General features: G+C 44.3%; 1 protein-coding gene across 1 annotated transcript; it reads left to right on the forward strand.

Annotated features, from left to right (window-relative positions):
- The first annotated feature begins 5,525 nt into the window (after positions 1 to 5,525).
- FLI1 (Fli-1 proto-oncogene, ETS transcription factor) lies at positions 5,526 to 98,503 on the forward strand. The gene is made up of 9 exons (XM_040431812.1): positions 5,526 to 5,664; positions 34,352 to 34,563; positions 50,536 to 50,681; positions 51,006 to 51,209; positions 57,127 to 57,195; positions 91,718 to 91,783; positions 93,134 to 93,196; positions 93,492 to 93,539; positions 96,891 to 98,503. The coding sequence occupies exons 1-9, from the start codon at positions 5,647 to 5,649 to the stop codon at positions 97,415 to 97,417; spliced, it is 1,353 nt and encodes a 450-aa protein (XP_040287746.1). The 5' UTR covers positions 5,526 to 5,646; the 3' UTR covers positions 97,418 to 98,503.
- Positions 98,504 to 144,179: the final 45,676 nt, after the last annotated feature.

Consider the following 144,179-nt stretch of genomic DNA (forward strand, 5'->3'; position numbering starts at 1 on the left):
GCTGTGGCCCGCAAAATGCAGGCCGCAATGCACGAACACAGTCCGTGGGGCAGCCGCAGCGGATCGCGGACCCATTCACTTGAATGGGTCCGTGATCCGGCCGTTCCGCAAAAAGATAGGACATGTTCTATCTTTTTGCGGAACGGAAATACGGGACGAAACCCCACAGAAGCACTCCGTAGGAACGGCACCCGTGTATTGCGGATCCGCAAATGCGGTCCGCAATACGGCAACGGGAAGCCCACGTTCGTGTGCAGGAGGCCTAATACTGTACGGAGATGGATCTCAGTTCAGTATTAATCTGAAGTTCTGAACGAAGCGACCTCGGATGTAACATTCGAAGCTCGCTTAGCTCATCACTAGTGGTAATCATACTTACCTGATCCTCGCCGCTGGGTTTTGGTTACGTTATTGCAACTCTGGCTCAGCAGGTTTCAGGTTTGACGCTGGGTCACATGACCATAGTAGCCAATGACTGGCCAGAGAGGTGACATGTCCTGACTAGTGATGAGCGGCATAGGCAATATTCGGATTCGCAATATTCGCCATAAATTTGCAAATTCGAGAATTCGTGATTTCCAGTTATTGTTTACTTGATTGCGGAAATCGGCAATGTAATATATTCACAATAAATTCGCGATTAGAATATTCAACACTATTCGCGAATACGAATATATAGCACTATATTCTAAATATTCGCAAATTCTCGAAGTGGCGATATTCGCGATTAAAATTCGCAATTCAAATATTCGCGCTCAACACTAGTCCTGACCTAGTGACACATGGGTGACACATCACTGCTGCGGCCAGTCATTGGCTGCAGTGGTCACAAGACCTGACGTCAAACCGGATGTTGTTGCGGAGACCAGCAGAGCTGGCAGGGCAGCAATAGAGCCAGGAACTCAGTGGTAGGGATCAGGTAAGTGTGGGTGCAGGCACTCTGTGGGGCAGGGGTGGACTGGGAACTGAAAGGGGCCCTGGAAAAAAAACTAAAAGTTGTTCCCTGAGTCCAAACTGACAGAAGGTGGGACAACACAAGTAGATGGGGACAACATAAGTGGGCAGGGTCAGCAATACCACAGCGCAGCACAAAATATCATCCCAGCAGAACCAAATGACACAGTGCAGCACAAAATGCTGCCCCAGCAGAACAAGTACCACAGTGTAGCACAAAATGCTGCCCCAGCAGAACAACTACCACCGTGCAGCACAATATACTGCCCCAGAAGCTGGGCCTTTGTAATGGCCATCACTAGCTGCCACCTTCTGTCCTCCTCCAATTCTCCCAAATTAAGGGCTCATGCACACCAAAGTATTTTCTTTCTGTGTCTGTTCTGTTTTTTTTTGCGGACCGTATGCAGAACTATTCATTTCAATGGGTTCGCAAAAAAAAAACGGAAGTTACTCCGTGTGCATTCCGTTTACGTATGTCCGTATTTCCGTTCCGCAAAAAAATAGAACATGTCCTATTATTGTCCGCATTACGGACAAGGATAGTACTGTTCTATTAGGGGCCGGCTGTTCCCTTCCACAAAATACGGAATGCACACGGACGTCAAACGTATTTTTTGCGGATCCGTTTTTTTGTGGACCGCAAAATACATACGGTCGTGTGCATGAGCCCTAAGATATGGAGGGAGGAAGCTTAGGAGATGACAGCACTGAGCCTGCCCTACCTTCGGCAGGCTGCCTGGACTTCCCCAGTAATGACCCCAATAGCCCCCCAGTAGTGTGCTCCTCAAGTGGCCACAGAATAAAAATATCTAAGTCCTGTTCCAGGTCAGAGTCTGTTGTGCAGGCCTCGTTCACACGAACGTTTTTTTGCGTATCATATACGGTCCGTATATATGGAACCATTCAAGTCAGTGGGTCCGTAAAAAAAAACGGAACACATACGGAATGTACTCCGTATGTCTTCCGTATCCGTTCCGTTTTTTGCGGAACCATCTATTGAAAATGTTATGCCCAGCCCAATTTTTTCTATGTAATTACTGTGTACTGTATAGGCCATACGGCAAAACTGAACGGGAAACACTACTGAAACAAAAAACGGAAAAACGGATCTCACAGGCGGACCCTGAAACGCCAGTGTGAAAGTAGCCTAAGACTCTTCTGAACTCAGGAGGACATCTGCTGCAGCCAGGTACATGCAGTAAGTACCTGGTGCTCCCAGTGTAGGGTCTATGGCCAGTCCATCCCTGCTGTGGGGTGTGAAGAACAGGAACCCTCCTGACAAACCTTTTCCTCCAGAATTTGGCTTCAAAAACTGCATCTAATAACCTGACCCTGTTGCTCCTTAGGGCAGTGGCCCCACCGTGTACAGGTCACACTTATCAATATTCACTATGTCTAATGCACATTGATTGTCTCCTTATCCTGAAACCTGAGGGTGACATGGGGTTCTGTGTAATGGGGGCTCCTCCATATTTCTCTTATCAGACAGGGACTTCCATCCCGAGATCTGCAGGACTGGAATAGGTGAAGAAGGAGGAAAGATGTGGCCAAGAGTCAGAAGAAAGGGATGCCGGATTCATTCCCAGGGTTACTGAAGGGTTAATCCTCCCTGGATCGCCCCCGGTCTGGTGGAGGGGCAGGAATTCTAGGGTAAATTGGAAGCAGACCCGCAGCAAGGACTTCACAGCATCCATTCAGGCGCATCAGTGACCCGTGAGCCGCGCCATTTACAAGCTCCAGGGACATTTCACTATTTTCAATAAAAATAAATCGCAGTTTAATTATGGCCCCGAGCCAGCGGCCAAATATCTCCACATGAAGCCGGGGCTGTCCATAGTGCGCCCCTTACAAGGGGCAATAGGCGGCCCCCTCACTGTGAGCCCCTTACAGGGGGCAATAGGCGGCCCCCTCACTGTGAGCCCCTTACAGGGGGCAATAGGCGGCCCCCTCACTGTGAGCCCCTTACAAGGGGCAATAGGCGGCCCCCTCACTGTGAGCCCCTTACAAGGGGGCAATAGGCGGCCCCCTCACTGTGAGCCCCTTACAAGGGGCAATAGGCGGCCCCCTCGCTGTGAGCCCCTTACAAGGGGGCAATAGGCGGCCCCCTCACTGTGAGCCCCTTACAGGGGGCAATAGGCGGCCCCCTCACTGTGAGCCCCTTACAGGGGGCAATAGGCGGCCCCCTCACTGTGAGCCCCTTACAGGGGGCAATAGCCGGCCCCCTCACTGTGAGCCCCTTACAGGGGGCAATAGGCGGCCCCCTCACTGTGAGCCCCTTACAAGGGGCAATAGGCGGCGCCCTCACTGTGAGCCCCTTATAAGGGGCAATAGGCGGCGCCCTCACTGTGAGCCCCTTACAGGGGGCAATAGGCGCCCCCCTCACTGTGAGCCACTTACAAGGGGCAATAGGAGCCCCCCTGTGTAAGGGACAAATATGGGGTGGGGGGCTGCTACTGAGTGATAACAGGGTCATCTCTCCTCATTTATCAGTCTATGGGGTGAGGACCAGAGATCGGAGCCCGGGAAGGGAGGGGAAGATTGCTTGTATATGCGGGACACTCTAATATAAGAAGCTCTGTGTGTACGAATCCCTATATGTGTCTGTATATTCTGTAGGGTGGGACTTACAGTAATTTCTAACCTAATCCATACCATCTAGAGCGGCCTTCCATCACAGAGTATGGCTGCAGTGAACTGACACACTGCAACGAGCTCCGCTGCTCTGTGAGCGCACACTGACACTTGTAGGAATTCGGAGCGGTGCATTTTCTGATTTCTTAAAAACTTTCCCAAGCTGCTGAAGGGTTAATTGGCTTTGATTCGAAGGAGTAGATGCTCTAGTGGCCCCAGGCAAGGGGAGAAATGACCCCGCAAGCAGCATCCAGATGTGGTGGACTCTGGGGACCTGGATGCAGACCCCTGGATTGTGGAGCAGACAGAAGGAGGGGGCTGTGAGTCCCCTTTCCATCTCCCTCCTCCTCCAGTCTACATGGATGGAGACAGACCCTCCCTCCCTTACCTACAGCGACCAGAGCCCCCGCACCCCTTGCCCCGCAGCTGCGCTGGAAATTGCACTAGAATTGATGAGGTTAATTTCAGGCAGACAAGAAAGAAGCAACGTGAGAGGGACCCAGACCCCCTGACAAATGGGCACTTGATGCCCTGATCCCGGAGGACGCTTAACCTGTCACCCTATACCTGATCCTGGAAGACCCTCACCTACTTCCCTGATCCTAGAGAACCTTTACCTAATCCTCTGGTCCTGCAGAACCCTCACCTACTTCCCTGATCCTAGAGAGCCTTCAACTTGTCCTCTGATCCTGGAGATCCCTCTCCTAGTCCCCTGATCCTGGAAGACCATCACCTAGTCTCCTGATTCTAGAGGACCCTCACCTTGTTCTCTAATCCTGGAAGACCCTCACCTTGTCTCCTGATTCTAGAGGACTCTCACCTTGATCCCTGATCCTGGAAGACCCTCACCTAGTCTCCTGATTCTAGAGGACCCTCACCTTGTTCTCTAATGCTGGAAGACCCTCACCTTGTCTCCTGATTCTAGAGGACTCTCACCTTGATCCCTGATCCTGGAAGACCCTCACCTAGTCCTTTGATTGTAGAGGATCTTCACCTAGTTCCCAGATCCTGGAAGACTATCACATTGTACTGTGATCTTGGAAGATACTCATCTTGTTCCCTGATCCTGGAGGACCCTCATCTCACCCCTGTTGGATCTAACATTGTGGATTACACTGGACTGTGGCCGCACAGATATAATGCATCTGAAGAAACTGGTGGAGCACAGAAAGGTCGGTGAGAAGTAGTGACAGACCGATGGCCACAAGGTGTCCTGCCCAGTGTGTCCCCCACTGCATGTAGAGAGCAGGGAGACACACACAGGGTGCTGGAGGGATCACACACAGGGTGCTGGAGGGATCACACACAGGGTGCTGGAGGGATCACACACAGGGTGCTGGAGGGATCACACACAGGGTGCAGGGTGCTGGAGGGATCACACACAGGGTGCAGGGTGCTGGAGGTATCACACACAGGGTGCTGGAGGGATCACACACAGGGTGCAGGGTGCTGGAGGGATCACACACAGGGTGTTGGAGGGATCACACACAGGGTGCAGGGTGCTGGAGGGATCACACACAGGGTGCAGGGTGCTGGAGGTATCACACACAGGGTGCTGGAGGTATCACACACAGGGTGCTGGAGGGATCACACACAGGGTGCTGGAGGGATCACACACAGGGTGCTGGAGGGATCACACACAGGGTGCTGGAGGGATCACACACAGGGTGCTGGAGGGATCACACACAGGGTGCTGGAGGGATCACACACAGGGTGCAGGGTGCTGGAGGGATCACACACAGGGTGCTGGAGGGATCACACACAAGTTTCTTCCCTGTAGTTGTAGAGTTGGGGGTGGGGTGGGGGGTCCTCAGGAAGGAGCAGCGGGGACAATGCTGCTGATGTGAGTGGCCTTATCTCCGGGCGCATATATCCTGTCTGTATATGATGTAGATGCGCAGGCAGTGACTTCACTTCCCAAAATGACCAAAAAAGCTTTCATCCGGTGAAGAGTGTCAGGGGAGGCACAGCCAGACGGGCAGAGGACACAGCGGGGCTGGGGCGCCGTGTAGCCGGGTCAATGAGCGGGACATCACTGGCCTCTTCTGCAATCTGCTTCCCATGGACGGGACCATCAAGGTAAGAGAGGCCACAGCTGGGCATCGGGCACCCTGGTGCTGCCACCTCACCAGCGCCCCTATTACCGGCCACAGACAGGAAGGGGCCCCCTTTATTCCAGTATTCGTTCTCTCCAGCACACACACAGATGTGTCCCCCACCTATACTGGGAGTACTGGACATGAAGTTCTGACCTCAGCCCTGGTCCTTCCCTGTATATAGCAGCAGCAGGTCCTATGTATGGACACTCAGCTCCCATCTCACCATGCTTGACCCCATCCACCTCCATACAATGACCACACTGCAGATTACAAACCCGTCTATACTGTGTATGAGGCCACATGCAGAGGGCTGTATTTTTAGTCGGCATGTGATCTGCATTTTTTGGTAGATTGGACGCGGACCCATTTATTATGGAGAAAGCACAGCATGTGCTTTCTGCATCCATATGGGTGTTCCGCCATCCTACAAAAAAGATAGAACATGTCCTATTCTTGTCCGCTGTCTGGACAAATATAGGCATTTTTAACATGGGGAGGCACATGCAGAACGGGGAAATGCGGAACGCACACAGCTGGTATCAGTGTTTTGCGTATCTGCGGTTTCTGGACCGTAAAATGGATACGGTCGTGTGTAGGGGGCCTTAGAGTGAGCTGAATATAGACTTAAATGACTTAGTTAGCCAGTATCAGTTGGCATCTTCAGGACATAGTGTGGCATCTTCATACATACTACTCTGGGCCACCAAAGAATCCCCTTCTGGTCCTCCATCTAATAGCATGCCACCTTTACATCAAATGACTGCTGAGGTTGGTAAACGTAGGACCAGGGGCGTAACTACCATAGTGGCAGACCATGCGACTGCTTTGGGGCACAGGGCAAGTGGGGGCCCAGTTGGGATCATCCCTTCTTCTACTGGGGGTGAAAACTTGGTCAGGACTCTACCCCTAAAAGGAAAAACTTTTCGCAAATGAGGCAGTGGAAAAAATGACCAAAGGGTAATTGAAAGGTGTGGGCTATGGGGCCCTCACTTCTCTATGTACGCCACTACAGAGGACCCCTGTGGTCTCTACCCCTAAAAGAGAGAGGGTGGACCCAACAGAAAGTAAGGGCAGAGCAGACAAAAGAGGCCGAGTGCAAGGTAGTTTAGAAATGGAGGAAAGCATGGGTCCTGGCAGTGGCATGAAGCTGGTAAAGGAGAATACTGGGCATCACTGGTATAAGGGGCAGAACAATGAACATAGTGTAGAGAGGGAGAAAAGAGGTGGGCATAGCCAACAGTAGAGTGTGGACCCCAGGCTGGTCTTGGGTTCCTTGGCTCCACCACAGAAAATTATTCTTAGGGCCCAACTTCCATATCATCAATAAAGTCTAATAGGTTTTGAATCCAAGAAATAGACCCTAGTGGCAAGTGATTGGCTCTAAATGTTTTTTTTTTCCTTCTTTCTCCTGGATCATTGGGCCCATTATCAGAACCTGGGCCGTCTGGAGGATCCTCTGGTAGTGGACCCTAGCTACCAGAAGAGCAAAGCACTGGCCTGGCAGAGCGCATAGTACACTGTCTTAGACCTTGTGTTATGTTCTCTATGTTCACTACATCCCAGTGAGCAGATTACTGGGCATATATACCAGTGGGGGCATTATACTGGGCAGAGTATGGTTCCTCTTAACATTTCAGGGAGTGGGCTGAAGTCCAGACGGCAGCAGCAGCCCTAGATCTGACATAGAGCATCGCGTTGTGTCTGTTTCTTTGAGGCAAGCAGCAGAGGAAGTTGACAGTGTAACACATGGCTGGGTGCCCACAGTGGGTGTGTGATGGGGCCGCACTGTTGCTTCATCCTTAGTACAATATGGCTTCAACTTTCAGTCTGATCCCTACCGTAGAGATCTGATGAACATAAGGTAATAATCAATGGCGTTTTGCTTCCAGCACAGTAAACAGTACGACGTAATGAACCAACCATGTGTATATAATAATAGATCCTATATGATGGAAAATCCTACATTACCCTGTACTGTATTGGGCGTCATATACACACCCAGTGGATGTACTTCAAAAGGACCAGTCACCACTCATGACGTGTCTGTTTTAGTAAATTATCGCATCCCACACTAAATAACATTGTCTTATAACTGTATCTTGTATCGTTCCTCTGTTATTCCTACTAGAAAATGTGTGAATGAACTGGCAACCTGGTGTTAGTGTGTCAGTGCACAGTCCGACACTGTCCCATCAATGCTGCCCTCGACCGGTAACTACCAGCTCATGCACTGTAGTGGGAATAATAGAGGAACATCCAGTTAGAAGAAACATGCTGCAGAAATATCTGTTTATGAGGAATGTAGGTAGGTAGTTCTGAAAAGGAACATGTCATCAGAGGTGATAGGTCTGCTTTAAGATGTTATTTCCGGTTCTGTGATAATAAATTCCATCATAAATGATTAAAGATCAGGACTGTGAGATTAAAGTGAAACATCTTGCAGGTGTCATTGTGCTGATATCAGTCTTTCTAGGTCGGTTTGCTCCAGAAAGGAAATGGTTACAGGGTATCTGCCTGTGCCCACAGACTGAGCTGCTGAGAACCGGGCTTGTCTGCGCCTCGGGTGGAGAACATGTTTGATCTGCGGATTTTTTTTTCTTTCTTGTACTTCGAAATCTGCTGACCTGATGGAAAATACAGTTAAGAAATAACAAACTGCACCAAGTGAAATGTTTGATTAGATCAGTAACTGCAGATATCTACATGACACAGTGAGGTCTTCTGTAAGAAAGCAAGCAGATTTGTCATGGGAGGGGGCCATTTAGTGTCACACACTTCTTTAGAAAGTTTTAGGAACGGTGCCGAATGTGTGTTTTGCAGTCAGTAAAGATAAAACCTACGATAAAAGTGTATTACATGTGCACAGAGTAGACCCATCTACTTTAGAGGCGATAAGTCAGCAGTCCAGGAGCCTTGAACACCGTCTTATATCAGCCTTGTATTGATCAATTAAATGGAACTTTTAGGGTACTTTCACACTAGCGTTTTTCTTTTCCAGCATAGAGTTCCGTCCTAGGGGCTCTATACCGGAAAAGAACTGATCAGTTTTATCCTAATGCATTCTGAATGGGGAGCAATCTGTTCAGGATGTCTTCAGTTCAGTCTTTTTGACTGTTCAGTACAGAGATAATATCGCAGCATGCTACGGTTTTATCTCCAGCCAAAAATTCGGAACACTTGCCAGAATGCCGGATCAGGCATTTTTTTTTTACATAGGAATGTATTAGTGCCGGATCTGGCATTCAAAATACAGCAATGCTAGATTCCGGACCAAAAAAAATGTGAAAAAAAAAATTGCCGGATCCGTTTTTCCAGATGACACCGGAAAGACGGATTCGGCATTTCAATGCATTTGTAAGACGGATCAGGATCCTGATCAGTCTTACAAATGCCATCAGTTGGCATACGTTTTGACTGATCCGGCATGCAGTTCCTCTGCTGCAAGTGTGAAAGTACCCTTAAAGTCCACAGGTCCATAAATCTGAAGAGTATAAATGGCTGCCATGCCATGAGTCAGGAGCAATATCTGAGTCCCTCCCAGTCCACCCATGACCTGTGTTGGTTCTCCAATCTTGAACTCTTAGGCTAGGTCTACACGGCGACATTTTGTCGCATCAATGTCGTGCGACAATTTTTATAATGATAGTCTATAGTGTCGCACTGCAACATGCGACATGCTGCGAAGCGACAGTCGCAAAAAATCCATTCGAGATGGATTTTTCTGCGACTGTCATGTCACGCGACAAATTTTGCAGTGTAGTTGTGCCCTATCTGTCGCGCGACTTATTGTCGCGCAACACATGTCGTCATGTAGACCTAGCCTTACACTCCTTTATGCTTTTACTATAGTGGAGATGCATATCCAGGGAGTATGGAGCACCACAGTTTGGTCCTGATGGAAACAGTGTAAACTCAATACCTAATTATCCAACTATATCGAGAGACTCTTCAAATGTGTTACTTTAGGGCTGAGAAAAATAATTATTTTTTAATCGGTGTGGTATATAACTGAAGACTATTTCCATGAATTCAAATGAGGCCTGTTGGCACAGAGAGGAGTCATTATAGAGTAGGCTCCCACCTAAAAGAGGTCTCCTTTCTGAAGAGTCATTATAGAGTAGGCTTCCACCTAAAAGAGGTCTCCTTTCTGAAGAGTCATTATAGAGTAGGCTTCCACCTAAAAGAGGTCTCCTTTCTGAAGAGTCATTATAGAGTAGGCTTCCACCTAAAAGAGGTCTCCTTTCTGAAGAGTCATTATAGAGTAGGCTTCCACCTAAAAGAGGTCTCCTTTCTGAAGTCATTATAGAGTAGGCTCCCACCTAAAAGAGGTCTCCTTTCCAAAGAGTCATTATAGAGTAGGCTCCCACCTAAAAGAGGTCTCCTTTCTGAAGAGTCATTATAGAGTAGGCTCCCACCTAAAAGAGGTCTCCTTTCTGAAGAGTCATTATAGAGTAGGCTTCCACCTAAAAGAGGTCTCCTTTCTGAAGAGTCCTTTTAGAGTAGGCTTCCACCTAAAACAGGGTCTCCTTTCTGAAGAGTCATTATAGAGTAGGCTTCCACCTAAAAGAGGTCTCCTTTCTGAAGAGTCATTATAGAGTAGGCTTCCACCTAAAAGAGGTCTCCTTTCTGAAGAGTCCTTTTAGAGTAGGCTTCCACCTAAAACAGGGTCTCCTTGCCGTGGTGGATAGACACAAATTATTTGTATATTTGCTAAGTTCCTCATACTCATATAGTGAATATAATAGTAACATTTTCAATTTATATATTCAATGTTTGCACAGCGTTATTTCATGGTGTCTGGGAAATAAAGCTGACCATAGTCATAGAAGGTCTGATATTTTGGGCCATTGTGAGAAAAGAGAATCAGGTCACATATCAGTAAATATAATGCTCAACACTGATGACCAGAAGGTCTTGATATCACACATTTGGCTTAGATATGTTTTGCTGCTTTGGACAGCATCTTTGAGCAGGTGGAAATCAGTCTGCCTTCCCTATTGTAAAAGTGATGGGTCTTCTTGTTGCTGTGTTCTGGAGAACCTTGATTGGGAAGCATTGGATTAGACATTTCCAATCAATGTTGACTACCTGCTATGAAGAGGACTTTATAAACAGGACTATAATAATCAGTTCCAGGGGTGGACTGGCCATAGACCCTACAGGGAAATCTCTCAGTGGGATGGTGCTCAGGGGGCTGCCCAAGCCCTCTTCACGACCGCCGATCTGGTACCTACTGATCTGATGCTCTGAGCATTAATTAATGCTAGGAGCATCTGGTACTCATGCACCTGACTAGCAGAAGAAAGTGCCCGCCTGCATTCAACTGTAGTGCTGTCCTCAGGACAGTGATAGGGTTGAATGCTGCGGTGGGGTGGCAGTATTTTGTGCTGCACTCCGGTATTGCTGGCCCCTCCTATCTATGTTGACCCTGCCTTCTGTCAATTTGCAACCCCCTACAACATGGGGCCACTTTTACTTTTTTCCAGGGCCACTTTATAGGGGTTATCCAACCCGTATAATGCCCCCTCTAATGCCTGGGCACAGGTTGTAGTTACCTTGCTCTCCGGCACCCGCATTGCTTCTGATGCCCGCACGGCCACTGCTGCATCTCCCCGTCATGCGGATCAAAACATCTGGAGCTGGTGGGGAAGGGGGAGTTAATAGCAGGCTATGACCAGGACGAGCATTGCGGGTGACACTAGGGAGGCTCGTCCCCCAGAAAAAATATGGTGACTGTGCAGGCATCAGAAGCGACGCTAGTGACGGGGAGCAGGTACCCAGGCATTATAGGGGGCATTATAGGGGTTGGATAACCCCTTTAAGTTCCCAGTCTATCCCTGATCACTTCTGTATTGTATTGACCATTTTCAATTAGGGCTGTACTCACTTTTGTTGCCAGCTGTATAGACATTAATAGCTGTGTTGAGTTATGTTGAGGGCACACCAAATTTAGGCTACTTTCACACTTGCGGCAGGACGGATCCGACAGGCTGTTCACCATGTCAGATCCGTCCTTCCGCTATTTCGCCGTGCCGCCGGACCGCTGCTCCGTCCCCATTGACTATAATGGGGACGGGGGCGGAGCTCCAGCGCAGCACGGCGAAAGCCGCCGGACTAAAAAGTCCTGCATGTCCGACTTTTTAGTCCGGCGGCACGGCATTATAGTCAATGGGGACGGAGCGGCGGTCCGGCGGCACGGCAAAATAGCAGAAGGACGGATCTGACATGGTGAACAGCCTGTCGGATCTGTCCTGCCGTAAGTGTGAAAGTAGCCTTACACTGTTATATAAGCTGCACACTGACTACTTTACATTGTATCAATGTGTCGTCCCATGAAAATATATAATAAATATTTACAAAACTGTGAGCAATATAAAACTGGTTATCCTGATCAGTCATTAAAGGGGTTGTCTGGGACATTTAAAAATCTCAGAGAAGGAAGCTGATTTCGTAACAAAATAAGTGTTATTTATATGAAATATCGCCACCTTCCTGCACTGCTGCTGGTATCTCCTAATGTCCAACAGTGATGACATAAAGGGATTCCATGTGCTCCCGGGTCTGTGCAAACATAGAACTTGACCTATTATGAGACGCAAGATGTGGTTTGCCACGGCTCTGCACCGCGATCTGGCATGCACACGGCCAGTATCCATGTTTTGCGGATCCGCGGGTTACGGTCAGCAAAACGGACACTGTCATATGCATGGGACCACATCTTTTTTCTTCTGTGAGATTTTTACATTTTTTACTATTTGGAATGTCAAAGACAGAATTTTTTTATGGTGTCCGTACACTGATTCTAAGATGAGGAACCTACCGTATCTACCTGAAAATGCCTGAACAGGTTCATATTATAGCCTGGGACAGGAATTATTGGTGGATGGATTAGTACTTAGTGCTGTGGGGGTGAAAGTGAAAACCTGTAGGTGGTTTTGTAAAATAATCTGCAAAAATCATGCCCATGTTGTGCAGTGAATTTTAGAAGCTTTTAACACAGAACGTATTGTATGAATTGTATATCCCATAGGACATCTATGAAATCACTGAGCTAAATAGAATGAACAGTAAACTACAGGGAAACCTGTAGTGTAAGGGTGAATTCATACATGGCAGATTTGTTGCTGAAATTTCTGCAACTGAAAATCACCTCCATTTACCTTGCTTTTGGCACATTGTGTTCTGTGTGTGAATATACCCTTAGGCCTCTTTCACACGGGCGTCATGGATTTGGGCCGGATAAGATGCGAGTGCGTCTCGGGAAAATGCGCAATTTTTCCACGCGAGTGCGAAACATTGTAATGCGTTTTGCACTCGCGTGAGAAAAATCAGCATGTTTGGTACCCAAACCCAAACTTCTTCACAGAAGTTCGGGTTTGGGTTAGGTGTTGTGTAGATTTTATTATTTTCCCTTATAACATGGTTTTAAGGGAAAATGATAGCATTCTTAATACAGAACGCTTAGTAAAATAGGGATGGAGGGGTTAAAAAATAAATAAAAGTAATTTAACTCACCTCATCCACTTGTTCGGGCAACCCGGCTTCTCTTCTGTCTTCTTCTTTGAGGAAAAAGACCTGTGATGACGTCACTGCGCTCATCACATGGTTTGTCACATGATCCATCACCATGGTGATGGATCATGTGACGAACCATGTGATGAGCGCAGTGACATCACCACAGGTCCTTTTCCTCCTGGACAGCAAAGAAGAAGACAGAAGAGAAGCCGGGCTGCCCGAACAAGTGGATGAGGTGAGTTAAATTACTTTTATTTATTTTTTAACCCCTCCATCCCTATTTTACTAAGCATTCTGTATTAAGAATGCTATTATTTTCCCTTATAACCATGTTATAAGGGAAAATAATAATGATCGGGTCCCCATCCCGATCGTCTCCTAGCAACCATGCGTGAAAATTGCACCGCATCCGCACTTGCATTCACTTCTATGGGGCCTGCGTTGCGTGAAAAACGCGCAAAATGGAGCATGCTGCGATTTTCACGCAACACACAAGTGATGGGTGAAAATCACCGCTCATGTGCACAGCCCCATAGAAAGGAATGAGTCCAGATTCAGTGCGGGTGCAATGCGTTCACCTCACGCATTGCACCCGCGTGGAAATCTCGCCCGTGTGAAAGAGGCCTTAGGGTATTGTCCACATGGGGCATATTTTCTGCAGACGAAATTCTGCTGCAGATTGTTATGGATAGAAAAGCGTGAAATCCACAGTGTCGTGCATTGCACGGATTAAATCCACAGTGGAAACCCACATATAAACTGCTGAATTTTAAATTGGCAGGAAGATACTTTTAGCAGTATGTATAAGATTTCTAAAAACCCTATCCACTTTGCTGGCATCATAAAACACTGCAAAATATACAGCAGAACCGCCACGTTAGGCCGTGCGCTAAGGGTATGTCCACAGGGGACAGATACACTGGAGATTTGCATGTCGCAAAATCGTATTTCAGTGTGTACTCTTGTGACTCTACCACAGATATCACCCTAATCAGGGCAAAGGATGGAATCCTCAGCTGAAATCGCAGCATAAGGGCTTGTTCACACGACCGTGTGAAGTCCGTGCCCGTGCTGTGGACCGCAAATTGCGGTCTGCAATGCACGGGCACCTTCTGTGGGGCAGCCACATGGGGATCGCAAACCCATTCACTTAAATAGGTCCGCCATGCATCCGTTTTGCAAAAAGATAGAGCAAGTTCTATCTTTTTGCGGTGCGGAGGCACGGAACGGAACCCCAGAAAGCACTCCGTAGCGCTTCCGTAGTGTTCCGTTCCGCACCATTCCACATCTCCGGATTTGCGGACCCATTGAACTGAATGGGTCCGCATCCGTGATGCGGAATGCACACGGAACGGTGCCCGTGTATTGCGGATCCGCAATGGGCAGCACACGTTCGTGTGAATGAGCCCTAAATTGACATGCTGTGGATGTTTATATCCAGATATGTGCCGATTTCATTGTGGAAATGTTGCGCAGTAATGTGGATAATCTCATCCACTTTGCTGCTGCTGTAAACGCTGCAGAGGTTTTTGCACCCAATCCTGCTGTAGAAAATCGTCAGCATTTACGGCACGTGCAGCCGTACTCCACCAGCCAACCAGTTGGATTTTATAAGCTTTGCTTTTTTCCTTGGTATAGCCCTTGGCAACTTTACTATGTACAGCTTTCAGGACTTTATAGGCATACAGTAAGTGATAAGTCCCTTTCTTAATACACACACTGTATGGACATCTGGCCGCAGCTCGTCTTCCCTCTGACAGCATTCCTAGCTCTGTTAGGGTTTCGGCCCTGTCCGTAAGTAATTGGGGCTGTACTAAAAAAGTCACCAATATCACACATACTGCATAATAGGACAATGTAAGTGACTGGTGGAGCATACGATAAAACTCAAAGATTATTATATAGTCTGAAGATACTCATAATCAGGGGTTTAAATCATTGCTGCTATTTCCAAATAATTCACTATCAGCAGAGTTGTCTGAGCAGCCAATGGAAGTCATTGCTCTGATCTTAATAGTGATCACAATGTATAAACGAGTAGAATGATCATATCCATCAGAATCAACAGTGACCTCATCTGCATAGGAACTGTCCAATCATAGTCACTGCTTGATGATCGCATCATGTAACTATTAACAAGGTTAGAGAACCCTATTCAAGGTAATAGTAAGGTTAAGGCCTCTTGCACGCGGCCGAGCCGCTCCGTGCATTGGGGCCCGCAAAAAAATAGAGCAAGTTCAAGTGAATGGGTCCGCATCCGTGGTGCGTTGAGCACACGGCCGGTACCCGCATATTGAATGAGGACCCGCTGTTTGCGGGCTGCAATACTGGCCACAGCTGGCAACGGCCGTGTGCATGGGGCCTTAATTATGATCCGTGCAATGTTTTTCCTGTTACGCTGCTCCAATCTTCGCAGAATGACACAATATATAGTAACCATCACATTATGGCCAAAATCTTTTCTAGAAATTCTTTTTTTTAAATCAGTGGAAAATAAAAGGCTGCTAACCTCAAAAGCAAATTAAATGAATGTATTGCTAATGATTTTTTACAGACTTCATTTTTCATTCAGGATAAACAACTAGTACTTTACATAGTAACAAGCAATAATCAAAGTTTTATAACAAGTTGTCCTGTATTAAACTCCAGAGCTGCACTCACTAGTCTACTGGTGAAGTCACTTTGTACAAACATTACTTATCCTGTACGGATCCTGAGTTACATCCTGTGTTATACTCTAGAGCTGCGCTCACTATTCTGCTGGTGGAATTACTATGTAGATACATTACATTATCCTGTACTGATCCTGTTACATCATATATTATACTCCAGAGCTGCACTCACTATACTGCTGATGGAATCACTGTGTGCATGCATTACATTACTTATCCTGTACTGATTATGAGTTACATCCTGTATTAAACTCCAGAGCTGTAATCACTATTTTGCTGTTGGAGTCACTGTGTACATACATTACTTTACTTATTCTGTACTGATCCTGAGTTATAGCCTGTATTATACTCCAGAGCTGCTCTCACTATTCTGCTGGTGGAGTCATTGTCTACATGCATTATATTACTTATCTTCTACTGAACCTGGGTTATATCCTGCTTTATACTCCAGAGCTGCATTACTATAAGTGCTGGTGGAGTCACGTTTTGCATATGTAGATTATATTACTAACCCATTACTGATCCTGAGTTACATCCTGCACTATTCTCCAGAGTAGCATTCACTATTCTGCTGGTGGAGTCTCTGTGTGCATACATTACTTATAATGGCCTGATCCTGAGTTAAATCCTCTTTTATACTCCGGAGCTGAACTCACTATTCTGCTGGTGGAGTCACTGTGTACATACATTACATTACTTATCCAGTAGTGAGCCTGAGTTATATCCTGTATTATACTCTAGAGCTGCACTCACTATTCTGCTGGTAGAGACTCCAAGTACATATACTACATTACTTATCCTGTACTAATACCGTGTTACATTCAGTACTGTATTCCAGAGCTGTGCTCACTATTCTGTTGGTGGAGTTACTTTATACATGCAGTACATGATATTACCTTTCCTGTGCTGATAATAAGTTCTAAGAGGCTATGGACACTTTTGGGCAATTTATTATTATTGCATTCTACTTATCTTTGACTAAGAGTAATTTTCCAATGAGTTTGTCCTCTACAGTCTTCAGTTTTCACTACTTTGCAAACTGTCAATTATATATTATATATCTATAACATTATATCTATAATATTATATTGTATAAAAAAAACATAAAAAAACAGGTGAATGGTTTTCTGGATATAATTTTCACTTCATGAACCCCACTTCTTGTTCTGGCCCTTTTACTTCCTCTTTTGTTTGGACTTTTAGCAGGACAAATAGCCTCACCTGACTTTCTCAGTCAGACCATTCACTGCGGCCAGAGCGGGACGGGGATGAGTGACTCAGTTAGAGCATCAAACATTATACTGATAAGTCCAATGCTGTTCTGTGGGTATCTTTTATCTAAGCATATCAGGAGAACAATAGAGCTGCCATATTGTTATCGTATTGTTATTAATCTACTATTTTACTAACAGATAACATATTTCCTTCACAGCATCAGTAAACTAAACAATGGATTGCTTATCTTTATAGTTTTATCTCTCTGTGCTGACTGTTACAAAGGGATACTCATTTCTTTTTAATTTTCAGTGTTATAATACTGCCAAAATGAAAACGAAAAACTTTTGCTTCTATGAATATTGAGTTTAAAAAATAGTATTAATTTCTGGCAGACGTGTCCCTTTAAGCTAAAGTCCTATAAAAATTATAAGGATTTGGCTTAAACGAGTGTTTACGAGTTGATGAGATAAGGGCTACTGATTGAGCTGTCAAAGCAGCTCACTGACAGATTTCAGGCAGATGCAGTGAAAACTGAAGGCTGTAGAGAACAAACTGCTGAAAATATTTAAAAGGAATATGTCAGCTCCAAAACACCCCGCAAACTAGAGTAAGTGGTGTATAGTGTAAGTGATGCTGAGGTTGTGTCATTCTTATCTTCATATTCACTTCCATTCTGACGCTGTGCTCCCACAAACCAGCAGTAAAACGCATTGAGAGGACTACTGAGCTCATACCCATAATAGAGGACTCCAAGAGGAGTGTTCTCAATGTATTTTACAGCTGGTTTGTTGGAGCTCAGTGTTGGAATATTACATAACCAGACTCAGCGTTACTTAAATTATTCACTGCTTACTCTAGTTTGGGGGGGGGGGGGGGGCTGGAGCCGATAGATTCCCTATAAAGAAGCACTCCCACAAAAATGTTCTTCACTGACCTGTCAGAAAGGTAAATGATGTAAGCTATAGTGAAGGTAATCTTCTTACCAGTGACTGTATTTGTGAGTTATAACCTCCCTTCTGATCCTCAGCTGTGTCATGTGACCAAAACGCTGTGCATCTTATGTGTGAACAGGAAGCCGATTTTTCTATGTATTCCTATGGGAGCCTCAATGTCAGTCTTAAAGGGAACCTGTCACCAGTTTTATGGTGTCCTAACTAAGGGCAACATAAATAAGTGACTGATTCTCCTAGCAAAATGCTGGGTCACTTTCTTTAATTAACTTAGTCAATCTGCCAACATCTTGTATTGAAAAGCTCCCATAATGATGAGTCCTGAATATTCATGAGCGCCTGACTCTCCCCGCCTACCTGCTGCTGATTGACAGTTATTTTCCATATGAATTTAAAAAACGCTGGACTCACTGACATCACGCTGGACTCATATCAGCTCATTAGCATGCGGCATGTGGCATCTGTGTGTGTATATTATGAGGTAACCATCTGTCACACCGGTAAGTGAATACATCTAAGGCACTTTTTAGTAGTTAATGATTGTATATAATTAGTTAGATTATATTCAAATATCCACATGACAGGTTCCCTTTAAGTAAGTGACTTCATGTCCTGTGTCCGTTGGAGATCAGAGTGTTGGTCACATGACACCGCTAAGTATAAGAAGGGAGGTTATAACTCAAAATGTGTCACTGGTAAGAAGGTTACCTTCACTAGAGTTTATATCATGTACCTTTTTAATGGCCCACAGAATAACACATTTTGTAGGAGTGCTTCTTTAATATAGACCAATTAGAAACATTATTTGCAGCCCAAGGTAAGTAGAAGGCAATAATAAAAAAATACCTCCAAAAGATGTTCATAGACTAAAATCTCTCATCATCCCCTGCTAGTCCAGCATCTGTACAGAACTTATTTTGTGCATCATAGAAAGTGTCATGTTTACTACAGGCACTGTACAGTCATCTGATGCGGGGAAAATTATAGGGGATCAACCAAGATGACGGGGGAAGGGGGGAAATGTCTAACGACAAGGTTGTGGTTTATAATAAAAACCTACTGATCAGTGAGTTCAGCTCTGAAGCATAATGCAGGGTGTAACTCTGGATTAGCACAAAAAAGTAGTGTATTTACAAGGATACATTTTTTTTAAGTTTAAATTAAGAGTAAACCTGCCTATACACTTTAGAGAGCTAAACGCTCATTTGTCTGACAACTATTCCCTACTCCCCAACATTGCACCTGTGTATACCCACCTTAAGACATAGCAGATAGTGTGAACCCTGTGACATAGGAGGCTTATCAATGAGACCAAAGGTGCCCATACACCTTCGATAACTGTTGGTCAAATATTTGTTTGGCCAACAGCTATCTCCTCCAACAATTGGTCCAACCAAGCATTTATACGTTTTCAAGAAGGAGAAAGAAGAAGGCTGCTGCCAATCACCTCTAGGGTGGCTTATCTGCTAGGAGAACAACAGTTGAACTTTAGTGTGCCCAGTCCTTCTCCAACATCATTGGCAGGGGGAAATTTGGGAGCTCAGCGTACACATTAGATGGTAGGCCCAACCTGCCATTGGGATCAGCCAGGAATACTTTTATGTATGAGGGCCTTTAGGTTTTACATAATCATTATCAGGGTTTCCTACGTGTTGTTCTTTGGCCTGTCCTGTGGGTTAGTGTTCTGTTTTATTTCTTACATATGTTGTGGGTGTGAAGTGCTGAGTACTGGGCTGTTTTTCCATCTCGGAGAAAGGCTGGGTATAGAATATCTGTAGAACCAGAATTTTGGCACGTCCTGGCTTTTAAAATTCCTGTGAAACAGTTTGAAACTCATGCAGTATTCTTCACAGAAGTTCGTCCTTTAGAAAAAGCTTTGGGTAAAATCTGTTTCATAGCGGATCTGGACATGTTGCACGAACCATATGAAGGTGAAGCTTGGGACCGTGGGGCATAAATTGGCAGCTGAAGAGTTACCTCCCCTTAGCACTCATGTTTCTTTTAATATTGTTTGTTCTTGTAGCTTGTGATATTTTTCTAACTGCATCCCAAGCGCCTTAGCTGGGTTCCCTTATCAGCAGCAGTGAGACTTCCGCAAGACACATCCAGCTCTTCCTGATCTACTTCCTCTGATAGAACAAAAGGGAACATTTGACCTTCTTTTCCTATGTCCTACACTATATCAGCCGACCGCACCATTGTGAACAATAAGTAGCAAGATTGAGTGCTGTCTGCTGGGATGAAGTGCAGAGAGGAGTTTTCCTAACCTGAAAGAACAGTTTTCTATAATAGATGGAGGTCTGTAACTCTAGACCGAACTGCAAGTGAATGGAATATTTCTCCATCTGTTCTTATATATGGCAGGACTGGCATAGGCTGAGCAGTGCCCTTCCCCAGTTGCCTCGCTGGATTTTCACCTTCTAAATCCATATAGCAGCAATGAAAGAATATCTTAGGCTAATTTAAGAACTCCCGGTGACTGATAGTTACAATTACTTTCATGGCCAAAAAATGTATTAACAGAAAAAAGCGTCTGAAGATTTTATAATAGGCAAAAAAAGTGTTGTCCTTGCCTTAGATCTCGTTGTAGTGTTCAGGCAGCTTCTTCTGGATTACACATTCTGCATCTGGTGGTCTAATAGTTTTTATTTATTTTACTCACTGATATAAAGCGGACACATTCTGCTTTCCATACATTATTGTTACTCGCTGTCCCTAATGGAGCTCACAATCTAAGTTCCCTATCATTATGTCTTTGGAGTGTGGAAACCCATGCAAACATGTGGAGAACATCCAAACCTAATGCAGATGTGAATTGTATGCTCTGTTCATTGCATGGAGGTATCTGGTGCTCTCATTCAGCAGCTTCTCTAACTCTTATTTCTATCAATGAGGAGTAACCTCGTCTATGCAGCCACTACTTCCTAACCTAAACCTCCCCATTCGAATAGTCTGTGAAGCTGGATCACATCTCTTATGGTTTCATGACTTGTCCTATAAACAGGGCTTATGTCAATCCATAATTAGTACAACAAGTAGCCAAAGGGATTTCTTCTCGGTTAAACACCATACCATTGACTTTTAGCCAGAAAATATAATCATCCATAGTGTAAAATTAAGACTTGATTGTAAATGTTTTGTGGTTATACCATCATTCAGGGCTAAAAGACTCCATCTGTCTAATGTGGATCAAGAGGTCATATAAAGGAGTCCCAGAATATAGTGAAGCACAAATAAATATGACTTACAATGGTCATATTGATGAGCTACCCTCTGGATAGGTCATCAATATCAGATCTGTGGGGGCTCCTCCGATCAGCTGTTAGAAGAGGCCATGTGCTCCATGAGTGCCGCGGGCTCTTCCTGGGCCATGTAATGTCACCATACATTGGTCACATGGCCTAGTTCCAGCTCAGCCCCATTCAAGTCGATAGGGCTAAGCTGCAATACCAAGCACAGCTGACAGGAGCTGACATCACTCACCAGTAAGAAACAGCTGATCAGTGGCGGTGCCGGTCCTTGAACCCCCCTCGATGTGATAATGATGACCTATACTATTATTTACCCGGATAACCCCTTTAAATATTGTGGATTTACAGCACTTTTACAGAAGCTTCCAAATACCTGAGCTTTATGCTGCAAAATACACCGCCTGGCCAAAAAAAGGTCATCACCTGGATTTAAATAAGCGAATAGGTAAAGAGTCTCCCAGTTGGTCAGGTCTAGCTTCAGCAACGTTATATCTCAAAGAATGAGGTCAGCAGACTACCTGAACATACTGAATGACCAGGTTATTCCATCAATAGATTTTTTCTTCCCTGATGGCACGGGCATATTCCAAGATGACAGTGCCAGGATTCATCGGGCTCAAATTGTGAAAAAAAGATACATCTTTTTCAGACATGAATAGGTAATCACAGAGTCCAGACCTGAACCCCATTGAAAATCTTTGGGATGTGCTGGTGGTCCAAATCTCCCAATACAAGATCTTGAGGGAAAATGTATGCAACGCTGGACAGAAATGAATGTTGTGACATTGCAGAAGCTTGTAGAAACGATGGCACAGCGAATGTGTGCAGTAATCAAAGCTAAAAGCGGTCCAACAAAATATTAGAGTGTGACCTTTTTTTTTGGCCAAGCAGTGTATTTCAGTGCTATATACGGTAAGTGAGTAAAAAAAAACCATTATTAAGTATTATCAGAAAACTGGGGTCTTTGGAGCTGCTGCTTCAACATCATTCAAGCCAGTCTGGAGGTTCATATCAACCTTTATATAGAAACACCAAGGTGCATGTAAATGACCGGCTTTAGGACTGGACTTGTCCCCTTTTCAGGTAAAAAACAACACCGTGCATGTCCTAAAGTTACATGCTCCTCGGTATGTCGTAAAATAAGAGAGCTGATACGTGCCTGCAGCCTGGCTACCGCTACACATTATACATCTATAAAAAGGTCCAGAATTGTATTTTTTTCACAGATAACGCATGTATGTATGAAAATAGATGTCAGGAGAGCTAACAGATACGATTAAAGAGTAAACTTTTGAATACATTTTTGTTAACATGTCCCTAATGCGTTAATAACAGTTTTTGTAATATATTAATTTACTTTATTAATGTATTTTTAATAGACTTTACAGTCCCTAAAAGTGCACCTTTCCTTGTGCGCTTAAAATTGACTTTTCAGTACGGAGTACTCATTTTCTCAATGGGGCCACAGCGCAGGGAGTATGGGCGGGAGCGAATATTGCTGCTCCTGCCCGTTTCTAGGTTTACTAAATGCTGGCATAGTACATAGGTAGCCTGTACCCATGTACTATGCCAGGATTAGCTGAGTGGAGCAGCTCCTGCTTCTGCCTGCTCCGCAAAGCTAAAAGTCCTGCATGTCAGCAATTAGATTAGTGAAGCAAGCAGAGGCAGGAGCTGCTCCGCTCTGCTAAATCTGCCATAGTACATGGGTACAGGGTACCCATGTACTATGCCAGAATTTAGTAAATCTCCGTGGGGCACGGGCAGGAGCAGCAATGTGTGCTCCTGTCTGTACTCCCTGCGCTGTGGCCCCATTGAGAAAATGTGTTCTCCGTACACTGCTGACAAGTCAGCATAAAGCGTACAGGGAAAGGTGCACTCTAGGGAGAGAGAAGTGTATTAAAAATACAAAATACATTAATTAAATATATTACAAAAACTGTCATTAGGGTATTAGGGAGATGTTCAAAGGTTTAGTTACTCTTTAAAGCTTCACGATATGGGGAAATATGGGGATCCCAATCCACCCACAATCCGGACTAGTGTGCACATCAACAAATACATTTTACTTAAGACGAGGTTGAATTTTTAAAGGGATTTCAAGGAATTCAATAGGAAAGGTCATCAATATCTGATAGATGGGGATCTGACTCCCAACCCCCCCCCGATCAGCCGTTTGAAGGGTCCCCCGAGCACTGCAGCCCCTTCATACTATAACAGGCACACACTGCCGTACACTGTATAGCGTCAGTGCTTGTTATTGCAGCTCAATATCGTTCACACCATGTGACCAAAGTCATGAGACCGAATGTGATGTCCGCAGTCTACAGCGCTCTTCAAACAGCTGCTCGTCATGGGTGCAGGGAGTGGGATCCCCTCTGATGAGAGTTTGATGAGCTATCCTTTGAATCCCAAGAGCACCCCTTTCAGGGTATAATTTGGACCTATCTTTTACATGTCAGTATCACTTGATTTCCAAGTGTTGTGTTGTACATCTTTCTAGCTAAAGCTGAATAGGAAGAGGAGAGAAGGCCACTGCTAGAGACCTCTGGCCATGGTTTATCTACTGAGAAAAGGACCAGGCAGTTGAAATCCAACGAGCCCGATCCTCCCATCAGCAGTCTACCGCTCGTTTTTTTGAAGATTTGTCAGTACGTTTTACCATTCATAGCATATTATCAGGTTAATGCTTCATTGTCAAAGCTTACATGCCGTGTTTTTCTCAAATCATCATGGTCCTGAATTTAGTTTTGCCCACACAGAACATTGTCCATGTGTAGAAGTTTGTGCTCCATGTACCTGAAGTATGAAACAGAAACTGCAGTAAATCCTTTAGAGCTAGAAATACAGACAGCCTTATGTTCTCCAAGACGCAGCCCTAACCTTACATGTTCACTCTATAGACAGACCCTCAGAGTCAGGCTGAGATGCAGCTGGAATCTATTGGTTGCTATGGGCAACTAAGCCAGTTCTACTTTACACCAGTTTGATAAATGACCCCCTTTATGTTTTTAACATCCAAAAACTGAAGTTAAAAGGGAATATGTCACCAGCGATCTCCCTATTAAACTGTTTCCATACACACATAGCTATGGTTCGCCTGATTAAAACGCTGTTTGTTGAACCAAGGTCCGTTCCCGAGTTGTGATGCATTTTCTTAATATGCAAATTAGGCATCTGATGCAGTGAGGGCGTCACCATTGCTCTTGTTGCACCCAAGCTCCGCTTATTTCTCTGGCCTTTCCCCCCCCCTTCCCCTCTGGCTGTTTTGATTGACAAGGGCCAGGGAGGGGCAAAGCAGCTATGGAGGGGCTGGCCAAACAAAGGAGTGGAGCTTGTGTGCAACAAGAGCAGAGGTGACGCCCACATTGCACCAAAGACTATTTGCACATTATGAAAAATCATCATAACTCAGAAACGGAGCCGCGGATCAAAAACAAACAAACTGTGTTTTAATCAGGTGAAATACAACTATGTGTCTAGCCAAATAGTTGGATAGGGAGGTCGCTGGTGAGAGATTCCCTTTAAGCAGGGCCGAAATTTCAATTTACAAAATATGAGACAGTGACTGGAAACGTTCATCAAAATTAATAGTTATCCTGCACTGGATAACTATCACTGGATAACTGCACTGGATAACTGCACTGGATAACTATCACTGGATAACTATCACTGGATAACTGCACTGGATAACTATCATTGGATAACAATCACTGGATAACTGCACTGGATAACTATCCTGCACTGGATAACTATCATTGGATAACAATCACTGGATAACTGCACTGGATAACTATCCTGCACTGGATAACTATCATTGGATAACAATCACTGGATAACTGCACTGGATAACTATCCTGCACTGGATAACTATCATTGGATAACAATCACTGGATAACTGCACTGGATAACTATCCTGTACTGCTGCCTCGGATCATCCTGAAATTTCTAGACTGACGTTTGTGGTTTACAATATCAAAATAAGTATCTGCACCATCAACGCTTCAGAAACGAGCTGCTCTCTCTCTTTTTTTCTTCTAAAAATATCAGAGCCACTTCCTGTTTTTTCACCCAACATCTGTAGTTGAGCCTTGCACATTACACTACATTTTATATTTAGCAGACTCTTGTGAGAAGTGTTTTAAGCCTCTTGTTAATCCTAAAGCGATTCTGAAGGTCCCAATAAATGTCAGTCTTCTAAGTACAGGAACTATGAGGCAATGGTGGTTCTTATAATCATGTCTATGGGCCAGAGCAAGGCTAGAATTATCTGCCAACATTAACACCACTGATTCCTCCATTAGCATGCATCTCCACATGTGCTCATAAATCCTTACAGTAGAGAGAGGCTGCCACACACCTCCAGTGACGCTTATTTCATAGGGATATGCTGCAAAGAGCAATCCAAGACCAATGACTACCAATGTCTCGATAGCTCCCGCAGATCTCAGAGTGTTGGAAGATATCATTGAACCCATATTGAAATGACAACTTTGGATGGTGTCCACCTCAATGTGGCTTTGGTGTGAAAAAGCCTTCCCCTAGACAAAGATTTTCTTGATGAAAAATTTGTTGGGGTGGATAATTGCACTTTCTTTTTATTCCCATGCAACGTATGTATGAGCTGACGCCCTTTAGAACTGGACAGTTTTGCATATATTACTGCATAGTGGGGGTATTCTTTACTCTGACTGATTACATTGGATATATACAGTACAGACCAAAAGTTTGGACACACCTTCTCATTCAAAGAGTTTTCTTTATTTTCATGACTATGAAGGCATCAAAACTATGAATTAACACATGTGGAATTATATACATAACAAACAAGTGTGAAACAACTGAAAATATGTTATATTCTAGGTTCTTCAAAGTAGCCACCTTTTGCTTTGATTACTGCTTTGCACACTCTTGGCATTCTCTTGATGAGCTTCAAGAGGTAGTACCCTGAAATGGTCTTCCAACAGTCTTGAAGGAGTTCCCAGAGATGCTTAGCACTTGTTGGCCCTTTTGCCTTCACTCTGCGGTCCAGCTCACCCCAAACCATCTTGATTGGGTTCAGGACCGGTGACTGTGGAGGCCAGGTCATCTGGCGCAGCACCCCATCACTCTCCTTCATGGTCAAATAGCCCTTACTTTCAAAGTTTTCCCAATTTTTCGGCTGACTGACTGACCTTCATTTCTTAAAGTAATGATGGCCACTCATTTTTCTTTACTTAGCTGCTTTTTTCTTGCCATAATACAAATTCTAACAGTCTATTCAGTAGGACTATTAGCTGTGTATCCACCTGACTTCTCCTCAACGCAACTGATGGTCCCAACCCCATTTATAAGGCAAGAAATCCCACTTATTAAACCTGACAGGGCACACCTGTGAAGTGAAAACCATTTCAGGTGACTACCTCTTGAAGCTCATCAAGAGAATGCCAAGAGTGTGCAAAGCAGTAATCAAAGCAAAAGGTGGCTACTTTGAAGAACCTAGAATATGACATATTTTCAGTTGTTTCACACTTGTTTGTTATGTATATAATTCCACATGTGTTAATTCATAGTTTTGATGCCTTCAGTGTGAATCTACAATTTTCATAGTCATGAAAATAAAGAAAACTCTTTGAATGAGAAGGTGTGTCCAAACTTTTGGTCTGTACTGTATATATAGACCTGTGGATGCCGTCCTTTTTTATGCTGCGTAGCTCAGTTTGAACCATTGTTTTATGTGCAATAATAGAGATAAAACCTTTTAATCATTGGCTTGTTTCATGCACTCATGAATTACGTAGGTCAATAGTTTTAATGCCGAGTACGCAATCATTGACTACATATGATATACGCAGTTTTACCTTTTGATAGACTGGCTAGCACTTTGTATATGTGTGTATCATCTGCTGTTTTGCGTCTAACATTAGATGTATGTTGGCTGAACCCATTGACGGCTCACCATCTAATGGCCTGACAGCAGATGACATACCATCACCATCAAATTCTTCTTCCTCATAGGTCACTGAACATATTTAGAGAGTTTGAATGAATGTAAAGGGTAATATAGACTAAAATGTGTGCCGCCATAATGAAATGATCATTCACCTGGTGATTGGTCGTTCAATGGTTATTTTACTATCACCCTATTTCTATCAGATGTGTTAGGCCACCCTTATTTGTGTACGTGTCAAAAACAATATTAGAACAAGTCTGTCCGTTTTTTGACCATGCTGAACTGCTGACCGCACTAGGTAGGGGCCAGGGAGAGCTGAACAAATATACTTTTTGTGGAGCTCTTATTATAAAGAGTTATATGTATATGAACTTTTATTCTGCCAGATTCTGCTCCTGCAAGAGCTCTAAAGGCAGTGCTTCTACAGTGAGCTGCTTTACACTTCCCTACCCCTCAGCTTTGAGTGACAGCCGTAGCATCCAATCAGGAAACAGTACATCCATCACTCAAAGCAGAGGGGAGGGGCTGTGAAGCTGCTTAGTGCAGAGAGCACTGCACAGTGAAGCCCCATTTCCTGGCACTTTCAAGAGCAGAACCTGGCAGAATAAAACATAATATTCACACTTGCATGTTCACATCTGCTGACAGACTGCCTTTAAATCTAAGGTCAGTTCAAAAGTGAAAGAACTTTTGAACACATACTCTGTAGATGTCTTTTAAAGCATTGTACAGTTGAAGGGAGATTGATTTTAAAGGGGTTTCTGAGACTTTATAACTGATAGCCTATCCTCTGGGACACCCAGGAACCCTGTCGATATGCAGTTTAAGAAGGCATCGGTGCTCCTTTAAACGCTGCGGTCTTCTTGCAGCTTACCAAGCGCAGCGCCGTACATTGTATTACAGCTCAAACCCATTCACTTGAATGGAAGTGAGCTACGTCTAGGCCATTTGACTGATGAACATGACATCACTGGCCTAGCGAAAGCTGCAAGAAGGCAGTAGTGCCCATAGGAGCGCCATGGCCTTCTCAAACAGCTGATTGGCGGGGGTCCCGGGTGTTGGACCCCCACTGATCAGATACTGATGGCCTATCCAGACTATAGGTCATCTGTTAAAATGTCTCGGAAAACCCCTTTAAGGTGAAATATTTATGACTGGTTCAGGGGCGTAACTACCATAGCGGCAGACCATGCGACTGCTATGGGGCCCAGGGCAAGAGGGGGCCTAGTCTTAGTTGGGATTATCTCCTCTTCTACTGGGGGTGAAAACTTGGTCAGGACTCTACCCTCTAAAGGAACAACATTTAGCAAATGAGGCAGTGAAAAAATGGCCCTAGGGTCATCGAAAAGGGTTTAGGCAGAAACCCTTCTGTCCTGTGTGGGGGGTCTGGTGTGATCCTTGCTATGGGTCCCTTACTTCTCTATGTCCGCCACTGGACTGGTGTACTAAAGACATGTATCTGTAGTGGCAGCACTTTGTATAAAAAACCAAGTCTGATCCCCAATTTGTGCTATAGATCACGCATACATTACTTATTATAGGGAGAATTGTGCAACATCTTCCCTCTCACAGCGGTGTGTAGTATGCAGCAGTAATGCAAAGGGTTTTATGCATTAAACTGTTGTTTGAATCTTAGAAATCATCTGTGGCAGAAATGTGGTATGACTTGTCAGTACGTACTCTGGGAATTATACGTATCATTCTCAGATGGATGTGCTGCAGGAATTGACATAAACAGATCTGCTTCTACCATCTCCCCACTTTAGGCTAAATGCACACGATCAGGATTGCGTGCGGAGCGTGCGGAAAATCCGCACTGTAGGTCATGTACATTTTATTCTATGAGAATTAGAAATTCTCAATGCACACGATGCTAATTTTTTCCGCGCTGATTTTTACCTGCGGTGTGGATTTTAACATCCGCAGCATGTCAATTTATTTTATTTTTCCTGACTGCATTTTCTTCATTCCGCACAAATCCGCACGCAAATCCGCATGCAAATCCACACCAATTGATGCGAGATTTGCTTGCGAACACCTGCGGATTTCAGTGCGGATTCTCCGCACATGAATCCTGAACGTGTGCATGTGCCCTTAATGTTTCTTTTGTATTCTGTTATTTGGCCACTGTGAGTAATTGCTCAGATCACACATATTTCATGTAACATTATGGAATAGATTTCAGCTGGTCACCATTACAAGTGTTGGGATATGAAGACAATGTATGGGGGCATGTACAGGGGGTGGGAATACGATATATGATGTCGGGGGATAGGCATCGGATAATGCAATGCAATTCACTGGATGCGAGCTGGCCCAATATGAACGGAAATCTTACAACACGCTAACAAATATTTTTGTGAACATTTCCATTTCTTGGCAGAATTTCGGATGTTGATATTGTCTTTATATTGTCTATTCTGTGCGGGATAAGCTATTGCTTGGTCATCAGCCACAGAGACCTCACACATCTCTCATGCCACCAAACCGGCCCAACATTTCATATAAACACAGGCAGGCCATGACCTTCGCTCATTTCTGGACTTTTATCCTGAGCAAAGTAACATTACATAATCTTATGAATGGAAGAAAAAGTAGAAATATTTGCCAATAAAAGCACTGACGCTGGGAAGGGAGGCTCAGGTTCCCTTGTTACTATTAGTATCAATGGATGTATTCTGGTCCCTAACCCAAACCTACCTGGTGATCATCTTTATTATGGCTCACACACAACAACATGTGCTGCCCGTGCCTGTCCCACGGCTCACAAACATCGGTGCAGACTGAATCTTGCAGATCGCGGATCGTGTTTTATACTGATGACCGATCCTGAGGATAGTATTTCATCGGTGGGTATCCAACACCCTGCACCCCGCCAATCAGCTGTCTGAAGAGCATGCAGCACTTTGTTGAGCGCCGTGGCCTCCTTGCAGCTACTAACACAACGCCATCCATTGGATAGTGGCTGTGCTTGGTATTGCAGCTCAGCCCCATTCACTTGAATGGGACTTATCCCCTTTATTGTGGCTTTTTCCATTTATGGTATATCCAGAAAATATGCCATTAATGTTCCACTTGTGGGACTCAAACCCATCTCCAGAATGGGGGTCCCCGACCCCTTATCCCATGACCAATGTGAACAGAGAGAGACCATGCATACATTCATTTGATCCTGGGTCATTTAGTATACATACATCACCATCACACTCTTTCTTAAAGTGAACCTGTCACACTGAAAACACATCCCACTCTCCAGACACCATGTTACAGAGCAGGAGGAGCAGAACAGACTGAAAACCAGCATTTCATTCATTCTGAGCTTAGGAGTCACGTAGGTGGTCCTATTCAGTGATAGACCACTAACTCTGCCGGCCTGTCCCCTTCCCCGAACCACTTATTTTAGACCTGTCGTGAGCGGGGAAAAGTCGCAGATTGCAGCGCAACTAGTTGTTGCACCGCAATCTGCACCTGAAATACACCTAATATAGGAGTATTTCAGCTTAATAAATGACCCCCTCTATGTTTATATACTCAAAGCAAGTGCACAATAAACTAAGAGAATCTGAAACCTTGAAATTGTGTCACAAACAGTTGTTCATCCATATCCCCCAAATGCTGTTACTAGAGAGTGCACGTTTTTATATCACCCACCAAATTTTTAACACCGGTTCATTGAAAAAATACTAAGAAGAGCCTCCACTAATCAAAACTCACACAAAAAAAGTTGAACTATGGCTCCACCATATAGATAAATAGAAAATTCTTTATTCAATAAGCATCAGACAGACATTATAACATGTAAAATCGGCAGTAAAAAGACATACTTCGGTGAGGAATAAAACCCTGGAGGGGACTGGGGGGTCGACACACAGGGGCATCCAGAATCAAAAGAAAAAGCCACACATAGAACCAACTATGTCTAACGTTTTTGTATCAGTCAAGTACCAGATCTTATCATGTGATGTATGAATTATTTCACTGTGGTCTGTTCACCTGCAATCACCATTTAGCTGAATACAAAAGTTTTAGTCACTTGCAAATACGATGCATGACTTATACTTTATCGATCCTGACTTACAGCCAATATTAGACTCCAGAGCTGCACTCACTATTCTGCTGGTGGAGTCATTGTGTACATACATGACATGACTTATCCTGTGTTCATCCTGACTTAGTTCCAATCTATCTTATACTGTATTATGCTCATGAGCTGCACTCACTATTCGGATGATCAGTACAGGATAAGTAATGTATGTACACAGTGGCTCCACCAGCAGAATAGTGATTGCAGAACTGGAGTATAATACAGGATGTAACTTGGGATCAGTACAGGATAAGTAACATATGTGCACAGTTATTCCACTAGTAGAATAGTGAGTACAGCTCTGGAGTATAATACAGAATGTAACTCAGAATCAGTACCTGATGCTGCATGCGATATCTATACATTTATACAGTGACTCCACCAGCAGATTAGTGAGTGAAGCTCTGGAGTATAATACAGGCTGTAATTCAGGATTAGTACATAATGCTTTTTTGCAATATTAATACATTTACACAGTGACTCCACCAGCAGAATAGTGAGCGCAGCTCTGGATTATAATGCAGGATGTAACTTCGGATCAGTACAGGATACAAAATATAATGCATTAACACATTGACTCCATTGTTTAAGCAGATTACACATGTAGATATGTAGCTAGTACATAGATATAAATGTATACATATAATACAGGATGGACAGCATGGTGGCTCAGTGATTTGCACTGGTGCCTTGCAGTGCTGGGGTCCTAGGTTCAAATCTGACCAAGGATGGCATCTATGTTATCCCTGTGTTTGCTCCTCCGGGTATTCCGGTTTCCTCCCACACTCCAAATACTGGTAGGGATCTTAGAATGTGTGCCACATTGGGGACAGAGTGATGCTAATATCTGTGAAGTGCTGCAGAATATAATAGCGCTATACAAGTGCATGTAGTGACTGTAGCTCTGGAGTATAATGTAGGATGTAACTCAGGATCAGTACATGATGTAATGTAGGTGCAGCGACCCCATGAGGAGCTGGGGTAGACGATAGTGGTAGTGGCACTGATGAAGCGTAGTGTCAGTGTACTCCCTCAGGCTGTTGCTCCCTGGGATCAGTGCAGTGGTATTACTGAACTGAAGAATGAGGCCGAAGTTAAATGTAACAAAATCTTTTTTTACTAAGTGCAACATAGAACTTTAAATACATACAGTAGCAACAGGCTTTAGTGCAATTCTCTCTGGCACCAGCAAGGAATTCTGGAGGCAGGCTGGATGGATGCAGTTAAGCACTTAGGTGATACTGGCCTAGTGGTTGTTTGGTGATGAGTGTCTTGGTTGTAGTCCCTCATCGTACAGCATTGTCTGTAGATGCAGATGTAGTAGTTCACACTGCTGTCAGGAATCAGCGGGCTTTACTTGAGGACAATTTGAGCAGCTCTCTCTAAAAAAAATTGTAACAGGAGCAGGAGCTTTGCAGGTTGCTTTCACTTCTCTCTGAGGTCACTCAGGAGTTTCCCCTCTTGGCAGGGAACAGGTCCAGCACTCCTACCAAAAGGGGAGGAACAGGGTGGTTAAACCTGTTCCTTGCCAAATTTTGGCATCCTTTCCTTGCTAGGAACTATGGCTAGAAGCAAAACAGTACACAGTACATAATTAACAATTTGTAGTATTCCCAGGTCTGGGGTCCTACGTATGTACACAGTGACTCCACCAGCAGAACAGTGAGTTCAGCTCTTGAATATAATACTGTCTGTAACTTGAGATCAGTACAGGATACGTAATGTCAGCTATGCCAACTGTGGCCCTTCACGAATAGGATAGTGAGTGCAGCTCTGGAGTATAATACAGGCTGTAATTCAGGATTAGTACATAATGCTGTTTGCAATATTAATACATTTACACAGTGACTCCACCAGCAGAATAGTGAGTGCAGCTCTGGAGTATAATGCAGGATGTAACTCCGGATCAGTACAGGATACAAAATATAATGCATTTACACAGTGACTCCATTGTTTAAGCAGATTACACATGTAGATATGTAGCTATTACATAGATATAAATGTATACATATAATACAGTGATTAGCACTGGTGCCTTGCAGCGCTGGGGTCCTAGGTTCGAATCTGACCAAGGATGGCATCTATGTTCTACACAGGATGAGTAATGTATGTAGACAGTGACTCCACCAGCAGAATAGTGAGTGCAGCTCTGGAGTATAATACAGGATGTAATGAGTACAGGATATGAAATATAAAGCATTTACATAATGACTCCATCGTTTATGCAGAGTAGATAGTACGTAGACACATATCTTAACATAAAAAGTGTGTATTTACAATCTTATGTTTCACTGGATAATTTTGTGGGAAGCCACAAAAACAATAGAAAATAATGCAACTAATGATGAACAAAAGAGTCCTGCTACTGAGCGCACAAGGCTGTGCACAGAAATAGTGAGTCACACTTTACAGTTATTGGGTAAATTGTAATGAAACCGCATGTTTCTAGCAAACATTGCACAATGCAGACATAGTGGGAGTGAAAGGCTTTGCAGTTTTTACACACGGGATCATCCAATGTCCTTCTAGAAGAGCAGAATCCCAAAGTCATGATATTAGGTCCTTCTGCTGCAATTCCGGATGATTATTCCTTGAGAACGTGATCTGTCCCCATACACATCCTGACTTAAGGACAATGCAGTACACTTTGTACACTTCGTGGTAATTCTCAGTGACATGAGACTACTTCTAAGCTTAGCTGTATAATCAATACTATTGGCATTCAGAGAAACCTGGTAGAGACATATCTAGATTTAGATTGCAAGCTCTATGGGGAAGTCTTACATATGTTTGTAATAGGGATCTATAGTTAGTGGACCTCCTATTTATAATCTCAGTGGTCTCAAAATAGAATATATACGGAATATATACGGAACTGAGAATGCCTTGATGTATTTAAATTAATATATAACTTTTATTTTGTCATATATGGGGAAGTGTCTTCTTTCCTTTTGCAATTTATATAACTTCCTGTGAGCAAAAAGAATCCAAAAACCTATTTGTACCCGACACTTGATGAACTACAGTAACTTCTTCTTTGTACCACAGGAAGCTCTGTCGGTGGTGAGTGACGACCAGTCCCTGTTCGAGTCAACATATGGAGCGGCATCTCATTTACCCAAGGCAGACATGACAGCCTCTGGAAACTCAGACTATGGCCAGCCCCATAAAATCAACACGCTCCCCCCACAGCAGGAGTGGATCAACCAGCCGATGCGGGTCAACATTAAAAGGGAATATGAGCACATGAATGGATCCAGGTATGATCATTACGTCTCACTGCCCATTAGCTTTCAGTATTGGCTATATTGTACATCTGACAATCCTGAATAGAGAAGATGGTTCAGAGCAGGAAACGTGATTTAATACATACAAGAACTCCAATTACTGGTTATTTACATGGCAGAATTCTGTTCTATGGATATAACTGGCCAAGATCAGTAACAGAAAAAATAGTAAAAAATACCTGTAAAGTAGAGCTTCACGTGGAAGAAATTCATTTTTCAGATAAGGCACATTATTATTCTGACACTTATCTGGTCAATGACATGAGGCTGTCACTGACCATACCAACCAGTCCCTCAGCATGCTCCAACAAAGATTCCTCAAATTATTACTCATTTTATTCCATGGATAATGGGGAGCTTCCAGAAGAACTAAATGAACAAGTGAGTAGACAATACAAATAATGAGAAATGAATTCAAGGGAAGTTGTCTCCATGGAAATGCAATGTAACCTGCCAGCAGCATGGTATAGAGCAGGAGGAACTGAGCAGGCTGGTATATCGTTTTTTTTGCAAAAGGTTCGGTATAACTTATATTTCATTCATTTTAGTTCCTGCTTTTCCTGGGCTTTAAAGTCTACTAGGCAGTCCTATCAGTGACTGACATTCTTCCCTCTGTGACTGGGTATTATACTCCAGAGCTGTACTCACTCTTCTGGTGTAGTCACTGTGTACACACATTACATTACTTCCTGGACTGATCCTGAGTTACATCCTGTATTATACTCCAGAGCTGCACTCACTATTCTGCTGGTGGTGTCACTGTGTAAATGTATTAATATTGCAAACAGCATTACTTATTCTGTACTGATCCTGAGTTACATCCTGTATTATACTCCAGAGCTGCACTCACTCTTCTGGTGGAGTCACTGTGTACATACATTACATTACTTATCCTGTACTGATCCTGAGTTACATCCTGTATTATATTCCAGAGCTGCACTCACTATTCTGCTGGTGGCGTCACTGTGTACATACATTACTTATCCTGTACTGATCCTGAGATACATCCTGTATTATACTCCAGAGCTGCACTCACTCTTCTGGTGGAGTCACTGTGTAGACACATTACATTACTTATCCTGTACTGATCCTGAGTTACATCCTGTATTATATTCCAGAGCTGCACTCACTATTCTGCTGGTGGCGTCACTGTGTACATACATTACTTATCCTGTACTGATCCTGAGTTACATCCTGTATTATACTCCAGAGCTGCACTTACTCTTCTGGTGGAGTCACTGTGTAGACACATTACATTACTTATCCTGTACTGATCCTGAGTTACATCCTGTATTATATTCCAGAGCTGCACTCACTATTCTGCTGGTGGCGTCACTGTGTACATACATTACTTATCCTGCACTATACTCTAGAGTTGTACTCACTTTTATTTTGGTGGAGTCACTCTGCGCATACTGTACATGATATTACCTATTCTGTACTGATTGTAAGTTAGTGCCATATACTCCGATGCTGCACTCACAATTCTCAGGCTTAAAAGGCAATTGACACCTTTCAGGGCATTTTTATTATTTTATTCTACTTGTTATGAGCTTAAAAATTCATTTTCTAATTGGTCTTTATGAACAATTGTCAATAATGTGAACTCTGCTCTGAAGACTGTTGATTCTGCTTTTCAATTAAATCCATCAGAGACCTGCGCTACTTTTTTTTTTTTTTAAACACAGTGGTCGGGGTCGTGTCCTGTCACCTGGTATATAACTGGTTAATGTCCTCCTATTACTAGACTACAGGGAGTGCAGAATTATTAGGCAAGTTGTATTTTTGAGGATTAATTTTATTATTGAACAACAACCATGTTCTCAATGAACCCAAAAAACTCATTAATATCAAAGCTGAATATTTTTGGAAGTAGTTTTTAGTTTGTTTTTAGTTTTAGCTATTTTAGGGGGATATCTGTGTGTGCAGGTGACTATTACTGTGCATAATTATTAGGCAACTTAACAAAAAACAAATATATACCCATTTCAATTATTTATTTTTACCAGTGAAACCAATATAACATCTCAACATTCACAAATATACATTTCTGACATTCAAAAACAAAACAAAAACAAATCAGTGACCAATATAGCCACCTTTCTTTGCAAGGACACTCAAAAGCCTGCCATCCATGGATTCTGTCAGTGTTTTGATCTGTTCACCATCAACATTGCGTGCAGCAGCAACCACAGCCTCCCAGACACTGTTCAGAGAGGTGTACTGTTTTCCCTCCTTGTAAATCTCACATTTGATGATGGACCACAGGTTCTCAATGGGGTTCAGATCAGGTGAACAAGGAGGCCATGTCATTAGATTTTCTTCTTTTATACCCTTTCTTGCCAGCCACGCTGTGGAGTACTTGGACGCGTGTGATGGAGCATTGTCCTGCATGAAAATCATGTTTTTCTTGAAGGATGCAGACTTCTTCCTGTACCACTGCTTGAAGAAGGTGTCTTCCAGAAACTGGCAGTAGGACTGGGAGTTGAGCTTGACTCCATCCTCAACCCGAAAAGGCCCCACAAGCTCATCTTTGATGATACCAGCCCAAACCAGTACTCCACCTCCACCTTGCTGGCGTCTGAGTCGGACTGGAGCTCTCTGCCCTTTACCAATCCAGCCACGGACCCATCCATCTGGCCCATCAAGACTCACTCTCATTTCATCAGTCCATAAAACCTTAGAAAAATCAGTCTTGAGATATTTCTTGGCCCAGTCTTGACGTTTCAGCTTGTGTGTCTTGTTCAGTGGTGGTCGTCTTTCAGCCTTTCTTACCTTGGCCATGTCTCTGAGTATTGCACACCTTGTGCTTTTGGGCACTCCAGTGATGTTGCAGCTCTGAAATATGGCCAAACTGGTGGCAAGTGGCATCTTGGCAGCTGCACGCTTGACTTTTCTCAGTTCATGGGCAGTTATTTTGCGCCTTGGTTTTTCCACACGCTTCTTGCGACCCTGTTGACTATTTTGAATGAAACGCTTGATTGTTCGATGATCACGCTTCAGAAGCTTTGCAATTTTAAGAGTGCTGCATCCCTCTGCAAGATATCTCACTATTTTTGACTTTTCTGAGCCTGTCAAGTCCTTCTTTTGACCCATTTTGCCAAAGGAAAGGAAGTTGCCTAATAATTATGCACACCTAATATAGGGTGTTGATGTCATTAGACCACACCCCTTCTCATTACAGAGATGCACATCACCTAATATGCTTAATTGGTAGTAGGCTTTCGAGCCTATACAGCTTGGAGTAAGACAACATGCATAAAGAGGATGATGTGGTCAAAATACTCATTTGCCTAATAATTCTGCACTCCCTGTAGTGTCTGTGTATTAGATATAGGGGTTATATATTATATAGATGGGGTCACAGTGGTTGGAGTTGTGTCCTGTCACCCGGTATATAACACTTACAATATTTTATTAAGCAATAAAAACATACAAAAATAATACATCAAGATTATAGTGTCTATACCCTTAAACCCCTCCCCACCCCGAATTCCCTCCCAAACTCCCAGACCTGCGCTACCTTCAGTCTAACTCCATACCTTCCATTACCACTGTCTACATACTTATTCTGCATGGATCTGGAGCACTATTATGCTCATGGAGTCACTGTGTACATACATTACCTACCCGTCCTGATCCTGAGTTATATCCTGTGTTAGGCCTCTTTCACACGGGTGAGTTTTCCACGCGGGTGCAATGCGTGAGGTGAACGCATTGCACCTGCACTGAATCCAGACCCCTTCACTTCAATGGGGCTGTGCACATGAGCGGTGATTTTCATGCATCACTTATGCGTTGCGTGAAATCGCAGCAAGCTCTATATTGTGCGTTTTTTACACAACGCAGGCCCCATAGAAGTGAATGGGGCTGCATGTAAATCGCAAGCATCCGCAAGCAAGTGCAGATGCGGTGCGATTTTCACGCATGGTTGCTAGGGGACGATCGGGATGGGGACTCGATCATTATTATTTTCCCTTATAACATGGTTATAAGGGAAAATAATAGCATTCTTAATACAGAATGCTTAGTAAAATAGGGATGGAAGGGTTAAAAAATAAAAAAATTAACTCACCTCATCCACTTGTTCGCGCAGCCCGACTCGTCTTCTTTCTTCTTCTTTGAGGACCTGGGAAAAAAGGACCTTTGGTGACGTCACTGTGCTCATCACATGGTCCATCACATGATCCATCACTGTGGTGATGGACCATGTGATGAGCGCAGTGATATCACCAAAGGTCCTTTTCCTCCCAAGTCATCAAAGAAGAAGAAAGAAGATGAGCCAGGCTACGCGAACAAGTGGATGAGGTGAGTTGAATTTTATTTAATTTTTTTAACCCCTACATCCTTATTTTACTTAGCATTCTGTATTATAAAATGCTATTATTTTCCCTCATAACCATGTTATAAGGGAAAATAATAAAATCTACACACCTGTGAAGAAGTCCGGGTTCGGGTCTGGGTACCAAATATGCCGATTTTTTTCACGCGCGAGCAAAATGCATTAAAATGCTTTGCACTCGCGCGCAAAAATCGTGCATTTTCCCGCGGCGCACCCGCATCCTATCCGGCCCTCACACGCGACGCCCATGTGAAAGAGGCCTTATACTTCAGAGCTGCACTCACTATTCTGCTGGTGGAGTCACTGTCTACATACATTACTTATCCTCTACTGATTATGAATTATATCCTGTATTATACTCCAGAGCTGCACTCATTATTCTGCTTTTGGAGTCACTGTGTACATACATTACATGACTTTTCCAGTACTGATCCTGAGTTACATCCTGTATTTTACTCCAGAGCTGCATTCACTGTTCTGCTGGTTATTAATACAAAGATTCAGTAGCTGTACAAATTATTTGCACAGTTTAAGCCTCAAAAGAGGCCCCTATTTTTACAACACATTTCTGGGCTCGGAGGCCCCTTCATTGTCAAAGAGACAATGGCATTATTACCCTATAAAAGTAAAGGATCTCTTTTGGAATTATGTTCCCTTTGGATTGTATTATTTGGCCGCATGCACTCCTTTTGAGGCCTCTTTCACATGTCAGTGAATCATGGATGAGTGCTGTACGTGTTCGTCACGGACTAGCAGTGTCCATGGAATATGGATGACACGTGTAAGGCAAAAAACAGACACACGGACCAAACACTGATTCTTCACGGATGTCATGTCACGGATGTCATCACGGACACAGACGTGTAAAAGAGGCCTAAACTGTGCGACTGATTCATACAGCTACTAATTCTCTGTGATACTTCCACTCTGATTTGATTAGCCACCAAACCATCGGCTGCAGCTACCGCCATCAAAAAGCGTTTAGTAGTGACATGCCCAATTTACACACATGATAAGGTGAGCCTGCTAAACTGTACATACAGTGCATATGGAAAGTCTCCAGAAAAGTTAAGTTTTTCCACATTTTGTTATGTTAATATCAAAATGTTCCCCATCAATCTGCACTCAATACCTCATAATGAGACAGTGAAAACAGAACGTTCAAAAGGTTTGTTAATTTATTAAAAAGGAAAAACTAAAATCTTGTATTGACATAAGTACTCAGAACCTTTTTATTCAGTAGTTGGCAGTGATTACAGCCTCCAGTCTTCTTGGGTGTGATGCCACAAGGTTTGCACACCTAGATCTGGATATTTTCTGCAATTTTTCTCTGCAGATCATCTCAAGGGGTTGGATGGGGAACGTCAGTGGACAGTCTTTTTCAGATCTCCCCAGAGATGGACTCAAGGACATTCACAGAGTTGTCCCTAAGCCCCTCTTGTGTCATCTTGGCTGTGTGCTTAGGGTCATTGTCTTGTTCGATGGTAGACCTTCATCCCCGTCTTTGGTCCAGAGCTCTCTGGATCAGGTTTTCATTAAGAATATCTCTGTACTTTGCTCCATTCAGATTTCCCTCAATTCTGCCCAGTCACCCAGTCCCTGCTGCCACCACCATGCTTCACTGCGGGGATGGTATTGTGCAGGTGATGTGCAGTGCCTGGCTTCCTCCAAGCATGAAGCAACATTACAAAATGTGAAAAAAGTGAAAGGGTCAGAAGACTGTCCAAATGCACTGTAGTACTACTAACCCTACGAGCACCTTTCTTTCTTTATATCTCTGCTAAATTTATTGGTTGGTATTTGAAACTGTTAACAAGCTTAAAGAGGACCTTTCACTACAATAAAAAATCTAACCTAAGTATACAGACATGTAGAGCGGCGCCCAGCGATCTCCCTGCACTTACTATTATCCCTGGCGCCGCTCCGTTCTCCCAGTATAGGCTCCGGTATCTTCATATGTTCGCATCAACTGGGTGGAGCCTGCCGGCGTCTCCTTCTCCCAGGCTGTAGCGCTGGCCAATCGCAGCGCTCAGCTCATAGCCTGAGAGGTTTTTTTTCTCTCAGGCTATGAGCTGAGCGATGCGATTGGCCAGCGCTACAGCCTGGGAGAAGGAGACGCTGAACATATGAAGACACCGGAGCCTATACCGGGAGAGCGGAGCGGCGCCCAGGGATAATAGTAAGTGCAGGGAGATCCCTGGGCACCGCTCTACATGTCTGTATACTTATACATTAATACAAGGCACTTACTAATGTATTGTTATTGTCCATTTTGCTTCCTTTGCTGGCGGGATTAATTTTTTCAGATATGCCTGAGGATAGGCCATCAATAATAATGTCCTGAAATAGTTCTTTAAAGAACTATCACTGTATAATTTTGGGACAAACATAAATTTCACATAGAAGAATATATGTGCTTACCAACATTTTTGTTGGTAAAATCGGGGCATCTAAGCCCCGCTCATGGGAATGCACCAACCCTGCCTGGGAATGCCCACTTATGGACAGGGCTTATATTAGCTCAGCCCATTTTCTGCCCAAGATAGCCCAAATCTGCCGGGACTGTGTTTGAAAATTAGGGTCAGTCCTGGCAAATTCACAATAGTTGGCAACTATGGTATACATAGATCAGAGTACATTTATTCTGGCAGAGTGAAAATACTCCTCATAGCATTTTTGAGGAGTATTTTTAGCTAAAGAGGAGTACAAAATAAGACGATGGGTGGCTGTATTTTTTGTTGTGTTTTTTTTTATGTAGCTACAGTATATGAGGGTTTGTTTTTATGCACAATGAAGTGTAATTAAGTACCACATATAATTTATTAACTATCAATAATAACAAGCATATTACTTTTATTCTATCGACCAGTACGATTACCGCAATACCATATATGTTTAGTTTCTTTTTTGTTACCTTTGCACAAAAATAGCATGACTCATACAAAAATAATAGTTTATGTCGTTGCATTCCAAGAACCATAAATGATTCATTTTTCTGTCGATGTAGCTGCATGTGGCTTGTTTTTGCAGGATGAGATGTCATTTTTATTGGTACCATTTTGGGTAAAATGGAACTTATTAACTTTTTTTTGGGGGGGGGGGGGGGGGGGATAGGAAAAAAACTGTTCCGTCAATATATATTGTGACACAGTGAGAGGTTTGGTCTGGGAAAACAGATATTTTCCTCCCAGCATGTGCTGCTGGGTTGATTTACAGCCGGGTGAGGTCAAATATCGGATCGGATTTTAAGTGCCGGTCCAGGTTTTAGCAGCACCTAGCTGTCCTCAAATAGGCAGCTGGGCTCAGAAGCCAGGTCTCTGTGTTGGGATCTGGGAGCCTTGTGTCTGGATGAAGGCTTGCTACCTGTTTGGCGTGAAAACAGGTTGGTGCTGTTATGGTCAAGGACTCTTTGAGGCAGAATTGCTGCATGGTGTGAATTACCACCAACACCACAAGGTGACTTTTTGTTTGATTATGACTGCTTGTTGTGTCACTTGCCTAAAGTGTGAATAAAACACTGAACTGTTTGATCCAAATAACTTGTTGTTGCCTCTATACTGCGTCCGCTAATCCTGTCTACCAGAGCGAAACCCCCCCAATATATATATATATATATATATATATATTTATTAATTTTTTTTTTTTTTTTTACATTGTTCATGGGCGGTTTAAACAACGTTATCTTTAATACAGTTATCTTTAACCACGTTTTATGAAAAAAGAATATATATTTTTAATAAACTTTATTAACCTTTGGTTATTATTTTACCTGTATTTTAGTATATTTTAGTCTCATGAGGTGACATGGCTTTTTATAATGCAATTTTACCTTGTTTACTAATGCATTATAGCCTTTCACGGTAACTGTAACAGGCAGTCTATTAGGCTAAGGCATCTTTCACACCTGTGGCCAGGTGTTGCGTGTAGCAGGTCTGGCAGAATGTCTGGAATCAGCTTGACAAAAAACGTTGCACACGGTGATTTTTGTCCGGCTGATTCTCTGCATATTTGCTGGCTAGCGGCCAGACCTCTGCTGGACCCCATTAGAGTTGGTAGTATCTGGCAATACGGATCTGGAGAACTCCGGCCGGCTGTTCTCTACCTGAACAACCTGCTGGATTTCCCTGCCTCAAGTGTGAAACTAGCCTAAGCATGTGGCTTAATAGGCTTACTCATGGCAGGCCTGAAGTACTTAGTTAGGCACCCAGCTGCCATGGCAGCACCCCTTGATTGCATTCGTGGGATGCAAGGGTCACAGAGAGAGCCCCCTCCAATCTAGGAGATTACTCCGAATCCAGCCATTACAGCGGAAGCCTAAGAAGATGCAATTGATTCCAGTGCATGAAAGCATGAGTTGTCCAGTCTTTTAATGTTCCTTTGGTTATTCATTAATTTGGATTTGCCTATTTTTTTGTTATCTATGCATAAAGGGGTTTTGTACTGATGCCCTATCCTCAGGATAAGAAGCTCATCACATTTCCCGCAATCTTAGGTTTAGCCGGCACAGAGTAGTGCCCACAAATCACACATAGACATAGTACAGGCAGAGCCAGTGTTAGAACAAGGGGTCATACAATGGAAAATGCAGGATCCCTGAGATTTTAAGAATTTAAAGGGCTTCTGTCAGCCCACTAAACCGTTTTTTTTTTTTTTGTTTACTAATAATCCCTACACTGCGATCTCTGCATACATAAGTAAAATAATAATTTTCGTTCAGTAGAATTTGATAAAACGCTATTTTTATAATATGTAAATTACCTTGCTACCAGCAAGTAGGACGGCTACTTGCTGGTAGCAGCAGCATCCTCCGATCCTAATGACGCCCCCTACGCATTGTGATTGACAGGGCCAGGGAACGGAATCGTTCTCTGCTGGCCCTGCCTGTTTTCATTCAATATCTGGTGCCTGCGCCGCGGCCGTACCTATCTTCAATCTGCGCAGGCGCACTGAGAGGCGGCCACTCACTCGGCCGCTCGCTCCTCAATGCGCCTGCGCCGGGTGTAGATGTGACGTCATCGGCGCAGGCGCATTGAGGAGCGAGCGGCCGAGTGAGTGGCCGCCTCTCAGTGCGCCTGCGCAGATTGAAGATAGGTATGGCCGCGGCGCAGGCACCAGATATTGAATGAAAACAGGCAGGGCCAGCAGAGAACGATTCCGTTCCCTGGCCCTGTCAATCACAATGCGTAGGGGGCGTCATTAGGATCGGAGGATGCTGCTGCTACCAGCAAGTAGCCGTCCTACTTGCTGGTAGCAAGGTAATTTACATATTATAAAAATAGCGTTTTATCAAATTCTACTGAACGAAAATTATTATTTTACTTATGTATGCAGAGATCGCAGTGTAGGGATTATTATTAAACAAAAAAAAAAAAAACGGTTTAGTGGGCTGACAGAAGCCCTTTAAGATCCTATATCGCCTGATAACGGGGGCCAATAAAAATACATCTGCTGTGATTTGCTAATCTCTAGTATTTTACCATGTGTCCCCTAATTTCATAGCTTGTGAGTTAGTAAGGTATTATGTCATGAGGAAACAACTCTATAGACACATCATCTGTAGTGTTGAGCGAACTTGTGTTTTAAGTTTGGCGTCTAAAGTTCGAGTTCGGGTAATCAAAGTATCCCGTTATGGATTCTAAATTCCGTTATGGTCCATGGTAGCGGAATCCATAACGGGATACTTCGATAACCCGAACCCGAACTTTAGACGCCGAACTTAAAACACAAGTTCGCTCAACACTAATCATCTGGCTTATACTGTACCGTACATGAGGTGCCTGTTATAGAGCATCTTCTTCATGGCACTTCACTAGTGCCCATCCACCGGTAAAGGTAAGCCATGGAAATAGTTCATTCTCCGAGCTCCACATGCAATCTTACCGGCACTGAGAAATATTGTTTTGTTGCCAGAGTAGCACCATGACCCTTGTTTCCACATATCGTATGGTCGCCCCTGATCAGCCATGTCAGATTGTAAACTCCTTGATAATAAAACCTTAAAGGAGCTATCAGGCCCTAAAAATACACCATGGAAAAGTGCCTAAGCACAAGCCTGCGATTTCCAAACAGAGGCCGTCATTTGTAATATGCGCGCCAAAAGATATGAACTTTAACCATGTACAATGTTATTTTGTAATTGTGCCTCCTGCACACCCCGAGAATGGTCCTTCCATAACCCTGTGGGGATTTGACAAGAGATCTTTGGTCAGCTGCCTGGAAAAACAGTAGCCAAAAAGATGAAAACTTAAATTCAAACACATGTTAGTCAACATCTCCTACCCATTGTGTAGATCTGCAGACTAGCACAGACATTCGGAAAAAATTACGGATGAACTGTTAACCCTCTGGAGAGATGAGAAACACATTACAGAGAGAAATCCGCAGCCCTCTGCAGAACAGCTTAGTGATGTTGCTAGTGACGATAACAACTCGCTGCAACAAAAAGCAGTCTGAACTATGCTGACCCTGGATAAAAAATCGAATACTCCGCCAGTGACACAGACGCCGTAACACGGCCATTATTCTACACACACTGTATTACTTACTGCGGAATTCTGCATCTGTCCTGGGACTCACGGTATTCAGTGTGTTCAGCTCCTCTGAACATAGCACGCAGTTTTTAAAAATTGGTAATTTTCCTGACTTACCTGCAAAGCAGTATATAAGAGAATGTGGACCTATATTTGTGCTGTGAGATATATATATATATATATATATGTGAAACTCGAAAAATTTGAATATCGTGCAAAGTTCATTTATTTCAGTAATGCAACTTAAAAGGTGAAACTAACATATGAGACTCATTACATGCAAAGTGAGATATTTCAGGCCTTTATTTGTTATCATTTGGATGATTATGGCTTACAGCTTATGAAACCCCAAAGTCACAGTTTTGAGGTACCCTTTGCTCAGGGGATATGGATTAATTAGCTGACTAGAGTGTGACACTTTGAGCCCAGAATATTGAACCTTTTCACTAAATTCTAATTTTAAGCTGCAATATTGCAATTCCTTTTAAGTTGCATTACTGAAATAAATTTTGCACGATATTCTATTTTTTCGAGTTTCACCTGTATATACACCTCAAGGCTTATTTCACACAAGCGATACAGAGTGTCTGAAAAAACATGGTTTTGCATGCAAGTTCAATTAGTTTTGCTTGAGACTGTGTTCAGTGTGTGCGTTTTTTCCTTCCGGATGGTATCTTGGTATCTGGATTGCGTTTTTCACACGTGTAAAAAAATAAATAAAATAAAAATTATAATAATCTCTGTCTCCTAGCAACCATCATTTAAAAAAAGCATCTGGATGCCTTCTGTTTCTCATGCAAACCCCATTTATTTCTATGGAAATAACCTGCTGCAATTTTTCCTGAACGCAAAGATAATGCGTGAAAAATGTGCACAGACCCATTGAGATGAACGGTCAGGATTCAGTCCGGATGCTGTGCTTTCAGAACACGCATCGCATCTCTATGGAAAAATCGCTTGCGTGAAAGAGGCCTTATGCTCCATTATCTATACATCTTGTTTTGTTGTCAGACACACTCCCACCTGGTGCTCAGAGGGGCAGAGATGTTCCTAACTTATTAAATGGCTTGCACCTCTTAAATTAGACACAGTTTACTTCAGTGCAGATTACAGCTAGACTGGAATACGAAACGCCCCCAGTGACGCCATCACATGGGTGCACATACTTACACACATACATCAGTTGTGTCCAGCCAGTTTTTTTTTGCAGAGCCAGACACAATTGATATATGTGCATTCAAGGGTACATTTGTTAAGACCAGCATTTTAGACGCCAGTCTTAATAAGCCCCTTCACTGGCGATGGATCGCTGAAGTTATGTAGAGGCACTTCAGCGTATCCACCGGCAATTCAAAATGTCTTACTGCCTACCAGCTGTCTTACATTTAGACCATTTTCAATGCATAAGGCCTCATGCACACGACCGTTGTGTGTTTTGCGGTCCGCAAATTGCGGAACGGCGCGGACAGCCATTGATATAACTGCCTATTCTTGTCCGCAAAACAGACAAGAATAGGACAAGTTATATTTTTTTTGCGGACCACGGAACGGAGCAACGGATGCGGACATTACACGGACTGCTGTCTGCATCTTTTGCGGCCCCCATTGAAGTGAATGGGTCCGCATCCGAGCCGCAAAAACTTTGGCTCGGATGCGGACCAAAACAACGGTTGTGTGCATGAGGCCTAAACCAGACGTAGAAAATGATAAATGAGACGGGCCAGGCCTGCCAGCCTGTCCCCTTCCCTGTCCACCTGGCATGAGTGGGGAAGAAGTCGTAGATTCTGCCGCAACAAGGCATGCGACAGGATCTGCGCCAGATATACGCCACAAAAGTGCATCAGGAAGCCTGACCATATGGTCATACCCATAATGCCAGACGGAAAAACAAATCATGCAGTTTTTTCTGTCCAGCGCTATTTGACATATGGTAACATATGTGATGTACCAAATGTATGGGATATAGTATGCAATATATGGGAAATAGATCAGTATGGGGTATTTAATGTATATGACTCCTGTGATTGGTGAATGTTACACATTAATATAGGAGATATACACAGAATTTTGATTTAGAAACACACTATTTGTCAAACATGGTGATTGACGTGGACTATTTTCTGAGCCTAAAAAACATAAGTGATTTAGGTATGTTAGACCTGTTTCACACTTGGGTTGTGGCTTTCTGGTTTTGAGATCTGGCAGAGGATCTCAAAACCTGAATTAAACGGATCCTTGCCATTTAATACATCCGGATGCATCTGTTTTAGCCGGATCTGGTTGTATTAAATCTAAACTGAACAAACCGTATTCTGTGTGAAAATCACTGTAAGCCAATGGGCACTGGATCCCAAAAAACGGAGGCCTCATGCACACGACCGTTGTTGTGGTCCGCATCCGAGCCGCATTTCTATCCGTGTGCTGTCCGCATCCGTTGCTCCGTTCCGTGGCCCCGCCCAAAAAATATAGCATGTCCTATTCTTGTCCATTTTACGGACAAGAATAGGCATTTCTACAAAGAGCTTCGGACCGCAAAAAACGGCAGGGTCATGTGCATGAGGCCTTACATTGATTTTCATGCCAGATACAGTTTGTTCTGTTTCGCACACCAGACACAAACCGCATCTTGCAGCAGTTTTGTGTCAGCATCCCAATCAGTTTTGTCCCCACTGACAATGAATGGGGACAAAACTGATCCTCTGCCAGATCTCAAAACCAGAAAGCCACAATGCAAGTGTGAAACAGGCCTTAGAAGGGTTATCCCACAAAAAGTATTTATCATATAACCACAGGATAGGTGATAAATATCAGATCCTGAAAATGGGGGTCCCCATGTCCACTCTCCGAGTAAAGTGGTGCACGTCAGTCCAACACTCCATTCACTGCGAAGGGACTGACGGAGCGCTTTATGTCTCATGTGGATCGCTGATAAATACTTTTCATGGGATAACCCCTTTATAAGGGGATAGCCACACAGTCAGGTTTGCTGATGCAGTTTTAGAACAGATTTATTTAACCAATCATTAGTAACAGGAGTCGTCCCGGAAGATTGGAAATTGGCAAATGTCGTGCCCATTCACAAGAAAGGTAGTAGGGAGGAATCGAGCAACTATAGACCAGTGAGTCTGACATCAATAGTAGGCAAATTAATGGAAACCCTATTAAAGGATAGGATTGTGGAACATCTAAAATCCCATGGATTGCAAGATGAAAAACAACATGGGTTTACTTCAGGGAGATCATGTCAAACAAATCTTATAGATTTTTTTGACTGGGTGAATAAAATAATAGACGGTGGAGGTGCAGTAGACATCGCATATCTAGATTTTAGTAAGGCTTTTGACACTGTCCCACATAGAAGACTTATCAATAAACTGCAGTCATTGAGCATGGACTCCCATATTGTTGAGTGGATTAGGCAGTGGCTGAGTGACAGACAACAGAGGGTTGTAGTCAATGGAGAACATTCAAAACAAGGTCATGTTACCAGTGGGGTTCCACAGGGATCTGTACTGGGACCGATTTTGTTTAATATCCTCATAAGTGATATTGCAAAAGGCCTCGATGGTAAGGTTTGTCTTTTTGCTGATGACACAAAGATATGTAACAGGGTTGATGTTCCTGGAGGGAAACGCCAAATGGAAAAGGATTTAGGAAAACTAGAAGAATGGTCAGAACTCTGGAAACTGAAATTTAATGTGGATAAGTGCAAGATAATGCACCTGGGGCGTAAAAACCCAAGGGCAGAATATAGAATATTTGACACAGTCCTGACCTCAGTATCTGAGGAAAGGGATTTAGGAGTAATTATTTCAGAAGACTTAAAGGTGGGAAGACAATGTAATAGAGCAGCACGAAATGCCAGCAGAATGCTTGGATGTATAGGGAGAGGTATAAGCAGTAGAAAGAGTGAAGTGCTTATGCCGCTGTACAGAACACTGGTGAGACCTCACTTGGAGTATTGTGCGCAGTACTGGAGGCCATATCTCCAGAAGGATATAGATACTCTAGAGAGAGTTCAGAGAAGAGCTACTAAACTAGTACATGGATTGCAGGATAAAACTTACCAGGAAAGGTTAAAGGACCTTAATATGTATAGCTTGGAAAAAAGAAGAGACAGAGGGGATATGATAGAAACTTTTAAATACATAAAGGGAATCAACTCGGTAAAGGAGGAGAGCATATTTAAAAGAAGAAAAACTACCACAAGAGGACACAGTTTTAAATTAGAGGGGCAAAGGTTTAAAAGTAATATAAGGAAGTATTACTTTACTGAGAGAGTAGTGGATGCATGGAATAGCCTTCCTGCAGAAGTGGTAGCTGCAAATACAGTGAAGGGGTTTAAGCATGCATGGGATAGGCATAAGGCCATCCTTCATATAAGATAGGGCCGGGGGCTATCCATAGTATTCAGTATATTGGGCAGACTAGATGGGCCAAATGGTTCTTATCTGCCGTCACATTCTATGTTTCTATGTTTCTAGAAGCCAAAATCAGGAGTGGATCTAAAAAGGGGAGAAAATATGAAGGGCAGACATGACTTCTTTTTTTGGTTCACTCTTGGTTTTGGCTTCCATAATTGCATCAGGAAATCTGACTGCGCGCTCATACCCTAATTCACTAATGTTATTAGTACCACAAAATACCACACAAACTTGCACTGAACCTCGAGAGCAAGGTATAAGCCAGTGTACAGAAGTCAAAGTTAAAGTTTTTCTTGGGGATACGACCAATCACCCAAAAGAACATCAAGACAGTTCATGTGGCTGCTCAGTACCAGCCTATATGTCATTGACCCGAATCGAATAAAGGACATTCCTTTCCTGTCCTGAATTGGTCATCCTCACGGATACGAAGTGATTTGCAGAATTTACTCTTATTTATCTGACTTCTGATATTGTATCTACCAATACACTTTGTATTATTGTATTACTTTTCTATTTGTATGAACTTGAAAATTCAATGAAATATTTTTTTTCCCCGCAAAGTTAACGTTGCCTATACAGCCTGTATGAACAAGGCACCGAGCATTATTGTGTTCCTGATCTCACCAGTTTCTTCTTTCCATCTCAGGGAATCTCCTGTGGACTGCAGTGTGAACAAATGCAGCAAACTTATCGGCTCTGAGAACAACGGAATGACTTACAGCTATATGGATGAAAAAAATGGACCTCCACCCAATATGACCACCAACGAGAGGAGAGTCATTGTGCCAGCAGGTAGTTCACTGCCATATGTCACTCCATTTGTCTACCTGCCAAATATTATAAACTCCCAGAGTATTCTAGTACTAATAATCTACCAGAAAGAGAGAGCAGCACCCAACCGCTCTCCGTCTGGAGGACTACTTGCATCTGTGCATCATATGGACACCCACTGATTTCAGTGGGAGATTAGGAATGTTGAGGTTGGAGAGGAGGACATTAGACTTGCTCATACTTAGTAATGTGTCATGATATTTACCTACGGGGCTATACAAAATTAAGGCAGCTCTAAAACGTAGTGTGATTTGTCACTAAAGTATCTTCAACCTCCCTTTGCAGATCCCACCTTGTGGAGTCAGGACCATGTGCGGCAATGGCTAGACTGGGCGATCAAGGAGTACGGACTCATAGACATTGACTCATGCCTTTTTCAAAATTTGGACGGCAAGGATCTCTGCAAAATGACAAAGGAGGATTTCCAGCGCAGCACAACTCTCTACAACACAGAAGTCCTACTTTCTCATCTCACCTACCTCAGGGAGAGTAAGTGTCAGCCCCCGCCATACTGTCACAGTATTTTTCCGTATAAATCTCACACATTAGGTGCTTAAGAGTACGTTAGTTAACAGGTTGCAGTTTGATCCCAATTAAACTGATGTTTTTTGTATGATAATGTGGGCAAAATCTCGCCATGTGAATATATCATACTTGTCACCCACTCTTAGGCCCCTTTCTCACGGGCAAGTTTTCCATGCGGGTGCAAGTGTGAAGTGAACGCATTGCGCCCGCACTGAATCCTGACCCATTCATTTCAGTGGGTCTGTGTACATGAGCGTTGTTTTTCACGCATCACTTCTGCGTTGCGTGAAAATCGCAGCATGTTCTATATTCTGCGTTTTTCACACAGCCCTGGCCCCATAGAAGTGAATGGGGCTGCGTGAAAAACGCATTGCATCCGCAAGTTTTTCACTGATGGTTGCTAAGAGATGTTGTTTTATCACGTGTGTGAAAAATGCATGAAAACGCATTGCACCCGCGCGGAAAAAACTGAACAACTGAACGCAATCGCAGACAAAACTGACTGAACTTGCTTGCAAAATGGTGAGTTTCACTGAACGCATCCGGACCTAATCCGTCATGTTCGTGTGAAAGAGGCCTAGGGTCCATTCACACGTCCGCAAAATGGGTCCACATCCGTTTCGTAATTTTGCGGAACAGGTGTGGACCCATTCATTTTCAATGGGGCCCGGAATGTGCTGTCCGCATCTGTATTTGCGGATACGCACAAAAATAGAACATGTCCTATTTGTCCTAGGCATTTTCTATGAGAGTGACGGCGATGTGCGGTCTGCAAAATGCAGAACGCACATTGGCGGTGTCCGTGTTATGCGGATCCGCAAAACACATATGGACGTGTGAATGGACCCTTAGTCTGGATCTGTCCTGCCAATCTATCCCTCTACTCAATTCAAACATCACATGTTCTGCAGCAGAGCAGGAAATTACTGTCTCTGCCCTATTCATCAGACAAAGCAGACATCTGTGTCCCATGTGCCGCAGGTCTGACCAGTCTCACTGCTCAACCAAAAATGACCTCTGACCTGCTACCCACTGGGGTCACCACGTGCTGGCATTCTGTGTATAGCTTAAACCTCATTGTGATAAATCACCATTGTCTGCCAATTTCTTCTAATCATCCTTCTAATAATTAAATTACTGCTGCTCTGGCTGCAAGCTGCACCAGGATATACTTCTCTGAGGAATTGTGCGGACACTTATCGCCCCCGGATTAGGTTTGGGCTGTAATGTTCTGTGCAGATTATAAATCCAGGTCTTGAACAGTAACATCTGAAGGTCTATACTATGCTCCAAACTATTACAGAGGTCAATGTATCTGCAGAGGTGTAACGTAGCTTACATTTCCATCACCTGTACTCGTTTGCAACTCCTTGACTTCGGCTACTTTCACACTAGCGTTTTTACTGGATCCGGCAGGGTTCAGCAAAACCGCTTCCGTTACTGATAATACAACCGTCTGCATCTGTTATGAACGGATCCGGTTGTATTATCTTTAACATTGCCAAGACGGATCCATCATGAACTCTTTTAAAAGTCAATGGGGGGCGGATCCGTTTTCTAGTGTGTCAGATTGTGCCAGAGAAAACGGATCCGTCCCCATTGACTTGCATTGCTCCGCATCACAGGACGGAAAGCAAACCGAAGCATGCTGTTGTTTGCTCTCCGGAATGAGAACGGAACGGAATACATTTTGGAGCACTCCGTTCTGTTCAGTTACGTTTTGGCCCCATTGACAATGAATGAGGACAAAACGGAAGCGTTTTTTTCCCCCCGGTATTGAGACCCTATGACGGATCTCAATACCGGAAAATATTAACGCTAGTGTGAAAGTAGCCTTAGAAGAACCTTTTAATTGACAGCAGGGAAACCATTCCCTCTCTTCAGCCTAGATGTGATGTAGTAGGATTGCAGGCTGCATACCATATAGCAATAGCTTCCAGATTTTGGTTCACAAAATACTTGAGTGACCCAGAGTTCTTGTAGTTTTTGTCTCATGGGAGGTAAAGCTGTCAATCACTGGAAGCTTGTCGGGGCTGACACAATGTAGGGCTGGATGTCCTTATCCCCATCCGAACTGCTTTCCGCCACCATAGTTTATTTTGTAGGCATCAGAATATGCTTGTGAACATTCATTGAGCAGAAACTCTGAAATGTTTTGTGCATACGGGTGAGGTTTCCTGAACAATGGCTGTCGTGGTTTAGCAGATTATTCCTATAGATCCATAACTATATTCCAGTATTATTGAGCTTTATATAAAAGGTTGACAGCTCTATTGAAAGGGCATCTGTCAGCAGGTTTGTACCTATGAAACCTGTTACATGTGCGCTTGGCAGCTGAAGGCATCTGTGTTGGTCCCATGTTCCTATGTGTCTGCATTGCTGAGAAAAATGAAGTTTTAATATATGCAAATTAGCCTCTAGGAGCAACGGGGGCGTTAACATTACACCTAGAAGCTCAGCTCTCTCTGCAACTGCCACGCCCTCTCCAGTTTTATTGTCATCACATTTGGCCCTCTCCTAAATGCTGCAAACAACATCTGGGGGTGAATGAAGTAGTAGTGCTGCAGCAATGCTCAAGGGTCTCCCCTGTGACCACAGCTGTCTAGTAACAGCTCAGTCATACACTGCGTGCAGAATTATTAGGCAAATGAGTATTTTGACCACATCATCCTCTTTATGCATGTTGTCTTACTCCAAGCTGTATAGGCTCGAAAGCCTACTACCAATTAAGCATATTAGGTGATGTGCATCTCTGTAATGAGAAGGGGTGTGGTCTAATGACATCAACACCCTATATTAGGTGTGCATAATTATTAGGCAACTTCCTTTCCTTTGGCAAAATGGGTCAAAAGAAGGACTTGACAGGCTCAGAAAAGTCAAAAATAGTGAGATATCTTGCAGAGGGATGCAGCACTCTTAAAATTGCAAAGCTTCTGAAGCGTGATCATCGAACAATCAAGCGTTTCATTCAAAATTGTCAACAGGGTCGCAAGAAGCGTGTGGAAAAACCAAGGCACAAAATAACTGCCCATGAACTGAGAAAAGTCAAGCGTGCAGCTGCCAAGATGCCACTTGCCACCAGTTTGGCCATATTTCAGAGCTGCAACATCACTGGAGTGCCCAAAAGCACAAGGTGTGCAATACTCAGAGACATGGCCAAGGTAAGAAAGGCTGAAAGACGACCACCACTGAACAAGACACACAAGCTGAAACGTCAAGACTGGGCCAAGAAATATCTCAAGACTGATTTTTCTAAGGTTTTATGGACTGATGAAATGAGAGTGAGTCTTGATGGGCCAGATGGATGGGCCCGTGGCTGGATTGGTAAAGGGCAGAGAGCTCCAGTCTGACTCAGACGCCAGCAAGGTGGAGGTGGAGTACTGGTTTGGGCTGGTATCATCAAAGATGAGCTTGTGGGGCCTTTTCGGGTTGAGGATGGAGTAAAGCTCAACTCCCAGTCCTACTGCCAGTTTCTGGAAGACACCTTCTTTAAGCAGTGGTACAGGAAGAAGTCTGCATCCTTCAAGAAAAACATGATTTTCATGCAGGACAATGCTCCATCACACACGTCCAAGTACTCCACAGCGGGGCTGGCAAGAAAGAGTATAAAAGAAGAAAATCTAATGACATGGCCTCCTTGTTCACCTGATCTGAACCCCATTGAGAACCTGTGGTCCCTCATCAAATGTGAGATTTACAAGGAGGGAAAACAGTACACCTCTCTGAACAGTGTCTGGGAGGCTGTGGTTGCTGTTGCACGCAATGTTGATGGTGAACAGATCAAAACACTGACAGAATCCATGGATGGCAGGCTTTTGAGTGTCCTTGCAAAGAAAGGTGGCTATATTGGTCACTGATTTGTTTTTGTTTTGTTTTTGAATGTCAGAAATGTATACTTGTGAATGTTGAGATGTTATATTGTTTCACTGGTAAAAATAAATAATTGAAATGGGTATATATTTGTTTTTTGTTAAGTTGCCTAATAATTATGCACAGTAATAGTCACCTGCACACACAGATATCCCCCTAAAATAGCTAAAACTAAAAACAAACTAAAAACTACTTCCAAAAATATTCAGCTTTGATATTAATGAGTTTTTTGGGTTCATTGAGAACATGGTTGTTGTTCAATAATAAAATTAATCCTCAAAAATACAACTTGCCTAATAATTCTGCACTCCCTGTATATAGTCAGTTATAGGGAACCAGTCACGCTGAACATGGTGTCTGAGCTGCAGGCAGCAGGTCATAGAGCAGGAGGAGCTGAGCAGATTGACATATGGTTTTGTGGGAAAAGTTTCAGTAAAACTTGTGTTTTATTCAATTATATCTCATTCGGCGCTTTGAAGTCCAGGAGGCGGTCCTATCAGTGATTGACAGCTATCTCTATAGGCACAGTCATAAAGTGAAGGCTGTCAATCACTGATAGGACCGCCTCCTTAAAGCCCAGAATGAGCACAGATATAAAGGAATTAAATACAAGTTTTGCAGATTTTTCCCCCCACAAAACTATATATCAATCTGCTCAGCCCCTCCTGCTCTATAAGGCCCCCTTCCCACGGGCATCGCGGGTGAGGGCCGGATGCGTTCAGGGTGCATTGCGGGAAACCCGCGCGAGTAGGCACGTCAGTTTTGACTGCGATTGTGTTCCGTTGTTCATTTCTTTTCCGCGCGAGTGCAATGCGTCTTGCCTGCGCGTGAGAAAAAACTTAATGTGGTACCCAGATCTGAACCCGGACTTCTTCACAGAAGTTTGGGTTTGGTGTTCAGTAGATTTTATTATTTAATACAGAATGCTAAGTGTAATGTCAATTGTCAATTGTAAACAAATATATATAGTCGTGTGGAGGCAGGGAGGTGGTTAATAATATAATATTACACGTCTTATGAATACAGCCGGCCCTGCAGTTTAAATAATGGAGATCAGATCCTGATTGCTATGCCAGAATGTATAGGAGTTGACTTTCTTTTATATATAGTGTTTTGGATGCACACAAGATATGCTATCTTTTTGACTGTCTGCTCCAAATTACTAGCTGTTAGTTTATCGTGCACGGAATAACCGCACTGACACCAAGTAAGTATCAAAGCAGAACTCCTATATTATAGGAAGTTAAGCAGTTTTTATATTGTCAGAGAGGGCGTTCCTCTACTGAGGCTCATGCCATTGTTTCATTGGCTAAAGTACAAAAAGAGGAAAAAAGATAACACTTGGCATCTGCGCATTGTGCATTATTATATGTAAACATCTAGGTGCCAGCGCCATATTGTAATGGCTTCACATTAAAGGGGTTATCCAAGGTCATAAACAGCCTCCCCCATGTGCCTGGCCCCTAAGAGGAAATATACTTACCCCGCTCCCTGCGGCGCTCTTGGTCCCCGCACCGCCGCCGCTGCTTCTCCCTGTACATGGATGAAAACATCCGGTGTCGGGGGGGAGCCTCCCTAGTGTCACCCGCGATGCTAGGGAGGCTTGTCCCCATCCCCGCCTGCCATTGGCTGCTCCCCCTGACACCGGATGTTTTCCTCCGTCTACAGGGAGAAGCAGCAGCGGCGGTGCGGGGACCAGGAGCGCCGCAGGGAGCGGGGTAAGTATATTTCCTCTGAGGGGCCCGGCACATGGGGGGGCTATTTATGACCTTGGATAACCCCTTTAATATCATGACATCCTCAACATATTTATGGTAAAAACTTACATGAAAGGGTTTATTATAAAGTAGCTAGTGCATTTGTAAACGGTTTTAGAGCGTCTAACAGATCTGCATATTGCGAGCAAGCACCATTCATTATCTACTCTACTCAGATCTGTCTGATATTCAGTAGTCTCCCGTGTCCTCCTCTCCACAACATTTATATGTACATACGCTTCCTTCACATCCAGGTAGTTCATCATTGGGCTATACTGCACCTTCACACACAGACCAGGCGTCTCGGGTGACTCCTAAGGAGGGTAAGTTAAACATTGTATGGTTTCTTCTCATCTTGAACTCTTGTTGCTTGAAGAGTAACTGGCTAGGGCTGATTTCACACGAGCGATACGGGACAACCAGCATCTCCTGGCCACCATCAGTGAAAAATAGACAGTTCCGTTTTTTTCACTGGCCTATTGACTTGATTGGGCAAGTACTGTATGCAAAGTTGATGAAAATATTGCAATTTTCCCTGAATGGACCGATAATCAGTGAAAAAAACAGACATGTAAATTGGCACACTGACTTTAAGGCTACATTTACAGGACCGTTAAAAAACAGCCAAAATGGCCCATTTTAATGTCTGTTCTTTAACCCCTTAAGGACCGGGCTCATTTTCACCTTAAGGACCAGGCCATTTTTTGGAAATCTGACCAGTGTCACTTTAAGTGCTAATAACTTTAAAACGCTTTGACTTATCCAGGCCATTCTGAGATTGTTTTTTCGTCACATATTGTACTTCATGACACTGGTAAAATGAAGTCAAAAAAATTATTTTTTTTCCACAAAAAAATACCTAATTTACCAAAAATTTGGAAAAATTTGCAAATTTCAAAGTTTCAGTTTCTCTACTTCTGTAATACATAGTAATACCCCAAAAAATTGTGATGACTTTACATTCCCCATATGTCTACTTCATGTGTGAATTGTTTTGGGAATGATATTTTATTTTTTGGGGATGTTATAAGGCTTAGAAGTTTAGAAGCAAATCTTGAAATTTTTCAGAAATTTACAAAAACTAAATTTTTAGGGACCAGTTCAGGTCTGAAGTCGATTTGCGAGGCTTACATAATAGAAACCACCCAAAAATGACCCCATCTAAGAAACTACACCCCTCAAGGTATTCAAAACTGATTTTGCATACATTATTAACCCTTTAGGTGTTGCACAAGAGTTATTGGCAAATGGGGAGGAAATTTGAGAATTTAATTTTTTTGTCTAATTTTTCATTTTAACCCATTTTTTCCACTAACAAAGCAAGGGTTAACAGCTAAACAAGACTGTATCTTTATTGCCCTGACTCTGCCGTTTACAGAAACACCCAATATGTGGCCGTAAACTACTGTACGGCCACACAGCGGGGCGTAGAGTGAAAGGTGCGCCGTATGGTTTTTGGAAGGCTGATTTTTATGGACTGGTTTTTTGACACCATGTCCCATTTGAAGCCCCCTGATGCACCCCTAGAGGAGAAACTCCCTAAAAGTGACCCCATCTAAGAAACTACACCCCTCAAGGTATTCAAAACTGATTTCACATACGTCGTTAACCCTTTAGGTGTTGCACAAGAGTTATTGGCAAATGGGGATGAAATTTGAGAATTTCATTTTTTTTGCCTAATTTTCAATTTTAACCCATTTTTTCCACTAACAAAGCAAGGGTTAACAGCCAAACAAGACTGTATCTTTATTGCCCTGACTCTGCTGTTTACAGAAACACCCCATATGTGGCCGTAAACTACTGTACGGGCACACAGTAGGGCGTAGAGTGAAAGGTGCGCCGTTTGGTTTTTGGAAGGCTGATTTTGCTGGACTGTTTTTTTGACACCATGTCCCATTTGAAGCCCCCCTGATGCACCCCTAGATTATAAACTCCATAAAAGTGACCCCATCTAAGAAACTACACCCCTCAAGGTATTCAAAACTGATTTTACAAACGTTGTTAACCCTTTAGGTGTTGCACAAGATTTAATGGAAAATAGAGACACAATTTCAAAATTTCAAATTTTTGGCAGATTTTCCATTTTAATATTTTTTTTCCAGTTACAAAGCAAGGGTTAACAGCCAAACAAAACTCATTATTTATGGCCCTGATTCTGTAGTTTACAGAAACACCCCATATGTGGTCGTAAACTGCTGTACGGGCACACGGCAGGGCGCAGAAGGAAAGGAATGCCATACGGTTTTTGGAAGGCAGATTTTGCTGGACTGGTTTTTTTGACACCATGTCCCATTTGAAGCCCCCCTGATGCACCCCTAGATTATAAACTCCATAAAAGTGACCCCATCTAAGAAACTACACCCCTCAAGGTATTCAAAACTGATTTTACAAACGTTGTTAACCCTTTAGGTGTTGCACAAGATTTAATGGAAAATAGAGACACAATTTCAAAATTTCAAATTTTTGGCAGATTTTCCATTTTAATATTTTTTTTCCAGTTACAAAGCAAGGGTTAACAGCCAAACAAAACTCATTATTTATGGCCCTGATTCTGTAGTTTACAGAAACACCCCATATGTGGTCGTAAACTGCTGTACGGGCACACGGCAGGGCGCAGAAGGAAAGGAATGCCATACGGTTTTTGGAAGGCAGATTTTGCTGGACTGGTTTTTTTGACACCATGTCCCATTTGAAGCCCCCCTGATGCACCCCTAGAGTGGAAACTCCAAAAAAGTGACTCCATTTTAGAAACTACGGGATAGGGTGGCAGTTTTGTTGGTACTAGTTTAGGGTACATATGATTTTTGGTTGCTATATATTACACTTTTTGTGCAGCAAGGTAACAAGAAATAGCTTTTTTGGCACGTTTTTTTTTTGTTATTTACAACATTCATCTGACAGGTTAGATCATGGGGTAATTTTATAGAGCAGGTTGTCACGGACGCGGCGATACCTAATATGTATACATTTTTTTTTATTTATGTAAGTTTTATACAATGATTTCATTTTTAAAACCAAAAAAATGTTTTTTGTCTCCATAGTCTAAGAGCCATAGTTTTTTCAGTTTTTGGGCGATTATCTTGAGTAGGGTCTCATTTTTTGCGGGATGAGATGACTGTTTGATTGGCACTATTTTGGGGTGCATATGACTTTTTGATCGCTTGCTATTACACTTTTTGTGACGTAAGATGGCAAAAAATGGCTTTTTTTACACTGTTTTTATTTTTATTTTTTTACGGTGGTCATCTGAGGGGTTAGGTCATGTGATATTTTTATAGAGCCGGTCGATACGGACGCGGCGATACCTAATATGTATACTTTTTTTTTATTTATGTAAGTTTTACACAATGATTTCATTTTTGAAACAAAAAAAAATCATGTTTTAGTGTTTCCATAGTCTAAGAGCCATAGTTTTTTCAGCTTTTGGGCTATTATCTTGAGTAGGGTCTCATTTTTTGCGGGATGAGATGACGGTTTGATTGGTACTATTTTGGCGTACATGCGACTTTTTTGATCACTTTTATTACCTTTTTTGGGAAGTAAGGTGGGCAAAATTTCAATTTTCTCATAGTTTTTATTTTTTTATTTTTATGGCGTTCACCGTGCGGGGAAAGTAACATGACCATTTTATAGATCAGGTCGTTACGGACGCGGCGATACCTAATATGTGTAGTTTATTTTATTTTTTTAATTTTTATTCAGTGATAAATGTTTTTTTTTTATCTTAACTTTTTTCACTTTTTTTTTTACATTTTTTTGACCCAGACCCGCTTGGTTCTTGAAGATCCAGTGGGTCTGATGTCTGTATAATACAGTACAGAACAATATATATTGTTCTGTACTGTATTTTACTTACACTGAACAGATCTATGCTTTCAGCATAGATCTGTTCAGCACCATGGACAGCAGGACGCCTGAGCAGGCGTCCTGTTGCCATGGGAACCCTCCCCGTCTGCTCAGAACTTCGCAGACGGGGAAGGGTAAGCACGGGGCTAAGGGGGGCTCTCTGGGGGCTCTCTCCCTCTCCATCGGGGGGCTGCAAAGGCACAGCAGCCCCCCGATGGAGAGGGAGGGAGCTCCCTGACCGATGACAGATAACTTTTTCCATACAGCGGTCCGTACGGACCGCGGTATGGAAAGGGTTAAACGGCTGACATCTTCACAGATGTCAGCCGTTTATACCAGGGTGCCAGCAATGTGCTGGCACCCTGGTACAACCACTAGACACCAACGATCGTTCATGGGGAGGCGGGCGGGGGATCGCGATCCCGCCTGCCGCACCGCCCGCCTCCCGCAACGCCCCCACCGCATGCGACACCCCCCCCGCACCACCCGCCGGCATAAAATCATGCAGGGGTGCAGGGGGGGGTGAAAAATAAAGATTATAGGCACTCAAAAGTTTCTGATCCCCGCGGTCAGGGACCGCGGCCATCAGAAACTGCAAAAAGCGCAGCAAACCGCAGGTCTGAATTGACCTGCGGTTTGCTGCGATCGCCGACACGGGGGGGTCACATCACCCCCCCTGGCGTTGTCACAGGATGCCGGCTGAAGGATTTCAGCCGAAATCCCGTTCCGTTTAACCCCTCGGGCGCCGGAATCCCGATTTAAAAGTCAGGACGTACCGGTACGTCCTTGGTCCTTAAGGACTCGGGAAATAGGGCGTACCGGTACGTCCTATGTCCTTAAGGGGTTAATGGGTGCTTTCTAAATGATGTGCCTTAAAGGGAACCTGTCACCGGGATTTTGTGTATAGAGCTGAGAACATGGGTTGCTAGATGGCCGCTAGCACATCCGCAATATCCAGTACCCATAGCTCTGTGTGCTTTTATTGTGGGAAAAAAACGATTTGATACATATGCAAATTAACCTGAGATGAGTCCTGACCTGACTCATCTCACATACAGGACTCATCTCAGGTTAATTTGCATATGTATCAAATCGTTTTTTTGACACAATAAAAGCACACAGAGCTATGGGAACTGGGTATTGCGGATCTGCTAGCGGCCATCTAGCAACCCATGTCCTCAGCTCTATACACAAAATCCCAGTGACAGGTTCCCTTTAAAAACAGCCCCATTCAATTTTATGGAGGCCCTCAGTCCGTGAAAACCAAAACTGGACTGCTGTTTTTCACGGGCCATTAAAAAAATTGCCATGTGAATAGACCGTGCGGATTGCGGACCCCATTCAAGTGAATGGGTCTGGTGACGGCAGGCACATGGTTAGTGCCCGTGCTTTGCGGTCCACAGCACGGGCACAGCTGGCATGAGGCCTAAGGCCCCTTTCACACGGGCGAGTATTCTGCGCGGGTGCAATGCGTGAGTTGAACGCATTGCACCCGCACTGAATCCTGACCCATTCATTTCTATGGGGCTGTGCACATGAGCTGTGATTTTCACGCATCACTAGCGAGTTCCGTGAAAATCGTAGCAAGCTCTATATTCTGCGTTTTTCACGCAACGCAGGCCCCATAGAAGTGAATGGGGCCACGTGAAAATCGCAAGCATCCGCAAGCAAGTGCGGATGCGGTGCGATTTTCACGCATGGTTGCTAGGTGACGATCGGGCTGGGGACCCGATCTGTATTATTTCCCCTTATAACATGGTTATAAGGGAAAATAATAGCATTCTGAATACAGAATGCAAAGTAAAATAGTGATGGAGGGGTTAAAAATAAAAAAAAATTAACTCACCGAGTGCACTTGATCGCGTAGTTGTGGATCTCTGTCTTCTTCTGTAATGTTGAGCTGCCGGCTAAGGACCTGTGGTGACGTCACATCACATGATCCAATCACATGGTCCCTCACCATGGTGATGAACCATGTGATTGGACCATGTGATGAGCACAGTGACGTCATCAAAGGTCCTATTCCCGTGCACAGCAAAGAAGAAGACGACAGAAGAGATGCCGGCTGCGCGATCAAGTAGATTAAGGTGAGTTCAATTATTTTATTTTTATTTTTAACCCCTCCAGCGCTATTGTATTATGCATTCTGTATTCAGAATGCTATTATTTTCCCTTATAACCATGTTATAAGGGAAAATAATACAATCTACAGAACATCTAACCCAAACCCGAACTTCTGTGAAGAAGTTCGGGTACCAAACATGCCGATTTTTCTCACGCGCGTGCAAAACGCATTACAATGTTTTGCACTCGCACGGAAAAATAGCGCATTTTCCCGCAACGCACGGGGCAAAAAACATGACGCCCGTGTGGATTATTTCCTGCTGTAGGTGAAATTCTGTCAGTTTTGATTGTAAAGTCAATTGCAAACTATACTTGCAGCAGTTTTGCGTCCTGAGCTTTTGGCTATTCCATATAAGCTACTAAACATTACCGTGCTTGTGTTATTGGCTCTCTTTAGGTTCAATTTATTTATCATTAATTACAGATTATTACAGTGACTCCTCTCCTGAGATTACAGTACAGACAAGGGAATTGATACTGCAAGTTGCTGGTCGTTCTTTGACTCGCAAGTGTTACTAGGCTACTATTGAAAGCTAGTAATGTACTGAATGCTAGAAGCAGCTCTTCAAAGATCATTATTAGGGCTCGTTCACACGACTGTTGGTGTCCCGTTCCCATATTGATCCGCAATACATGGGTATCGTTCTGTTGTCATTCCACATCACGGATGCGGACCCATTCATTTCAATGGGTCCACAAATCCGGAGATGCGGAACGGTGTGGAATGGAAGCACGGAACGGAACACTACGAAAGCACTACGGAGTGCTTTCTGGAGTTCCGTTCCGTGCCTCCGCACTGCAAAAAGTTAGAACATGCTCTATCTTTTTGCGGAACGGAGGGATCGCGGACCCATTCAAGTGAATGGGTCTGCGATCCCCATGCGCCTGCCCCACAGAAGGTGCCCGTGCATTGCGGACTGCAATTTGCAGTTCACAGCACGGGCACGGGACACCAACGGTTGTGTGAACGAGCCCTTAGGATGTTGGCCTCTCTCCAGGATAGGAGACTCATCTGGTTTAATAATAACTGCAATCCCTATAAAATAAAAATTCTCAAGCACCTTTTCTTAGAACTGTACTTTATGCCATTTTTCTGTTATTTCTTCAGAAAAAAATTATGAATAAATTGACAACACAATTTATTCATACATTTTCAGGAGCAATAACAGAGGAGCTGCAGGCCTCTAAAGAAAGAAGCTCAGGAAATTGTTAGGTTACAGATACAGAGTTCTATTATATGGTCTCACATCTAACTAGCTGGAATATACATCTGGTCTGAAAGATGCTTTATTAAAGGGTTTGTCTGGGCTTTTACTATTGATGGGCTTTTACTATTGATGACCTATCCTCAGGATAGGTCATCAATATCAGATTGGTGGGGGTCCGACACCCAGCACCCCCGCCGATCAGATGTATGAGGAGTGTGCACGTCGCCCTTCCTGTTCACTGCTGCTGTCTATGGCAGACCATACACAGCAGCAGCGGACAGGAAGCGAGATGCCTTTAAGGCCTTGTCCTCTCAGCCCCCTGTTTCTCCACATTCCTTCTATGCATATAGAACACAGCCTTAATACACTCACCTAAAGAATTATTAGGAACACCATACTAATACGGTGTTGGACCCCCTTTTGCCTTCAGAACTGCCTTAATTCTACGTGGCATTGATTCCACAAGGTGCTGATAGCATTCTTTAGAAATGTTGGCCCATATTGTTAGGATAGCATCTTGCAGTTGATGGAGATTTGAGGGATGCACATCCAGGGCACGAAGCTCCCGTTCCACCACATCCCAAAGATGCTCTATTGGGTTGAGATCTGGTGACTGTGGGGGCCATTTTAGTACAGTGAACTCATTGTCATGTTCAAGAAACCAATTTGAAATGATTTGAGCTTTGTGACATGGTGCATTATCCTGCTGGAAGTAGCCATCAGAGGATGGATACATGTTCTCATTCTGTTTACGCCAAATTCGGACTCTACCATTTAAATGTCTCAACAGAAATCGAGACTCATCAGACCAGGCAACATTTTTCCAGTCTTCAACAGTCCAATTTTGGTGAGCTCGTGCAAATTGTAGCCTCTTTTTCCTATTTGTAGTGGAGATCAGTGGTACCCGGTGGGGTCTTCTGCTGTTGTAGCCCATCCGCCTCAAGGTTGTGCGTGTTGTGGCTTCACAAATGCTTTGCTGCATACCTCGGTTGTAACGAGTGGTTATTTCAGTCAACGTTGCTCCTCTATCAGCTTGAATCAGTCGGCCCATTCTCCTCTGACCTCTAGCATCCACAAGGCATTTTTGCCCACAGGACTGCCGCATACTGGATGTTTTTCCCTTTTCACACCATTTTTTGTAAACCCTAGAAATGGTTGTGCGTGAAAATCCCAGTAACTGAGCAGATTGTGAAATACTCAGACCGGCCCGTCTGGCACCAACAACCATGCCACGCTCAAAATTGCTTAAATCACCTTTCTTTCCCATTCTGACATTCAGTTTGGAGTTCAGGAGATTGTCTTGACCAGGACCACCCCCCTAAATGCATTGAAGCAACTGCCATGTGATTGGTTGACTAGATAATTGCATTAATGAGAAATAGAACAGGTGTTCCTAATAATTCTTTAGGTGAGTGTATATTCTGATCAGCAGGTGACACTTTCTGATACATAGGGTACGGCCACACATTCAGGTTTCCCGATGCAGTTTTGGAAGCCAAAATCAGGAGTAGATCATAATAAAAGGAGAGAAAGTATAAAGGACAGATACAACTTCTCCTCAGTTTTGAACTCTCTCCTGGTTTTGGTTTCTACAACTGCATGTGTGACCACGTCCATACAGATAAAATTCTGTGTACTGCAGATTTATATGTATGATTATTTTATTTACCAGCAGTTCTGTGTCAGCATTACCAGAAAGGAGACCGTACATGATCTGAAAGAAGTGATTACATTTTTTAGTTGCTAATGTTTTTCTGCACCATTTTTACCCCTTCGATAACCTCCCCCCTTCAATGAATCTCCCTACCGTCTGAGCTTCTAGCTCTGGAAAAGAGCAGAGACTGTGAAAGGTGGGGGTGGAATGATGACATCAGAAGATGTCTGGTTAGAAATCCCATGGGAGCATATAGATCTGAATTAATAGTGTTCACTAGTTATGAGAAACAACATGACCTTCACCTGGGACCAGAAAAGAAAAATCTAATTTTTATTACTAAGGCCTCATGCACACGACCGCTCCGTTTTTTTGCGATCCGCAAAACACAGAAGCCGCCCGTGTGCCCTCCGCAATTTGCGGAACGGAACAGGCGGCCCATTGTAGAAATGCCTATTCCTGTCCGCAAAACGGACAAGAATAGGACATGTTATATATTTTTTGCGGGGCTACGGAACGGAGCAACGGATGCGGACAGCACACGGAGTGCTGTCCGCATCTTTTAGACTGCGGCTCAGATGCGGACCAAAACAACGGCCGTGTGCATGAGGCCTAAAAAAAAGAACTTTCTGATAAAAAAGGAAAGATATCACTTTGTGTGACCAGTTTTGCAAACTATGGAAACAACCAAAAATGGCTATCATAATATGTGGATGCAGCTAATTCTGAAGAATTACACATTAAGAACATAGGCTTGAAGCACACATCCATATTTTACACTGATCCATATGGCCGCTCCACACATTATGGAACAGGTCCTATGTCTGCATTGCTGACAAGTATGGCCTTGTCTATTGATAGAAGAGAGAAAAATATGGACTTGCATATGGAAGTTAACTATTTTGTGGAACAAAATACAGTATATGGTGAGAGGTCTAAAGAAGAGCTGGCTTAGTTGCCCATAGCAACCAATCAGATTCCACCTTTCATTTTCCAAATGAGCTGTGATAAATGAAAGGTAGAATCTGATTGGTTGCTATGGGCAACTAAGCCAGTTCTACTTTACACCAGTTTGATAAATCTCCCCCATAGACACTGCTGTGTGCATGAAACCTTACTAGTAGACTTCAGATACATTATCTAAAGTCAATGGTCCAGATTTACTATTAGTTAGGCAAAATAAAAATCTAGAAAGTGAGTCTTTAGCCCTTCATCACATCCACCTTAGGCCTCATGCACACGGATCTTGACCCTGTGCATGCTGGCATTTTTATAAAACTCTTGTAGAGCAGTACTATCCTTGTCCGTAATGCGGACAATAAAAGGACATGTTCTTTTTTGGCGGAACAGACATACGGAAACGGAATGCACACGGAGCTACTTCAGTTTTTTTTGCGGACCCATTGAAATGAATGGTTCCGAATACGGTCCGCAAAAAAAAAACGCATCGGACACGGAAAGAAAATACGTTCGTGTGCATGACTCCTAAGTCACATAGCCTAGACACAGCTCAGTCCCATTCAAGTGAATGTGCCTGAGCTGCAATAGCAAGCAAGCACAGCAACTATCCAGGGGACGGCAGGCTGTCTGGAGTACTGTGGTCTCTTCAAACAGCTGATGGGTAAGGGGACCCCTGATGATCTGATATTGATGACCTATCCTGAGGATAGACCATCAATATCAATCTCCCGGATAACCCCTTTAAAAATGGCGCCAGTTTAGTAGCTAAGGCTGCACTACTGTCAGCAGGTGACGATTTGTTACACTGCTGACACCTGTGGGTAGTGATGTGCAAAAGTATCGAAAATTCAAACCACCACACTTTCACAATATTGCATATACTGCAAATATATATATATATATATATATATATATAATACAATCCTAGTTCTAGCTCTGTACTGTCCTTTTATGTGTATGGTGGCTTCTTATAGAATATCTTTCTTTTACGTTTGTGTAAAGCTTACTGGCCCCTGGTCTCCTTTTCTCTTTTATCTGAATCTATTCCTGGAATAAATCAGCCTGGTCATGGAGCATTATGTCCTTTTCCGTTCATTTACTTTAAGGCTGCGTTCACACGGGCGAGATTTCCGCGCGGGTGCAATGCGGTAGGTGAACGCATTGCACCCGCACTGAATCTGGACCCATTCATTTCAATGGGGCTGTTCAGATGAGCGATGATTTTCACGCATCACTTATGCGTTGCGTGAAAATCGCAGCATGCTCTATATTCTGCGTTTTTCACGCAACGCAGGCCCCATAGAAGTGAATGGGGTTGCGTGAAAATCGCATGCATCCGCAAGCAAGTGCGGATGCGGTGCGATTTTCACGCACGGTTGCTAGGTGACTGTCTATACACTGTATTATTTTCCCTTATAACATGGTTATAAGGGAAAATAATAGCATTCTGATGACAGAATGCTTAGTAGGTGATCAGTTGAGGGTTAAAAAAAATAAAAAAATTAACTCACCTTCTCCGTTTGTTCGCGTAGTTCTCCCGGTCTTCAGTTCTTTAAAAAGATGAACTATGGGCTAAAGGACCTTTGGTGACGTCAGATCACATTAATTTTTTTATTTTTTTTAACCCTCAACTGATCACCTACTATGCATTCTGTCATCAGAATGCTATTATTTTCCCTTATAACCATGTTATAAGGGAAAATAATACAGTGTATAGACTGTCACCTAGCAACCGTGCGTGAAAATCGCACCGCATCCGCACTTGCTTGCGGATGCATGCGATTTTCACGCAACCCCATTCACTTCTATGGGGCCTGCGTTGCGTGAAAAACGCAGAATATAGAGCATGCTGCGATTTTCACGCAACGCATAAGTGATGCGTGAAAATCATCGCTCATCTGAACAGCCCCATTGAAATGAATGGGTCCAGATTCAGTGCGGGTGCAATGCGTTCACCTACCGCATTGCACCCGCGCGGAAATCTCGCCCGTGTGAACGCAGCCTTATGGTGAAAAACCTCTAAAATCAAGATGCTTTGAAGTTCCTGGGGTGGGGATGGTGGTGCGCCCACTAGTGTAGTAGCATTATAGCATTTCATAGATGTTATCATTTAGGGAAGTCTGTCAAAGTAAGGCTGTGTCCACATCATGTTTTTGTAGTATGTTTTATGTATACTTTGGTAAAAATGAAGGAAAAGCATATTATACTGGGCCTTTCTATCCTGCCATGCTCAGTAGAAAAAAATGTATATGTTAAACGGATACAATAAAAAAAAGGGACCTTTTCTACAAGATTTTGGAGTCTGTGGGATTTTTTACCCATGCACAATGCGCCTCAGGACTCGGTGACCTCGCTGTAAAGCCTCATTCACACATCCGTGTCCGTGCTCAAATCCGTGGACAGGTGGTCATTGATGCATCCGTGAAGCTGTCCGTGAAGGATCTGTGCTGAGTCTGTGTGTCAGTTTTTTTCTGTCCATGTTACATCCGTGTTTCAATGACCCTGCACAGAGGAAAAATAATTTTCAAAGCATCTCTTCTTAATGATCTGTGAAATACAGATGCAACACGAATGGCATCCGTGTTGCATCCATGGTTTTCACAGACCCATAGACTATAATGGGTGTGATGGATACGTGAACACGGACAAAATAGAGCATGCATCCGTGCTAAAACCACTGACCCACGGACCGTGCTAAAACACTGATGTCTGAATACACACATTAAAGTGAATGTGGACATGTGCTGTCCGTGGAAAACACGTACAGCACACATCCGTGAAACACTGACGTGTGAATGAGGCTTAACTTTATGTGGTCTGCCAGTCTGTGACTGAGTTGCTGTGATTCCTAAACACTTTTTTGGAGTGTTTCTGTGTGAATTTTTACTCATTTAGGCCTCATGCACACGACTGTACAGTGTTTTGCGGATGCAATTTGCAGAACAGAACGTGCCTCCCGTAATAGAAATGCCTATTCTAGGCCGACTCCTGAAAAACAACCCCATAGCATTATCTTTACAGTTGGCACAATACAGTGAGGAAAGCAACGTTCTCCTGGCACTCACCAAACCCTAATTCGTCCATTAGAGGAACGTAGCTCATCACTATACAGAAAACCCAAGGTCCAGTGGCGCGAGCTTTACATCACTCTATTGTGTTTAGTGATGTAAGGCTTGCATGCAGGTCCTGACTAGGGATGAGCGAATCGACTTCGGATGTAACATCCGAAGTCGATTCGCATAAAACTTCGTTCCAATACTGTACGGAGCAGGAGCTCCATACAGTATTAGAATGTATTGGCTCTGATGAGCCGAAGTTATTGCTGTATAGCTCCACCTGCTCTTTGTTCGCTTTCTTATTTCTTTGTCCTGCTCACTGAGATGGCCGCACATGCTCAGTTTCATCCTTCAACTGCCTCCTGAGATGTGATAGGGAGAGCATGGACACGCCCCCTGAGCTGTGATAGGAAGAGATGAGACACGCCCCCTTAGCTACAGCAGATAAGACACTCCCCTTGAGCTCTCAGATTGATATAAATCTAGCAGATCAATGAATGGGGAGATCTCTGGACCCATGTGAGGTACAGGGCTGGTTCTAGCTTTGTTAGAAAGAGATTGTCATGTACTATATGATGTCTGAGTCATGGGATAACCCCTTTGATCGAGATCTATTGCATAACTACTCTTCTGTTGATTGTCACCTTATATTACTTCCAGGAGGTCTTTTATACATCATATGCTCGTGTCAAGGTCAGCAAATTTGGCAAAAATGGGGTGGTGCCACTTTTGTCTTCTGAAACTCCCCTAGGAAGACTATAATACATACAGAATATCTCCATATTTATTGTGACAGGGGTATGCACCCCCAGGGCTACTTAGTAAGTGTCAACCCTTTTTGCAGACTCATTTTTACCATGGAAATAGTATGGTATTGATGCTGTGCAGGGAACACGATAAGACCTCATCATTTGTAGATGGCTCCAAGCCTGAGAAGGATTTATCCATTGCATATGTTAAAAATCACACTAGGCCTCATTGCAGGTGCAGCTTTTGTAGACTGCATAATGGGCTTGTGAGCTCAAGTGTCTGCCCTCTCCATCTCACTTGAGCCTCCTCTGTACCTGGTGAACAGGAGCTCTCACTGTCTCAATCAAGGTGCATTAGCAAGACAAAAGCTTGTCAGTCAGTGTTTTCTCTGGACCAGGCTTTGATGGCAAGCGACAAAAGGTTCCTTTAAAATGGTCACATTAGACCCGAGAAACATACATATGCTGCACGGGCTAGGCTTTTGTTTCCCCGTGTCCTAGCAATTCTCCCTCTTTCCCTCCATTGTGGGCCTGTCTTTTCTCTTTTGCATTGACAGGTGCTGAGCGATGTGGCAAATTCAGTTCACAAATACGCTGATGCTTGGGACTATATTTTGCAAAGAGGGTTATCCAAGTAGACTAAGTCCCCTTTCACGCGGCAAACCCGCAATTTCAGTCAGTTTTGTCTGCGATTGCGTTCTGTTGTTCAGTTTTTTCCGCGCGAGTGCAATGTGGTACCCAGACCCGAACCCGGACTTCTTCCCTGAGGGTTTGGGTTCGGTGTTCTGTTAATTTTATTATTTTCCCTTCTAACATGGTTATAAGGGAAAATAATAGTATTCTTTAATACAGAATGCTAAGTAAAATATCCCTTGAGGGTTAAAAAAATAAATAAAAAATTACTCGCCTCATCCACTTGTTCGCGCAGCCGGTATTGTCCTCTTTCTTCTTCCTGCAGGACCTGCAAAAGGACCTTTGATGACGTTATCGCGCTCACCACGTGGTGAGCGTGGTGAGCGCGGTGACGTCAGCACAGGTCCTGCTGAATGAAGATAGAAGGTGCTTTTGCAGGTCCTGCAGGAAGAAAGAAAGAAGACGATACCGGCTGCGCGATCAAGTGGATGAGGTGAGTAATTGTATTTATTTATTTTTAACCCTAAAAGGACATTTTACTTAGCATTCTGTATTAAAGGGAGTCTCTCACCAACCTGACCGGTTTTAAACCGATCACATAGTTCAGTGGGACACAAAGACATGACACAGATGTTACCTTTGTTTCGTTTTTCGCAAGTGCCCAGGGGCGGAGAGTTTGCTGAAAGTGCCCAAGTTCCCCCACCTCACTCAGCCTAACTCCGCCCCTCAGTAAACTCCGGCCAGCCCTGTGGCTCTGTGACTTCATATATCCCTATAGGCCGTTCGCACATCGCTGCCGGGCCCGGGCATGCGCAGTGTTCTGCCCACAGTGGGAAGAGGCACAGAGATATGCAGTGCTCATGCGCCAGTTGGCACTGCATATCTCTGTGCCTCTGCGATGCACGAACGGCCTATAGGGAAATATGATGTCACAGAGCCACAGGGCTGGCCTGAGCTTACTGAGGGGCGAAGTTAGCCGCGAGCGAGGCGGGGGAACTTGGGCACTTTCTGCAAACTTTCCGCCCCTGGGCACTTGCGATGGCTCATTAGCATATCATAAAAATGACTTTTTGGGCGATTTGGATGATCTGAAAAACGAAACAAAGGTAACATCTGTGTCATGTCTTTGTGTCCCACTGAACCTGTTACCTTCATTCTCTGGGCCAGTACGATCACAACCATACCACATTTCTATAGTTTTTCATGCATTTTAATACTGGAAAAAAATAAAAACTTTGGTAAAAAAAGTTTTTCTTTGCATCACCATATTCTGACCCCAATAACTTTTTTTTTTTTTTATGTCTATGGAGCTGTGTGATAGTGTCTATGACTTTTTAATTACTTTTTACCTTTTTTTTTTTTGGGGGGGGGGATAGGTGAAGTGGCAAAAATTTATTTTTTCCATTATGCTGTTCACTGTTTTACACTTTTTAAAAGTTTCCCTAGGGAACATTGACATGCCATCATTAGTTTGCTTCACTTATAGACTTGAATGCTGTGACAGAGAGCTGAAATCAGGGGGTCTGTCATTACACTATGCTCCCCCCAGTGAGGGCAGTAAGGTACAGGTGACAGGTTCCTTTAACAGGAGGCTACACCCAACCATGACACACCAGAAATTAAAGCAAGCTACTACATGCAATGATTGCACTAAAATTTTATTGGTGAAGAGAAAACCTTTGATATGCATAAAAACCTTGTGCTATAATACAGATTTCTTTGTATTCCTATTGTCTCCTGTACGTGACATACATGGTCAGCCAAGTAAAAGCGAAATCAAGTGAGCTGGTCAGCACTCTCAAATTTGAGCAAAGCCTCCAGTCAGAATACTATAAGCCCTGGAACCCACCTGCAGAATGGCACTCCGTTATTATTATGCAAGGCCATGCCTAAGCATGTCAAGACTATAGTGAGACACGCCACGAGAGGTCTATAGTATCTAAACCAGCAGGCCCTAAATGTGTTCACAAATCCAAAGAACTCGCTCATACAGACACCCTATGTGCGAAGGCAGAAGGAAAAAGTGAGGTCACTGAGTGTAGTCATCAGAGATTTTATTTTTACACTGGAAATAACACTCTTCACAGGGGTTAGCATTCCACAGGCCGCCATTTGCGCAGTACCTGTTCTATCAATATCTTGCGGTTTGGCAGAACCATTTATGGGTGGGTGGAACCACTACATTTGGTAAAGTACATTCTTGCCTGACTATGCCAGCTAAATAACAGATTGACGGAGTTAAAGTCTGAGGCCAAAGAGCCACAATGCGCTAAACAGTTGGCAGGAGATTTATTTGCACCAAGAAACCCTTAAATTATATACTACAGAACAACTAATCAGGAATTAGAAGCTTTGCCCATAGCAGCTGGCATCTACAGTTACACAGACACAATTAGTATAAGGTTGTTTCCACTACTATCAGGACAAGCCGAGCACATAACTACATAATGTAATATAGGCTTCATAAACACTTTAAACTAGTGATGGTGGCCTTACATGTGGTCCACAGGCATACAAGCATAGCCATGGGGGCATTTGCTTTCTCCCCACGTGACGTGGCTGCAGAGGAAAGCATACTTATCTGCCTCCCCGCAGCTGGGTTCCTGATCCTTTGTTCCCTGCTGTTTGCCTTACTCCAGTCTCTGCATGTCAACAGCGTGTTTCACACAGTTCATACGGAAGCTGCAGCCAATGACTGGCTTCAGCAGTGACCTATCCTCCATGTGACATGCCACGTATGGGGAACATGTGACCCCAGTATGTCAACCCATGCTGCAGATTTCCCCCTTTGCAATGCATAAGGTAAAATCTTTGGTAAATTACCGATAATTGTCTGAAACATTGCTCCGTGTAAAAAAAACTTTTACCCTCAGTTCTTGAAGTTGCAAAAGCTACACCATCTGATCCGATCCCACAGAAGACCTACTGTATCATAAATATCTAAAATGTTAATGTTGGCTAGGATAGAAGGTTTCGGAAGAAATAATGCATCACAGCATTAAATATATGTAGCTGCATACCTGCCAGAGTGACCACCCTGACCCTATATATCCTACAGTGGGCACATAAGCATCACGACTGGACCATGAAGCAATGGAAGAAGGTGACCTGGAATGATGAATCATGTTTTGTTTTTTTTACATCATATGGACGGCCGGGTGCATATGCCTCACTTACCTGTGAAAAAGATGCCACTGTGACACGATACTGGAAAAAGGGAATTAGTGGAGGCAGGGTGATGCTCATATTTAGCAATGATTATTTTGGCAAAGATATCCCTAAGAGCAGTAGCCTCTTTCACACTTCTTCAAGACAAAGAGTTCAAGGCGTGGACTTTGCCTCCAAATTTCCAAAACATAAAGGATCAGCTGCTAATGTCTTGGTACCAGATAGCAGAGGACACCTTCAGAGGTCTTCTGGAGTCCATGCCTCAATGTTCAGCAGGTGGTTTGATGTTATGTCTCCTTGTAAATACGTAGGGCATGTTCACACAGCCATATTTGTATTCTTGGTCAATATGAGTAGACAATCAGTGGCCCCCTCCCTTGCCAGGCCGCAGAAAGACATGCCGCTCTGTGCTATGTACTGCCTCAGGTGCAGTCAAGAGAAAATACACAGTTAGGCCTCATGCACACAACCGTTTTTCCGGTCCGCATCCGAGCCGCAGTTTGTGCTGTCCGCATCCGTTGCTCCGTTCCGAGGCTCCGCAAAAAAAATATAGCATATCCTATTCTTGTCCGTTTTACGGACAAGAATAGGCATGTCTACAATGGGCCGCCCGTTCCGTTCCGCAAATTGCGGAAGGCACACGGGCGGCTTCCGTTTTTTGCGGATCAGCGGTTTGCTGTCCGCGAAAAACAACACGGTCGTATGCATGAGTCCTCGAGCTGTCAGAATACAGCCCCTCTGTTGTCCACAATCAGTCTGGGGTGATCCTACCCAATATCAATCAGTAAACTGGAGGATGCCCCAAACCCTGTAGTCTGGACTACATAGCATACACATATATTGGTTACCAGAATAAAATAATATCATGATATAGTCACAAACTTAGCAAGGCTGTTGCAGAAGTTTCTAAAACAATATATTTGGTATACACCATATGTATTCTGCTTTCCTGGATCTACTGTGAATCATGGAAAACCCATTCAATGCCTCATGCACATTACAGAAAGACCAAATAAGATGACTGTATGCCATAGCTGGAAGGAAGCTCCAACTTGTAGTACGCTGGTGACAGTTGGTGATGGATCATGTGACGGACCATGTGATGAACGCAGTGACGTCATCAAAGGTCCTATTCCTCACAGAAAAAGACAGAAGAGATGCCGGCTGCGCGAACAAGTGGATTAAGGTGAGTTAAATTATTATTATTATTTTTTTAACCCCTCCAGCCCTATTGTACTATGCATTCTGTATTCAGAATGCTATTATTTTCCCTTATAACCATGTTATAAGGGAAAATAATAAAGATCGGGTCCCCATCCCGATAGTCTCCTAGCAACCATGCGTGAAAATCGCACCGCATCCGCACTTGTTTGCGGATGCTTGCGATTTTCACGCAGCCCCATTCACTTCTATAGGGCCTGCGTTGCGTGAAAAACGCACAAAATAGAGCTTGCTGCGATTTTCACGCAACGCACAAGTGATGCGTGAAAATCACAGCTCATGTGCACAGCCCCATAGAAATGAATGGGTCCGGATTCAGTGCGGGAGCAATGCGTTCAACTCACGCATTGCACCCGTGCGGAAAACTCGTCCGTGTGAAAGGGGCCTAAGAGAAAATAATAGCATTCTGAATACAGAATGCATAGTACAATAGGGCTGGAGGGGTTAAAAAATATATATATAATAATTTAACTCACCTTAATCCACTTGTTCGCGCAGCCCGGCATCTCTTCTGTCTTCTTTTGTAAGGAATAGGACCTTTGATGACGTCACTACGTTCATCACATGGTTCGTCACATGATCCATCACCATGGTTAAAGATCATGTGACGGACCATGTGATGAACGTAGTGACGTCATCAAAGGTCCTATTCCTCACACAACAAGACAGAAGATAATGCCGGCTGCGCGAACAAGTGGATTAAAGAGGACCTTTCACCTGTATAAACGATGTTAACTGAGTATGCTGCCATATAGAGCGGCGCCCGGGGATCTCACTGCACTTACTATTATCCCCGGGCGCCGCTCCGTTCTCTCGTTATAGGCTCCGGTACCTTTGCTTCTTAAGTTATAGTAGGCGGGTCTTCTCTTGTCCTGTGGGCGTCTCCTTCTCCTAGGCTGCAGCGCTGGCCAATCGCAGCGCACAGCTCACAGCCTGGGAGAAAAAAACCTCCCAATAGAGGTGCCGCTCTATATGGCAGCATACTCAGTTCACATAGTTTATACAGGTGAAAGGTCCTCTTTAAGGTGAGTTAAATTTTTATTTTTATTTATTTTAACCCCTCCAGCGCTATTGTACTATGCATTCTGTACTCAGAATGCTATTATTTTCCCTTATAACCATGTTATAAGGGAAAATAATAATGATCGGGTTCCCATCCCGATCGTCTCCTAGCAACCGTGCATGAAAATCGCACCGCATCCGCACTTGCTTGCGGATGCTTGCGATTTTCACGCAACCCCATTCATTTCTATGGGGCCTGCGTTACGTGAAAAACGCACAAAGAGGAGCATGCTGCGATTTTCACGCAACGCATAAGTGATGCGCGAAAATCACCGCTCATGTGCACAGCCCCATAGAAATGAATGGGTCCGGATTCAGTGCGGGTGCAATGCTTTCACCTCACGCATTGCACCCGCGCGGAAATCTCGCCCGTGTGAAAGGGGCCTAACATTTCTTCATTCCTTTTTTATTTCACGTTACCTATAGGCTCTATGCGGTTTTTCAGATATCTAAGGCACTTTTCAGTTAATAGTGGATTGTTCATTATCCATGGGCGTATCGTTTTCGATTTTACCCCACCAAAAAATATTTTCCCTGGCAGGGCCGCCCCCCTCCCCTGTGTTTTTGACCTCACTACAACAACTACAACCATTAATACTATTTTATCGTCATTCATTCTTCTTCCATATACCCCCTTCTTATTTGAATCTTTTTGCTCTCCATTTTAATTGTTTTCCTTTGAAATTCCACTGCTAATGTTTTGTCTGATTTCTCTCGCTGACCCACCTCAGCGGCTGGCCACTGTGTTTTTTCACGGGAAGCTGAAAACAAAGACCGGTTGTGTTAAAGTTGGGGGGAGGCAGGAAACGTAACTCACAGGGGACCCTCCCAGTTCTGCCTGTCCCAGAGTCCGACTCCAGCATGTGGAATTAAATCTGACAGCCTGTCTGGGACACGTTCTAAGTAATGATTATCTATCCCTTTTTTCCAAGTGAAAGAACCACTATTTTCTTAAGTCTACACCAATCTTACACTCAGTTGGGTTTGATTCTTCATTCTATATTAAACGGATCCTGTCTCGGCCAACAAATCGATATGTCTGCTCTGAGATTTAGTTCATGAACTTTTGTTATATAACAAGCAGCAAAAAACGGAAAGTATAGAAGAATATTACCTAACGTCTTATGTCCATCTACACAAAATCCTTCTTATTTTCAAAATCTTTGATTGCTCTCAGGGAATGGAAACAATCATACTATATTCAGAGGCTGTTACCAGTCCTGACCTAGCCCTGCTAACAGTTGATGGGCTCCCTTCTAATGTATTAGCGCATGACCACACTGCGAGTACCGCGCGGGCATACGAGCTTCAGCGGCCTCTAATTAAACTAATTAGGACCACACTGTTTGATCAGTCTGTACTATGAATGGCTGTATGGTACTGTGGGTGCTGTGTGGTTATTAATATAGACAGAGTAGGGGGTCATGCACACGACAGTATTTTGCGTTCAGTATACTGGCCGTTTTTTTAGTTCAGTATTCGGTACATATACTGAACCATTCATTTCAATGGTTCAGCAAAAAAAACTGAAATGTCTCCGTGTGCATTCCGTTTCAGTATTTTCGTATTTCCGCACCATGAAAAGATAGAACATGTCCTATTCTTGTCCGCAAATCACGGTGCTTGGCTCCATTCAAGTCAATGGGTCCGCAAAAAAAACATATGCGGAAACGCATCCGTATGTCCTCCGTAACCGTTTTTGTGGAACCATCTATTGAAAATGTTATGCCCAGCCCAATTTTTTCTATGTAATTACTGTATAATGTATATGGTATACGGAAAAATGGAATGGAAAAAAAAAACTGAACAACGGATCCGTAAAAAACGGACCGCAAAACACTGAAAAAGCCATACGGTCGTGTGCATGAGCCCTAAGGTTACTTTCACAGCAGCGTTTTCCCTTTCCTCTATTGAGATCCGTCATAGGGTCTCAATACCGGAGCAAAACGCTTCAGTTTTGTCCCTATTCATTGTCAATGGGGACAAAACTGAACTAAAGGGAACGGAATGCACCAGAAAAAAATTCCGTTACGTTTCATTGCGTTCCCATGACACATACAAACGCGCTGCAAGCAGAATTTTTGAGTGCGTCCTGGGATGCGGACCAAGACGGATCCATCATGACTCACAATGTAAGTCAATGGAGATGGATCCGTTTTCTCTGACACAAAAGAAAATGGATTCGTTCCCCATTGACTTACAATGGTTTTAGAGAAGAATTCGTCATGGCTATTTTAGAGATAATACAACCGTTTCCGTTCGTAACGGATGCAGACGGTTGTATTATCGTGACGGAAGCATTTTTGCTGACCCATGACGGATTCAGCAAAAACGCAGATGTGAAAGTAGCCTAAACAGTGCAGTCCTAATTAGTTTCATTTGAGCCTGTTGTGGCTTTAGGCCTCTTTCACACGACCGTATGGCTTTTTCAGTGTTTTGCAATCCGTTTTTCACGGATCCATTGTTCCGTTTTTTGTTTCTGTTGTGTTTCCGTTTCTGTTCCGTTTTTCCGTATGGCATATACAGTACACAGTAATTACATAGAAAAAATTGGGCTGGGCATAACATTTTCAATAGATGGTTCTGCAAAAACAGAACGGATACGGAAGACATATGGATGCATTTCCGTATGTGTTCCGTTTTTTTTTTTTGCGGACCCATTGACTTGAATGGAGCCACGGAACGTGATTTGCGGGCAATAATAGGACATGTTTTATCTTTTAACGGAACAGAAAAACGGAAATACGGAAACGGAATGCATACGGAGTACATTCCTTTTTTTTGCGGAACCATTGAAATTAATGGTTTCGTATACGGCCCACAAACGGGAAAAAAAAACGGTTGTGTGAAAGAGGCCTTAGGGTATAATTTCCCATGGGCAGATACACTGCCTGTAACGAGCATGAATTGGTGATATAGCAGGTCGATTAGCAGGTGGAAAGACTCTTGTTTCGTTTGTGTGATCGTTTGTCTTTCTTCCTCTCATGCTGATTGCATTACAAACAACAGGCAGACACAAGTGGATGTAATGCTGACAAAATATCATCTTTAGGCCTAGTTCACACGAACGTATGGCTTTTATAGTTTTTTGCAGTCCGTTGTTCCGATTTTGAGTTCCGTTGTGTTTCCGTTTCCATTCCGTTTTTTCCGTTCCGTTTTTTCCGTATGGCATATACAGTATACAGTAATTACATAGAAAAAATTGGGCTGGGCATAACATTTTCAATAGATGGTTCTGCAAAAACGGAACGGATACGGAAGACATACGGATGCATTTCCGTATGTGTTCCGTTTTTTTTGCGGACCCATTGACTTGAATGGAGCCACGGAACGTGATTTGCAGGCAATAATAGGACATGTTCTATCTTTCAACGGAACGGAAATACGGAAACGGAATGCTTACGGAACACATTCCGTTTTTAATGCGGAATCATTGCAATGAATGGTTCCGTATACGGACCGTGTACGGAACACAAAAAAACGGCCCGTACACTCACAAAAAAAACGTTTGTGTGAACTAGGCCTTAGGATACCATAAAAAAAAATGCAGTTAATGACATCAGCAAATCAGCCGCAGCACAGGCTTATACTGGCCAATGACTGGGAACGATTGGGTACTTAAAAAAAACTCAACTCTGACCTAAAATTTTACTACAATATATCAGCCTGGATTCTATAGTGTTTAGCTCATAGTCAATAGTCTAAACTGTATACAGTTGTAACAAACCCTCAGCTGTATCAGCTCTGTACAGATTTTCATCCTTGGTAATCTAACAAGAATGCTCCCATTTACTAAAAACAAGCAGACATAAAAATTGTGAGGGCAGAAAACAAAATAATATGATAAAGTAGCACAACCTTGGCCTTCTAGGAGTTATGAATGCACACATAGGAGCTGCACTGCCCTATACATTTCAGGAGGGTTCAACCTAATGTGTATGGTTTTTGTTGCTGCAGAAATTTAACATTCAAAGTAAAATAAGGAGTGGATATTTTTCCTTTATTTATTATAGAATTACATCGCCCAACATATGGAAACAGTTCAGTGAGAGCGGCTTGTAAAACACAGAGGCCCTATTCATCTCCCCCTAACTAAAATATATTCTAGCATTAGCAGAACAGTGACTCTAAAGGGAAACGCTCTGCCAGCAGTAAGTCGTTTGGCCAACAGAGGTTCTTGGGTGGCCTTCTGATGCAACTAGAAATTGTCATGCAACTTTCTAAATTATTATCAGCAATATGGAAACATTAGAGATACTAGCAGATGACAATGGGGTATTAAAATCCAAGGGGAGTAAGACTTTGGGAGTCACTTGTTGAGAAGGAGCTGGGTGCATTGGTGGATCATAAACGAAAAAACCGCATGCAATGTCAATCAGCTGGTTCTAAAGTTAAAAAAAAATTATTGAAGGATCAGACAAATCTAAATTTTTGATCCAATACGTCTGTTCTCCCAGGAGATAAGCTGCAACCAGAGGTGTCTGACAGAGGCTTTCTCCTCGCTCCCCATTAAAAGCACAGAGACACACGGCCGAACTGAGCATGTGTGTGTAAGGGAGATATGGGAGAAATAGCTGTTGGCCGGACGGTGGTTCTGTTGACAACTATTGAAAGTATATGGGCACCTTGACACCAGAAAGCTTCTGGAAGAGGCACGGACGTGCAGGACAAGGACATTACCACTTCACAAAGCATTAGGTGGACCTTATCTGGAATATGTAGCTCCGTTTTGGGCACCAGCTTATAGAAAGAGTGTCCTGGAGTTACAATGTTCAGTCTCCAGAGGCTGTGAGAGCTGTCTGTGGAATAGTCTACCTCAAGAACTGGCCACAGCAGGAAGAGCTGATGACTTAAAAAAGTCTTAGATGATTTCAAATATAAAAAAAACCATTAACACTTATCCTATGTACATGTAATAAATTATTGATCCAATCTTATCGCCACTGGGGATCGGGGGGGGGGGGGGGGGGGGGACATTGTTCCTTTTAGGCAGACTGGTTTATGCCTTATGGGTCTTCACCTTCCTTTGAATCAATTGGGGGGGAAAAAGTTCTAAAATTGACCAATAACCCCTGTTTCATTCATCCATGTCCTCTCCTATTCTACTGGTTAAACTACAAAAACATATGACTTTTTTTTAACTATACTATGTAACTTATAACTTCAAGAGTTATCCCATGATTGATGTAAAAAATTAAAATCAGACATCATACAGCACATGACAATCTCTTTATAACAAAGCTAGAACCAGCCCTGTACCTCACATGGATCCAGAGATCTCCCCATTCATTGATCTGCTAGATTTACATCAATCTGAAAGCTCAAGGGGAGTGTCTTATCTGCTGCAGCTAAGGGGGCGTGTCTCATCTCTTCCTATCACAGCTCAGGGGGCGTGTCCATGCTCTCCCTATCACATCTCAGGAGGCAGTTGAAGGATGAAACTGAGCATGTGCGGCCATACAGATACAGGTGGCGCCATACAGATACATTTTATTGAATAGCACAGTGGCTATGCAAAATTTTTAATTACATGCATTTACAAAAGTATTCAGATCCAGGTGCTGGTTTGAAAACTGCAGAATGCTTTTTGTGGATCAACCCCTTTAAGAAACCTTATCAACACTGTACACAGTATGCAGCACTTGTGACAAGCTTTGGCTGAAATATAATCACACATTTAAAGGGGTATTTCAGTTCTGCAATTTTCCACATCAATTGACAGGAAACATCACATGTTATCTATCACTTGATAATAGTGATTGAATAGTAATTCCCCATTTCCCTGCACTCCATTGCAGTCATGTAACATTTTCCAATGTGTTGGTTCCCTGTCCTGATAACATCATGAGGTGTGGCTAGACTTGCAAGACTCCATCACCATCAATGACTGTGCCTCTGAAGGCAGTGTTCTGCTCATTTTCCTGGGACCTGCCCTGTAGACATATCAGCAATGATGATGTGAATTAGGGTGGAGTTTTTCCAGCAGGCTTGGATTTGTGACATTTGAGCTGAGAGGGGAAGGAGAGGCAGAGACCTGATGCTACAGACACTCCTTGTGAGTCTTGTGCCAGGATGTAAATACAGGGTGCAAGTTACAGATCACAATTATGCTGGAGGAGTCAAAATGCACTCAGAACGTCATCATCTGATTTATATAATGCAGCTAGGTTAATTGCTGGTGTTATTTATTTTTGTGTAAATGGGCTTATCCAGTCTTCATTAATGAATAACAACTTTTGGAACAGTCTAAGGGTCCATTCACACATTCGCAATTTCATTCCGGAATTTTGCGGAACGGAATTGCGGACCCATTCATTTCGATGTGCTGCCCGGACACAGAATTGTGGACCCGCACTTCCGGGTCCGCAATTCCGTTCCCGAAAAAAATAGAACATGTCCTATTCTCGTCCGCAATTGCGGACAAGAATAGGTATATTCTATTAGTGCCGGCGATGTGCGGTCCGCAAAATGCGGAACGCACATTGCCACTGTCCGTGTTTTGTGGATCCGCAAAACACGTTGCGGACGTGTGAATGGACCCTAAGATATCTTGTGTTTCAATTCTTCACAATTTCCAAGATATAGGTTAGCTCCCAGCAAATGGAAAACCCAGTTTATAAACCCCACTCCAACATGCTTGGACTCCAGATGGATGCTGGTATTGATACAGCGTAGAAAACTATCACCACAGAAGGGAGCACGTTAGGCTTCAGACATGTTTAACTCACAGAGCTGGATACAGTGCAGCAAATCCTCCAAAACTATTAGGTCAAAACCAGTCAGCTGTGATCAATCAGCAAATATCACAAAGGGTGCAAAACATGCGCTCAATCCATAGACTTGTTGTGGTCATCACTCCATCTCATACATGGGGCCAGATTTACGAATCCTATAGACGGCTCAGGCTGGATGATAAATGCGGTGCAGGGATAGACATTTTTCTCTGACTCTAAACCAACTTATAATATAAGACGATTATTATGGCAGAATTGTGGTGCATTTTTGCGCAAAATGGGGTGTCTGAGGCTACTTTCACACTAGCGTTCGGGGCTCGGTTTGAAGGGGCTCACAAGCGGCCCCGAACGCATCCGTCCAGCCCTAATGCATTCTGAGTGGATGCGGATCCGCTCAGAATGCATCAGTCTGGCGGCGTTCAGCCTCCGCTCCGCTCAGCAGGCGGACACCTGAACGCTGCTTGCAGCGTTCGGGTGTCCGCCTGGCCGTGTGGAGGCAAGCGGATCCGTCCAGACTTACAATGTAAGTCAATGGGGACGGTTCCGTTTGAAGATGACACTATATGGCTCAATCTTCAAACTGATCCGTCCCCCATTGACTTTCAATGTAAAGTCTGGACGGATCCGCTCAGGCTACTTTCACACTTAGAAAAATTTCTAAGTTATAATGCAGACGGATCCGTTCTGAACGGATGCAAACGTCTGCATTATAGGAGCGGATCCGTCTGATGAAACATCAGACGGACCCGCTCTGAACGCTAGTGTGAAAGTAGCCTTAGGCTTTCACCCTTCCCATGAAGATCTGCCCTTTTCTGCTAATTCCTGCCCCTTTTTGAGTGTGTCGGAAAAAAAGTATAGAAACACTATATGTGGCAAGTAAATTTTTTAGACAGTTTTTTGGTGCAGACACTGTAATAAATCTGGCCCGAGGTTTCTCGTGTTTCTACAACAAAATTGCAGTTTTTTTACACAGATCACCTGACAGCACTGATCAGGTCACACACTGATATATTCCCATCATACATCTTTCTTCAGTCATTTACATCGATATTTATTTACAATGCGAAGAGGAGATCACAACCATATACTGTCTTTTTCAGACTATAAGACGCAACGGACGATAAGACGCACCTAGACGTAATATACTATAAAACTAACCTAGGATTTGGAGGGGGGAAATAAGAAAAAAATATTTTCCATCAGACCTCAGAGCAGACCCCCAAATCAGACCTCCATACTTTATCAGACCCTGATCAAACCCAGACCCCCAATCCTCATCAGACCCCCCATTCTTCATCAGACCTCAGATCAGACCCCCAATCAGCTCCCCATCAGACCCTGTCAGCTCCCATCAGACCCCCCCAGTCACCATCAGCCTTAGATCGGACCCTCATCAGACCTCATGAGAAAAAAAACAACTTACCTTACTTCCTCTGGATGGTGCTGCAGATCCAGGACTCACCGCACCGCTTCAGGTCATAGTGCTTGCCTACATGCACTACATCCTGCATCAGGACCCAAAAGAGAACCAGGAAGGGTGAGTACAGCCAGTGTGACGCTGCCCTCACCCATGCCTCCTGCATGCTGATGACCACCTTCATAATGGATGCTCCCATTAGCATTCAGACTATAAGACACACTGCCCCTTTTCCCTAACTTTATTTGGGGGAAAAGTGCGTTTAATAGTCTGAAAAAGTACAGTACATTTTCGGGCTTATTTTCACACTGCTTTATAAGCGTGTTCTTGTCACTATGGATGTTACACTCAATTTGTGTGACATGATAAGTTTCAGCACATTGTGGCGGCTGTGGCTTTTCAAAATAAGTAATATCTCTGCCACAAATCCATTGCTATATTCTGCATTATAAAAAATGAATGGTGAAAGTGACATTTCTGAAATATTCTAGCCATCATTTATCTATTATATTCCTAAATGTTGGGTATCCATATCAAGCATCCTTGATCACTTTCTAACAACCTTCCAGAATCGAGGATTGACACAAAAGTGGCACCTTTTTCAGAGCACCCTATTAGTATTGGCCAAAATGATTTGTACAAATAGAATTTGTTAAAAAAAACTAGCTTTCTTCATCAGCGAGAGGCTCCCTCCTCCTCCTTGATTGACAGGGCCAGACATCTTGCCTGGCCCTGTCAATCTCGTGTCTGCTCCAAGTAGCAATGTAAGCACGGAGGATCCACTTGAGCAGCACAGATATCGACCATGCATGCTCTGCTCCACTTACAGGTGTACCCAGATGTGAGCAGCGCATGCACAGTTGGCATCTGTGCTACTCAGAAGATCCTCTGCGCTCATGCTGCCATTTGTAGCAATGGCGTAGGACTGACAGGGCCAGGCGAGATGTCTGGCTCTATCAATTAAGAAGGAGAAGGGGGGGGGGGAGTCTCTAGAGCAGGCATGGCCAACCTACGGCTCTCCAGCTGTTGTAAAACTACAAATCCCACCATGCCCTGCTGTAGGCTGCTATCTGTAGGCAGTCTGGGCATGCTGGGAGTTGTAGTTCTACAACAGCTGGAGAGCCTCAGGTTGCTCATCCCTGCTCTAGTGTAATGGTACCAGCCTCTTGATCTTCAAGGAGGTGGAATTTTGAACAAATCGATTTACTCATCACTACTCCCTACCATTCCCTCAAAAAACAACTTTTCCAAGTCAGTTACCCAAGAAAACTATTTTACAACTGGCTTCAGAACTTCCAATGGGACAGAATCTAAAGTGTAGTCCATCTGCATATTGTAAACGGCACTGGCCTAATCCTCTCCAATGCTACAAGAAGGTCTAGTGGGCCTCAAAGCAAAACTCATTTCACCCCGGTGCAGACCGCGCTATTTCACCAAGCGGTATCTATCTTACAACTTTTGTAGGAATTAGAAACAGATGACAGTACAGCTGAAATGCTCATTTCTGTTAATGGAATATGTAATGCTTCCGGGGAGACATAAAATCCCCGAGTCTCTCCTGTGCTCAGAGAGAAGCTGTCTTTTCCTCCGAATTTGGCTGCCTTCCCTGGCTGTGTCAGGCTAAAACTTTATTTTCTTAAAACACTCTCTATTTACGTGGGTGGTGTCTGAGCCCTTGGCATTGCATCTCCAGTGTACTCTGGCAATTTTCCGTCCCCATTAACTAACTCATTTCTGGATAAAAGAACCTATTGTGGCAATCAGACATACTTTAAAGACATTAGTCTACACGATCAATCCCCAGCCAAAGAGAACACTTGCAAACATACTGTCTGGTGAAAAGATGGATGCAGCTCATATTCAGTCCACAAGCCTCCACTGTTAGTTTCAGCATGAGACGGAGAAGATCAGAAATACTTTAGGCCTTTGTATCAATATTAACTCTTTTGCAGCCTGGCTTTTTTGTTTTTTGTTTTACATTTTGCACCTCCACTATGCATTATTTTACACTTTTGACTTAAATTTCACTCATTGACCTAAACTCATACTAAACCCCATACCCATATATATATATTTTTTAAGTAGACACTGTCACGTGCTAAAAAAGAATTTTGTGTTAAAATGTAACTAATAAAACTAAAACCAAAAAATAAAAAAAATTATAATAATTTCGGTAGTGGGTAAGTAAAATGTTGAAGCACTGTTCCCATTCACTTCAACAGGGTTAGGTCCTGCAGTAACCAGCTCTGTCCACTACTTCCAGTAGTATAACTACTGGGAGGGGTGCAGGGTGTCAGACGCCCACCCATCAGATATTGATGTATTGGGTAAAAATACCGGAAACCCCTTAGAGGCAGCTTCAGACACAGCTTTTGAACTAGCATTTGCTTGACCTAAGAAAGGTCTAAAAAAATGCCTGACTTGGTCAGCAGTTTTTTAATGTTTTTGTCCATACATCATTTTTTTTTAACAGAAAGTATGTGCCCCCAGTTATGTCACTTCCTGTGTAGCGCTATAACGGAAAAAAGCACTTGTTTAAAAAATAACACCAAACAAAACACCATTACAAAGATGTCAGCACATAATGCGATTGACACAAAAAATGACTGTCATTTTCTGCCTGAAAAAAACACTGTAAAAATGACAAGCATAAAAAACCCCACCAAAAACCATGAAAGACCTAAACATGCAAAAAAAATTAAAATCAACTTGTGTGAACAAACCCTCAAGCTGAATGAATGCAGTTGCCTTGACGGGCTGCTGTTAGCCATAACCATCTTCATGTAACTTTGTGGCAAATATAAATTGATTTAATGCCGTTGTGCGACCGGTCCGTGCATTGGGGACTGAAAATTGCGGTCCCCAAGGCACGGAACGGCTGCACAACGGCCGTGTGAATGAGGCCTTAGATGCAATGTTTATTTTAAAAAGCACTGCATTAAATCAATGCACGGGCAGCGTCCGTGCGGCGGCCCGGACGGATCGAGACCCATTCAACTTGAATGGGTCCATGATTCGTCTGCACCGCAAAAAATAGAACATGTTCTATTTTTTTTGTGTTGCGGAGGGAACGGACAGAAACACCACAGAAGCACTCCATAATGCTTCCGTGGAGTTCCGCGCCTCCGTTCCACACCATCCCTCATTCAAGTTAATAGGTCCGCATACGTGATGCGGGGGTGCCTGCATATTGCGGACACGCTGTTTGCAGGGCCGGGCAGCAGCTGTGTGCATGAGGCCTAAAGTTTACTTTCAAGCAGAGGTTTATACAACAACATAAATACTGTATAATATATTAAACCTTTTTATATGCTGGGATTTTCCATTTTAGTTTTTTGCTCCCTTCCTTCCCAGAGCCATAACTTTTTAATTTTTCAGTTCACAATAGCCGTATGGTATGAGGGATTGTATGGGAGCTTCAATATATTCCTATGGAGCACTGCCACCTGCAGTCCTCCATAGGAACATAACGTCGGCATCGTAGCATCAAGCAGGCTGCAGCCAACCACTGTCAACAAACGTCTTCCCCATTCTCAGTGCGGGGAAGCTACAGTCCTGATCAAAAGTTTAAGACCACTTGAAAAATGGCAAAAAATCATATTTAGCATGGCTGGATCTTAACAAGGTTCCAAGTAGAGCTTCAACATGCAACAAGAAGAAATGGGAGTGAGACAAAAAAAAATTGAGCATTCAATTTAATGAAAACATCAAATGAAACAGGCTGTTTTTTATCTGATCAAAAGTTTAGGATCACACCTCCAAAAAAACAACTAAACCCCCCAAAACAGAAATCCAACTTCCAAACATGAACTCAGTAATGAGTAGCTCCGCCGTTATTGTTCATCACTTCCAAAATTCGTTTCAGCATGCTTGATGCAAGCGTTTCCATGAGGTGAGTGGGAACATTTCTCCAAGTGGTGAAGACGGCCGCACGAAGGCCATCTGCTGTCTGGAACTGTTGTCCATTTTTGTAAACTTCCCTTGCCATCCATCCCCAAAGGTTCTCAATTGGATTTAGATCAGGGGAACACGCAGGATGGGCCAAAAGAGTGATGTTATTCTCCTGGAAGAAGTCCCTTGTCCTGCGGGCATTGTGTACTGTAGCGTTGTCCTGTTGAAAAACCCAGTTGTTACCACACAGACGAGGGCCCTCAGTCATGAGGAATGCTCTCTGCAACATCTGGACATAGCCAGCGGCCGTTTGACGCCCCTGCACTTCCTGAAGCTCCATTGTTCCACTGAAGGAAAAAGCACCCCAGACCATTATGGCGCCCCCTCCACTGTGGCGCGTAGAAAACATCTCAGGTGGGATCTGCTTGTTGGAAACCATCAGGACCATCAAGGTTACATTTTTTCTCATCAGAGAATAAAACTTTCTTCAACCTTTGAATGTCCCATGTGTGGTGCCCTCTTGCAAAGTCCAAACGAGCAGTTCTGTGGTGTTCAAGGAGACAAGGTCTTTGAAGACGTTTTTTGTTTTTGAAGCCCTTCAGTCTCAGATGCCGTCTGATGGTTATGGGGCTGCAGTCAGCACCAGTAAGGGCCTTAATTTGGGTCGAGGATCGTCCAGTGTCTTGACGGACAGCCAATTGGATCCTCCGGCTCAGTGCTGATGACATTTTTTTGGGTCTTCCACTTGACTTTTTTGTTCCATAGCCCTCAGGATCATTTAAGAAATTCCAAATGACTGTCTTACTGCGTCCCACCTCAGCAGTGATGGCGCGCTGTGAGAGACCCTGCTTATGCAGTTCAACAACCCGACCACGTTCAAAAAGGGAGAGTTTTTTTGCCTTTGCCATCACAACGTGTGACTACCTGACAGAGAATGACAATGAATCCACATCTTTGCACAGATTTGGCCTTTTAAAGGCATGTGGTCCTAAAATTTTGATCAGCTGAAAAACAGCCTGTTTCAGTTTATTCATTGTTTTCATTAAATTGAATGCTCAAAAAATGTTTTGTCTCACTCCCATTTCTTCTTGTTGCATGTTGAAGCTCTACTTGGAACCTTGTTAAGATCCAGCCATGCTAAATATGATTTTTTTGCCATTTTTCAAGTGGTCTTAAACTTTTGTTCAGGACTGTATTTGGGCCTTGGAAACACAGCGTTCCTGAGGAAAGCCGCATCAGATGCTGTGGATACTTTTACAGTGGTGGTTCTGAAAGGGTTAATAAATGATTTATTAGAATGACGTCCTAAAATGTCACCATCTGTTAATAACAGACTCACCCAACTACACATTATTCACCAGACATATCTCACTCTGACCAGGCTGCACAGAATGGGCAGGGTGCCTACTACTGCAAGTTTGGTCTGGGGGCTGTGGTGTAGATAGTACTCTCCTCTCTAGAACATGTCAAAATATTACCCTGAGGCCCCTTTCACACGGGTGAGTATTCCGCGCGGATGCGATGCGTGAGTTGAACGCATTGCACCCGCACTGAACCATGACCCATTCATTTCTATGGGGCTGTGCACACAAGCGGTGATTTTCACGCATCACTTGTGCATTGCGTGAAAATCGCAGCATGCTCCTCTTTGTGCATTTTTCACGTAACGCAGGCCCCATAGAAATGAATGGGATTGCGTGAAAATCGCAAGCATCCGCAAGCAAGTGCGGATGCGGTGCGATTTTCACGCACAGTTGCTAGGAGACGATCGGGATGGGGACCCGATCATTATTATTTTCCCTTATAACTAGGACCTGTGGTGACGTCACTCCGGTCATCACATGGTCCATCACATGATCTTTTACCATGGTGATGGATCATGTGATGGATCATGTGATGACCGGAGTGACGTCACCACAGGTTCTTTTCCTGCAATCAGCAAAGAAGGAGACAGAAGAGATGCCGGGCTGCGCGATCAAGTGGACTAAGGTGAGTTTAATTATTTTTTATTTTTTTTTAACCCCTCAAGCGCTATTGTACTATGCATTCTGTATTCAGAATGCTAATATTTTCCCTTATAACCATGTTATAAGGGAAAATAATACAATCTACAGAACACCGATCCCAAGCCCGAACTTCTGTGAAGAAGTTTGGGTTTGGGTACCGCGAGTGCAAAACGCATTACAATGTTTTGCTCTCGCGCATGTTCCCGTAACACACCCGCACCTTTTCCCGCAACGCCCGTGTGAAAGAGGCCTGAGTGTTTCATCCACATAATAACATTACTTCTGTATTGCCTTTGGGATTGTGTATAGTCTATATACATATGTACACACTTATACAACATACTGTTGGTCTGTGCCTTTGTACGTCTGCTTAAGTATGGTAGCTTTAGAGACTGCTTATCTTCTAGATACCTTAGTATGTGTATATGCTGTCATATACTGTATATTCTAATTCTTTTGGGACAAAAGCTACTTTCACACTCGCGTTTTGGGCGGATCCGTCATGGATCTGCAAAAACGGATCCGTTACAATAATACAACTGCATGCATCCGTCATGAACGGATCCGTTTGTATTATCTGTAACATTGCTAAGACGGATCCGTCATGAGCTCCACTGAAAGTCAATGGAAGACGGATCCTTTTTCTGTTGTGCCAGAATGTGTCAGAGAAAACGGATCCGTCCCCATTGACTTACATTGTGTGCCAGGACGGATCCGTTTGGCTTAGTTTCGTCTGCGTTTTTGTGTCCGCCTCCAGAGCGGAATGGTGACTGAATGGAGGCAAACTGATGCATTCTGAGCGGATCCTTATCCATTCAGAATGCATTAGGGCAAAACTGGACCGCTTGTGAGAGCCCTGAACGGATCTCACAGACGGAAAGCCAAAACGCCAGTGTGAAAGTAGCCTTAACTGTGTAAACTTTGTACTATTGTATTGTAATAACTCTTTCTGTTTGTAATGTTTTGCTATGTTTAGCTGTATAATCCTTAATATAAAAAAGTAAAAAAAAAAATTGAACCTACGGTAGATTTGGAGACAAAGCTCCTTATGTACATTTTTACTACCGTATGCCTGCATGCTCTTTTTGTCTCATCATGATTTATCATTACCCACAGATCCTTCCTACGATGCCGTTCGGAGATCCGGGTGGGGAAATAATGTTAACTCTTCTGTCACGAAAAGTAAGTGAACCTCCAGTACAAAACAACAAAATACATGTAAATATAATACAAAATATATGTAAATTTGAATGAACTAAAGCAGTTTTGTCCAGTTCCCTGAAGGAAACCCCCAGTATATATATATATATATATATATATATATATTTAAAAAAAAAACTCCATTCTTTACACTGCTACTGTCGCTGAACCCATGGAACTTTAGTCTGGTGCAAAATAGAATCAAGGCTTGTATTAAAAGGGGTTTTCCAGGCTCATGATATTGATGGCCTATCCTCAGGATATGTCAATAATAACCGAATGGTGAGGGTCCAACACCCTGCACCCCCTCTGGTCAGCTGTTCCCTGCAGCCTCTATGACTTGAACCAGGGGCATAGCTAAAGGCTCATGGGCCCTGGTGCAAGAGTTTAGCTTGGGCCCCCCATCCCTCAGTGCTTTGTGGCCAGGGGCAGGGAAGTACATTGCCTTCCTGCTGCCTGAGGCAAAACTTTAAACTGCACCCCCACCTCATGCCAAATTCTTGACCCAACACCTTTCCTCCAGCCAGAGGTGTAACTTGACCAGCATGCACCTTCTATAAAACAGGTGTCTTCTCATGTGGTACAAGGGTCTTTGGGGCCCCTCGGGGTCCTGGTCCCGGTAGCGACTGCCACCTCTGCACCCCCTATAGCTACACCCCTGACTTGAACTAGGACTGTGAATGGAACAGGAAGCACAGCTCCGTAAAAAGTGTAGTTGCCGTGCCATACCATTGAAGAGAATGGGAGCTAAACTGCAGTAACCCATCTTTACTGAGCTATGCTTCATCTTACCTTCACAGTGCTAGTTACACTGCTTGTTGTGGTGTGGGGTTTCGGACCCTCACCGTTTGGATATTAAATGACTTATCCTGAGGGTAGGTCATCATTTTCAGGAACTTAAAAAACTAAAGTAAATACTAAAGGGGTTTTCTATATACTGGTAACTTATCCTCTGGATAGACCATCAGTATCTGATCGGTGGGGATCCAACTCCAACTGCTGTTTGAGAAGACACCGGCGCTCACAGTAGCGCTGTGGCCTTCTCCAGCTTTTCCTAGGCCATGTGATGTCCCATTCATCAGTCACAAGGCCTAGGTGCAGCTCAGCCCCATAGCAGTGAATGGGGCTGAGCGTGAGACCAAGTTCAGCCGCTATACTATGCACGGCACAGTGCTTGGTGAGCAGGGAGAAGGCCGCGGCGCTCATAGGAGAACTGGTGCCTTCACCAACAGCCGATCGGTGGGGGTCCATAATTCTGCTGTTATGTTCACGTGGAACAATCTCATCTGTAACGTATTTTAACGGATTGATTTTTTTTGTGTTATGCCATAGGTCCCCCTGTTGGAGGCACTCAAAATGTGAATAAAAATGTAGAACCGCAACGTCCACAGCCAGGTAGTAACTCACAAAGCGACAAACGTTTGCAACATAAGAATGTAACATTCACATGTCCTTTACATATATTGCATGAAGATTGCAGGCACTGTGACAGCCTCTGCCACCCAAATGGTCGGAGTCTGTCAGACAGGAGACAGCTCATGAACAACTGAAGCCATGTCAAATACTCTTTGCAATCTATATCGCCAGACATCACTTTACATATACAAATAATCTGGAGCTTCCCTATTGTAGTTCCTCACCAGAGAGTCCATTTGGTGGCATGTATTCATATGCTTCTTCTTTCTTCCAGATCCCTATCAAATTTTGGGCCCGACAAGCAGCAGGCTGGCTAATCCAGGTGAGAATAATCCCAGTACATACGACAGTCAGCAATCACTCCATAATATCGAACAGTTTCTCTTAGCAGACAATACATTACACTCACCTTTAGGCCTCATGCACACGGACGTTTTTTTTTTGCGGTCCGCAAAAACGGTTTCCCTTGTTCCGTGATCCATGTCCGTTTTTTCATCCGTGGGTCTTCCTTGCTTTTTGGAGGATCCACGGACATGAAAAGTGAAAAAAAAAACTAAGTCAAGTTTGCATTGAAAATGATAGGAAAAACGGACACGGATCACAGACATGGATCACGGACGCGGATGACTATCTTGTGTGCATCCGTGATTTTTCACGGACCCATTGACTTGAATGGGTCCGTGAACCATTGTCCGTGAAAAAAATAGGACAGGTCATATTTTTTTTACGGACTGGAAAAACGGATCACGGACGCGGAAGCCAAATGGTGCATTTTCCGATTTTTCCACGGACCCATTGAAAGTCAATGGGTCCGCGAAAAAAAATGGAAAACGGAACAACGGCCGCGGATGCACACAATGATCGTGTGCATGAGGCCTAAAAATGAGGAAACTCTATATAACATGTTAAACACTAAATCTGCTTGTTTTACTTTATTAATAAGAGGAATTTTTGGATTGTTTTTTTTCTCTCGACTTTTAGTAAGGTCCAATTGTCCAAATATGTCCAACATAATATTGAAGTTCTATGTAAGCAAAAGTGCAACCAATTTAGTTTTGCTTTTCACCAGTTTTGATAAATCTCCTTCTTTAGGCCTCTTTCACACTGGCGTGTGCGGCCCGTTGTCATGCTGCGGCCTGCAAAATGCTTGAGCACAGTCCGTGGGGCGGCCGCAGCGGATCGCGGACCCATTCACTTGAATGGGTCTGCGATCTGGCCGTTGCGCAAAAAGATAGACATGTTCTATCTTTTTGTGGGACGGAGGTACGGGACGAAACCCCACGGAAGCACACCGTAGTGCTTCCGTAGGGTTTCGTGGTTCCGTTCCGCACCATTCCGCATCTCCGCATTTGCGGACCCATTCAAGTATTTTGCGGGCCGCAATACGGCAACGGGCCGCACACATCAGTGTGAAAGAGGCCTTATACATACACCTAACGAACAAGCATTTGCTCGTTTGTCAGGTTATTTGCTCACCTTTACACAGGGCAGTTATCAAGAACGAGCGTTTGTATCATTCCATATGTCAGGCGTAATGAAAAGTACAACTCAACGGTCATTTACTGCAAGTTCTACAGCTGCGTGCGTATGATTCACATCCATTTCAGCAACTCCTGTGAGCGGGCTCCCTGTCTAGGTTAATCAAAACCTTATACTGCCCCCTAGTGACCACATTGGTTTCTGCAGATATACTGCAAACCACATAATTCTTAGATAAAGCCCACAGAACAATGAAATATACGAATGCAGCAGAATCTGTTTACCTGCAGCATCCACAGATGAGGACGCTTAGATCACACATGGATCACTATACAAAGGTTTACATCAATACTTGAACATTAAAGATTTCATTTTTAATTATTATAAAAATCTATGCGGAAAATACAAGCCATCCCCTCTGGAATTGAAATCTTTCGGTCACATTACATTGCATGATCACCTAGCAGCATTTAATGCCATATATCGTCTCTTATTTTATATTTTCCGGGGGAAATAATAAATTGTCGAGGCTCTCAGACCCCTTCATCTGTTCAGATGTGAATAGTTTCTGTACCGTATAATGTAAGACTGACAGATCAATGACATACAGATGACTGGTCATTAGTGATATGAATACAGAAAATCATTGATTGATCCCATGGTCAGGTGTCCTGATGCATTTTTGGAAACAAAATCAAGAGAGAAAGTATAAAGGACGGATAGCTTCCAAAACTGCATCAGAAAACCTGACCGTACCCTAAAGTGGCCACATCAATCATACTGATTAGATAGAAGTTGTAAAACAAACGATTATCACGCTGAGGGTCCATTCACACGCCCGTAGTGTATTGCGGATCCGCAATACACCCGGCCGGCAATTGCGGACAAGAATAGGACATGTTCTATTTTTTTTGTGGAGCCGCGACCCGGAAGTTCGGGGCCGCGTTCCGGAAATGCGGATGCGGAGAGCACATAGTGTGCTCTCCGCATCTCTTCCGGCCCCATAGAGAATGAATGGGTCTGCACCCGTTCCCGATATTGCGAAACGGATGCGGACCCATTTGCGGACGTATGAATGGACCCTGACACAGAGATACTGGCCATACATGCTCAATGACACCGGGCAAATAATAAAAACATTGTTCACAGATTAACGATATCTTGCAATGAAAGATCATTCTTCTGACTATCAGACAAAAATGTTACAGGGGTTTTCCAAGTGATTGATACTGATGACATATACTCAGTATAAGTCATCAGTATCTAATTGGTGGGGGTCCGACTCCCAGCACCCCTGCCAATCAGCTCTTTGAAGAGGCCACTGCTCTCCAGTGAGTGCTGCGGCCTCCTTGCAGCTTACCAAGTATAGCACTGTCCATTGTATAGTGGCTGTACTTGGTATTGCAGCTCAGTCCCATTCCCTTAAATAAGGACTGAGCAGCGCCTAGGACAGGGATCAGCAACCTTCGGCACTCCAACTGTTGTGAAACTACGACTCCCAGCATGCTCTTTCCACTTGTGCGGGAGTTTAGAGAGCAGCCAAGCAAGTGTGCATGATGGGAGATGTAGTTTCACAACACCTGGAGTGCCGGAGGTTGCTGACCCCTGGCCAGGGCCATATGACCCATGAACATGTCATCACTGGCCGTGGCCTCTTCAAACAGCTAAACAGCAGGGGTGTCCGACCCCTACTGATCAGATACTGAGGACCTATGCTGAGGATACGTCATCAGTATCAAACACTTGGACAACCCCTTTAAACATGACTGACTTCTTTTTCAGATAATAATGGTGTGTTGTTGGTCGACTACAACGATCGTTCACTGGGCAGAAATCATGCATTTTTATCTAAGTTTGGGTTCACATCACATTTTTTCCTTCCATTTATTAACGTGTAAGTTGGAGAAAAAAGGATATAAAAGTGTAGAACCCAACACATTTCTAACCTGCAGAGTCCAAAAATGTGCACGTTAACGTCCTTTTTTTTCTTTTACAATGAACCTCTATGATGAATGACATCAGTCTGAGGCATCCATTATCGTATATATGTCTTTTTACAAGGGACCTGTATGGCGAACGGATTCCACTGTATGACATCCGTCTGAGGCATCTGTTTAACGTAAAAACGGGATGTGAACCCATCCTAATGTGCGCAGGCACCTTTACTGACAACTGTACCTTTTGCTTCTTGCAGGAAGTGGTCAGATCCAGTTGTGGCAGTTTCTTCTTGAGCTGCTGTCGGACAGTGCCAACGCTAGCTGCATCACCTGGGAGGGCACAAACGGAGAATTCAAAATGACAGATCCTGATGAGGTGGCTCGAAGATGGGGTGAAAGAAAAAGCAAGCCCAACATGAACTATGACAAGCTGAGCCGGGCACTGAGATATTACTACGACAAAAATATCATGACTAAAGTCCACGGGAAGCGCTACGCTTACAAATTTGACTTTCACGGCATCGCTCAAGCTCTGCAGCCTCATCCCACTGAGACGTCCGTGTACAAATATCCATCAGAGTTCTCATACATGCCAACTTACCACACTCATCAGCAGAAGGTTAACTTTGTTCCTTCGCACCCTACATCGATGCCAGTCACGTCTTCTGGCTTCTTTGGTGCAACCTCTTCTTACTGGAGTTCTCCAAATGCAAATCTATACCCTAATCCCAATGTTCCACGACACCCCAACTCCCATGTACAGCCGCACCTGGGCTTCTACTAGACTCCATTCACGGCTCGACATGGATTTATTGTCGCCTTGATGCAATACATCTCATTTTGGGAGGGGGAAAAAAAGTGTCCTTAAAGACTAAAGAAATTGAACTCGGCGCCATATCAGTATTAATCGTTCTCCTCTCCTGACCTTCATGGATCTTGAGCCAGTATTTATTCAAGCTTATTCTTGCCAGGGAATGCAAGACGAATTGCTTGAACCCAAGGATGTGATATAGAAGTGGTGTAAGCAGCACATAAGTTGATCCAAGCATTAGACTTACCTTTATATTATTTTATAAGCATTTCTGAACTGAATTTTTTTACTTTTTTTGTAAACAAACGCACTGGATGGCAATATGGAAAGGCTTTTAAACTAACTGGAATTGCAGCAATATTAATGGGTATATTGTCCATAGCGGAATTTAATGTTGTCGCCCTCCCCCCACATAGTTACCTCTCTATGGACAAACATGTAAAAGGTTGACCAAAGTGCCCACAATACACTTTACAGAAAAACCTAGAAGACCAGTAGAGATGAGAGAATAAAAGTCAAACGAATTGACTTTGATCCGAATTTCAGAACAAATTCAATTCGCCACGAAGCTGAATATCCTCCCACTTTGTGGTAATGAATCTATTTTTCCTGAAATGGCTGTAAGAAAAACAAAACATACCTCATCCATTTGCTCGCGGAGAGGCCGTCATGGCCGTCTTGACTGAAGAAACTGCGAAATCTCTCCTGCTGCAACGTCCCGCCAGCATGATGACGTCACCACGTCTTCAATCAAGATGTTCACAATGGCCTCTCCGCAAATGGATAATTTGACTAGTTTTTGTTTTTTCTTTTACCCTGATTAACCCCTTAAAGGCCTAAATTTTAACGTCAGATGCCGCAATCAGTGATGAACGCAGCATCTGAGGGGTTCAATGATGGGGGCGGAGCGATCACCATTTACTGTAATTGCGCCCATTACATACCACGGAATGTGATTCATGACAAAGTAATTCATAACTAATCAAATTTCTTTGTGACATTCAGTGAAGCAACCAAATCAGATTTTTGATAACTTCGCTCATCGCTAATGACCAGTAAGAAATGAAAGGTGATGGCCAGTATGTAAAAACTCATTGTTAATAGGTCCTGATGGATTTGTGTGACATACATCTATCTGTTACACAATAACGTACTCGCGCCGGCTTCTGTGTGCTGTACATTATCCCTCATCCCTCACTGCGTACACAGAGCTCAATATGAGGCAATTCACCCCTGGACGGATACTTTCCTGCACACATGCCACCGCCACCATACTGCAGCCTATGGACACAGCAGGGGACAAGTGATTATACAGGTGCAGACTTGCAATGATTTTCACAAACTGGCCATCTAAACCTTTCTGATCATAAAATAAAATATGTCATTGTGATTTAAACCTTGTTTATCATTAGCGCTGTTTCCTGATTCTCTGGATGCAACCTGCAGTGTAAAGAATGGAGGTTTTTTACTCTGGTTCTCATAGCTACAGTTTGTCTAGAGTCCTGCCTCTTCTCTTTACTAGATGCACTATTAAAGTCTATTAAGGAATATATTTTTACGCAATTTACGATATAATTATATACCTGTTCCTGGTTTTAATCAAGACAGCCAGACTGAAAACCTCTATTCTTTACACTGCACGCTGCTTTCAGACAACTGGTTAATAATACAAAATAGATATATGGTTTATATTACAAAGTGATTTTTTTATTTCATAAGTAAAGAACTTTCGGGGTCATTTATCAAACTGGTGTAAAGTACAACTGGCTTAATGGTCCGTAACAACCAATCAGATTCCTCCTTTCATTTTGGACAGCTCCCTTGGAAAATGAAAGGAGGAATCTGATTGGTTGCAACTAAGGGCTTGTTCACACGACCATGCCGCGTTTTGCGATCCGCAAAACACGGATGCCACCTGTGTGCCTTCCGCAATTTGCAGAATGGAACCGACGGCCCATTATAGAAATGCATATTCCTGTCTGCAAAATGGACAAGAATAGGTCATGATCTATAATTTTTTCAGGGCCACGGAATGGAGCAACGGATGTGGACAGCACACGGAGTGCTATCCGCATCTTTTGAGGCCCCATTGAAGTGAATGGGTCCGCACCGGAGCCGCAAAAAATGCGGCTCGGATGCGGAACAAAACCACGGTCGTGTGAATGAGCCCTAAGCCAGTTCTACTTTACACCAATTTGATAAATGAGCCCCTTTATTTGTAAAACAGGTTTAGAATCTCTTTAATATTTCCACACTTCAAGCCAGACGCCCCCCTGGAGTTTATATAAAGGGCAGACAGATTAGGACTGGTTTTGCCAGTAAAAATTAAATCTGAATTACACAATTAAAAATAATTGTCCTAAAGCACAATGATAGGGGCTTTCTAGAGCCGGCCGGACACTGACCATACAGAATTGTTCAGACCAATGGCTTCATCGTCCTGACATGTAAGAGGAAAATCACATGCAGGAGCATGAGGTGGTAGAGATTGGTACCCAGCCATCTACATAACGCCCATTCGGGACACTAAACCCATATTAGGGCCAATAAGAAGTTTCTGAACCTTGTAAATACTGATCTTATGGTCTTATAAACCAGGACACACTGATGCGGCCACATCATATACTGTACAAGAAGATGAAATACTGTGGAAACTGCTCAATTTGTAATAAGAGACACTAGGGGTAAGGAGGAAAATTGATGTGATTGATTGATTTACAAAATTGGTTGGTTGTGGTTACAGAACATGTAAAGAAAAGACAATCATAACGTTAGGACCCAGTTAAGGAGAACCTGTCGCCACCACTTACACGTAGAAAATATATGACAATTCTGAAGCACCGAACTCTGCCTTGTTTCATTCCTCTATTATTCCTCTTGAACATTTAGAAATAACCTGAAAACTGTGTGTTACCATTCTCCTTGTCAATGGGGAGTTCCCCGATATAGTCTGCCATTGTGTGGCCAGTATCAGGCTGTGTAGGGTCACCCCCATAACTGCTGACACCCAGTTGTCAATGTACTCAAATTTCTATAACGAATAACAGAGGAACCAAACTATGTATAATTTAATACAGTTATTTACTAAAACATGTCATGACAGCTGACTGGTCCTCTGTGAAGGAACCCCCCGGTCATCACATTATGTTACACTGCAGACACCTGGAATGATCAAGACTGAAAACTGTGCATTGGAAACATTTAAATACATGAACCTTTTTTTAAGTTATTTGCCATGATGCACTAAGTATCCCAAATATTCCCTGTAGCTTGTCTCTTTGTAGAGAATGCGTTCACCTGCATACTGATGCCTGTATATGGAGAGGGAAATTGGGCGGGCAGAGTCTGATAAACGTCTGGCATTGGAAGATTTGCATCATGGAGATAATGTAGAGACCTCAGTGTAAATGGTGAAATGGGGTCATTTATCAAACTGGTGGAAAGTAGGACTGGCTTAGTTGCCCATAGCAACCAGATTCCGCCTTTTTATTTTGGACAGCTCCTTTGGAACATGAAAGGTGGAATCTGATTGGTTGCTTTGGGAACTAAGCCAGTTCTACTTTACAGCAGTTCTTACAACATGCAGGAACTGGTACATACACCAAGAATTCATTCTCAACTGGAGTCTTACTTTAAGGCTTCTCGAAGTAAACCAGAACCGGTTCCAAGTGTTTTTGGCCAATTATCAAAGCAATAATATAATTATTTGCAGCTGTTGTTTTTATTGTTTTGTTGCTCAGATTTGCATCTGTATTCTATACTGTTCTAACGTGTGTTTTCTGTTTGAGCCTACACAGACCTTATATATATATATATATATATATATATAGAGTTGTGTAAGGGAGGGTGGGTCTGAAGTAAGAGTGTTGTGTCCGACATGTCCCCTCTCCTCCACCTTTTCGGATTCACAGACGCTGAGCGTTTGTCAGTGCAGCATCCACATGAACCACAGGACAAGTTTACTGTATAAATTATGAATTCTTTTCCTAGAGCCCTCAGAGGTGAACATATATACAAAAGCATATAAACTAAACGAGTAGACCTCGGTCACACAAATGCAGTTTTTTTTGTTTGTTTTTTAGTTTTCGTACAGAACTGTATTTTGAATTTTGTACAGATGTATTCTGTTATTTTTCTAATGGTTTTTTTTTTTGAGCGTTTTGTACATTTTGGCTTTTTATCTTTGTATGGATATCTTTTACTCTTTATAATGAAAATAAGATATAAAATAAAGTATTTTCATATAGGTAGATGACCTTCGTCTGTCCTGTAGCTTAAATGCAATAAGAGATTTATCATAAATCCACAGGTGTCATTGCTGGATATGTAAATATATGTTACCATATGTATTCATTGCCAGAGTGTTCAATAATTATAATCAGCTATTATGGTGTACAGTATATAATCTGCTGATGGTCTATCAGCAGCAATAATTGAAAAGTGCATAAAAGAATTGGAATATTTTGCACTTTATTCCAGGAAAACACCATAAGGGGGATTGGGCTACTGCACTGCCTTTTTAGGGTAGAGCTTTAGCCCAAGCCAGTGCACATAGAAAGTGCTAAAGCCCTGTACCCTCAAGTAGTGTAGTAGCTGAGGGCTCGAAGCAATAATCAGAGGTAGAGATGAGCAAATCGATTCTTTACCTATAAGGGGCGGTCCCCACAGTTAAAGAAGAGCCCTCTGCCGCTTGAGTGACATGTTGCCTGGCCCTGACAATGTCTCCTCTGAAGTTCCGAGTAGTGCCGCAAGCAGAGAGGCTTTGCTTCTGCTTCCAGTGCGTCAACTGTTTATGTGCTGCTACTTGGAAGTGTAGTCGCTGTTCCAGAGTCTTTGCACTTGTGCCGCTATTCAGATCAGCTGTGCAGCGGCGAGATTGTCAGAACCAGACGAGATGTCTCACCCTGTCAATCATACGGCAGGGGGGGACTTCTTAAGCAACAAGGACAGGCCCTCGCAGGTGAAGAACTCTTGCTGATGAGATGAATCGATTCACTTATCACTAATCAAAGACCACAACAAATGGTCTCTGTCATCATGTGATGGCCATGACACAACGAATCACAGTAATCTTTGAAAATACCAGCACCAGCCCTGAGACTAGAGAGAAAGCCTTCTGTGTCCTCCAAAGGCCCAATCATATCACCCCACCAGAAAATCCCCACTGTCCCAGTCCATTACTGGGCCTCCGTCACTGTCTATTACTGTGTTTTCTATTATATGCTTACTGGGCCCTCTGTTACTGGGCTTATTGTACTTTGTATGCGTCTTTGTAAAAAAAACAAAAAAAATAATAAATTAAATAAAACTGTTATTTCAGGGTGGGATAGGTTTTTTTGGACCTACTGGGCTTTGTAACATATTATAGCTCAAAGGGTGTACAGTGCGGAGCAGACCTATTTATATGCTGAACAGTCAGATAGTAAAATGGACATCACTTAGGAAGCAGAAATACACAGTCAAGTCACATAATTATGACCATTTCCTGCTGTCGACGTTGACCGAGCATAGCTCATGAAGGAAGTCACGTGTCGTGAGCTGGTTAGGTGCACAAATAAGGTGTGCGATAGGTTGTCTGCATACATATCCCTCGCTGCGGTCATGAATTAAAGGGGCGATTTATCAGCGTTGTAAAAACTGATGGTTATTGACTTTTGGGACAAGGGCAGCAGCGGCTACGAAGGTGCATGAGGGCGCTACAGTGGAGAGCTTGCTTCCGAAATGAACAAGGGGGCTACCAAACGTGTCTAAAACAACACTTCAGCGAATCCTACTGTGTATGGGGCTCCAAAGTAGATGGATGGATGCTAACAAAGTTGCATCGCCAAAAAGGCTTACATTTTCACAGCAGTATCAAAATTTAACCTCCGCTGATTGGGAAAGGGTTGCCTTCTCCTATGCGTCACATTTTCTGCTTCATTGAACAGACGTGGTGCAGCAGGCAAGAAAACATCAGAGAACAATCACCCTGCAACCATTGCTGGAGGAATACAAGCTGGTGGTGGCAGCGTTATGGTCTGGGGAATGTTTTTGTGACATTCTATGGGTCCACTCATCCATGTGGAAAGCAATCCCAACCTATTTTGGCCTGAATCCATTCTTGCTGATCAAGTACACCCACACATGCTGATTGTCTTCCCACAGGTGGATGGGATCTTCCAGCAAGACAATGCAACATGTCAAATAGCTACTAATAATGCCTGACATTGATTGGAAAAGCATGACCAAGACGTCCAAGTATTACCTTGGCCCCCTAATAGACTTGAACCCAACTGAGCATCTGTGGGACCACCTCAGATTATTATTGGCAAAATAAATTGACGCCACTGATCACCCTTTTGAAGGAATATTTCCTAAACCTCTAGACCAGATGTGAATTTATCGGTGGACACAATTTTGATGGATTTCTAAAAGGTCTTAATTTTGATTATCTAATTTCTTATGACTATGTCCTGCCACATGAAGCTGCTTATTCCATTCACATTACTGTATAGTGATATTGGCATGATATTTTTTATTTGTAGGATCTCCAATAATTGAGCTGTCACCTACCAATATGCTAATGCCTTTATGAAGGTTTTTAGATTTTTGGTAGACCTATTACACAAGACAATACGTCTAGAAATACTGACATTATTTTAGGGACTGGTGATCTCTCTCTCTCTCTCTGTTTATATAGTTATGGACACTGTTCTTTTATATATTATGTAAGCAATTGGCTGTTTTGTGCACACAGAGGTTTCTATTGTGCCGGGCAGGGGCTTGTTATGGTGCACCTCATCACTTGGCATGTTTGACCCTCACACAGGGATTGATGAGCATCACGTACAGTGATCCAGGTGAGACTGCCAAGGGTTAATCTATTTCACACTCAGTATCGCAAACCCGTTTATACAGGCCACAGATTGAACAGAAATTACACCTCAACGCGGCCTTTCATACACTCCAACACGCTCATAGAAAACCCCACAGTGCCACACAGTAACACAAACCGCACTCACATATTGGGTATACTGGGTAGCCAACAGATCCCAAGGCCCGCTTGATCACCAGATCTTTGCCACATTGAGAATGTCCGGGACTGGATTGCACTACAGGTCTCCCATACACAGCAGCCAACATCCACCTAGGCTAAACTACGGGTCTGATATTAAGGGCTTGGAATGACATAGCACAGCAAGATAGCCGGCATCTGTATGATTGTTAACATTCCAGACTGGCTCCCTATATCGCAGCAAGGGGAGATGTCAGCTAGTATTAAAGTGACCCTGGCTCAACATGTACCCTGCTGCAGAACCCAAAATGAAAGAGGCACCACCTTGGTTTTGTGATCATTGACCAAGCACAACTAGCAGTTTATACTTTGTTAATCTCAGATCAATCGCATTATGTTTTCCAGGGGTTCAAGGCTGCTTTTCTCCCCAGTCCTGAATAATTCTGAATTAGTCTACAAAATAAATACAGCATTATTAAAACGAAGTACTAATTAACATTATATATGCAAATCCTATTAACATCAGTTTATTGAAAAAACATATAGTAAAAATATCAATTTACAATAAAAATTATTTGTGTGGCACAAGTTGTATTTTTCAAATGACAAAATAAGAAAAAATATTTTCCAGCAGACCCCCATTCTTCATCAGACCTCAGATCAGAACCCCAACCTCCATCAGCCTCAGATCAGACCCCACCTGCCTCCAATCAGACCCCAATAAGCCTCAGATCAAACCCATCAGCCCCCAGCCCATTCAGACTCAGATCAGACCCCTAATCATACATGCCTACATGCACTACATCCTGCCGCTGTGCGCGGTCAGGACACCACAGTGGGATCTAGAAGAAGACCAGGGGAGATGAATACAGCCACCGCAGTGCAGCCCTAACCTCCCTGTGCATCCCGCATGCTAATGACCGCTTCCATAATAGAAGCGTGCATTAGCATTCAGACTATAGGATGCATTGGCACTTTTCTCCCATTACTGGGGGGGGGGGGGGGGGGGGGAGTGTCTTATAGTCAGAAAAATACAGTGTATAATTTTTATGTTTTACTTCTTTTAAAAAAAAAAAAAAACCTTTGAAAAAACAAAAACTTTCTTTGCATTGCCATATTCTGACATCTATATTGTTTCATATTTCCTATGTAAGAGCTTGTTGTTAGTGGGGTGAGCTGTAGTTTTTATTGGTACCATTTTGGGGTACATATGACTTTTTGATCACTTTTTGTTCAATATTTCTGTGGGGAAGAGAAAGTGACCAAAAAATGGCAAATAGCAAAATTTTTTTTGTTATGGCATTCAATGGGCAGGAAAATTATTTTTATATTTTAACAGTTTGGACATTTTTGTACGCGACAAAACCAATTATGTTTATTTTTATATTCTTTATTTTTATATGTAAAATTGAGAAAGAAGGTGAATTAAATTTAATATTTTTGCATTTTTTTTACCTTTAAAAAACTTTTTTTTCACTGTAATTATTAGTCCCCTTTAGTGGACTTGAATGCTTCGATCATAGACTATAATAGAATTCTACAGCAGTCTAGGGGATTTTTATAGGCTGCCTGTCAGGCCGTGTCATAGACATGCAACTCACTATGACAGGCATTGGAAACTCGTAGCAATCAATCAGAGCCCTCCGTCTGTCTACCCACTCAAATGTCGTGGTTGCTACTGACCGTGGCACTTAAAATGTTAAAGAATCAGGATAGGACAATGGGCCAGCATCCTCCTATGACAATGGATGGAACATTGCATATTTAGCAATGGGCCAACATCCTCCAGGGATAATGGATGGAACACTGCATGTGTCACAATGAGCCAGCATCCACCAGAGACAATGGACAGAACACTGTGGGTGTCACAACGGTCCAGCATTCTCTTGAGACAATTGATGGAACACTGCAGATATCACAATGGGCCAGCAGATTCCAGGGACAATGTGCATGTCACAATGGGTCAGCATTCTCAAGGGATAATGGATGGAAAACTGTGTGCGTGTCACAATGGGTCAGCCTCCAATGAATGGAAAACGGTGCATGTTGCAATGAGCCAGTATCCTCCAGGGACAATGCATGGAACATTGTGTGCATGTCACAATGGGCATGCATTCTGCAGGGACAACAGTCGGAACACTGAGCGTGTCACAATCGGCCAGCATCCTCAAGGGACAATGCATGGATTACTTCACGTGTCACAATAAGCCTGCATCCTCTAGGACAGAACACTGCTCATGTCACAATGGGCCAGCATCCTCCAGGGATAGTGGATGGAACAATGCGTGTGTCACAATGGGTCAGCATTCTACAAGGACAATGCTCGGGAACATTGCGCGTGACACAATGGGCAAGTATTCTCCAGGGACCATGGAAGGAACACTGTGTGAGTCACAATGGGACAGCATCCGCCAGGGATAATAGACTGAATTCTGTCCGTGTCACAATGGGCCAGCATTTGCCTGTGACAATTGACAGAACACTGCATGTGTCACAATGGGCAGCCATCCTCCAGGGATAATGGATTGAACCAGGGGGGTAGCTAAAGGCTCACGGGCCCTGGTGCAAGAGTTCAGCTTGCGCCTCCATTCCCTTGTTGGCCAGGGGCAGTGGAGCACATAGCCTTCCTGCTGCCAGGGGGAAACATTGAAAGGGCACCCCCTCATGCCAAATTCTTGATCTAACCCCTTCCCTCCAGCCAGAGGTGTAAATTGACCAGCATGCACTTTCTATAATGCCAGTGTCTTATATGGCACAAGGGTTTTTGGGCCCCCTCAGGCTCCTGGGCCCGGTAACGACTGCTACCTCTGCACCCCCTATAGCTACACCCCTGGATTGAACACTGTGCATGTCACAATTCTTCAGAAACAGGGGTCAGAACACTGTGCATTTCATAATGTGTCAGCATAACCCAGAGACGATGCATGGAACACTGTGCATGACAAAATGGGCCAGCAACCTCCTGTGACAATGGTCAGAACACTGCCACAACAGGCCAGCATACTCCTTTGACAATTAATGGAACACTGTATACTGTATGTCACAATAGGCAAGAATCCTCCAGACAAAATGGAAGAAACTTCACTTGTTTCATAATGGGTTAACATCCTCCAGAGACAATGGACGGGACAATGCATTTAAGGGAAAAAAAATGAAAATGTTCGGATGGCACTAAAATATATGGCAATTGTATGACTACACAATATATATTAAAATATATATTTAATGAAATATCTGCATATAAACACAATTATATTCCCCAAAATTAGTTGATCAACTATAAATTAAACATCAAAATATCAAATGCAAAAAATACCAATAAAATTAAATAAAAAATAAATAAATGGTAGCAGTCCAATAATCCAGTAGCTTGTGTGGTATAAGTTGTACAGGTTCTTCTCAAAAAATTAGCATATTGTGATAAAGTTCATTATTTTCTGTAATGTACTGATAAACATTAGACTTTCATATATTTTAGATTCATTACACACAACTGAAGTAGTTCAAGCCTTTTCTTGTTTTAATATTGATGATTTTGGCATACAGCTCATGAAAACCCAAAATTCCTATCTCAAAAAATTAGCATATTTCATCCGACCAATAAAAGAAAAGTGTTTTTAATACAAAAAAAGTCAACCTTCAAATAATTAAGTTTAGTTATGCACTCAATACTTGGTCGGGAATCCTTTTGCAGAAATGACTGCTTCAATGCGGCGTGGCATGGAGGCAATCAGCCTGTGGCACTGATGAGGTGTTATGGAGGCCCAGGATGCTTCGATAGCGGCCTTAAGCTCATCCAGAGTGTTGGGTCTGGCGTCTCTCAACTTTCTCTTCCCAATATCCCACAGATTCTCTATGGGGTTCAGGTCAGGAGAGTTGGCAGGCCAATTGAGCACAGTAATACCATGGTCAGTAAACCATTTACCAGTGGTTTTGGCACTGTGAGCAGGTGCCAGGTCGTGCTGAAAAATGAAATCTTCATCTCCATAAAGCTTTTCAGCAGATGGAAGCATGAAGTGCTCCAAAATCTCCTGATAGCTAGCTGCATTGACCCTGCCCTTGATAAAACACAGTGGACCAACACCAGCAGCTGACATGGCACCCCAGACCATCACTGACTGTGGGTACTTGACACTGGACTTCAGGCATTTTGGCATTTCCCTCTCCCCAGTCTTCCTCCAGACTCTGGCACATTGATTTCCGAATGACATGCAAAATTTGCTTTCATCCGAAAAAAGTACTTTGGACCACTGAGCAACAGTCCAGTACTGCTTCTCTGTAGCCCAGGTCAGGCGCTTCTGCCGCTGTTTCTGGTTCAAAAGTGGCTTGACCTGGGGAATGCGGCACCTGTAGCCCATTTCCTGCACACGCCTGTACATGGTGGCTCTGGATGTTTCTACTCCAGACTCAGTCCACTGCTTCCGCAAGTCCCCCAAGGTCTGGAATCGGTCCTTCTCCACAATCTTCCTCAGGGTCCGGTCACCTCTTCTCGTTGTGCAGCGTTTTCTGCCACACTTTTTCCTTCCCACAGACTTCCCACTGAGGTGCCTTGATACAGCACTCTGGGAACAGCCTATTCGTTCAGAAATTTCTTTCTGTGTCTTACCCTCTTGCTTGAGGGTGTCAATGATGGCCTTCTGGACAGCATTCAGGTCGGCAGTCTTACCCATGATTGCGGTTTTGAGTAATGAACCAGGCTGGGAGTTTTTAAAAGCCTCAGGAATCTTTTGCAGATGTTTTGAGTTAATTAGTTGATTCAGATGATTAGGTTAATAGCTCGTTTAGAGAACCTTTTCATGATATGCAAATTTTTTGAGATAGGAATTTGGGGTTTTCATGAGCTGTATGCCAAAATCATCAATATTAAAACAAGAAAAGGCTTGAACTACTTCAGTTGTGTGTAATGAATCTAAAATATATGAAAGTCTACTGTTTATCAGTACATTACAGAAAATAATGAACTTTATCACAATATGCAAATTTTCTGAGAAGAACCTGTACAGTTTTTGAAGAATTGAATCTTTGTGATATATCGTAGCGGTGGATTTTGTCTCCTTAGTATATACAGTATATATAAAAACCAGTGGGATATAGTCAGTTTGGGACCAACGCTGTAACAATTGCGCTCCTATTAACAGTGATCACTATGGTCGCAGGATAGTGTGTTACCAATCCCCTGATAAATGTAACAGAGCAGCTGTCACTACACCGGACTCATGAAGTGCGATATAGTGAATTTGAAATCAGCTCAATATCAATTGTGAACCTCTTGAAGGTAATCGCTATAGCCATGAGGTGTGTAGCCAGTCCAATAATATAGCAAAGCCGCAACAAGCCATGTAGTCATAGGATGGTACGTTACCAATCCAGAAGATGGCTGCGTGACGGTCTAGCTGAATAAAAGATGGATCGGCTTGTTATTACACCTTCTCCTGTGATCGGGAGGTGCTGGGTATTCATGCAGAAGCTGATATCACTGGGTTGTGTCACAATCCCCAGTTGTACGGTACCTGTATAGATGTGCACGCTGACTCAGTAAGTGGCGTCCCACGTGGTCAGACAATAGTGCGCACGTAGCGGAATGCGAGCGGCTCAGGTAACAGAATACAAAAAGTTCTTGGAATTACCGAGCTGTAGCAATATTATAGTATCTCTGGAGACCGCAATCAATGTCTAGTCACTGCATACAGACTAGCTCAAAACGCGTTTCGGAACTACGTGTTCCTTCCTCAGTGGCCACAATGCAATGCAATGCATTTGTCAATGCGCCAACATTCTCCTGTGCGTGTCACAATGGGCCTGCATCCTCCACAGACATTGGACCAAAAAACTGTGCACGTTACAGTAAACCAGCTGTCACGAGTAGGAGGTCCCAGGAGAGACCACCGCCTCGTCAAGCAATAAACAAACAGAAATCAGGTACAGACACACAAGAGTTTATTGCACAAACAAAAAACAGGGAAGGCAGCACAGACAAAACATGAGCTCTATGTACCGTCAGCACAGTGGGAGAAAACCCCCACTGCGCCACTGTCTAGTAATACTCCAGAGGGGCATGATTAAGCAACTCCTGGTTTTCACTAGGGCCCCAGAAGGTAGGGTTAGGCTTTGCCGCAGGAAGTTGCCAGGGTCCACTCTGGAGCGTGAACTAGACAGTGACAGCAGGAACGAATGGACAACAGGTACCAGAAGGTACCAACGGCACATAAGCAAACATAACAGACAGGCAAATACAAAACAGGGCAACTAATAACACAAGCAGAAATACATAGCAAGGAAACAGGAGTGACAATGAGCAGAGAAGGACTTGCTCCACCAGTAGTAAACTGCATGGCCTTGCGCAGGCAGCAGGGGGCAGGCCCCCCCCTGTAGTTAACACATTGGTGGCCAGTGGGCCCCCCTCCCTCCCCTGTAGTTAACTCTTTGTTGTCCAGTGCGGCCGGCCCCCCCTCCCTCCCCTGTAGATAACTCGTTGGTGGCCAGTGGGCCCTCCCCCCTCCCTCCCCCTCCTAATTAAAATCTCCCCCCCTATCATTGGTGGCAGCGGAGAGTACCGATCGGAGTCCCAGTTTAATCGCTGGGGCTCCGATCGGTAACCATGGCAACCAGGACGCTACTGCAGTCCTGGTTGCCATGGTTACTTAGCAATTTGTAGAAGCATTATACTTACCTGCGAGCTGCGATGTCTGTGTCCGGCCGGGAGCTCCTCCTACTGGTAAGTGACAGATCATTAAGCAATGCGCCGCACAGACCTGTCACTTACCAGTAGGAGGAGCTCCCGGCCGGACACAGACATCGCAGCTCGCAGGTAAGTATGATGCTTCTACAAATTGCTAAGTAACCATGGCAACCGGGACTGCAGTAGCGTCCTGGTTGCCATGGTTACCGATCGGAGCCCCAGCGATTAAACTGGGACTCCGAACGGTACTCTCCGCTGCCACCAATGATAGGGGGGGAGATTTTAATTAGGAGGGGAAGGGAGGGGGGAGGGCCCACTGGCCAACAACGAGTTAACTACAGGGGAGGGAGGGGGGGCCCACTGGACACCATCGAGTTAACTATAGGGGAGGGAGGGGGGGGGCCGGCCGCACTGGACAACAAAGAGTTAACTACAGGGGAGGGAGGGGGGGCCAACTGGCCACCAATGAGTTAACTACAGGGGAGGGAGGGGGGGCTGGCCGCACTGGACAACAAAGAGTTAACTACAGGGGGGGAGGAGGGGCCGGCCGCACTGGCCACCAATGAGTTAAAAACAGGGGGGGTGGTCTGCCCCTGCTGCCTGGCAGCACCTGCCAGGCAGCAGGGGGCAGTCATGTACACAGTTCTTTTAGTATATTCTAACCTGAAGCGTCCCCATCACCATGGGAACGCCTCTGTTAGAATATACTGTCGGATTTGAGTTTCACGATCTAACTCATATCCGACAGTATATTCTAACATAGAGGCGTTCCCATGGTGATGGGGACGCTTCAAGTTAAAATATACCATCGGATTGGAGAAAACTCCGATCCGATGGTATAAAAGGGACTCCTGACTTTACATTGAAAGTCAATGGGGGACGGATCCGTTTGCAATTGCACCATATTGTGTCAACGTCAAACGGATCCGTCCACATTGACTTGCATTGTAATTCAGGACGGATCCGTTTGGCTCCGCACGGCCAGACGGACACCAAAACTACTTTTTTTTCATGTCTGTGGATCCTCCAAAAATCAAGGAAGACCCACGGACGAAAAAACGGTCACGGATCACGGACATACGGACCCCGTTTTTGCGGACCGTAAAAAAAAACGGTCGTGTGCAGGAGGCCTTATATACAGGTTCCATGGGTGCAGCAGAGAAGCCACACCCATGGAGCAGACAGAGAGGATTAACTCCTAATAGGCACACAGGGGAGTTAACCCACAAAGAACACACAGGAACAGAGCTGCAGCGAGAGCATAGACAGAAGGTCACAGCCAGAGGTAACGACTGTGACACCAGCATCCTTTTGTGACAATGAACAAAACACTGCATAAGTCACAATGGGCCAGCATCCTCCAGGGACAATGCATGGAATACTGTGCACGCCACAATGGGCCAACATTCTACATGGACGCTAGTCGGAACACTGCACATGTCGCAATAGGACAGCATCTTCCAGGGACAATGGATGAAACACTGTGCATGTCACTATGAGCCAGCATAAGCCACAGATTTCCGATGAAACACTGCGCATGTCACAATGGGCCAGAATCCTCCAGGGATAGTGGTTGGAACATAGTGCGTCTCACAATAGGCCAGCATTCTTTAGGAATAATTGTCAGAACACTGGGCGTGACACAATAGGCATGTATTCTCCAGGGACAACGGAGGGAACACTGTGTGTGTCACAACGAGCCACCATCCTCCAGGGATAATATATGGAATACAGGATATATTGGTACAACATCCTCCTGTGACAAATGACAGAACACTGCATGTGTCATAATGGGCCAGCAGGGATAATGTATGGAACACTGTGCATGTCACAATTGGCCAGAATTCTTCACAGACAAGGGTCAGAACACTGCGCGTTTTATAATAGACCAGCATACCCCAGGGGCGATGGACAGAACACAGCACATGAGAAAATGGGCCACCAATCTCCTGTAACAATGAAAGGAACACTGCATACGTTACAATGGGCCAGCATCCTTCAGGAACAATGAACAAACGAAGGGACGCAGTGCAATAAGGATTTATTCACCCAAAGTCAGACAGCAACGTTTCAACTGCTCAATGCACTGAGTGTCAAACAATGGATGGAACAATGTGTGTCACATAGTGGGCCAGCATCTTCCACGGATAATAGATAGAACACTGCGCCTCCCAATGATACAGCATTCTTTAGGGACAATGGTCACCGGAACACCAGGCATCATAATGGGCCAACATCCTCAATGGATAATATACTGCGCATGCCACAATGTGTCAGCACCCTCCTGTGACAACTGACGGAACACTACGCATATCACAGCATTCTCCAGGGACAATGCATGGAGGCTGGTACCCTGTCCAAAGGCTGGAGGCCCAGGGTCTGTGACAGAGTATTCATGTCTCAGCGTCTTCTGGTCACTCAATAGTCTGGCAGAGTCCCCTCTTCTGAGCACTGTTTCCCAACTACAGAACACTAGGGGCTCTGACTGCTCTCCTTATATGCAGTTTCTAGCTGAACTAGAACCTTCTAGTGGGAGGGGTGGAGTGGAGAAACTCAGCACAAACAGATACATTGATACAACTTCCATCTGTCATAGACTTACATTAGAGCTTCAATGCTACTCAATGGCAATGACAGCAGTTTTTCTAGACATAAACAGGTTTTCAGACATAACAACATAGCTAACATTCAAAAGGTCAGTCTGTCTTGTTTTGGTGGTAATGGTAGCAGTGGAAATTTACCAGCTTCTCATTCAAATTCCCAAAAGTCTCTCAGTATTCATTAACCCTTTCCACAGTGCCATGCAAATAAACTGCAAATTAACAGGTTATGTAAAAAAAAAAAAAACATATAAAATGTAATTACACAGTATTACACAGTGCAAGTTACCCTTTTCAAATGAAATAAAGTAAGAAGTTTATAACTTTGCATAGGGAAAATTGACAAATGTCCACAAATGTCCTGACTTCAAAGTATCAGGACATTTGTGGTCTCACTGTGATTGTCTAGTAAAAAGATCACAGAGAGGCACGGAGTATTATCAATCATGTTAATGCTGCGTGTCTGCTGTCCGGTGCGTGGCTTTGGGTTTCCTAGAGTGGAAACCCCAAAAAAGTGACCCCATTCTGGAAACTACACCCCTCAAGGAATATTTCAAGGTGTGTAGTGAGCACTTTGACCCATCGGGCATTTCACAGAATTAGGAAACGCTTGGCTGTGAAAATGAAAAATTAAATTTTTTTCCAGAAAAATTTGCTTTACACCCACATTTTTCCCTTTCACAAGGGGTAACAGGACAAAATGCACCCCACATTTTGTTCCCCATTTCCCCCCGAATACGCCAACACCACATATGTGCTCAAAACTATTATATAGGTGCACACAGCAGGCTTCAGAGTGGAAGGAGCACAATATGGCGTTAGGAGAGCAGATTTAGCTAGAATGGTAATTGGGAGCTATGTGGCATATGAAGACACCCTGAGGTGGCCCTACAGTGGAAACCCCCAAAAAGTGACCCCATTCCAGAAACTACACCCCTCAAGGAATATTTCAAGGTGTGTAGTGAGCACTTTGACCCATCGCAGAATTAGGAAACGCTTGGCTGTGAAAATGAAAAAAATTAAAATATTTTCCCCAAAAAGTTGCTTTTACACTAACGTCCCCAGAAATTAAAAACCCCAAGAAGTGACCCCATTTCGGAAAGAGCACCCCCGTACGAACATTTTAAGTGGTGGAAAGCAAACAGGTGTCTCACAGTAGACAGAAATACTAGAGAAAGAATTTCAAAGCACACATTTGCAAGAATGAAAAATTACTAGCAGACCCCAATTTTTTACTTTCACAAGGGGTTAAAAGAGAAAATGCACCCCAGGTTGTGTTCCCCATTTTCTCCCGATTCAGGAAACACCCCATATGTGCTTGTAGCCTGCTGTATGCCTGCTGTATGGGCGCAAAGCAGGCAAACGGCAATATATGAATTTTGCTGACAGGCCCAAATTGGCAAACATGGATTTTAGGTGCCATGTCGCATTAAATAAATTCTTGAGGTCCCCAGAAATGAAAAACTCCTGACTGTAAATTGGAGTCTGGTAGAAAATGTCCAAACTCCAATATTGCCTAATGGTTTTTTTTTTTACAACGCCCGTATGCAGCACGAGTTCCCAAAATGCCATCATCTCTGCTGCACTTACTGGGGTCCAACCTAGGGGTCTAGCATATGTCGAAGTAGGGTTCTGGGAAATAAATTGTGGGGCATATAAATTTATTTGGGTCATCACCATCAAATTTATAAAATCTGAGAAAAAGATTTTAAAAAAATAATCAATTTCTGTGAAGCCTGTGCAATCAATTTGGATTCCAGTGTTTCCGACAAACTCTGGAATTTGGGGCTGATAATCGTCAGGGGGTGGGGCCCATAAGGGTTCACTCTGGGGGGCTGTCTCCTCTGCTACCATGGGGCGCCTTCTAGAGGGTCCCTCATCAGTGGATGATGATGATGAGGAGGGGGTAGAGGAAAGTGGCATCCTCTTCTCCCTCACTGGTAAACTCAGTATCGGAGGCAAGCATGGTGTATGCCTCTTCAGCTGAGTATACACGTTGGGATGGATGGGCCATTTTTATTTTATTGGGGTGTGACGTGTGAAACGTGTAAACCTTTATTTAGTGTGGGGTGTGTATGTAGTCTTTTCACACGTGAAGTGGGCTTGTAATAAATTTGAAATTAAATTTAGAAGAAAAGTTGTAAAAAAAAAAAGTATTTTCTACAAAAAAAAGTCTTTTCTGCAAAAAAAAAACTTGCAGTGCAAACTGAGCAGACACAATCAGTAATGGACACTACTGATTGGTGCTCAGTGGTTGTGCGGTATGCCAGACCAAACAGAGAATTATGCGTGAGGTCACGGTGTGAGCAAAGGTGGGCCGAGGTAAATACAGTTCTGGTTACTCACGGTTACATCGTCCCTGGGCAGGCTCGCATAAGTGAAGAGGAGAACGGCACAAGAATTCTCTGGGGCACAGTCTGGTGTAAGGGACACAGGCCAGATGGTGGTTCGAGGTGCCCTTGGTGGTCTGTATTAATGTTTCTATGGCAAGGTCCCTTGTAGTCGTGACGCCAGTACCTTTTGTATGGAGGTACAACCATTTACTGTAGTGTTAATTGAGGAACTTGAGACTGAGTCAGAAAGGATGAAATCCAGGGTGGAACTTTATTGAAGATAAATCCTGGTAACAGTACATCCAAGTAATAACAGTCTCTTGGTACAGCCAGACATTAAGTACAGTCTCTCATGCATATGGGGGAAAGAAGAATGCAAGTCCTTAGGCCCCTTTCACACAGGCGAGTATTCCGCGCAGATGCAATGCGTGAGTTGAACGCATTGCACCCGCACTGAATCATGACCCATTCATTTCTATGGGGCTGTGCACACGAGCGGTGATTTTCACGCATCACTTGTGCGTTGCGTGAAAATCGCAGCATGTTCTATATTCTGCGTTTTTCACGCAACGCAGGCCCCATAGAAGTGAATGGGGTTGAGTGAAAATCGCAAGCATCCGCAAGCAAGTGCGGATTCAGTGCGATTTTCACGCACGGTTGCTAGGTGACGATCGGGCTGGGGACCCGATCATTATTATTTCCCCTTATAACATGGTTATAAGGGAAAATAATAGCATTCTGAATACAGAATGCTAAGTAAAATACGGCTGGAGGGGTTAAAAAATAAAAATAAAAAATTAAACTCACCTTAATCCACTTGTTCGCGCAGCCGGCATCTCTTCTGTCTTTAACTGTGAGCAATAGGACCTTTGATGACGTCACTACGCTCATCACATGATCCATCACCATGGTGATGGATCATGTGATGGACCATGTGATGAACGCAGTGACATCATCAAAGGTCCTATTGCTCACAGTTAAAGACAGAGGAGATGCCAGCTGCGCAAACAACTGGATTAAGGTGAGTTAAATTTTATTTTTATTTTTTTTAACCCCTCCAGCGCTATTGTACTATGCATTCTGTATTCAGAATGCTATTATTTTCCCTTACAACCATGTTATAAGGGAAAATAATACAATCTACAGAACACCGATCCCAAGCCCGAACTTCTGTGAAGAAGTTCGGGTTTGGGTACCAAACATGCGCGATTTTTCTCACGCGAGTGAAAAACGCATTACAATGTTTTACACTCGCGCGAAAAAATCGCGCATGTTCCCGAAACGCACCCGCACCTTTTCCCAGAGGCCTTAGTGGAAACAGGCTCTTTGTAATGAAAAGGAAGCTACTGCTCAGACTAGGCTTATAAAATATCAAAGTCTTAGGCCTCCTGCACACGACCGTTGTGTGCACCCGTGGCCGTTGTGCCGTTTTCCGTTTTTTTTCGCGGACCCATTGACTTTCAATGGGTCCGTGGAAAAAACGGAAAATGCACCGTTTTTCAGCCGCATCCGTGATCCGTGTTTCCTGGCCGTGAAAAAAATATGACCTGTCCTATTTTTTTCACGGCCAACGGTTCACGGACCCATTCAAGTCAATGGGTCCGTGAAAGAACACGGATGCACACAAGATTGGCATCCGTGTCCGTGATCCGTGGCCGTAGGTTAGTTTTTATACAGACGGATCCGAAGATCCGTCTGCATAAAGCTTTTTCAAAGCTGAGTTTTCACTTCGTGAAAACTCAGAACCGACAGTATATTCTAACACAGAAGCGTTCCCATGGTGATCTGGACGCTTCTAGTTAGAATACACTACAAACTGTATACAAGACTGCCCCCTGCTGCCTGGCAGCACCCGATCTCTTACAGGGGGCCGTGATCAGCACAATTAACCCCTTCAGGTGCGGCACCTGAAAGGGTTAATTGTACTATCATATCCCCCTGTAAGAGATCAGGGCTGCCAGGCCCCCCCCCCCCTCCCCAGTTTGAATATCATTGATGGCCAGTGCGGCCCCCCCCCCCCTCTATTGTAATAATTCGTTGGTGGCACAGTGTGCGGCCCCCATCGGCTCCCCCTCCCTCTATAGCATTAACAACATTGGTGGCCAGTGTGCGGCCTCCCATCCCCCCCCCCCCCCCCATCATTGGTGGCAGCGGAGTTCCGATCGGAGTCCCAGTTTAATCGCTGGGGCTCCGATCGGTAACCATGGCAACCAGGACGCTACTACAGTCCTGGTTGCCATGGTTACTTAGCAACAGTACAATAGTCAAAGATTCATACTTACCTGCTGCTGCGATGTTCGTGTCCGGCCGGGAGCTCCACCTACTGGTAAGTGACAGCCTCAGGTCTGTGCGGCGCATTGCTAAATGAACTGTCACTTACCAGTAGGAGGAGCTCCCGGCCGGACGCAGAGATCGCAGCTCCCAGGTAAGTATGAATCTTTTACTATTGTACTATTGCTAGTAACCCGCTGCCACCAATGATCGGGGGGAAGGGGGGGGATGGGGGGGAGATGGGAGGCCGCACACTGGCCACCAATGTTGTTAATGCTATAGAGGGAGGGGGGGCCGATGGGGGGCGCACACTGTGCCACCAACGAATTATTACAATAGAGGGGGGGGGGGCGCACACTGTGCCACCAACGATTTATTACAATAGAGGGAGGGAGGGGGGGGGGGCGCACACTGTGCCACCAACGATTTATTACAATAGAGGGAGGAAGGGGGGGGGCGCACACTGTGCCACCAACGATTTATTACAATAGAGGGAGGAAGGGGGGGGGCACACTGGCCACCAATGATATTCAAACTGGGGAGGGGGGGGGGTCTGCCCCCTGCTGCCTGGCAGCCCTGATCTCTTACAGGGGGATATGATAGTACAATTAACCCCTTCAGGTGCGGCACTTGAGGGGTTAATTGTGCTGATCACGGCCCCCTGTAAGAGATCGGATGCTGCCAGGCAGCAGGGGGCAGTCATGTACACAGTTTGTAGTATATTCTAACTAGAAGCGTCCCCATCACCATGGGAACGCCTCTGTGTTAGAATATACTGTCGGAAATGAGGTTTCACGATCTAACTCATATCCGACAGTATATTCTAACATAGAGGCGTTCCCATGGTGATGGGGACGCTTCAAGTTAAAATATACCATCGGATTGGAGAAAACTCCCATCCTATGGTATATTAACTCCTGACTTTACATTGAAAGTCAATGGGGACGGATCCGTTTGAAATGGCACCATATTGTGTCAACGTCAAACGGATCCGTCCCCATTGACTTGCATTGTAATTCAGGACGGATCCGTTTGGCTCCGCACGGCCAGGCGGACACCAAAACGACTTTTTTTTCATGTCCGTGGATCCTCCAAAAATCAAGGAAGACCCACGGACGAAAAAACGGTCACGGATCACGGACCAACGGGACCCGTTTTTGCGGACCGCAAAAAAATACGTTCGTGTGCAGGAGGCCTTACACTGGTAAAAACTCTGGCCTTATTCTAACCTTGGTTGAAGGTGCTTTTCTAAATCCTTGAACTTCTATTCCAATGTTGTTCTGACAGTTGGCCTAAACTGTCCTCAGAGTTTGAACTGGCGGTCTGGATGCCAGAAGCTGTGTCCTACACCTGGTACAAAGGTGCCTAGTAAGCCCTCAAGTAATGGCTGTCTTGCTGATCCTTTGTCCTGAATAAATTGTAGTAATCCCTTAGATACTCGGCTGCATGCAGTTTGGACATTGGTCACCCCGGAAGAGCGATCTATAGGAGTGGATTGCTCACCTCTGGGTAGAATAGTTGCAGGCTTTAACCCTGGACTGTGGAGCCGACAGGGACAGAGCAGAGAGGCTGTGAATAGGCCTCCCTCCAGCTATACAGCTACATTGCTGCTGCTTTCTGACTAACCTCATGAGTGAACTGGACTGTTCTCAGCACTACACTACACTACACTGCACTACACTACACTGCACTACACTACACTGCACTGCACTACACTGCACTACACTGCACTGCACTACACTACACTACACTGCACGGCACTACACTGCACTACACTGCACTGCACTACACTACACTACACTACACTACACTGCACTACACTACACTGCACTACACTACACTACACTGCACTGCACTACACTACACTGCACAGCCTAACTAGGTCTGAGCTAAGCTATATATATACTGTAACACTCTAGTGGAGAAACAAGTGTAGTGCACCCTAACTAGGCCTGTGTAAAGGATCTTGCATGTAGAATCACATTGTGACATGGGAGAATATGACAGGAGATGAAGTACAAAATGCAGGCATATTACATGACATTAAAACATAATAAAAACACGTTTGCGGTGCCCACTGTCATGTACTGGGACACTGCAGTTGCAAAATGCACGGACGCAGATGGTGCGTTCATGCAAAACAGAGGGTGGTTTAGGGATCTGAAATAGCTGCAAATGAAAAAAAAAATCTGTGCAGCTATTCCAGATGTTCTTCTTCTTTCTTCTTCTCTCTTCTTTTCAGCAAGAAAGGGATTAAATCGCTGTGGTATGCACCACAAGTCCCAGCAAGCCAACAAGTAGCACAGAGAAGCACAGAACCTCTCTGCATGCAGTCACCAGCAAGAATGGCTGAATGCAGGGAAGTTCTGCCTCTTTCTGTGCAACTATAGCGCTGCAATTGGCTGGAGCGTTGTTCCAGCCAATAGCAGCGCTGGCAGGGGACCCAAAACACTGGTGTCCCCTGCCTCACCTTGGAGGTGACCGGTGTTGACTTGTTCAGCTCCTGCCACCTCCCCCTGACCCTCCCCGATGCCTCTGACAGCTTCCTGCGCTGCGATGTGCCGTTCTCTTTGATCAGCCAATCGCAGCGCTGGGAGCTGCAGGGGGGCTGTGCCGGTAAGAGCAGGCATGGTGCCGTGACTCCCGACTGATCGTTCCCCGCAGACCTTGCGCCGTACATGTACAGTGCTGGGCGTTAAGCTATGTCCGGTTGCGCCGTACATATACAGCGCTGGGCTTTAAGGGGTTAAGAAAAACTGAAGAATAACACTGAGCATCTCCTAGCACCCATCAGTAAAAAATCATTACATCTGGATGCCTTCCGTTTTTCACACGAGCCCCATTCATTTGTATGGAGCCGGGGCTGCGTGAAAAAAGCACAGTATAGAACATGCTGTATTTTAGATGATCAGTAATTAACAGTTCTCGTGTGCATATTCCTACTGAAATGAATGGTTCAGGATTCAATCTGGATGCTTACTGTTCGCAACACGCATTACGTCGGGATGGAAAACTCGCTCATGTGAAAGAGACCGGGAACTGCAGAAAATGTACATTTAAATGATTGAACACTGCAGCAGTTCCAGGGACAGTTTTTTACAGTTGTTCCCAGTAGATTGCCTGGAGGTGCACCACAAGTGGCAGCAGGCCACTGCACAGTGGGGCACATAACCTCTCTGCATGCCATTACCCACTGAAATGGCGTGCAGACAGGTTCTCACCATTCTACATGCCACTTTTGCGCTACAATTGGCTGATATGCTATACCAGAAAATGACAGCACCTTGGGGGTGATTGGTGCTGCCCTGTACAGCACAGATCATCACTTTCTGAGCCCACCTGCAGCCCCCTCACAGATTTTTACAGTGAGGAAGCTGCTATCGGCTAATCGTAGCGATCAAGGCTGCAGCAGGGCGATGCAACCCCCTTGGAACATTAGCCAAGAGGGCTGGCTGTCAGGTACAGCAACCATCTCAGCCCAGTCACCATGTCGTTAGACACGATGACCGGTTTCCATTGTGCCGCACATGTACCACCTGTCCGGCGAGGGTCTGAGGGTCGGGAAGGGGTTAAACCAGGCACAATGCCTAGTAGGCTAGCTTCAGCTGAATGTAATGACACCTATCACTTAGGCTAATTTCACATGAGTGAGTTTTTTCTGTTCAGAGGCATTCTGTTTTGTGAATGCATAGCATCTGGACTGAATCCTGAGCCTTTCATTTCAATATGTAGGTATATGCACGTGTATACATGTATAGGTATATGTATTATGTGTAGGTACAGTGGGAAAAATAAGTATTTGATACGCTGGCGATTTAGTTTGTTTGAAGTTTTCCCACCTACAAAGAATGGAGAGGTCTGTATATGCACTTGTGTGTGTATATATAGATATATGCATTATGTGTAGGTATATGCACTTGTGTGTGTATATATAGATATATGCATTATGTGTAGGTATATGCACTTGTGTGTGTATATATAGATATATGCATTATGTGTAGGTATATGCACTTGTGTGTGTATATATAGATATATGCATTATGTGTAGGTATATGCACTTGTGTGTATATATAGATATATGCATTATGTGTAGGTATATGCACTTGTGTGTGTATATAGATATATGCATTGTGTGTAGGTATATGCACTTGTGTATGTGTGTGTATATATATATATATATTATGCATTATGTGTAGGTATATGCACTTGTACATCATTTTTCACTGATTGTCATTGTGTTGATGAAAAATATTCAACATTGTCTTCCTTTTTTTTTTTTTTCACGCTCCATAGAAATGAATGGGGCTGCATGAAAAACTGAAGGCATTCGAATGCAATGCGTTTTTCGTTGATGGTTGCGGTTCTTTTATGCAGATTTCACTCCTTCCAATGCTAGGATGAGATTTGCGGCAAAACCTCATCAAACCTGCACCAAAAACTGCGAACAACAAAAGCGTGTTTTGGTGTAGATTTATGTGGGAACCAAGAAATCCTCATGTCACTATGATCCTGTAGCAATAAGGTCAAGCAGAGACACACAGCATTATAAATCAGTATAATGCCGTGCACTCCTGAACGGAGGATCACACTCCCAGACGGAGCGTGATTCCCGCAATGGACTCTCTTGTGTGACACAGCCCTTTCGGGGGCTGATCCACCGTGCAGTTGGAATGCAGTTGTGAGGGAGCGTTCACACTGAGATGTTATTATTGCAGAAAGTTCTGTCACTGAAAAAACTAATTTCAATTATTTGAACGGGGGGTGGTTTTGGTGGCAAACACATGGATTTCTGCAAGCACCATTCAGATAAATGGAACTGATTTCCAGTTCGAAAAAATTTCTGCAACAAAATCTGCTGCACGTGAAGGCGCTCTGATGCAGTTACTGCATCTACAGACATGCATTCGTAGGCAATGTAAGCTTACGGGCAGCAGGTTCTAGAGCAGGAGAAGCTGAGCAAATTGATGTATAGCTTTGTGGGAAAAGATTCAGTAAAAATTGAAATTTATTCATTTGCTAATTCTGGGCTTTGAAGTCAAGGAGGAGGTCCTATCAGTGATTGACACCTGGGGCGGATTGGCCATAGACCCTACATGGAAATTTGCCCATGTGATGATGCGCAGGGGCCCACCCAAGCTCTGCTCGCTGCCACTGTCCACAAACTGTACATAATGATCTGATGCTCTGAGCTGAAATGAATGCTGGGGGCATCAGGTACTTATTTACCTGGCCGGTGTCTGAGATGCCCTCCTGAATTCAATTGTATGGCTACTCTCAGGACGGTGATATAGTTGAATACTGTAGCACAGCCTGGGAGGCCACAGGCCCCTATATCAAGCAGTCTACAAATGGCGCCAGACAGGAAGAGGGCTGTGGACTGCAAAGGAGACCGCAACTTGGAGCTGCATACAGGTATTTTATTTTTCTCATTTTGGCCACTTAGGGAGCGTACTACTGGGACACTATATGGATCATTAGTAGGGGGAAGTCCACTCAGGATGCCTAACCCTTTCCCAACTAGCGCCGTACATGTACTTGAACCCCTTCCCAACCTCCCCACGTAAAAGTACGTTGGAGGTCGGACATTTAAAAATGGTGCCTGCTCGGGAGCGGAGCGGACCGCATAGCCGCGGGGTGCCTGCTGTTTCATACATTTAACGCTTCAGATGCCATGGTCAAACCTGACCTCGGCATCTAAATGTGTGAAAACCAGGGAGTGCGCGCTTCCGCGTGTGCTCTGGCGGAGATCGGGAGAGATGGATCTTGTTGGCAGCAGGCACTGTCCTCCTGTGTGACAGGAAGCTGCTGCCTAGTAATTTCGATGGAGCCTCTGTCTGTGGCAGTGAAATCCTCTAAGACTCCAATGCTCACAGAGCTCCGTACACATAACTGCAAAAACGTTATAGGGGTCAGAATATGGCAGCTAAAAGAAAATAATGTTTTTTTCAAGATAATAAAAACACCAGATTATTTTTTTTACATATGTGGTAAAGCTGGATTCGTACTGACCTGGAGAATCAAAGTAAGGCCTCATGCACACGACCATAGTTGTGGTCCGCATCCGAGCCACAGTTTTTGCGGCTCGGGTGCGGACCCATTCACTTCAATTGGGCCGCAAAAGATGTGGACAGCACTCCGCGTGCTGTCCGCATCCTTTGCTCCGTTCCGTGGCCCCGCAAAAAAAATATAGCATGTCCTATCCTTGTCCGTGATGCGGACAAGAATAGGCATGTCTACAATGGGCCGCCTGTTCCGTTCCGCAAATTGCGGAAGGCACACGGGCGGCTTCCGTTTTTTGCGGACCGCAAAAAAACGGCACGGTCGTGTGCATGAGGTCTAACTGGTCAGTTTTACAGTATAGGCAACACCGTAAAAACAAAACCCCCAAAAAGTTGCAGGATTAAATTTTTCCAATTTCATCCCATTTTGTAATTTATTTTGAATTTTTGTAACATATATCGGAATGGCTCACCCTCCAAGTTGTAATGAAAAAGGGTGCTCCCCCTAAAAAGGTTACCCCAAACCTTAAAAGAAGATAAATGTATAATAGGATAAGAGGGGCACACCTACATCTAGTGATCGATGTGAATTAGATGTAGGTGTGCCCCTCTTATCCTATTATATATTTTTAATTTTTCCCGCTTCCCACCACATTGTATGCAACCGTAAATAGTGCCATTAGAAAGTGCCTCTTGTCCAGCAAAAAACAAGCAAGCCCTCATACGGCTATGTAAATAAAAAAGTTATGACTTTTGGAGGGCTGGGAGTAGAAAACTGAAAATCACCCAGTGTTGAAAGGGTTAAAGATGTTTCATGCAGCAGACACCCGCGGCTAATGTCCGTGACTGGCGGTTATGCCGGTTGCGGACTTTTAACCCTTCAGGTGCTGTGGTCAACCGTGACTGTGCCATCTGGATGCGCACGCTTCTGGGTGTGTTCCAACTCTGGCGAGGATTGGGGGAGCCAGACGCATTGTGCGGCAGCTTCCATCCTTCGGAATGAACTGAAGCTGCCGCACATTTGTTCATGCAGAGTATTTCTCATACACTCCAATGCGGTCTATGAAAGAAGCAATGTGATGAATATAAAAAAAAGTGCAAAAAAAAACTAAAATTCTAAGTAATAAAATTATACAAATTCAAATCACCCCCCCCCCCTTTACTCAAAATGTGAACAAAAAAAATATACACATAATGGGCTTTTCAGCGTGCGAAAATGCCCATACTATTAAAAGTATTTTTCCCATGCAGCGAACAGCGAAACGAAAAAAAAAAAAATGCCAAAATGGACGATTTGCAATTTTTTGGGTTGTTTCACCGCCCACAAAAAAAATTATATAAAAAGTGGTCAAGAAGTCTTACACACACCAAAATGGTTTCAACAAAAAGTACATATCACCCTGCAAAAAATGAACCCTCACACAACTCCGTACACATAACTACAAAAAAGTTATCTGGGTCAGAATATGGCGATAAAAAGAAAATTTATAATTTTATTTTATTTATTTTAATTATTTTTTTCAGTATTAAAATGCAAGTAAAACTTTACATATGTATTCATACTGACCTGTAGAATCAAGGTAACAGGTTAGTTTTACTGGATAGGGAACGTCTTAAAAACAAAACCCATAAAACTGTTTCGGAACTGCTTTTTCTTTTTTCCCAATTTAATCCCATTAGGATTTTTTTCTTGCTCCCACTACACCGTAAGCAATATTAAACGGTGGAATTAGAAAGTGCCACTTGTCCCGCAAAAAACAAGCCCTCATACGGCTATGTGAACGGAAAAATAAAGTTATGGTCTCGGGAAGGCAGGGAGTAAAAAAACAAAGACACAAAAATGAAAAACCGGGGCTATAAGGATTAAGGTAGGGGTTGGCTTGGTGCTGTGCTGCATCTCGCCTCCTAAACCTGCATCTCAAGCTTCATATCTTAATAGGAGGAGGAAGACAGAACGTAGCAGCTATTGATGGCCACAACAGAGCGACAGCTCCTGGGGCAGTTATTGTGCTGAACTGTGGTATGTAGTTCTAGTGGGATGCTATTTTGTGCTGCATTATGGTATTGCTGAGCCCATGTCCTTGTGCTGCCCCACCTTCTATCAATTTGTACCTGCCTACAACATGGGGCCACTTATAGTATTGTTTTTTTTTTTCTCTCCACTGTAAGTTCTCAGTCCGCCGCACTGACAGCCATCTCTGTATGGAAGGCTGTCAATCACTGATAGGACCGTCTCCTTGACCTCGAAGCTCAGGATGAGCAGGAATGTAAATGAATATATTCCGTTTTACTGAATCTTTTCCCATAAACCTGTATATCAATCTGCTCAGCTTCTCCTGCTCTATAACATGCTGCCTGCAGCTTAGGCCTCATGCACACGGCCGTGGTGTGTTTTGCGGTCCGCAAATCGTGGATCCGCAAAACACGGATGGCGTCCGTGCGCGTTCCGCAATTTGGGGAACGGCACGGACAGCCTTCAATATAAATGCCTATTCTTGTTCCGCAAAGTGCGGACAAGAATAGGACATGTTATATTTTTTTAGCGGGGCTACGGAACGGAACAACGTATAAGCATCTTTTGCAGCCCTATTGAAGTGAATGGGTCCGTATTCGAGCCGCCAAAACGGTGGCTCTGATGTGGACTAAAACACCGGTTGTGTGCATGAGGCCTTACATTGCATTTTTATCATCACAGGGTCCCTGTAAAGAATGGAGGCTAGCCAGCTGCAATGAAATCATAGTAAAAATCATCTAAATTACGACACCAGTGTTTACTTGGGCAGCAAAACTGGTGAAGTTGTGTTCCATACTGCGCTGTGTAAGCAGCGATCCTTTTGCTTAATTTTTACGAAACTTATTTTAATCCTTACACTGTGTAAATGAGAAGTTAAGTGCACTGAGGACGGGTCCAAGCCTCTGTGCACCCTTGTTCCTCCTTTTACCTCTGCCGTTCCCTGCCTTTCCATCTTGATTGACAGGGTCTGGTTCCTGCATAGTCATCTCACCTGGCTCTGTCAATCAAGGAGAAGGCGGGGCTAGCAGAGGAAGCAGGAGGAAAAAGGGTGCACAGAGTGGCTTGGACCCGCCTTCAGTGCACTCGCCTATTAATTGGCATATGGATTAAGCCTTATTCACACATCAGTGTTTGGTCAATGATTTCCATCAGTGATTGGGAGCAAAAAAACAGGAGTGGAGCCTCCACAGACATAAGGTATAAGGGAAAGATCTGCTCCTGTTGTGTGTTTTTAGAGCCGCACCTGGTTTTGGCTCACAATCACTGATGGAAATCACTGACCGAACACTGACGTGTGACTGAGGCCTCATGAACACGAACGTTGTTTTGGTTCGCATCCGAGCCGCAGTTTTTTGCAGCTTGGATGCGAACCCATTCACTTTAATGGGGCTCGCAAAAGATGCGGACAGCACTCCGTGTGCTGTCCGCATCCGTTGCTCCATTCCGTGGTCCGCAAAAAAAATATAACCTGTCCTATTCTTGTCCGTTTTGTGGACAATAGGCAGTTATATTAATGGCTGTCCGTGCCGTTCCGCAAACCGCGGAATGCACACGGACGCCATCCGTGTTTTGCGGATCCGCAATTTGCGGACCGCAAAACACACAACGGTCGTGTGCATGTAGCCTGAGGCAGTACTTTTTTCTCCAGAATGATGCAATGGATCTCTAAGTGAAAAGTATAAATTCACCAGAACTAGTGCCAGTGATTTTTCTATTGATAAGGCCTCATGCACACGACCGTTGTGTGTTTTGCGGTCCACAAATTGCAGATCCGCAAAACACGGATGGCGTCTGTGTGCGTTCCGCAATTTGCAGAACGGCGCGGACAGCCATTATTATAACTGCCTATTCTTGTCCGCAAAATGGACAAGAATAGGCAGTTATAATAATGGCTGTCCGCGCCGTTCTGCAAATTTGCGGACCGCAATTTTGTGGCCCGCAAAAAATACGGATGACGTCCGTGTGCATTCCGTATTTTACGTAACGCCTGTCCCCTAATAGAACAGAAATATCCTTGTCCGTAATGTGGACAAGAATAGGACATGTTCTATATTTTTTTTTTTTGCGGAAACGGAAGCATAGATGCGGAAGTGCGGAACCGCAAATGCGGATGCAGACAGCACATTCCTGCCCCATTGAAAATAAATGGGTCTGCACCCGTCAATTGCGGAACGGATGCGGACCCATTTTGCGGACGTGTGAATGGACCCTTAGGCCTCATGCACATGGCCGTGTTCCGCGGCCGAGAGCGGTCCGTGGTAACCCGGCCGGGATTCCTGCTGACAGCAGGAGCGCACGGCGTCATTGGTTGCTATGACGCCGTGCGCTTCATGCCGCAGCTGCTGTACAGTGAAACACTGGTATGATCTATACGAGTGTATCACTGTACAGCAGCGGCGGCATGAAACGAACGGCGTCATAGCAACCAATGACTCCGTGCGCTCCTGCTGTCAGCAGGAATCCCGGCCGGGTTACCACGGACTGCTCTCGGCTGCGGAACACGGCCGTGTGCTTGAGGCCTTAGACAGAGGAAGGGGGATCCATCTATCACCCGATTGACTCAATAGCGGAGCACTGATGAGTTCCCCTGGTAGCAGTGGTCACACCGTGTTAAGGGTATGTTACCATTAGCAAGCTGAAAATGTTGGCGTGTAATCTGCATCTAAATTCCATGTTCTCCATTCTTTTTGTTTTAATTAATTTTTCCATTCAAAGCAGGTTTGGTTAATGTGGTTGTTGGCTTTTTTTTTTTTTGTGTGCGGGTTCTGATGTGGTTTTTAGGCCGTGGATTATAATAGGAATTTCCATTTGGCATCCTGATAAATTTTTACGAGTGAGTGAACTTGTGTTTTTAAGTTCGGCGTCTAAAGTTCGGGTTTGGGTTATTGAAGAATCGCATTATGGATTCCGCTACCACGGACCATAACGGAATTTAGAATCCATAGCGCGATTCTTCGATAACCCGAACTTTAGACGCCGAACTTAAAACACAAGTTCGCTCAACACTAATTTTGACTCAGTGTGTGGCTAAAAAACACTCTTCATGAAACTTAGTGCAGATTTTCCACCGAACACAATGGGAGGTGCATTGACCTTTTTGGTGTGGAAAATCCGCCATGTGAACATGGCCTAAGTCTGGGATTCCACATGCGGTTTGTAAAATCTAATGAAGGAATGGATCATAAACAGAGGGCACATTTGAGTCTTTTCCTCTCTTTGAATCCACTTTTGCCTTTTGGCTTCAGAAAATGCATAAAAAAAATAAAATAAAATCTGAACATTGAAACCCAACCTAATTGAAATTCTAATAGCAATAGACATATACCGGCACTCGCCAAGAAGAAGAGAGTGTAGCACGAAGCATTCTGTTTAGAGTTGTTTGTATCCACCTTGCTATGCTGCTATTCTTTTAAAATGTACCTAACTTTTCCAAAAAAGTTTTCATAATGATTGTGCTTCTTTGTACGATCATAACTGTAAAGGAACTGTTATGTTTGGGCCTCCCTAAGGCCTCTTTCATACGGGCGTCATGTTTTTTGCCTGGTTAGGAGGCGCGATTTTTCCGCGAGAGGGCAAAACATTGTAATGCGTTTTGCACTCGCGTGAGAAAAATCAGCATGTTTGGTAGAGATGTCGCGAACATAAAATTTTCCGTCGGCGAACGCAAATTTTCGCAAATGTACGCGAACGGGCGAACCGCCATAGACTTCAATAGGCAGGTGAATTTTAAAACCCACAGGGACTCTTTCTGGCCACAATAGTGATGGAAAAGTTGTTTCAAGGGGACTAACAACTGCACTGTGGCATGCCGGAGGGGGGATCCATGGCAAAACTCCCATGGAAAATTACGTAGTTGACGCAGAGTCGTGTTTTAATCCATAAAGGGCATAAATCACCTAACAATCCTAAATTGTTTGGGATAACGTGCTTTAAAACATCCAGTATGTGTATACGATCAGGTATGATGTTGTATCGATCAGGTAGTGCAAGGGTTACACCCGCTTCAGTGACAGACCAAGCTCTGACAGACCAAACTCCCCGTTTAACGCACCGCAAACAGTCCATTTGCACAACCGCAAACCATTTGCACAAGGTTGGATACCAAGCTAGCCATGTCCCGTTCCTTGTCCTCACTGACGTCATTGAAGGTCTCTTCCTCCACCCAGCCACGTACAACACCAAGGGTCCCTGAAAGGTGACAACAAGCCCCCTGGGACGCCTGCTGTGGTTGGTCTTCCACCTCCTCAAAGCCACCTTCCTCCTCTGACTCCTCTTCTTCAGACTGCTCTCTCTGCGTTGCCGCAGGTCCAGCAATCGACGACGACAAGGCTGCTTCTGGTGGTGATGGTGACCACAACTCTTCCTCTTCATGCTCATCTACGGCCTGATCCAGCACTCTTCGCAGGGCACGCTCCAGAAAAAACGCATATGGGATGAGGTCGATGACGTTGCCTTGGGTTTGACTGACCAGGTTTGTCACCTCCGCAAAAGGACGCATGAGCCTACAGCCATTGTGCATGAGCGTTCAGTAACGCGGCAAAAAAATACCCAGCTCCGCAGAGGCTTTCCTCTTTTTTGTTTAAATTTAAAAAAAATCTGTTCTTAAGTTTAATCTCTGTTTTGTCCCCTATCAGGGGCCGGTGTATGGAATAGATTTTAGGAACCGGGAGATGGAAAAAGATGCTTGGTTGGTCCTCTTACTTCCAATTTGGGGCACTGCGTGTACGCCTTGCAATGTACTGTGCCACCAGATATGAGTGGTGTGTTAAGTAGTACTATTCCTATCAGTTTAATCCCTGTTACGTCCCCTATCAGGGGACGTGTATGGAATAGATTTTAGACAACCGCAAATAGTTGACACACTCATGACATAAATTTTATTCCTCTATGCGTCAATCTTGGCGTAGTGATGACTGTGCTAGTGCGCACGTTTGGGAGATTGCAGGCGATGGGGGTTTTTCAAAGCCTATGGTCATGCTGAGGTAGTTAAGTGACCCATAAAACAATGATTCTGCAGTGTGGGCCCATTGTTGGCCTAGTAGGCTTTAATGATCACCTTAGATCAGTGGTTCTCAACCTTTCTAAAGCCGTGACCCCTTAATACAGTTCCTCATGTTGTGGTGACCCCCAACCATTACATTTTTTTCCTTGCTACGTCATAACTAATTTTGCTACTGTTATGATGACCCACCAAAAACACGCACAGACACCAATACACCAAATGTTAATTCAAATACACAAGTATTCATTCATAACCACAGAACTTTAGCATAAATACAAAATATTTGTAAACCAAATAAATAACTTTAAAATAAATAATAAACAACAAATACCCCCTAAAAAATAAATCAGTGGTGCGCACAGTACCCCCCCCTCCCAAAAAAAATAAAAAATCAGTGGTGCTCAGGGTACCCCTCAAATAAATAAATCAGAAGTGCTCAGGGTCCCCCAAATAAATAAATCAGCGGGGCTTCAGGTCTCCCCCAAATAAATCAGCGGTGCATCAGGTTTCCCCCAAATAAATAAATCAATGGTGCTCAGGGTCCCCCAAATAAATAAATCAGCGGGGCTTCAGGTATCCCCCAAATAAATAAATCAGCGGTGCTCAGGGTACCCCCAAATAAATAAATCAGTGGTGCATCAGGTTTCCCCCAAATAAATTAAGCCTTGCTCAGCCAAATAATTAAAATAAAATTAGTTAGGCTCAGCCAGGCTCAATTAAATCATTGGTGGCAGTGGTGCTCAGAGGCGGTGTCATTAACGAAAAAACTCGGACCTCAGCAGACAGGTCCCGACGTCAGGCTCCTTCAAGCACAGGCAGCGATAGGACATCACTTCCTGTGCGCGAGGATAAGGGGCTCCTGCCGTTGTGCGGGCGACCCACAATAGGAAGCCTCAGGCGACCCCCCGGAAAGGGCCGATCGACCCCCAAAGGAGTCAAGACCCCCTAGGTTGAGAACCGCTGCCTTAGATGATCACAAAGAATATTAATGTTTTTTTCTATGCAAAATTATCCAGCCGATCGCTTTTGGTCTGTTCACAATGAAGCAACGACCTTATCATCTGGGGTGTGCCAACATTGCCATTACCAACACACTCATAGAGGTGGTCGCTTCATTGTGATACGCAAGCCCCTTCACCACAACAAGGTAACGATCACGAAGGGGAATTGACACATGTATGTGCCTTTTTTTTTTTTTTTTTTTGCAGCACCAGAGGCCTGAAAAATTAGGCATGTATACATGCCTGAAAAATTAGGTATTGTAGCAGCGGCCAGAAAAATTTATGTTTTCCAGGCAGAAAGTACACTAAAACATTGCGGCTTGAACCCTAGTTGGTGGCGGAGAAGTCACGCAAGTCTTCCGGCATGCAGAGATAAAATACAGCAGCGTGTGGACCATTTTTAGCCCAAGGCAGCTCATCTCATCAGCCTTTTTTAGTCAAATGTATCGCCCACTGTCAGTCCCTTCGGGATCCATGTCTCATTCATCTTAATAAAGGTGAGGTAATCTAGACTTTTTTGACCTAGGCGACTTCTCTTCTCAGTGACAATACCTCCTGCTTCGCTGAAGGTCCTTTCTGACAGGATACTTGAAGCGGGGCAGGCCAGAAGTTCTATCGCAAATTGGGATAGCTCAGGCCACAGGTCAAGCCTGCACACCCAGTACTCAAGGGGTTCATCGCTCCTCAGAGTGTTGATATCTGCAGTTAAGGCGAGGTAGTCTGATACTTGCCGGTCGAGTCGTTCTCTGAGGGTGGACCCCAAAGGGCTGTGTCCTCCATCAACAACACATATGTAAAGCGTCCTGTCCTTGCCGGCGTGGTAGGAGGAGGATTACTTTCACCTCTTCCCCTGTTAGATTCCCGTTGTGCTGTGACATCACCCTTATACGCTGTGTAAAGCATACTTTTTTAATTTATTTTGGAACTGCTGCATCCTTTCCGACTTGCGGTAATTCGGTAACATTTCAGGCACTTTCTGCTTATACCGGGGGTCTAGTAGCGTGGCCACCCAGTACAGGTCGTTCTCCTTCAGCCTTTTTATACGAGGGTCCCTCAACAGGAACGACAGCATGAAAGACCCCATTTGCACAAGGTTGGATGCCGAGCTACTCATGTCCCGTTCCTCGTCCTCACTGATCTCACTGAACATCTGTTCTTTCCCCCCCCCAGCCACGTACAACACCACGGATACCAGATAGGTGACAACGAGCACCCTGGGATGCCTGCTGTGGTTGGTCTTCCTCCTCCTCAAAGCCACATTCCTCCTCTGACTCCTCTTCCTCAGACTCCTCTTCCAGCGTTGCCACAGGTCCGGCAAGCGATGCTGATACTGCTGTTTCTGGTGGTGATGGTGACCACAACTCTTCCTCTTCATGCTCATCTACGGCCTGATCCAGCACTCTTCGCAGGGCACGCTCCAGGAAGAAAACAAATGGGATTATGTCGCTGATGGTGCCTTCAGTGCGACTGACTAGGTTTGTCAGCTCCTCAAAAGGACGCATGAGCCTACAGGCATTGCGCATGAGCGTCCAGTAAAGTGGCAAAAAAAATTCCCAGCTCCGCAGAGGCTGTCCTAGCACCCCGGTCATACAAATACTCGTTGACGGCTTTTTCTTGTTGGAGCAGGCGGTCGAACATTAGGAGTGTTGAATTCCAATGTGTCGGGCTGTCACAAATCAAGCGCCTCACTGGCATGTTGTTTCGCCGCTGGATATCTGAAAAGTGCTCCATGGCAGTGTAGGAACGCCTGAAAGGGCCACACACCTTCCTGGCCTGCTTGAGGACGTCCTGTAAGCCTGGGTACTTATGTACAAAGCGTTGTACAATCAGATTCAACACATGTGCCATGCACGGCACATGTGTCAACTTGCCCAAATTCAATGCCGCCAACAAATTGCTTCTGTTGTCACACACCACTTTGCCGATCTCCGGTTGGTGCGGAGTCAGCCACTGATCCACCTGTGCGTTCAGGGCGGACAGGAGTGCTGGTCCGGTGTGACTCTCTGCTTTCAGGCAAGTCAACCCCAAGACGGAGTGACACTGTCGTATCCGGGATGTGTAATAGCCCCTGGGGAGCTGGGGGGGTGCAGTTGATGTGGAGCAAGACGCAGCAGCAGAAGGGGACTCAGCCGAGGAGGTTATCGAAGAGGATGGAGTAGGAGGAGTAGAGGAGGTGGCAGCAGGCCTGCCTGCAAGTCGTGGCGGTGTCACCAACTCCTCTGCAGAGCCACGCATTCCATGCTTGGCAGCCGTCGGCAGGTTTACCCAATGCGCAGTATAGGTGATATACCTGCCCTGACCGTGCTTTGCAGACCAGGTATCAGTGGTCAGATGGACCCTTGCCCCAACACTGTGTGCCAGACATGCCATGACTTCCTTTTGCACAATCGAGTACAGGTTGGGGATTGCCTTTTGTGAAAAGAAATTTTCGCTGGGTACCTTCCACTGCGGTGTCCCAATAGCTACAAATTTTTTGAAGGCATCAGACTCCACCAGCTTGTATGGTAAAAGCTGGCTGGCTAAGAGTTCCGACAAGCCAGCTGTCAGACGCCGGGCAAGGGGGGTGACTCTGTGACATTGGCTTCTTATGCTCAAACATGTCCTTGACAGTCACCTGACTGGGCAGATGAGCAGGAACTGCTCAAGGCGAGAGACAGGGTGGCGGATGGTTGAGAAGGGGCAAGGAGGACAGCAGTGGTTGACGTGGCTGAAGATGTTGGACCAGGAGGAGGATGGCGGCTTTGAGTTTGTGTGCTGCTTGTACTCATGTGTTGATCCCATAGGCGTTTGTGATTTGAGATCATGTGCCTTCGCAAAGCAGTTGTACCTAGGTGGGTGTTGGACTTCCCACGACTCAGTTTCTTTTGGCATAGGTGGCAAATGGCATCGCTGTTGTCAGAGGCAGACACACAAAAAAAATGCCACACTGCTGAGCTCTGCAATGACTGCATTCTGGTGGTGGCAACAGCATGCGTTGATTGGCGTGCTGTCTGGCTGACCTCGGGTGCCGATGCATGCTGTCTGACACTGCCACTAGCTCCTTGCGACGACCTCCCCCTGCTTCCAACTCGTCTCCTCCTCCTCTCTTTCTCCCCATCTGAACTTTCCCCCTGTTCTTCTTCTCTTCGAGCGGGCACCCACGTGACATCCACGGACACATCGTCATCATCAACCGCCTCACTTGTATCTGACAACTCAGCAAAGGAAGCAACAGCGTCATGATCATCATGCTGCCTGACTGAGACATATCCCTGTTATCTACATCCTCTGGCAATAATGGTTGCGCATCACTCATTTCTTCCAACTGATGTGTAAATAACTCCTCTGACAGATCAAGTGAAGCGGCTGTGATGCTAGTGTTGGTGGTGGCGGTAGGTGGGCGAGTGGTAACTTCTTTTCCCCCCTCCCCTGAATCAGCACTCCTCCCCATGTGGCTTAGGTGCTTTTTAATTAGCAGAAGTCTGCAAAGGGTCTATAAATTCCTACCACATCTCAGTTGGAGTTCCTGAGAGGCTGTGAACAGGTGAGCCATTTGCACCAGTTCACATGCGGCGCTGGACGGCGGCCGTCTCTGCTTCTGTGCCGTGCTGGTGGAGTGATGGGACCCGGGGCCCATGTGGCCTCACTGTACAGTGGGGCTGCTGTGCGGCTGCTGGATCCCATTGCCTGCTGGAGCGGTGTGGAGGCGTGGTGGTCGCCGCACGGCTCTGCGCCATGGTTAGAGTAGGTTCCCACTTAAACAAGAGGCAACCATGTCGCGGTAAGTGGGCCTATGCGCTTTGATCAAACTGTATACTAATTGTCTCTTTATAGTGCACAGCAAATGATTGATAGCATCGCTGTATAGCCATGTTTTATCATAAGAAATGCTGATAATTGAAAACAGTTGTATATCAGAAGCATAGGTATGAGGATGTGCGATTTAGAGATTCTCTCTACATATCCGTAACTTGAGAGGTGCCCGAAGCTGAGCTGGAGGAGGATGGTGCGTCAAGATTCCGAGCGGAAGCTGTAGAAGATTGGGTGTCCTGTGTTAGCCAGTCAACTATGTCCTCAGAACCTTTCAAGTTCAGGGTACGTGGCCTCTGAACACTGGGCATTAGTCTAGGGCCAAAGGGAATCACAGCACCACAACCACGACGGCCCCTGCGGGGTGGCCTGCCTCTGCCTGTCATTTTTTTTTTGATTAGTTTAGTTGTACTATGCGTGCAAGCTACTGAGACACCAGATATGAGTGGCACTGTGCACTGGCAGTAGTTGGCACAGTACACACTGTAGGCATAACACACGCTTGCAGGCAAGTAACTGCAATTAAATTACAGTCAAAGTGTTTTTTTTTTAATGTAATCTACTGTGACACTAGATAGGAGTTGCGCTGGTGACACTATGACACAGGGCCTGAAACACACACACTCGTGCAGGCAACTGACTGCTATTATATTACAGTAAAAAAAGTGTGTGTGTGTTTTTTGTTTTTAATGCAAGCTACTGTGACACCAGATATGAGTGGTGGCACTGGGCAAGTGGGCACAGTATACGCTGTGAGCCTGACACACACGCTGGCAGGCAACTGCAATTAGATTACACAGAAAAAGAAGAAAAAAAAAAAAAAGCAGACTGATGTACTAGCCCTAAAAAGGGCTTTTTGGGGTGCTGTCCTTACAGCAGAGATCAGATGAGTCTTTTAGGACTTTAGTGGACACTAAATACACTTGCCTAGCTATCGATTTCCCTATTAAATCAGCAGCAGCTACACTGTCCCTCCTCTCACTAAGGCCTCATGCACACGACCGTTGTGTGCACCCGTGGCCGTTGTGCCGTTTTCCGTTTTTTTTCGCGGACCCATTGACTTTCAATGGGTCCGTGGAAAGATCGGAAAATGCACCGTTTTGCAGCCGCATCCGTGATCCGTGTTTCCTGGCCGTGAAAAAAATATGACCTGTCCTATTTTTTTCACGGCCAACGGTTCACGGACCCATTCAAGTCAATGGGTCCGTGAAAGAACAGGGATGCACACAAGATTGGCATCAGTGTCCGTGATCCGTGGCCGTAGGTTAGTTTTTATACAGACGGATCCGCAGATCCGTCTGCATAAAAGCTTTTTCAAAGCTGAGTTTTCACTTCGTGAAAACTCAGAACCGACAGTATATTCTAACACAGAAGCGTTCCCATGGTGATGGGGACGCTTCTAGTTAGAATACACTACAAACTGTGTACAAGACTGCCCCCTGCTGCCTGGCAGCACCCGATCTCTTACAGGGGGCCGTGATCAGCACAATTAACCCCTTCAGGTGCCGCACCTGAAGGGGTTAATTGTGCTGATCACGGCCCCCTGTAAGAGATCAGGGCTGCCAGGCAGCAGGGGGCAGACCCTCCCCCCCCTCCCCCGTTTGAATATCATTGGTGGCCAGTGCGGCCCCCCCCCCCTCTATTGTAATAATAGGTTGGTGGCCAGTGCGGCCCCCCCCCCCTCCCTCTATTGTAATAATTCGTTAGTGGCACAGTGTGCGCCCCCCCCCCCCTCCCTCCCTCTATTGTAATAATTCGTTGGTGGCACAGTGTGTGCCCCCCATCGGCCCCCCCTCCCTCTATAGCATTAACAACATTGGTGGCCAGTGTGCGGCCTCCCATCTCCTTCCCCCCCCCCATCATTAACCCGCTGCCACCAATGATCGGGGGGGGGGGGGGGAGAGAGATGGGAGGCCGCACACTGGCCACCAATGTTGTTAATGCTATAGAGGGAGGGGGGGCCAATGGGGGGCGCACACTGTGCCACCAACGATTTATTACAATAGAGGGAGGAAGGGGGGGGGGCGCACACTGTGCCACCAACGAATTATTACAATAGAGGGAGGAAGGGGGGGCGGGGGCCGCACGAATTATTACAATGGAAGGGGGGGGGGGGGGCCGCACTGGCCACCAATGATATTCAAACTGGGGAGGGGGGGGGGTCTGCCCCCTGCTGCCTGGCAGCCCTGATCTCTTACAGGGGGATATGATAGTACAATTAACCCCTTCAGGTGCGGCACCTGAGGGGTTAATTGTGCTGATCACGCCCCCCTGTAAGAGATCGGATGCTGCTAGGCAGCAGGGGGCAGTCATGTACACAGTTTGTAGTATATTCTAACTAGAAGCGTCCCCATCACCATGGGAACGCCTCTGTTAGAATATACTGTCGGAAATGAGGTTTCACGATCTAACTCATATCCGACAGTATATTCTAACATAGAGGCGTTCCCATGGTGATGGGGACGCTTCAAGTTAAAATATCCCATCGGATTGGAGAAAACTCCGATCCGATGGTATAAAAGGGACTCCAGACTTTACATTGAAAGTCAATGGGGGACGGATCCGTTTGAAATGGCACCATATTGTGTCAACGTCAAACGGATCCGTCCCCATTGACTTGCATTGTAATTCAGGACGGATCCGTTTGGCTCCGCACGGCCAGGCGGACACCAAAACGACTTTTTTTTCATGTCCGTGGATCCTCCAAAAATCAAGGAAGACCCACGGACGAAAAAACGGTCACGGATCACGGGAAAACGGAACCCCGTTTTGCGGACCGCAAAAAAATACGGTCGTGTGCATGAGGCCTTAGACTGCAGGTTCCGAATGAATCTAAGATGGATGCTGTCCTTGCTTTTTGCTAGGAGGTGGGAGGGTCTGGGAGGGAGGGTCTGCTGCTGATTGGCTGGAATGTGTCTGCTGACTTTGGATATGTTCGCCCGCCGTGGCGAACGGGTTTGGGAAGTTCGAGTTTGGGTTAGGTCCTGGGTAGATTGTATTATTTTCCCTTATAACATAGTACAATAGCGCTGGAGGGATTAAAAAAATAATTTAACTCTCCTTAATCCACTTGCTCGCGCAGCCGACATCTCTTCTGTCTTCTTTGTTGCTGTGTGCAGGAAAAGGACCTGTGGTGATGTCACTCCGGTCATCACATGATCTTTTACCATGGTGATGGATCATGTGATGACCGGAGTGACGTCACCACAGGTCCTTTTCCTGCACACAGCAAAAAAGAAGACAGAAGAGAAGCCGGGCTGCGCAAGCAAGTGGATTAAGGCGAGTTAAATGATTTTTTATTTAACCCCTCCAGCGCTATTGTACTATGCATTCTGTATTCAGAATGCTATTATTTTCCCTTATAACCATGTTATAAGGGAAAATAATAATGATCAGGTCTCCATCCTGATCGTCTCCTAGCAACCGTGGGTGAAAATCGCACCGCATCCGCACATGCTTGCGATTTTCACGCAGCCCCATTCAATTTTATGGGGCCTGCGCTGCGTGATAAACGCACAATATAGAGCATGCTGCGATTTTCACGCAACGCATAAGTGATGCGTGAAAATCACAGCTCATGTGCACAGCCCCATAGAAATGAATAGGTCCGGATTCAGTGCGGGTGCAATGCTTTCACCTCACGTATTGCACCCGCGCGGAAAACTCGCCCGTGTGAAAGGGGCCTAATGGTTTTGTCAGTAGTGTACTACTGTGACATCCTCCCCCTTACTTCCCACTGTTTGTTTTCAGCTCTGCCGCTCACAGAACAGATATGGAGGGATAAATCGCACCTACAGACAGGCAGGAGGCTCCTGTGATGTTGACAAGCAGCGTAGAAGAAGTTATTTTACCAGGCTCGCAATCTCAGCTAGATCTGACATGCCCCCTTTTCCTCTCAGCCGTCTTCTATGGGTCCATTCACATGTCGGCAAAATGGGTCCGCATCCGTTCCGCATCCGCACTTCCCTTCCCTTCCGCAAAAAAACAGAACATGTCCTATTCTTGTCCGCAAAATGCGGAACGCACATTGCCAGTGTCCATGTTTTGCGGATCTGCAAAACGCATACGGACGTGTGAATGGACCCTAAGTCTCTGGCACCAGGCATGGATCTTCCCTGACAGCAGCCGATGGACTGCAACTTAGGTGGAATTGAGACCCCTAGTGGCCATGACTTTACAGCTTTTTTTTCTGATGGATGCAGGCAGATTTTTTTAAAAAAGTGATTTCAAAATGTGCTAGTTACAGCGTTCTTTATTAAATTGTGTGACAGTACAGTGACTTTTGAGGATGAAATAAAGAAATATATTTTAAGGACCGTTGAGTGCCACATGTTACATGTTTGTTCTGCTGTGAAGAAGATAGCAAATGAGTTCTTGACGAGCTCTGCCTCTAATGCTACCAGATCATATGCTTTTTTTTTATATGATTATCATCTGCAAATCAATTACAACATCTGAACATACCCTAAAAATCCATCTAGTCTTGTTCAGAAATGCTTCATTTGAATTAGGCTGGGTTTCCACGTTCAAATTTTTTTATGCAGTTTTTGAATCTAAAGCCAGGAGACCATCATTTACTTTTGTTCTAAATAATTATAAGCAAAACAAATGTTTGACCAAATGTTTGCTGTAACTCAATTTAAGCAGTTTATCTTAACTTTTGATGTTTTTTTTTGTGTGTGTTAATGGTGTTTTGAAATCCAACATGCTCTAAGAGAATATCAAAAATATGACAAAACGCCCACAAAAACGAAAATAGAATTGAAACATAAAGTCCATTATAGAATTTGATTTTCAATAACTATTTATTTATGTAGAATTAAAAATCTATTTTAAAAATGTTTTTGGTTAATATTTTTTCTTCTTTTTTTTTTTCGTTTTAGAGTATGAAACCATATCAGCACCCACCAAGACTACTTGTGAACCCACAATTGTGAGTATTCATGTGTTGTCTTTTCCATGATTGATCCAGTGGCAGAAATTTCTAAGTTCCCTACATAACAAGCGAAGGGTACAGTTATTTCTGTCTCTCCTGTTAGAATCCTTAGGCTGGATTCAGATGGTCATTCACAAAACACGTGTGTGTGTGTATATACGTGATGTCTGGATGCGTCTGTTTTCTGGACCCATTCCCTTGAATTAATGAGTCTCCAATGATAAATGAACAAGAATGGTACACAGTCAGTTTCTCTGTGCATAAAAGCTGATGTGTGACTAGAACCTTGTACTTAAATGGGTCTGCAGGTGTTGTCTCTATCAGGCCTAAACTGACCATAGCCAGTAAAACGGCTAGGGCAGCACTAAAGCACACCCATCAGAGTCGGTGATATCACGCAGTGTGTTATTGTAAACAAAGGAACCCTTGCCCTGCACGATCTAGCGCAGGGCAAGGTAGCGCATCCGAGCATGAGATGCTCCGATGCTAGCATCAGTGGGCTGCCTGGGTGAAAATATGGGTATGTCCAGGTTCAGCACCCGGACAACCCCTTTAATTAAACTGATGACTGGATCTGTATTGTTAAAAAGCTTCTGTCACCCCCCCCCCCCCCCCAAACACCAATTTTCAGTTTTTGACTTAATATATTTGCTAATGTTTACAGATTTGATATATACCCCTCTTACCTCTGGCTGTGGTGTAATTTCATTAAAAATCGGACTTTAGTGATATGTAAATTTCTTCACTACCAGCAAGTTGGGCGGACTTGCTGATAGCCGCTGCATCCTCTGTCTGAAAAAACGCCCCCTCCTCCACTTGATTGACAGGGCCAGCGAGCGCTCTCATCCTCCAGCTGGCCCTGCCTGCAGCCTCAAATCCCGCGCGGTACCGGTCGTCATTCGGCGCAGGCACTCTGAGAAGGACGCTTGCTCGGCTGCTCCTTCCTCAGTGCGCCTGCGCTGATGACGTCCGCTTACAAGTGGAGGAGGGGCGTTTTTTCAGACAGAGGATGCGGCGGCTATCAGCAAGTCCGCCGAACTTGCTGGTAGTGAAGAAATTTACATATCACTAAAGTCCGATTTTTACTGAAATTACACCTCAGCATGAGGTAAGAGGGGTATATATCGAATCTGTAAACATTAGCAAATATATTAAGTCAAAAACGGAAAATTTGGGGGATGACAGAAGCCCTTTTAATAGCTGCATGATATTGAAGGTGCTGTGCGGCCATTAACAATACAGATCCACTGAACAGTGTGGACTTCATTTGTTTAAAGCCCAATGGGGCCCTTTCAGCCGCACAGCATGGACCCATCACAACAGTTACACAACTGTGCTGTGTGGTTATACAATAAGTTTGAAGTTGGCTGATGGTTGAACATCAGTTGAGCAAACTGATGGCAGAATACAAATTTTAGTCCATATTTGCTTAGATATGGGCAAGACCAAGGAGCTGTCAAGACTGTCAAGAAAATGGAAGAGGCTAAAGACGACTGTCAGTCTCGCTAAGTATCGCTAATGATAAGAAAAGTGAGGAATCAGCCCAAAACTACAAGGGAGGAGCTGGTCAATGACATGAAGAGAGCTGGGACCACAGTTTCAAAGGTCACTGTCGGTAGAACACTACGTCGTCATGGTTTCAAATCATGCATTGCACGGAAGGTTCCCCTGCTCAAGTCATCACATGTCCAGGCCTGTCTGAAGTTTCCCAATGACCATCTGGATGATCCAGAGGAGGCATGGGAGAAAGTCATGTGGTCAGATGAGACCAAAGTAGAACTATTTGGTCTAAACTTCACTCGTCGTGTTTGGAGGAAAAAGAAGGATGAGTTGCATCCCAAGAACACCATCCCTACTGTGAAGCATGGGGGTGGTGACATCATGCTTTGGGGGTGCTTTTCTGCGAAGGGGAAAGGACGACTGCACTGTATAAAGGAGAGGATGAATGGGGCCATTGTGAGATTTTGAGCAACAACATCCTTCCCTCAGTCAGAGCATTGAAGATGGGTCGTGGCTGAGTCTTCCAACATGACAACGACCCGAAGCACCCAGCCAGGGTAACCAAGGAGTGGCTCCGTAAGAAGCATATCAAGGTTCTGGAATGGCCTAGCCAGTCTCCAGACCAAAATCCAATAGAACATCTTTGGAGGGAGCTGAAACTCTGTGTTGCTCAGCGATAGTCCCAACACCTGACAGATCTAGAGGAGATCTGTGTGGAGGAGTGGGCCAAAATCCCTGTTGCAGTGTGTGCAAACCTGGTCAAGAACTACAGGAAACGTTTGACCTCTGTAATTGCAAACAAAGCAATGTTCAGCAGTGCAAGACAAATAAATTCTTTAAAAATCATACAATGTGATTTCCTGATTTATTTTTATTTTATTTTATTCTGTCTCTCGGAGTGGGAATGCACCTACAATGTGAATTTCAGACCCCTTCATGATTTCTAAGTGGGAGAACTTGCAAAATCGCGGGGTGTTCAAATACTTCTTCTGTTCCTCACTGTAGATAAGACAGGATCCTCCATTTACAATAGGTGATTGTCAGTGTATGTATTCTTTCTTTGTTCCATGACCTCTGTACAGAGCATGCCCAGAAGACTCTCCCATAAGTTAATGAGGTCCCCTCCTGACCAAAAAGCAGGAGGAATTTTTAATGCTTTGTAAAGGCTAGTAAGAATAGCTCCACAAGATGGTCGCCCTCATAATCCTATTCAGAAAACAGAATAAAAAAAATCTGTAATTAGAAAATCAAATCAAATTAGAAATAAAGGAGATGTGAGGCTATCTGGTTTTAACTAGCAGATGAGATTTTTGGTGACACATTTTCTTTTTAAAGTGGTTTTCCATAGCTGGTTTTAGTTACTGTTATATTCCCCATGAGGTGTCTGTCATAACTTTCCATCACGTGAATTAGCAGTATCATGATTGCAGTGTCCTTTTGATATTTCTGCATAAACATGCAACAACAGAGCTGATGTATAGTACAGTGGTGTGACTTCATAGTTGTATATACCTATGGTTGTGCCCAGTGGAGGGTGGGGATGATGATGATATCTATTGCTCCCTGTCTTCCTTAGATGTCCTAATAAATAAGGAAATCATCTACTGTAAATTGTCT

Source organism: Bufo bufo, chromosome 1 (assembly GCF_905171765.1).
Source record: "Bufo bufo chromosome 1, aBufBuf1.1, whole genome shotgun sequence".
In the NCBI taxonomy this organism is placed as follows: Eukaryota; Metazoa; Chordata; class Amphibia; order Anura; family Bufonidae; genus Bufo; species Bufo bufo.

Coding starts and splice junctions, on each gene's coding strand:
- FLI1 (XM_040431812.1), top strand. Junction 51,210..57,126: donor TCTCACCTACCTCAGGGAGA/GTAAGTGTCAGC, acceptor CTTCACATCCAG/GTAGTTCATCATTGGGCTAT. Junction 91,784..93,133: donor TAACTCTTCTGTCACGAAAA/GTAAGTGAACCT, acceptor GTTATGCCATAG/GTCCCCCTGTTGGAGGCACT.